The sequence below is a fragment of the Capricornis sumatraensis genome, chromosome 1 (assembly GCF_032405125.1).
Source record: "Capricornis sumatraensis isolate serow.1 chromosome 1, serow.2, whole genome shotgun sequence".
Classification (NCBI taxonomy): Eukaryota; Metazoa; Chordata; class Mammalia; order Artiodactyla; family Bovidae; genus Capricornis; species Capricornis sumatraensis.
In genome coordinates this window covers 33,328,929-33,460,393 of record NC_091069.1, presented here as the reverse complement: position 1 = coordinate 33,460,393, position 131,465 = coordinate 33,328,929, and the positions used below count along the sequence as shown (strand labels likewise).

At 43.9% G+C, this 131,465-nt stretch overlaps 4 protein-coding genes across 6 annotated transcripts; 2 read left to right on the top strand and 2 right to left on the bottom strand.

The window, feature by feature from the left end:
- Positions 1-18,377: 18,377 nt before the first annotated feature.
- On the top strand, positions 18,378-27,701 carry ADGRF3 (adhesion G protein-coupled receptor F3). The gene is made up of 13 exons (XM_068983592.1): positions 18,378-18,461; positions 19,857-19,917; positions 20,308-20,457; positions 20,926-21,112; positions 21,543-21,781; positions 22,319-22,528; positions 23,036-23,179; positions 23,356-23,552; positions 23,940-24,119; positions 24,977-26,359; positions 26,821-26,862; positions 26,936-26,998; positions 27,642-27,701. The coding sequence occupies exons 1-13, from the start codon at positions 18,378-18,380 to the stop codon at positions 27,699-27,701; spliced, it is 3,000 nt and encodes a 999-aa protein (XP_068839693.1).
- Positions 27,702-30,261: 2,560 nt separating this feature from the next.
- Positions 30,262-62,936, bottom strand: HADHB (hydroxyacyl-CoA dehydrogenase trifunctional multienzyme complex subunit beta). 3 transcript variants are annotated; one of them, XM_068964268.1, is made up of 16 exons: positions 62,866-62,936; positions 58,247-58,321; positions 58,094-58,138; positions 55,708-55,807; positions 50,048-50,092; positions 48,135-48,234; positions 45,062-45,149; positions 43,742-43,929; positions 43,227-43,407; positions 42,565-42,686; positions 39,421-39,500; positions 39,296-39,343; positions 38,519-38,606; positions 38,129-38,203; positions 37,393-37,557; positions 30,262-34,804 (listed from the first exon to the last, which is right to left on the bottom strand). In XM_068964268.1, exons 2-16 carry the CDS (start codon positions 58,311-58,313, stop codon positions 34,769-34,771), a joined length of 1,428 nt encoding a protein of 475 aa, XP_068820369.1. In that variant the 5' UTR covers positions 58,314-58,321; positions 62,866-62,936; the 3' UTR covers positions 30,262-34,768. The 3 variants fall into 3 exon arrangements, with proteins under 3 accessions (XP_068820369.1, XP_068820353.1, XP_068820360.1); XM_068964252.1 differs by lacking the exon at positions 30,262-34,804 and having other exon boundaries at positions 34,815-37,557; XM_068964259.1 differs by lacking the exons at positions 30,262-34,804; positions 62,866-62,936 and adding an exon at positions 58,668-58,705 and having other exon boundaries at positions 34,815-37,557.
- A 251-nt stretch (positions 62,937-63,187) lies between these two features.
- On the top strand, positions 63,188-105,507 carry HADHA (hydroxyacyl-CoA dehydrogenase trifunctional multienzyme complex subunit alpha). Its single transcript, XM_068964240.1, has 20 exons — positions 63,188-63,323; positions 68,752-68,793; positions 68,887-68,957; positions 70,221-70,354; positions 75,229-75,367; positions 76,631-76,750; positions 78,094-78,196; positions 81,074-81,196; positions 81,643-81,761; positions 83,726-83,782; positions 87,633-87,742; positions 91,582-91,716; positions 93,800-93,971; positions 98,635-98,721; positions 101,449-101,589; positions 102,237-102,305; positions 103,080-103,275; positions 103,969-104,083; positions 104,760-104,905; positions 104,993-105,507. The coding sequence occupies exons 1-20, from the start codon at positions 63,257-63,259 to the stop codon at positions 105,136-105,138; spliced, it is 2,292 nt and encodes a 763-aa protein (XP_068820341.1). The 5' UTR covers positions 63,188-63,256; the 3' UTR covers positions 105,139-105,507.
- Positions 105,508-108,781: 3,274 nt separating this feature from the next.
- GAREM2 (GRB2 associated regulator of MAPK1 subtype 2) lies at positions 108,782-122,887 on the bottom strand. Its single transcript, XM_068985864.1, has 6 exons — positions 122,776-122,887; positions 119,696-119,836; positions 113,426-113,556; positions 111,440-112,492; positions 110,331-110,494; positions 108,782-109,805 (listed from the first exon to the last, which is right to left on the bottom strand). Exons 1-6 carry the CDS (start codon positions 122,885-122,887, stop codon positions 108,782-108,784), a joined length of 2,625 nt encoding a protein of 874 aa, XP_068841965.1.
- Between the last annotated feature and the right edge of the window lie 8,578 nt (positions 122,888-131,465).

Below are 131,465 nucleotides of genomic sequence, written 5' to 3'. Positions count from 1 at the left end.
GGCGCTGCCGGCCCGTGACGCATATTTGTGAATTTTGAGCACAGACTCCGCTCTATTCCAAATGATGGTTGCTAGTGTCTTCCAAGCAGAGGCGTTGGCCTTTGAGTCTCTTGTTTAGTCGCTAGGTCGCGTCGCACAATTTTTGCAACCCCGTGGACTGTAGCTCGCCAGGCCCCTCTGTGCATGGGATTTCCCAGGCAGGGATACTGCAGCAGGTTACCATTTCCTTCTCCAGGGGATCTTCCAGACCAGGGACTGACCCCATGTCTCCTGCATTGCGGGCATCCCAGGTGGCGCTAGTGGTAAATAACTAGCCTGTCAATGCTGGTAGACGTTAAGAGACGGGGTTTCGATCCCTGGGTCGGAAAGATTCCCTGAAGGAGGGTATGTCAACCCACTCCAGTATTCTTGCCTGGAGAATCCCAGGGACGGAGTAGCCCAGAGTCGGACACGACTGAAGCGACTTGGCAGGCACGCCCGCATTGTAGCCAGATTCTTTACCACTGAGCCACTTGGGGATCCTTAAATGCATTTGCAAGAAGTTAATTTTTATAACTGAAACCAATTGTAGAAAAAATTAGATCAATAGCTAGTGTGTATCAGTCTAGTAAATAATAATAATAGTTGATTGTGCTGTTACTGCTGCTGCTGCTAAGTTGCTTCAGTCGTGTCTGACTCTCTGTGACCCCATAGACGGCAGCCCACCAGGCTCTACCAGTAGCATAATTATTAATTATCCTTCCATGTGGGGAATTTTACATAGCTTATCACCAACCCGTCACAACACTGAGACGGAAGACACTTTCCCCACTTTCCAGGCTACTACTGCTGCTAAGTCGCTTCAGTCATGTCCGATTCTGTGCGACCCCATAGACGGCAGCCTGCCAGGCTCCCCCGTCCCAGGGATTCTTCAGGCAAGAATACTGGAGTGGGTTGCCATTTCCTTCTCCAATGCATGAAAGTGAAAAGTGAAAGTGAAGTCGCTCAGTCTTGTCTGACTCTTAGCGATCCCATGGACTGCAGCCCACCAGGCTCCTCCATCCATGGGATTTTCCAGGCAAGAGTACTGGAGTGGGGTGCCATTGCCTTCTCCGTTTTGCAGGCTAGGAAACCAAAAGTCAGATGACCTAACCGGCACAGGATCACTTAATTACACAGCTTGGAAATGGTCGACTCAACAAGGAATGTGGTCTTTGGTATGGAAAACCGTCACCTAAGGGAATCTCTCAGTCTCTCTGGGACTCTGAAGCAAGGACAATTATTTTGAGATCTCATGTTCTTTACATTCATTCATTCAACAAATACTCATTGAGGACTTATATATATCAAGCATAAGTACTTTATTGTTTCTCCATATGTCTTCTAGACTTTAAGATTCTTATGAAGTAATAGGTATAAAACTATCATCATACTTGGTGCATAGTACATGATCAATAAAATTGGTGGTTCTTCCTCACTTGCCCTAAGGGGAGGAATTTTATCTTAATAAAACCTGGTTTTCCACATGTTCCATAGACTGTTGTCATTGAGTCACTAAGTCGTGTCTGACTCTGCAACCCAGTGGGCTGTAATTCACCAGGCTCCTCTGTCCATGGCATTTTCCAGGCAAAGATACTGGAATGGGTTGCCATTTCCTTCTCTAGGGGATCTTTCCAGACCAGAGATCGAACCCATGTCTCCTGACATCGGCAGGCAGATCCTTTATCACTGAGCTACCAGGGAAGTCCCATAGCCTAGCAGCCTGCAAATAATACATGAGTCATCTCTTCGCATGAGGTGGCCAAAGTACTGGAGTTTCAGCTTTAGCATCATTCCTTCCAAAGAACACCTAGAACCAATCTCCTTTAGAATGGACTGGTTGGATCTCTTTGCAGTCCAAGAGACTCTCAAGAGTCTTCTCCAACACCACAGTTCAAAAGCATCAATTCTTCACCGCTCAGCTTTCTTCACAGTCCAACTCTCACATCCGTACATGAGCACTAGAAAAACCATAGCCTTGACTACATGGACCTTTAAGACTCTGATGCTGGGAGGGATTGGGGGCAGGAGGAGAAGGGGACGACAGAGGATGAAATGGCTGGATGGCATCACTGACTTGATGGACATGAGTTTGGGTGAACTCTGGGAGTTGGTGATGGACAGGGAGGCCTGGCGTGCTGCAGTTCATGGGGTCGAAAAGAGTCGGACACAACTGAGTGACTGAACTGAACTGAATACATTTTGTTGCGTGAATGAGCAAAGATCTCTGCTATGCTGTGAAGTGCCCAGCTTTGAGAAGTACATTGGAAATGTGAGTCTTCCTTTAAGAAGGAAATTGGCATAATTTTCATAATGAAAATTATGAAACCACCTCCTTGGACATAAAAATATTTTCCTTCTGCCAGTAGGGTATTTAAATTCCCTCTGTGTACTGATAAGAAAACTGAATCAGGATTTTAGACAATCAGACTGAAGCTATTCTCCCAAGTAATACACTACAGATTTCCCCTGTTCTATGTTTCTTTCAAAACATATGAAGAGGAAAAAACCTCATTAAATTATTTTTAATAACAGACCTGTGCTTACCCATCTGAGATTTAAACTTCATACTTTAAAAGATATTCAATTGTGAAAAACCATAAAATGTGACGAGTACATGAACCTAATAGTTAATAAACTGTACTTACTGTGAATCACTTCAGATGTAAGCAAACTCAAAGTAACATTTCTAATTTTGTAAAATTTTTCCTAACTCTGATATTTTCTTCAAAAGTACTGTTTTTAAAAGAGCAGATTTTAATTTTGTGAGAGCAGCTTCAATTTGTGGCCTCTCTTCTGCAGAAGGAGGGGCTTCCCTGGTGGTTAAGTGGTAAAGAATCTGCCTGCAGTGCAGGAGACTCGGGTTTGATCCCTTGGTCCAGAAGATCCCCTGGAGAAGGAAACAGCAACTCACTCCAGTGTTCTTGCTGGGAAATCCTATGGACAGAGGAGCCTGGCATAGCCTACAGTCCATGGTGTCTCAAAGAGTCAGACATGACTTAGCAAATAAACAACAACAACAAACAACTTCTACAGAAGACTATAACAAATTAGAATCAGATATGAGTCAGTCTGAGAATTTCTAAACTGAAACACAACACAGAACTTTGTCTATACTTTGACATCTGTTGCATACTGGCTTTGTGATCCTAGACAACTTACTCACCTAACCATGTTCTTTTTTTTTAAAGAGCGAACATTAGATGAAATCTTTAAGATACTGTTCATCTCTGAAATTTAATTAAATTATATCATTTAACTTCTCTAAGATGAAATCAACTGATCTGTAAAATGATCATAATTCTTGTCCTATCTTTTACACTTATTACGTAAGAGCATGTCATAAGCCTGTTAAATTAAGCCCATACAAATTTAGAAAGATGGTAACAATGACCCTGTATGCAAGACAGCGAAAGAGTCATAGATGTAAAGAACAGACTTTTATACTATGTGGGAGAAGGTGAGGGTGAGACAATATGAGAGAATAGCATTGAAGCATGTACGTTACCGTATGTAAAACAGATGACCGGTGCAAGGTCAATGCATGAAGCAGGGTACTCAAAGCTGGTGCTCTGGGACAACCCAGAGGGACTGGGTGGGGAGGGAGGTGGGAGGGGGGTTCAGGATGGGGGGACACCTGTACACCCATGGCTGATTCATGTCGATGTATGATGAAAACCACCACAATATTGTAATTAGCCTACAATTAAAATTAAAAATATATATGTTGAGTTATATCTGAGTGGAAAAAGAAATTAAACCCATACAAATATAAGGTATATATGGTGAGTGTGAAAGTGAAAGTGAAATCGCTCAGTCATGTCCGACTCTACCAGGCTCCTCCGTCCATGGGATTTTCCAAGCAAGAATACTGGAGTGGGTTGCCATTTCCTTCTCCAATGCATGAAAGTGAAAAGTGAAAGGGAAGTCGCTCAGTCGTGTCCGACTCTTGGCGACCCCGTGGACTATAGCCTACCAGGCTCCTCTGTCCATGAGATTTCTAGGCAAGAATACTAGAGTGGGTTGCCATGTCCTTCTCCAGGGCATCTTCCCCACCCAGGGATTGAAACCGGGTCTCCTGCATTGTAGGCAGACGCTTTACTGTCTGAGCCATCAGGGAAATCCATGGTAAGTATAAGCCCATATAAACATAAGGTATTATTTTTCAAAACCCCACAAATCCTAGGCCTGGGTGAGTTTTACCAGGCACTCTCGCCTGAGAAGAAAACATTGTCAGGTAAACAAATTTGCCTTTGCAAGTAAATCACCTTCCTGTCTCCTCTTTCCTGAATTCCAGTCCAGGGTGCATTTATCCCTAGGCCTGCCCAGGGCTGGCAGGGACCACTTCACATTGGCCTGGCTATTTACTCCTTTGTATACCCCCATGCTATCTCTTCCTTCTGCAGCACAGTACGGAGCATAGTTTGGCACTGCCTGCTTCTCTTGTCTGCCTCCTCATCTGTTGAAGTTTATCTGTGTTATATCTCAAACACTCAAGATAAGGCTTTTTGCCTTTCCGTATGATAATCATAAAAGAGACCTGTGCTAGAAACAGTGTCATCACCTTCAGAATATAACCTCGGGATAAAAAGTAGTATACCTCCTACAATTCCTGTTTTACTTAGTCTGAAGTAAGATGGTGTCAAATATGTGGAGATATCTAGAAAATTGGAATAAGTTAAGGACTAATATAGGGCTTCTCTTGTGCCTCAGCTGGTAAAGAGTTCACCTGCAATGCCGGAGACCTGGGTTCAATCTCTGGTTTGGGAAGATCCCCTGGAGAAGAGAAAAGCTACCCATTCCAGTATTCTGGCCTGGAGAATTCCATGGACTGTATAGTCCATGGGGTCGCAAAGAGTCAAGACATGGCTTAGTAACTTTCACTTTCAAGTACTAATATAGTTAATAAATCTGATATAAGTTATTCAAGCCATAAAAATGGGGAAGTTTTCCCAAGGAAGCTTATATAAAGATACTGATTCAGTTTTAATTTTTAAAATAATAAAGCCTTATACTAACTTACTGGTTCTCAAAGCAGTTTGACCTCTCACTCAATCATCCTAACAACCCTGCACCATAGCCGGATAGTTGATCTAATTGTACAAAATGGAACAACAGAAGAATTACATATCTAGTCCAAAAGTTTATGGTAAAGCTGAAATAAGAGCACAGGTCATCAAACTTCTAGTTGAATAACTTTCTACTACACCCTGCCTCTACAAGTTACCATGGTAAGATGTTAAAAAAATCACAAGTTGACTTTTAATCAAGTCTAGAGGGGAAAAAAGCTAGGACAGAACTGAACAGAGTCATTGAATTGCTTGTTGGTTGTTAAAGATGAAATTCCCTACCTAGGGTGAACCTTCTCAGGTTAGGTTTTGGCTGCTGGGTTTTGGCTGTTTTTTATATTTTTAAACCATAATCCTACTAGGTCAGAATATATTGAGAACTCAAATACTTTTATTACAGAAAAGGGCAGTGTAATATACTGAGTTTCAGCAGAAACAAATGCTGCCTTATACCTTCTACTGCCCATGTCACTAGAGGAGGGTGGTTTCTCCATGATTCTGTGACTTGTCCCACTGGTTTTCTGGCCATTTTTCATGCTCTTAACCTTTGAACACCACCCAACTCAGTGGTGTCAATAGTCACTCAAAACCAAAAGAAACAGTGTAAAGATTCAGAGGAACTTAGAGGCCCAAGTTTTGAAGATGAGTGATTACTTCTTATATATTATATCCATTATTCATGAGCATGACTGTTAAATAAAAAGAGAATAATTTTTAAAAAAAACTGACCTCAGCAAAGTTTTACACTGGGCAAAGTCTTATCGTCAGCATTCTTTGAAGTGTTGGTAGTGACCCAAAATCTGTATTTTCTGAGCAGAGAGAGAATTGATACCTGTCCTACACACCCGTCCTCCTCCCCATTGTTATTATACCAAAATGGATGCAGAACTCTAGGCGTATCAAGTACACGTCATTCAGATGGGTAGCCTAGTGGCATCACCCCGTCATGCCTCTCTCCTTATTCCTGTTTGCCTCATCTAACATCAGGTCAGCAAATATAACCAAACATAACCACTATTCTTATTTTTCTTTCTCAAATTTGAAGATACAGCCATGCAAGGGACTTCATTGGCTGTATGTTGGGTAGGGATCACTTTTGTCTTCATGAAACTTTGAAATCATCGGAGTTCAGATGGATAGTTATTTAGTTTGCATGGAAGAGAAAGGCACTAGTGGGGGAAAAAAAGACACTAATTGGAGACAGTGAGTAGGCAAGTTTGCTATAATCCATTTTCCTTAAGAATCCTCAAAAACCTGGGGCAGGGGTTGAGGTAATAGTTGCCAACATAGATACCTAATACAGTAAGGCTTGGCATATAGCCTGCTTGACCAGAAGTCTAGCAGAAGTTAGGAAGCAAGACATACAGACATGAGACAATGTGTAAAAGTAACAACCTCATTATCTCTTCATGTGTCCTAGTTGAACATTCAGTTCAGTTCAGTCACTCAGCTCAGTTGTGTCCGACTCTTTGTGACCCCACGAACCACAGCATGCCAGGCTTCCCTGTCTATTACCAACTCCCGGAGTCCACCCAAACCCGTGTCTATTGAGTCGGTGATGCCATCCAACCATCTCATCCTCTGTCATCCCCTTCTCTTCCTGCCCTCAATCTGTCCCAGCATCAGGGTCTTTTCAAATGAGTCAGCTCTTCCCATTAGGTGGCCAAAGTATTGGAGTTTCAGCTTCAGCATCAGTCCTTCCAATGAATATTCAGGACTGATTTCTTTTAGGATGGACTGGTTGGATGTCCTTGCAGTCCAAGGGACTCTCAAGAGTCTTCTCCAGCACCACAGTTCAAAAGCATCAATTCTTTGGCACTCAGCTTTCTTCACAGTCCAACTCTTATGTCCATACATGACCACTGGAAAAACCATAGCCTTGACTAGATGGATCTTTGTTGGCAAAGTAATGTCTCTGCTTTTCAATATGCTGTCTAGGTTGGTCATAATTTTCCTTCCAAGGAGTAAGTGTCTTTTAATTTCATGGCTGCAATCACCATCTGCAGTGATTTTGAAGCCCAAAAAAGTAAAGTCAGCCACTGTTTCCACTGTTTCCCCATCTATTTGCCATGAAGTGATGGGAACAGATGCCATGATCTTAGTTTTCTGAATGTTGAGCTTTAAGCCAACTTTTTCACTCTCCTATTTCACTTTCATCAAGAGGCTCTTTAGTTCTTCTTCACTTTCTGCCATAAGGGTGACATCATCTGCATATCTGAGGTTATTGATATTTCTCCCGGCAATCTTGATTCCAACTTGTGCTTCCTCCAGCCCAGTGTTTCTCATGATGTACTCTGCATATAAGTTAAATAAGCAGGGTGGCAATGTATGGCCTTGATGTCCTCCTTTTCCTATTTGGAACCAGTCTGTTATTCCATGTCCAGTTCTAACTGTTGCTTCCTGACCTGCATACAGGTTTCTTAGGAGGCAGGTCAGGTGGTCTGGTATTCCCATCTCTTGAAGAATTTTCCAGTTTCATATGATCCATACAGTCAAAGGCTTTGGTGTAATCAATAAAGCATAAGTGGATATTTTTCTGGAACTCTCTTGCTTTTTCGATGATCCAGTGGATGTTGGCAATTTGATCTCTGGTTCCTCTGGCTTTTCTAAAACCAGCTTGAACATCTGGAAGTTCACGGTTCACATATTGCTGAAGCCTGGCTTGGAGAATTTTGAGCATTACTTTACTAGCATGTGAGATGAGTACAATTGTTTGGTAGTTTGAGCATTCTTTGACATTGCCTTTCTTTGGGATTGGAATGAAAACTGACCTTTTCCAGTCCTGTGGCCACTGCTGAGTTTTCCAAATTTGCTGGCATATTGAATGCAGCACTTTCATAGCATCATCTTTCAGGATTTGAAACAGCTCAACTGGAATTCCATCACCTCCACTAGCTTTGTTCATAGTGATGCTTCCTAAGGCCCACTTAACTTCACATTCCAGGATGTCTGGCTCTAAGTGAGTGATCACACCATCGTGATTATCTGGGTCATGAAGATCTTCTTTGTACAGTTCTCCTGTGTATTCTTGCCACCTCTTCTTAATATCTTCTGCTTCTGTTAGGTCCCTACCATTTCTGTCCTTTATCAAGCCCATCTTCCCATGAAGTATTCCCTTGGTATCTCTAATTTTCTTGAAAAGATCTCTAGTCTTTCCCATTCTGTTGTTTTCCTCTATTTCTTTGCATTGATGGCTGAGGAACGCTTTCTTATCTCTCCTTGCTATTCTTTGGAACTCTGCATTCAGATACTTATATTTTTCCTTTTCTCCTTGGCTTTTCGCTTCTCTTCTTTTCACAGCTATTTGTAAGGCCTCCCCAGACAGCCATTTTGCTTTTTTGCATTTCTTTTCCATGGGGATGGTCTTGATCCCTGTCTCCTGTACAATGTCACGAACCTCCATCCATAGTTCATCAGGCACTCTATCAGATCTAGTCCCTTAAATCTATTTCTCACTTCCACTGTACAATCGTAAGGGATTTGATTTAGGTCATACCTGAATGGTCTAGTGGTTTTCCCTACTTTCTTCAATTTAAATCTGAATTTGGCAATAAGGAGTTCATGATCTGAGCCACAGTCAGCTCCCAGTCTTGTTTTTGCTGACTGTATAGAGCTCCTTCATCTTTGGCTGCAAAAAATATAATCAATCTGATTTTGGTGTTGACCATCTGGTGATGTCCATGTGTAGAGTCTTCTCTTGCATTGATATAAGCATCAGCAAAATACTCATATTGGATTTCTCTTCCTCGTTTGGCATGAGACTAGGAACAGGAAAGATTAAAGGGATAATTTGAGAAGCTAGTGCTAGAGGTAACTGCCAGCAAGTTCCCTCTTGAAAGGAGTAGGTAGGTAATCAGGGAAAAGTGAATTAATAGCTTCTCCAGAGAAACTGATGTAAAGAATGGGAGCATTAAGATGGACCCTAGAGCTAAGATTTCTATGACGGAATAAGCCACACAAGTAGGAAAATAGATAAAAACCAAAGAGAGAACTAAGGAGGATAAAACACTTTTCCTAGGTATTTTTTTTTTAAAGCCCATCTTTGTATAGGCATAGCCCTTTAAATTTTATAAAGTGCTGGAAGTAAAGGCTTTTCTTTCAAAAATGAAAACCTAGATGTGTATTAGAAGAAACACTTTTCTCATAAAAAATGCATCTATGGCTAGGGTCCCTGAGGGGGCCATTGCCACTGTCCCCTCTCTGAGGAGGAAGTGCTCTGGAAAGACGTGTGAAAAGATGAGGAGGAGCTGGATGGGGATGAGCCAGGAGCCAGGTAATGCCATGTCAGGGAGACCATGGAGTCTGACAGAGAGCCACTTTTCATCCCTCTCTCTCTCTCTCTCTCTCTCTCTCTCTCTCTCTCTCTCTCTCTGTGGCTCCAATAAAGTACAGGTTCTGCAGAACAGCCTTGTGAGTTGAGGCCACCTCCTTCCTGATCCAGGCTCTTCCTGTTGTTTTCCACACTGAAGAGATGCTTCTAACCTCACCGTAGGGCTGTCAGGAGGAATGCCTGCAGCTCTACCTTCACTTCCTGGAAAGGTCTAGATGGTTCCTGCGATAGCTGAGGTGTCTCCGTGGGAAAATATTTGAAATTCAGTACTGTTTGAATTGCTGATTCCTGAGATAAAATAAAATAGTTTCATTTTAAATGATGACACCTTGATCTCTCTAAACCTGGTGAGGAGAATTCTCTTGGCCTCATCTCACACAGGGACTCCCAAGCTCATCTGTGCCCACCATGTTGTTTTAACTTACACCTCCTGTCCTCACTCCAATGACAGAGTGCGGAGTGCAGCCCCGTCCTCCCGCTCTGGCCATCCACTCCTTTCCCGGCATTGTTCCAAGCCAGAAGATGTAGGGTAGGAGCAGGTACCAGTGGGAGAGATGTCCCCTGCCCCTAATGACTCTTTGGTTTTTATTTTAGAATGGAGATGCTGGGGAGAGACATGCACACATTAAGAAACAGACCAGATACATTACAGTTGTAGCATAAATCAGCCGCTGTGAATAGAGAGGGCGAGGGCCCACAGCAGTCAAACACCAGCTGGGACTGTGGGTGACAGAGCAGGTGCTCATTTCCTGTGTGCAAGTTGGCAGTTAGACCTCTGTGCCTATGTTTAAAAAAATAAAAAGCACTCACTTTTTGTCTTTAAATATTAAAAAGATTCAAACTGGAAGAAAAAAAGAAGATATCTGTATGTTTAACAGTCAAGGTCAAGATCAGGAAAGCTTCCCCATCCCTCTGTCCAGCATCACCAGCATCATTACCCAGCTTAACTATATCACACATAGAAAGGAATATACTTGATATCCAAATAACCACCACCAGGAATTAACAGGGGTTAGTATTTTGCCATGTGTTCTTCAGAGCTTTTTTTTCCTTAATAATTTTATTTATTTGTTCATTTTGGCTCATTGAGCCTCCTTTGCTTCATGCAGACTTTCCGTAGTTGTGACGGGCTTCTCATTGCGGTGGCTTCTCTTGTTGCGGAGCACAGGCTCTAGCCACCCAGGCCTCAGTAGTCGCTGCACAGGCTCAGTCATGGCTCATCGGCTCTAGAGCATGGACTCAGGAGTTGTGGGGCACAGGATTAGTTGCTCTGTGGCACATGGAATCTTCCTGGACCCAGGGATAGAACCCATGTCTCCTGTCTCAAAAGGCGGATTCTTTATCACTGTACCACCAGGGAAGTCTGAACTGTTCTTTTTTTATGTTTCAGCTAAAGCTCCAGCTCTATACCATCTCTTTGCCACTTGGTCCCAGAATTAGCCACTGTCTTGCAGCTGTTGTTTATTATTCCTATTCTTATTCTATACTGTTCTTACATAGGTTTATGTCTAGATTCAGTACAGTATTATTTGGGGCTTGTGTGTGTGTACTTAAATAGGATCCCACTTTTTGGGCTTCCCTGATGGCTCAGACAGTAAAGAATCCACCTGCAATGCAGGAGACCTGGGTTTGATCCCTGGGTTAGGAAAATCCCCTGAATGAGGGCATGGCAACCCACTCCGGTATTCTTGCCTGGAGACTCCCCAGGGACAGAGGAGCCTGGCGGGTCGCAAACAGTCAGACATGACTGAGAGACTTGGCATAGCACAGTATACAGTTCCTAATCTCCTACAGTATTTTTTATACTCAATATTGTTTTGAGGTTGATCTGTGTCTATATATATAAGTCTAGTTCACTCATTTTAATTTCTGTGTGGTTTTAAAGTATAGAAGTAAAGCTGTCTGCAGTTTGTTTATCCATTCTACTGCTGATGGATGTTAGATTGTTTTCACTTCTTGGACCACTCTTTAATAAACTTCCTGTCTAAAATTTTGTTTGAATTCACAGACTCTCAAGAAAAAAAAATACAATCACATTCAAGTAAAAAACGACTTCTTTGCATATTTTTTGTGTATGTATGTGAAACAGCAATATGAAAAGTTGAGGTCTTTTCATTTTTAAAAATTACTGGAATTTTTTTTTTCCAGTAAAACTAACACTTTTCCAGTAAACAACTCAAAAGCAAGATATATAGTGTGGTTTATTTTATGACCAGAAAGAGAGTCATAAGTACTTTCAGTTTCTAAATTACACATTTCTCAATTGTTTTAGGTTTTTTTCAACAAGCCAACATTACTCTGATAATCCAAAGTCAAAACCACTTTAATTTTCTTATGTTGTTCATTTGTTTACTTTCATATATATACATATGTATGTATATAGTGATACAGTGATATAGTAAAGTCGCTCAGTCGTGTCTGACTCTTTGCGACCCCATGGACTGTAGCCTACCAGGCTTCTCTGTCTATGGGATTTTCCAGGCAATAGTACTGGAGTGGATTGCCATTTCCTTCTCCAGGGGATCTTCCCAACCCAGGGCTCGCACCCAGGTCTCCCACATTGTAGACAGACACTTTACCATCTGAGCCACCAGGGAAGTCAAATCTGGGCCCACGGTAGTGAAAGTGCAGAGCCCTAACCATTCTACTGCTGAGGAATTCTCTAACTATCATATTTGTAATGTAGATATTGTGTTGTTCAAACACAGTAGGCTCTTAATTGAATACAATCTCCTATTTGGTAGGATTTATTCTTGAGCTCTGAGATAAAGGCCCAAACTAATTCTACTCAAGATATGAGGAGAGGGAGTGGTACCCAGCCTCACTTTTATTTGACTTGTGTATTGTGTGGTCATTTCACTTCCCGTTGGCGATTTTGACCCATGAAATGCCCTCCACCTATCTCCTTAAACCAATTAGACTTGAGGAAGCTGGATTTTATCCTGTAAACTTTACAGTGTAAACAATATTTTCTTAATAAAAAGGAATAACTTGAGTGTTCTAAGAAAACATGAATGTTCTAAGAAGTTTTTCTTAGAACACTTGAGTGTTTTAAAGAATACTTGAAAATATTCTTAAAGTTTTCTGTAATGCACTTAAAGTGCTTTTTAAAACGAACAATAATGTTTATATGTGCTAAGCTCAGGCTATAAAGAGAACAGTGTTTTGAAGGAATGGATGTGGTTACCATTCTCTAATTCATTTAAAGAAGTATTTAAAAACACATGTAATATAGGTAGATATAAATGTGCTATGGTCATGCTACTTTGACAAGAGTATTATTTCAAGGGAACTGGAGTAACTTGAGAGAAAGGAAATTCAGGAAGATGACTCCTAGAGTTTTATGAAGTCCTGGGAGTTTCTCCCAAGTGTACATCCATATACAGACTTTGAGAATTGCACTAAGACATAGACCTTCACCCAGGTCCCAGACTGGTCACTGGGTGGCACACATATGCAGTAGATCTGAATAGTATCAGAAAGACTTTGTAAAGGGAACCAAGGTTGAAAATACAATTCACAGTAGATGGGTCAGAACTTGTGACCTGAACCAAACTAGGTCAGTGGCTTGCTAAAATAAAAATATCAATATTTTCCGTAGGATTTAAATAAGATCCAGAGTCTTATAATATTCAAATGTCAAGGATACAATCCAAACTTACATGGCATATGAAGAGTCAGGAAATCTCAATTTGCATGGGAAAAGGCAATCAATAGACATCAGTGATGACACAGATGTTGGAATTATTTTTTAAAAGCCACTATTATAAAAATATCTTGAGGGGAACTTTCCTGGTAGTCCAGTGGTTAAGACTCCCACTTCCAATGCAGGTTGGAACCTCAGGCTCTCCCTAAGGTCCCACATCCAGTTACACTGGAAGAGAGAAGTTGGTGGTGTTAGATGTGTAACAAGGACTCTGCTGTTGGCAGGGGGGCAGCATGACCTTGTATAAAATGACCGCTTCTGTAGCAAACCTGTGAATAAGGGTGGAGGACACTTTCTACAAATCAGTTCAGAAAATATGTAGAATAAAGCAGAAGCAATAGGTTTTCACTCAAAGTACCTGCTAATTTTTGTTCTTGGCACACATTTCTCTAGGGCTTTTTAACAAAGTATCCAAAAATATTCTCTAAGTTTGCTGACTTTATAAAATCCTCTTATGTGTATATTTTGACATGAGTTAAATGAAGTTTTCCAGTTTTCTCTGACTAAAATATTGAAATCAATCTTGTTATAATCTGCATGGTATTGGTGCAGAATGCTATTCCTTTCTTCTCCCATTTCCACAGAACGGAGGGAACTTCCATTCCCCATAAGGATATAGTCTCTCTTTCCTCTCCCATTTCCCCAAGCGAACAGTGATCTATCTGATGGCTAAGAAGTGGAGAATAAGCTCTGAGACCTCCCTCTTCTGAAGTGGCAAGTCCTCCAGACCCACTCTCAGCTCCCCCATCTCCACAAGGGAGACCTGGAGATGCCCAGCTATGCCAGTGACTGGGTAAGGAGATTCAGTTCAAGGAGGATGACTGGGAAGCGCTTCTGGCTCACATCCAAACCACCATCTCTCTCTCATTCAGCTTTTCCAGTAATGAAGCTAATTTTGGTCTCCAGCTATCTGACTCCTGTGTCTGCTTTTCCGTTCGTTACCTCTTTGCAAACCTTAGCATGGAGTTGTTCCCTCAGAGAAAATTGTTCTTCTTTCACGGAGTAATATTACCATCTTGTAGCCTTCTGTGATTTGTATAAGCCATCTCATATTTTTCATATTCAAATTGGTCATCCTGTCCTATGTGGTTTTAGGATTTCATTTCATGCTTAGGGAGGTCATCTATATCTCCATGTTATAAAATGATTTTCATAGATGAATCTAAATAGATAGGGTGTGTGCTTAATAGATACTTAAACTTAGTAACATTTTGATAGCCTGAATTGTACATTAAAATCAACAGGCTCCAGTACTTCCCTGGTGGTCCAGTGGTTAAGAATCCACCTGCCAATGCAGGGGCAGGTTCGACCCCTGGTCTGGGAACTAAGATCCCACATGTTGCCAAGCAACTAAGCCTGTGAGCCACAACTACTGAGTCCACATGCTCCAGATAGAGCCATGCTCTGCAACAAGGGAAGCCGCCTCAATAAGAAGCCTGCTCACTGCAACTAGAGAAAGCCCACGTGCAGCGACAAGAGCCCAGGCACCACAACAAAGACCCAGAGAAGCCAAAAATAATAAATAAATAAAATACTTTTTTTTTTTAATCTATAGCTCCTGCCTTAGAGGATTTGAAATTTTTTTGCCTTTAAAAGAAAAAATTCTGTTTCATTCCAATGTCCTAGTCCTCCCCGTATGTTTATCCACACACACACACCCCTTAAATTTTTTTTGATGTCAGAAATATCCTTAGTTTTTATGAAGACATATACAGTATCTGCCTTTGTGTTAAAATACTTTTTATTGTCATATATTTCATAGATCATACATCATATGTCGTCAAGCAATTTTAAACATGTTCTTTCTGTATTGGACTTTTCTGTCTCAGTCAAGAATTAGCTAATTAGCTATTACTGAAACTGTACTGCATCAGGGTTTCCAACTGGGTAAACAGCTGTGCATTTCCCCCTCCTCTCTGCACACCGTCCTCTGATGTACCCTGATACTGGCCAAGCCTTGGTAGCAACCAAAAAAAAAAAACTATATTCCATAATAACTGTCACAGTCTTTGTGCCCAACCTTTATTTTGGTAAATGCACCAAGACACGTTTAGTCCACAATACCACCGAATGTCTAAGACCTAGCATAGCATCGGACACCAGTGCTTAATAAATATTTATTTAATGGATATATGAATGAATGAATTCACAACAGAGTTCTTTTAAATTTTATGCACTCCTATGACATTGAAAATATAGCTTGCTTCACTAAATGGGAGTTATACCATTTGTACGGAACACATCCATAGACCTGTAATTATGGCAGTATTCTCACTTCCTTAGTTCTATTCGTAGTTTTATACACTTTGGACACCTCAACTTTCATGGACCCAGGAATATGTTATTCCCCTTGTAATACTCATTTCTCATCGTGAACTCAAAGGGATTAAGATGAATTGAGTACCAATTAGGAAAAATTCTGTTTTGGGGGTTGAATCCTTAGGGATCTCTCCAGCTCCAGCTCTATTGACTTTCTTTAAAAAAAAATTATTACTAATTGTTATCATTTATTTTGGCAAGTGCAGGGTCTTTTTGCAGCACACAGGCTTCTTTAGTTACAGTTCTTGGGCTTAGCTGTAGCTTGTGGGATCGTAATTTCCTGACCAGCGATGGAACCCAGGCCCCCTGCATTGGGTGCCTGGAGTCTTAGCCACTAGACCACCAGGAAAGTCTCCTCCATTGACTTCCTGATGTTCTCTGAGTCACTTCTTCCTTTGGTGTTTCTGCTTCTAGATAGAGCATCTTCTCTCCAAGTGGTCTGTCCTTGCCTCTCCTAACTGGAAACTTCCGCTGCTCAGTGTCTACCCAGCATGGAAGCAGCTCACCTCCACGCGTCTCAATTCCACCTCTCTCTTCTGTCGTTCCTGTCCTCGAGAGCCCCTGGTGAGCACTGTCCAGGTCCACTTAGTTCTCTGACTGACCCCGTTTGGCAGTAACAGTAGATGCTGTTGGTGTCCATCTGAGACCACCTGCAGCTGCAGTAGACACTTGCCAACATGCTAACAGTGTCCCACCCAAGTACCTGTGTCCTGTCTCTCTGGTTCTCAAATCTGATTCTTCTTCATTATCATGTTTTCTGAAATCAACTATTTACGAAGTCTTTGCTCCCATGAATGTATTTTGCTCTATGTGTTTGCTGGTTTTTCAGCAATGATTCTACCGTGGGGTGGTGGAGAAAGTAGAAATGTATTGAGTCTAGATTTCCACCCCAGGGTGTGTGCGTGTGCGTGTGTGTGTGTGTGTGTGTGTGTGTGTGTGTGTAAATCAGTTCTTTTTTTTCTTTTTTGGGGCCACACTGCACAGCATATGAGATCTTAGTTCCCCCACCAAGTATCAAACCTGCCCCCGCCCCCAGCACTGGAAGCATAGAGTCTTAACCACTGGGAAGTCTCAGCTCTTTCTTTTTCTATAATTAAAAAAGAACATGCCTAAAGTTAGAAAATATGTTTATCAAACAGCACAGAGAACAATTCAGACTCCTAATCTCATTTTCAAGAGGCAACAATTATTTCTAACTTTCTAATGTATTCTTCCAGAAATATTCCAAGTATAAAATGCACAAGTATCTAATATGGATTCCTTTTTTTACCTAAAGGAGAGCATAACATACAGTTTAAATTTCACCATATATATCATGGTTTACTCCAAATAGAGCTACTTTACTTTTTTCCCCATAACGATGTCCTATTTTGAAATGCCATAACTTACCTAACCTATCCTTTTTGGGCATTTGGGTTGTTTAACTCATTTGCTATCACAAACAGCTCTGCCTTGAACATCCTTGTTGTTGTTCAGCTGCTAAGTTGTGTCCAACTCTTTCTGACCCCATGGACTGCAGCATGTCAGGCCTCCCTGTCCATCACTAACTCCTGGAGTTTGTTCAAACTCATGTCCATTGAGTCAATGATGTCATCCAACCATCTCACCCTCTGTCGTCCCCTTCTCCTCCTGTCTTCAATCTTTCCCAGCATCAGGGTCTTTTCTAATGAGTCAGCTCTTTCTATCAGGTGTCCAAAATATTGGAGCTTCAGCTTCAGCATCAGTCCTTCCAATGAATATTCAGGATTAATTTCCTTTAGGATTGACTAGTTTGATCTCCATCCTTATACACATATTTTTGTACAAGTACATTTTTGTTAACACTTAAGATAACCAACGTCTCACCTTTTGATAGTTAGTGGGTGAAAAAGAATATTCTATTTCAATTTGCATGTCTTATATTTTAAGTTGGGTGTTTGTATATGTTTATCAAACTACTGATATTTCTTTGATTTTTTTGCCCATTTTCTTACTGATGTGTAAGATAAAAATTTTTTATGTTAAGATTAGCTCTTGATCTTCTCTAGTGGTCCAGCGGTTAAGAATCCTCCTGCCAACACAGGGGACATGGGTTCGATCCCTGGTCTGAAAAGATTCCGCATGTCATGGGGAGGGGGCAACTAAGCCAGCGCACCACAATGAAGAGTAGTCCCTACTTGCTGCAGCTGCTAGAACCCTGCTCGCAACAGTGAAGACCTAGTGCAGCTGAAAATAAACAAGTAAATAGACAACATTTTTAAAAGATTAGCCTTACAGTCATAGTCTTACAAATATGTTATCTTTTGCCTTTTTATCCCAACAGTCTTTTCATCCCAAATTTAAAACTTTGTATACTTTCTAATTTATTATTTCCTCTCTGGCTTCTGGGTTTTGTGTCACACTTAGAAAAGCCTTCCTCACTATGAAATTATGTTATGAAACTCCTCGATAATTTCTCCAGGTATCTTCCCAGATTCTTTGTTACATTTAAAAGTCCTGTCTATCTAGAAATTATTTCAACATAGCCATCAGCTCTGATGTTTGTCTTTTCTAATCTTGCCTTTTTGATCAATGACCCAGCTTCCTGGGAGCTGCGAAAAATCCAGATTTTCCAGACCCTTGGAGATGTGATGGAACCTGGCTGATGGACACATGGCTGGTATTGTAACCTAGAGCCCCCAGCTCCTCTCCTGCTCACTGAGTCCTGGGCCCAGATTCCAGCCGGGAACCTGGGCAGACCACTCTCACTGGAGCCTGTGAGCTCCAGGGGGCCCCACAGTGACCTGGCTGCCCATTTGACTGTAGCATGGGCTGTAACACTTCCTCTGTAAACTCAGCCTGGCTCCCTTCCTCTCTTCTCTCCCATTCCATCTGTGCACAGCCCTGCCAGCTCTCCTCTGAGGACATTTGCATCATGCGGCAGCAGGTGGGCTCTTGACGACAGCTTCACTGAGCCATGGTCTGCTCAGCTGCCCCTGTGCTGCTCCTGGCCATGACTCTCCCTCTGGTGGAGCCACCAGCTGCCCAAGCATCCCAGCCTGTGAGTAAGCCTGGATGAGAACCATGAGAAGGTCTGCAGAGATGACAGTAGGGGCCTCTGGGTATGAGAGGCAGCACGGTGTAGGATGAATGGATGGGTGGATGGGAGAGGGCTGGAGGGAGAGGAAGTCATGCTTTTTAAAAAAAAAATTTATTTATTTGCCTGAGCTGGCAAATCTTAGTTGCGGCATGTGGGATCCAGTCCCCTGACCAAGGATTGAACCCAGGTTCCCAGAACTGGGAGCACACAGTCTTAACTACTGGACCACCAGGGAAGCCCCTGTAACATATTTTTTTAAAGAGGATGGTTTTTTTTTTATGAGAGTTCAGCCTAATATTTCAGAGTGTGAGGATAGTTTTTGTTTCTTTATTTGAATTCCTGTGAACACCACTGATGCCTGCTGCACTTTAGGTAAAGGCTCTTCCAGTCAAGCTTGCCACTTAAAAATGAAAATAAAAGCTGGCCAAATTTGGGAGCCATTGGCATAGAGGAGGAGAGAATCTGAGGAAAGTCAGCAGTGTCTAGTCTGGCACTTTATGATTGGTGTGCTCTCCCAGGTGGATATCTATCTGTCTCTAGCCACATACTCATCTAGAGCATATCTGTTTCTAGACTGACCTCCTCACACACATGCAGTTTTCAGAGAGGAAGGTGTGGGTGAGGAAATATTTACACACACCAGAGACCTAGGTAATGCTTCTGCTCACCCTCATGGCAATTGCTATGGAGGGAATAATCCCCAAGCTTCCCTGATAGCTCAGTTGGTAAAGAATCCACCTGCAATGCAGGAGACCCCAGTTCGATTCCTGGGTATGGAAGATCCTCTGGAGAAGGAATAGGCTACCCACTCCACTCCAATATTCATGGGCTTCCCTGGTGGCTCAGCTGATAAAGAATCCGCCTGCAATGCGGGAGACCTGGGTTCAATCCCTGGGTTGGGAAGATCCCCTGGAGGAGGGTACAGCAACCCACTCCAGTATTCTTGCCTGGAGAATCCTCATGGACAAAGGAGCCTGAAGGGCTATAGTCCATGGGGTCGCAAAAAGTCGTGGAGGGACTTAGTGCACACACACAGACTCACAGACCCAGGGATAGGTACATTCAGGAAGGAATTAAGCAAAGCTTGTTGACTCTCCAGGGTGTGCCTGGTTCCTGGGTTCAGGCAGGCCTTGCTGGCCTGGGAGGGATCCCTGGGGCTGCAGTCAGGCACCTCCTACCAGAAGCTGGCTTTCCCCTCCTGCTCTGCCCGCTTGACTCCAGTCAACAAGAGGAGCTCTGAGAGACCACATCACAGCAGATTAGCCAGGCTGCTCCCCCAGCGGCTTAGAGAAGAAGGTGTCCCCAGAGAAAGGCAGGGTTCAGCTCTCCCCAGAGTCTTCCTGTGCTCTGTTCCAGGGACAGAGGCAGGCTCGAGGGGGATCAGGGCCACAGCTGGACCCCGAAAGTGGAGCAGGTGGTGAGTGGATGAATGGGAGGGTGGGGAGCAGGGAACGAGGCAGAAAGAAAGGTCTGGGAGAGGCACCACTGAGGGGGAGGGCAGGGAGGGTCAGAGAGAGACGGGGTCTGGCACTGGTCACAGGCGTCAAGGCCGCTCTCTAGCTGTGGGGTCTTGACAAAACCTTTTCCTCCTGGAGAGTCTGTGTAAGGGGGGTTGTTGGGAGGGCGACATGAAGCGTCATGTGTGATGGGTGAGTGGAGACCATCTTCCTGGGTTCTGTCTGCATGGACCTGTCTGCATGGGCTGTGGGAGGAGGAAGATGTGACGTCTTCGGGTTCCTGGAGGGGACAGCTAGTGTCGGGTCTGCAGCAGCTGCTCCTTTCCCTCCAGCTCTCCCCTCTCCTGCAGAACTGGTCCTGATCTCCGTCTACGTACAGCTGGACTTCTCCGATGAGCCCTGGCCGGCGGCACTCTCCCAGCCACTGACTGTCCCGGCTGCCTCGGCTGCCTCGGCTTCCTCATCCCCAGTGACTCTCACTGGCCTCAACCTCACAACAGGTGGGGAAGAACCTCTCCTGACCCCCGGCCTTTCAGTGGCTCTTAGCTGCTCAGGTGGGAGGGGGTGCTCAGGGTGTGAAAGCCCATCCCTCCCACAGTGCCCTGGTCTGAGATACTGCAGGGAGCCCCTCCCTACTTCTTGGAGGGTCTACACGCCCAGCTTCTTCCCCACCTCCCATCGGACAGACCTTCCCTTCCTGCTCCATGTCCCCATCTTCTAAACTTTGGCAGAGGCCCAAGGGGCAGATGATGCTGAGCCGGGGCTTCTCTGCTCCCACCTCGGATGCCTTTGCCCAGCACGCTCTGCTGCTTTGAACCCTGGCTGGGAAAGCAGTGACTTTGGATTATCTGGATTGTCTGATTGTTTCTGGATTGCTCCAGAAACCCAGCCTAGGGCCTCGCAGACAGCAGGCATCGGGCTTTCCCGGACACCCTGCTCACTTCTCATTTCCCTTGCTTCTGTCACAGAGTGCAATGTCACCCATGACGGGTGCAGCTCCTGTGCTTGCCTCTCTGGGTACCAGTGGAACGCCAGCGTCTGCAGCCATCACCAGCCCTGTCAAACCCCCATCAAGCACCAGCCGTGTGGCTGTCTTGTCCTGAACCCTACTGAAGCCGGGTACTGCCAGCTGCTGCCACCTGGTGAGGAGGGCTGGGAACTTGGAAACCAATAGCCCCGAGTGAACAAAACCCTCTGTGTTTTTTCCTCTCTGACGGCTGTATCTCTGCCAGCTGGTCCAAGCCCAGCGGCTCCTCTGGGTGAGAGAAAATGCCAGGTATCACAGCAGATCACAGGCCCCGCGCCTGGGACAGGAATAGTGAGACGAACAACAACAGGGCTCTGGAGACAGGTGGACAAGGAAAGTTTCCTTTCTGGTGGAGGGGGAAGTCCTAGGTCAAAAAGCTTCCCTGTGTGGTTCCTACTGACAGATAGGGTCTTCCAGGCTTGACTGCAGCAGCCACATTCCTACAGGGACAAAACAGCACAATTAGTGTTGGGTGGGGAAGGAATGAGGAGAGATGGGCTTCAGAAAATGGGGGAGGAGGGCGAGGCTCCAGGGCCACGAGCTCCTGTTCCGGGGGTTCTGTCTCCTGCCTCCTGCAGTCCCCGCGACCCTGAGCCTTGACTCCTGGCTGCAAATGCCTGGCAACACGCTGAACCTGACCCTCCTCATGAACCAGGAGACCACCGACCTGAACTGGTTCCTGTGGCCCCCAGGAAGCCCCAGCCCCGTCCTCCTGCAGGCAGGGACCTGTGTGTCCTTGACCTCCAGCCGGGGCCGGACTGTCCTCAGCATCATCAACATCTCCCATAGATGGGCAGGTAGCCCGCCTGTCGCTCCCTCCTCCTCTCCTGCCTTCTCGCTCCTCCCCTTCTTTCTTCCCTCCTCTTCCTCTGCTCCCCTCCGACTCCTCCTCCTCCCTCTCTTCTCCTTCCTTCTTGTCTTTCCTCCTCTTCATTTTCCTTCTGTCCATTTATTCATTCTGGGGAAACGAAGGCTAAGAGGCCCATGGATGTGAAGAATTTTGATGAGAAAACGCCAAAAGTGTGGTCTCAACTTCACCTGAGGACAGATGCGGGCTTTTCTTCGTGATGCCGAGATGGCAGCAGGTGGTGCAGGCAGAGCATCTCCTGGAGACAGGGAGGTTCATCTTAGGATCCATGGCAACGGGCTCGTGACAAAGCGTCAGGATCTCCTCTTCCTCCCAGCAGTCCTTGAGAAAGAGATCTTTCCTGCTGGGGTCTAGCTCAGGCTGGATCAAGAGGGCAGACCTAGGGAGTGGCTGGGGAGGCAGGAAGGACTCTGCAGTACAGGTGGGGGCTGAGCAGCTGGGAGGTGCAGCAGGCGTGTGTCTGCAGGTGAGTACATATGCCGCTTCGAGGCCCAGGGATTCAGGTGGGAGCTGCACCAGGTGGTGAGGGTGCCCCTGCAGGCAACAGATGTGACTGGGCTCCCAGACCAGCTCTCCGTCTCCTGTGCCGCCTCCCCCGGCTTCCAGCTGAGCTGCTGCACCCCCGGCACACATCTGGGCTACACGGCTTCCTGGAGCCCCAGAGAGGGTGGCCAAGGTATGGAAAGGGGCCGACTGTCTCGGGGGTCCAGGGAGAAGGGGCAGCTAGTTGCCTCCAGGCAGCTGGGGCTTCAGCTCCCAGGAAACAGGCTGCAGTTCAACCTGGGAGTTCCAGGTCCAATACTGGAACTCCAAAACAATACTGTTTTGACCCCAGGTCTGTTCAACAATAACCACATGTGTGTAGACAACTTTCACATCATGCTGTCATCCACATGATCTCCTAGAACCCACCCAATGCTACTGTGCAAGCTTCCTCTGATGATGGTCCCACTTTACAAATAAGTCCACTGCGGCTTCAGGGCCTGGAGCTTATAAGATACCCCCGACATACCACCAGGTTCTCCCGGCCCCAAATCTCAGCTCAGCCTGCAGTAGTCTGCTGCCCACATACCACTCAGCTTTTCTCCACTGTTTCATCTGCTTCTGAAATTGCTAGGAAGACCCCAAGGGGTCTAGGCATGTCCCTGGTCCAGAGACCATTCCCTTCTCATGTTCCCCTCAGCCTCCGTATTCAACACGCCAGACTCCCAGTGCTTCATGCTGGCTGTTCAGCACTGCCCTACAGCCAACACCACGTACATTTGTGAGCTGCAGAGCCCGGGTCTGAGCCCTCTCAGGGTCACTGTCTCTGTCACCGTCATCCAGGGTACGTGGGGCCTGGGATCCGGCCGGCCGTCCTCTCACTGCCCACCCTGGAAGTTCCCCCTGGGTGTCTCCCTGAGCTGGGCAACACAACCAGACTCCAAAGCCTGCAGGGGTTTCTGCTCAAGGAAAGGCTTGGGCTTGAATGCACTGCTAAGCCCTCCCTGATGTCATTTTCAGATGGAGACACCACCTGCCCTGAGGACTCCTCAACTGTTGCCTGGAACGTCACCAAGGCTGGCCATGTGGCACAGGCCCCGTGTCCCGGGGACAGGACGGGCACGGTAAAGAGGCCCTGTGGGCCTGATGGGGTCTGGGGACCCATCCACAGCAACTGCACAGACACGGGGCTCTTGGCTCTGCTCCTCAGAGCCCAGGTAAAGCTTCTGACCCTGCTGCCCATGTGTCCCATCCTCCATGATCTATCCCTTCCTCACTCAGGACCCAGCTTTAGAGTCCTTTCCCCCTGAGACCCAGCAGGAAGGTTATTCAGCTTCTCTGAACTGGAGCCCTAGCAGAGCCAGGAAGTAGGTGTTGAGACCCTACTACCCAGTGTTGGTGTAGTCCCAAACCTTCATGCCCTCAGGTATCTGCTCCACAAACCCTGGTGTGAATTCTTCCCACATGGCTTGTTCCCGTCTCTGCTTTCTGCTCCCTGGGATGGGGTGTGGGGAGAAAGAAAGGAGGTGCTGGGCTGGGAAGGAGGTGGCCCCTCCTTCCTGACGGCTCATCCACTCCCCTCCTGCTGTCTTATCTGTCTCAAGCTGCTACAGGCAGGCCAGGACTGGCCTGAGGAAGAGGTGTCACAGATCCTGGCTCAGCTGCAGGAGCAGGTAGAGGCAGTGACCTCCCCCTCTGACTTACTGGCCCTGGTGGGCACCATGACAGTCCTGGCCAAGGTGGTGGCAGACACCGGAACACAGCTCAACTGCAGCACCCTGGAGGTGAGATCTCTGAATCACAGCAGGGGCCAGCTGGGTAGTATGGGCAGGAAGCTTTTCCCCCAGGCATTTCTGTCCCTCTGACATCACCATGGTCTGTCAGATGGCAGACCTTTCTAGAGTCCAAGTGTCTGCTCTCCTGGTCCCTTTCTCCTCCTGCATATGCCAAGGCCATGGAGTGTGGAGAAGGCCTGATGCTGGGAACACATGGGAGGCTGGGAAAAACAGGAAGGGGTGTGGAAACAGTTCAGAGGTGTTCGCGTGTGTGCAGACATGTAGACTTGATCTGAATCCCCCCAGGCCCACATACAAGGTACCTGCATGAAGATACTCAAACGCACTTGGCTTTGCGGGACCCACCTAAACCAGCTCTCAGAATAGGCACCAGGTGGTGACCCGTAAGCTGCAGCCAAAGGAATAATCAGGGACAATGACCCGGCACACCCTTCATGTCTGGAACATGCATCACCTGTGGCTGCAGACATGCAGGCAGTCCTCTACTTCAGAGCGTGTGCCCTCTACCACTGGCACCAATCCTAGCTTTACAGACCTGGAGGGGCCCCCTTAGGACATTAGAGGCCCCAAGGGATGGAAGGGGGAGGGGGGGTGTCATACAGAGGGGTGGGGTGTTCCTCAGGAGCCACATATTGAAGGCACTCCACCAGTTGGCTGAACAACCCCCCACCCTTCCCGATTAGAAAGGCTCTCTTCACAGGCCTGTCTTCCTCTCCCTCTTTCTCCCCATCCTTGGGTCCTGAGCTAGACTTGGAAGGATGGGTTTGGGTCTGTGGTTCCCAGCGCCCCAGCTCAATGCTGTGGGCTCTGGCAGCCAAGCCTCATCTCTCTATTGGGTGCTGCAGGCTGTCCTGAAAACCACAGACAAGGTCCTTGGCATGAATTCCAGCTCTCTGTGGACCCTAGCCCTGAGGCAGATGCCCTCGGTGGCCTCCAGTCTCCTGCTGGCAGTGGAGACCCTGGCACACAGCCTGTGCCCACAGGACCAGCCCTTCTCCTTCGTCTTGCCCAACGTGCGGCTGCAGAGCCAGCTCCTCGAGCCCACATTTCCAGCTAACTACAGAGTCTCCTTCCCTACTCAACCCCCGCTGCAGGCATGGATTCCCAGGCACTCATTGGCACCCCTGCGCCATAATGGAACCAACGTCAGTATTACTAGCCTGGTGCTGCAGGAACTGGACCACCTTCTGCCCTCAAACTACGGGCAAGGGCTGGGGGACTCCCTCTATGCCACTCCTGGTCTGGTCCTCGCCATCTCCATCATGGCAGGTGGCCAGGTCTTCAAGGAGGGAGAGGTCATCATGGACTTTGGGGACATAGATGGCAGTCCCCATTGTGTCTTCTGGGACCATGATCTCTTCCAGGGTAAGGGAGGCTGGTCTGATGCAGGGTGCCAGGTACAGGCAACCAGTGCCAGCCCCACCACTCAGTGTATCTGCCGGCACCTCACTGCCTTCTCCATCCTCATGTCTGGACACACGGTTCCAAACAACCCCACACTGGAGCTGCTGAGTCAAGTGGGCTTGGGAGCCTCCATTCTAGCACTGCTCCTGTGCCTGGGCGTGTACAGGCTGGTGTGGAGGTTTGTGGTGCGGAACAAGGTCGCCTACCTACGCCACTCGGCCCTGCTCAACATGGTCCTCTGCCTGCTGGCCGCAAACGCCTGCTTCCTAGGAGCTCCACTCCTCCCTGCGGGGCCTCACAGTCCGCTCTGCCTGGCTGCTGCCTTCCTCTGTCATTTCCTCTACCTGGCCACCTTCTTCTGGATGCTGGCTCAGGCCCTGATGTTGGCCCACCAGCTTCTCTTTGTCTTCCATCAGCTGTCCAAGCTCCGAGTACTCTCCCTGATGGTGCTCCTTGGCTACCTGTGCCCAATGGGTTTAGCAGGTATCACCCTAGGCCTCTATTTACCCCGAGGGCAATACCTGAGCAAGGGGGCATGCTGGCTGGACAAGAAGGGAGGAGCACTCTATACCTTTGTGGGTCCAGTGCTGGCCATCGTGGGCGTGAATGGGCTGGTACTCACCATGGCTGTGCTGAAGCTGCTGAGACCCTCGCTGTCAGAGGGACCCCAGGTGGAGAAGCGCCAAGCCCTCTTGGGGGTGATCAAAGCTCTGCTCATTCTTACACCTATCTTCGGCCTCACCTGGGGGCTGGGGCTGGCCACTCTGCTAGAGGAAGTCTCCATAGTCCCTCACTACCTCTTCACAGTTCTCAACGCCTCCCAGGTGGGTGACACGGTGGCAGCCATGCTCTTTGCCCTGTTAGACAGCCTAGGTCCCTGCCAGTCCCTTCTCAAGGAGGTATCACGGTGGAGCAGAAAAACACAGGTGCCGGAATTTTAAAAGGGTTAAGTCTGTATCCCAGTTCCTCCACGGACTGCTAGGTAACTTTAGACAGACTTCTTTGAGCTTTGGTTCTCTTATCTGTAAAATATCTGAAATTGCTATTGAAGTCAGGGAATTGCCAGTACCCTATCTTTTGATATTCATCTTCCTCGTAATAGTAAGAAAAGCATCTGAAATGGATCCTATGCATCAAGTGATGTTAATGCTCAGAACCGAGACGGGAAGCCTCAGGATGGGAATTAGGCGAAAGGACAGAGGTTGAAGGAAGAGGAAGGGCAATGAGTTGATTTCAGTTGATTCCTTCCTCCTTGACTAACGGATCCCCATATCCCTCTTTTCAGGGTGTCTTCATCTTACTGTTTGGTTGCCTCATGGACAAGAAGGTGAGTCTGCTCGTCTCCCCATGCCTGACTTGCACTGGAAGGCCGTGCATAACAGCATTCACCCCTCCTGCAGGTCCAAGAGGCTTTACGCAAACGCTTCTGCTGCAGCCACCCCGCCAGATCCACCATCTCCTTGGTGAGTTGCTGCCTTCAAGTTTTACTTTGACCCCTGAAAGCAGATCAGAAGTAGATGGTCCACAGCCTTTGGAGGAGACAGGTGCAGCTAGAATCCAAGAGAAGACTGGGCATTTAGGGCCAGCTCTCCAACAGCGGAGAAAGCAGCCCAGGCAGAGGACAGATTTAGGTTCCTGGGCTCCTGATTGTATCCTGGACTCCTGGTAACTCTGGATTGTCCCTTGTTCCCCCTCTGAAAACCTGCCTCCAGTTGGCATTTGAAAAGTAGGATAGGTATGCATGGGAGTCACTGCAGCTGGGAGCAAAGTTCCTAGGATTTCTGCTGCCCAGGCAGGAAGGCAAGTGAAAATGTAGAAATGGATACAATCCATCAAAGGAGAGATGGCAATAATAATCACTCTGCAATTGGGCCTCTCCACCCCTTCAGGCTCCCCTGGTGGCTCAGATGGTAAAGCATCTGCCTGCAATGTGGGAGACCTGGGTTTGACCCCTGGGTTGGGAAGATCCCCTGGAGAAGGAAATGGCAACCCACTCCAGTACCTTTGCCTGGAAAATCCCATGGACAGAGGAAGCTGGTAGGCTACAGTCCATGGGGCTGCAAAGGGTTGGACATGACTGAGTGACTTTACTTCACCCCTTCCTAGGCCACAAGTGAAACCTACATCTCAGAAAACAGCAAAGGAAGAAGTAAAGATGCCAGGTGAAAATGAAGCATTCTTAGGGGCAGTGCGCATAGCATGTGGTGAGGCTGAGTGCACAAAGGGCTTTCCAGCAAAGCTCTAAAAGGAAAACTCCTCTTTGTATACCTGTCCCAACCCAACTGTGGAAAACAGACTTCTTCAAGTGGACGTTTCTAGATGGGCTGAAGAAGGTGGAGGTCTCAGATGTGGCTAGCATCTCCTATTGCTTTCCCAGAAAGGTGGAGGAGGTGTCACCACCACCAACTCTTGACTTAGTTCACTGTGAAAATTCCTTTTCACAATCAAAATTGTAATCATCCTGAAAAACCATTGTTTTGAAGGAACTGCTGTTGGTGGGCCTGGAGTGCAGAGGGGAGGGGGCCCTGCTGAGGCTTCAGGGAGAGCTCTTTGGTGGGGAAGACAGAAATTCTGAGTGACCCACAGGCAGAGCTGGTGTTCCTTCAAGGAGGCCGAAGGTATATCCTTGAATCCAGGGATGGGTCCTGGCCAATGACCTGAACCCTTTCCCCCTCCCAGAGCTCAGCCCTTGGGAAAGGTAGCCCTCTGTTTCCCATTAGTCACACTCGTTTCTCTTGTAGTCATCTGTCTCCACCCCTAAACTATCCAAGCAAGAAAAGCATGAAAAACTAGCAGAAGCTACCTAACGAATAAGCCTGCCTTTGCTGTAAAAATGATCACCAAAGTAATTACCAGCAAAACTATCTCAACCAGGTTTTTAACTCAGCAACAGTTTATGTTACAGACATATTTGATAAAAATGGTTTTATTTGAACTATTCAGTGATTTCTTCCTTATAATTACAAAGAAAGGATGGCTTAAAAAAAAAAAAGGATGGCTTAATTGAAAGGAACGCCAATCTTCCAAACATTGGAGGCAAAGGACAGAATTTGGTTTCTTTTCAAAATATAGGAAAAAGTGAAGTTAATAGGTCTCTGTTTCTTTAAGCTTTATAAAACACATTACTATATGTAAGTTTCATACATATGTGTGTATATAGAAAGTCATTGATAGAAGACATTCTTAAGCAGGAGGTGGCAGCACTGGAATCAGTGGGGGCTTTGTTTGCCTTGCTGGTTTCCCTGACAACAGAATCATGTCTCAAATTCCACTTTTACGTTATTAACATTTACAGTCTTAATTGTTTTAATTATAATTTTTTAAAATTCAAGTAATTTAGAAGCAGCAGATTCCTTTTCTGAGCATGCTTCTGAACATACATGTATTCTCGTCTTCCTTCTCAGATGATTACACATACTCAAGGCACGCTCTGCTGCTAACAGCACACTTTAGAACGGATAAATGAAATGACATTAAGCCTTTGCTTACTTGGCTTTCATCATTAAAAAAAAAAAAAAGTGGAATAAAAAGAATGCTCTGGAGGTAAATCCAAGAAGGCGAGATTTAGCAGCAATTGTATTTCTAATAAGAAGGCTTAAAGAAATAAGTAAACAAGTGCACAGATAAATGTGCAAAGGATGTGTACTCTGTTTACACCTTTTAAAAAGAGGCACTTGGTGAAACCAATTAGGATATATCCATCCCAAGGAATGCTATGTGGTCACTAAAAATGATGACACACAGCTACACCTACCAAAATGAAACAATATTTAGGGTACATATCTAAGTAATATAAAAGCGTTCCAGAACACTATACTAGGCAATTACATTCCATATAAATATGTATGCATTAAAAAGAGATACCAAAATATAGAGTGGGTATCTCTACTTGATTCTTCATTTTCTTCTTCTACAGTATATTGTTTGAATTATTTTTTTATAATGAGCGTGTACTTTTATATTAGAAAAAAAGATTTTCAATAAGTTTTCCTGACCATTTTGCATATTTAAAAATAGAATCTTGACAAGCAAGGAAACACACAAAAAGTACATCCTGGAATTTAAGTTTGTACAGAAGGACAGACTACATTAGGTGTTCCTGGGAAAGCTCTGAACTTTCTGTCTGGAGTTCTGCTTTGGGAATCAATTGATCACTGATATTCCTTTAAGTGTGAAAGGGAAAAGGGCTTCTAGTTGAGTATGATATTGAGTACAAACACTGCCAACATGTCTGAATGTTTCTTCTCTTTCACAATAATCTATTTTCAGAATAGTACTGTTTACTATTTTTGTCCTCCAGTCCCCCCATTCTCCCATTTCCTCTCAATCAATGATCACTCTTCTTTGAAGAAGCACAATATATAGGTTCAGAGTCCCCAGAAAACCACAGTGATACAGGCAGAGAGCCTCTGCATCACCCATTAAAATCTGAGAAAGCCCAGAAGACCCTGATACCACCTTTTACTCCTCAAGAGAGACCAAAACTTGAGAGGCCTGAAGAAATTTAACAAAACTGAGAAAGGACACAGGGAGGAGCCAGGCAGAGAATTAAAATTCTCCTTCTCTCAGGAAAGATGGAAGCAGAGACTGCTGGAAGCAAACAGCTGAGGGCAGGGGAGAGCCGTGGGGAAAGGGTAGGGGAGCCAAACTTCCAAAGTCTGAATGAAAGAAAATAAGGGCAAATAAAGGCTCCACTCGCCATTGGTTATCAGGTAGAACAGAGAGTGTAATTAAAGTTTTACATGAAAAGACACTTTAAGTTGGGATCTTTACGAAGAATATAACCAGTTTCAGCTATTTAAGAACAAACATCAAGGAGACAACTGTAATCACCACAGCCAAGGATGGGCTTTTGTAGCCATCATGCAAATGAAAGTAACGCAGGTGTCTCTTGTATGTATAAAATATTTTGAAATGGTACATAGCTTTAACCTATGTGCTCCTTTCCAATCCAGTTCCACTGCCCCCTACCTAGAGGTAACCTCCGTTCTGAACGTTTTCCCTTACCTTAAAAAAAAATTTTTTTTAACTGTGATAAAATACACATAAAATTTATCACTTTAACCATTTTAAAATATACAGTTCAGTAACATTAAGTACATTCACATTGCTGTGCAACCAACCTTCAGAATTCTTTTCATTTTTCAAAACAGAAACTCTGTACCCACTAAACAACTCATCACCCATCCAAGCCCTGGCAACCACCATTCTACTGTCCTTAAGAATTTGTTCTGAATATTTAAATACGTGATACAAGTGGAATCATACAGTATTTGTCTTTTGTAACTGGCTTGTTTCACTTAGCATATCCTCAAGGTTTATCCATGTTGTAACATGTGACAGGATTGCCTTCCTTTTATTCATCCATTGGTCCATCAATGAACACATGTTGTTTTCAAGTTTTAGTAATTGTGCATAATGCTGTTATGAACATGGGTGTATAAATATTTCTGAGACCCTGCTTTCAATTATTTTGGATATATACTAGAAACTGCTAGGTCATATGACAATTGTACCTTTAATTTTTTGAGGAACTGCTATACTATTTTCCATTCCATCTGCACAATTTTAAATTCCCATCAGTAGTACACAAAGGTTTCAATTTCTCCATATCCTCATCAACACTTGTTATTTTCAGGGCTGGTTTTTTTTTTTTTAAGTAGCCATTCATCTGGCTGTGAAGTCACAGTTTGATTTGCATTTCTCCAATGACTAGTGATGCAAAATATCTTTTCATGTGCTCATGGTTCACTGTATATCTTCTCTAGAGAAATGCCTATTCAAATCATTGGCCAATTTTTAAACTGGGTTGTTTTTCTAGATGTTGAGTTGTAGTTCTTTATACACTCTGAATTAATAACCCTTATCAGATGTGATTTCTATTTTCCCCCATTTCATAGGTTGTTTTCAACATGTCCTCTGATGTACCAATGTTTTTTTATGAACTCCAATTTTTTTTTCTTTCCTGTGCTTTTGGTGTCATATCCAAGAATCACTGCCAGACCCAGTATCATGTAGGTTTCCCCATTTCTTTCTTAAGAGTTTTATCATTTTAGTTCTTATGTTTGTGTTTTTGATCTGTTTTGAGTTCATTTTGTATAGTGTAAGGCAGGGGTCCAACTTCATTATTTTGCATGTGTATATACAATTTTCCCAACACCATTTGTTGAAAATACTGTCCTTACCCCACTAAATAGTCTTGGCACTCTTCTCAAAAATAATTTCACCATATATGTGTTCCTTTATCTGGGTTCCTTTTTAAACCCCAGATTTCATTCAAATTTCATCAGTTTATTAGTGTTCACCCAGGATACATTACCTTTAGTTGTCAGATCTCTGGTCTGTGACAGTTTTTCACAACCTTGATAGTTTTGTGTATTGGCAAGAATTTTGTAGAATGTCCCTCAGTTTAGTCTGATGTTGTCTAAAGATTCAACTAGGTTATGCGTACTCGGAAAGAATACCACTAAGGAGAAGGGCCCTTTTGATTACATCATACCATCAGGTCTGTGATATCCACATGCCAGCACTATGATGATAACCCTGGGCTCTTAGTTAAGCTAGTGTCTGCCAGGTTTCTCCACTGTAAGGCTGCCTGGTTTTCCATCTTCAGACTTTATTTTTTGGAGTTGAGTCACTAAGTTCAGCCCACACTCACCTGGGGAAGGGCATGCTCCACCTGCTGGAGTATAGGGTCTACACATATTATTTGGAATTCTTCAATAAGACTTCTTTTTTTTCTTGTTTTGCAAAATATTTTCATCTCATATGTAAGCATCCTAGGAGTATACTTAGTTTTGCTTGTTTTTGAAATTTTGCTGTGGATGAACATTTGTTATTTATAATATTTTGCTATTAAAGAGCAATGCTGCTATCATCACTCTTATACATGTCTCCTGATAACTCGTGTGCAAGTTTCTTCAGGAAATATACCTAAGAGCGGACATGCTAGATTATAAGCCATGTGTCATATTCAAATGTACAAGATAATGCAAGACTGTTTTCTACAATGGTTGTAGCAATTTGCATTCTTACCAGCAGGTATAAAAAGTCCCTGTTGTCCACATCCTCACTAACGCTTAGTGTTCTCAGTCCTGTTCATTTTTGCCAGTCTAGTAGGCATAAACTAATACCTCATCATGATCTTAGTTTGGCTTTTCTTGATGACTAAGGAGCATATGAGCATCTTTTTATGTTTATTCTCCATTTGTGTATTATTTTCTAAAAAAAAATACCTGTTAATATCTTTTGCCAGTTTTTACCATGCTATTTCTCTTCTTACTCATTTATAGGAATTCTGTATACATCCCAGATCCTTTGTAAAATATATCTATATCATACATATTTTGTAAGATATCTATCCTATGTATATGACAAAGATATAAAAGAGATATCTCTATCACGGGTATAATATACCTTTGTAAGATGTATATATATATATGCACATTCTTTGTTAAGTTGTATCTGTATCTTCACCACATTTGTGGCTTGTCTTGCTACTCTATCATATAAAGAACAAACATACTTATTTTATCTTAAGCCAACTTATACATCTTCTCTTTTATGGTAACACTTTTACTGTCTTGTTTAAAAAAAAGTACCCATCCCAATAGCGGTATTTTTCCCTAAATTGAAAAAAGTTTTTTACCTTTTATATTTCACTTATCTAGAATAAATACTTGTGATTTGTAAATACACTGATTTACAGTATTAAAAATTCATGTTGCTGCTGCTGCTGCTGCTGCTAAGTCGCTTCAGTCGTGTCCGACTCTGTGCAACCCCATAGACGGCAGCCCACCAGGCTCCTCCGTCCCCGGGATTCTCCAGGCAAGAACACTGGAGTGGGTTGCCATTTCCTTCTCCAATGCATGAAAGTGAAAAGTGAAAGTGAAGTTGCTCAGTTGTGTCCGACTCCTAGCGACCCCATGGACTGCAGCCCACCAGGCCCCTCCTTCCATGGGATTTTCCAGGCAAGAGTACTGGAGTGGGTTGCCATTGCCTTCTCCAAAATTCACATTATGTAGAATGAAATCATGGGGAAATGATGCTGGAATCCTCAAATAACCTTTTAAGAGGTTAGCACTTGCTTCCTTTCCCAAACTGTCCCTGAACTAGAGAATGATTCTGATTGCCAGTAACTTTCAAACATCTAAACGACATTCACATAAATGGTTGCAGCTGAGACTTTGCTTCAAGGTACGAGCATACATGTTATTCAATGCAGTTTGGTTGTCAAAAAACTGAGAGGATTTTTAGTATGTGGCCCAAATTTTTAAAACTTCTTTACACCTGGCAAACAGAAACATCTTCAAACAGTAATAAAATAAATTTACTTCAAATGGGCAATGGGGAAAAAATGGTGTTATTCTAAAGTAGGTGTTCCTAGCAGCCTCATGGTAGACCAAAATGGTTAGAAGTTACAAATGAGCAGTCCAAGGCAAAATCTGTCCCTAAAACAAGAGAACCACCTCTTACCTCTAATAAGACAAATGGTTCTCAAACTTTTCTACTTTATTAAGGTTAACCAACATGGGCTTTCCTGTTGGCTCGGATGGTAAAGAATCTGCATGCAATGTAGATGTGGGTTAGATCCCTGCATTAGGAAGATCCTCTGGAGAAGGGAATGGCAACCTACCCCAGTATTCTTGCCTGGAGAATTTCATGGACAGAGGAGCCTGGCAGGCTACAGTCCATGGGGTCACAGAGCTGGACATGAGTGAACAACTAACACTTTTAACAAGGTATTTATACATCTAAACATTTACTGTAAATTTTCAGTGATGCTTAGATTCTGAATTATTTCCCCATAATTAAGTTAATTTAGGCACACTGGTTTTGTGTTTTATAGAAAACGTTTATCGTTAGGTCACAAATAGGAATGAGTTATAATTTGCAAATGTTACAAAGGTGATCCCAAATCTCACCTAGTCTCTTTCCAAAACTGTAGCCACTAATTCAGTCCTTAATGAAAACAGAGACCAAACACAATTGCTTGAACTTATCACTGTGAGAGATTCTGGTAACTAAGGAATCCCTGAAAGAGTAGTAAGCTGTGATTCTTAGAAAGCTCAGAACACTGGAAAGGCTTAATTGCAAAGTATTGAACAAAAGGCCACAAATTTTGCTTTCCTAAGAGGAGCTGGGAACTAGAGATGTCATTGAATAGTGCATTGAAATGGCATTGCCTAGGCCGAGTGCTGCACAGAAACTCCAGGTCATCTCTTCTGGATCTATTATTTTGGATAAGCTTCCACTATCATAGCATGGCCCTATAAAAGAAAAAAGAAGTCTAGTTAGAGCAATGAAAGGCATGAATCCAGCCAGTATGGAGGCAGCAGAGAACCACGGAAAAGTACAGGCTTTGGAACTCAATCCTGACTGCCATTCAAACACTGTGTGATCTTGGGAAAGTTATTAGCCACTCTGAACCTCAACTTCCTCTATAAAATGGGGCTCATGGTGCCCACATCAAAGTATTTTTGTGAGCATTAAATTAAGTGATAGCATACAATGTGTGTGTGTACATACACCACACACATACATGCATACACATGTATATCAAAGTCTGCCTAGTAGAGTCTGATTTCTAGTAGATGCTCCATAAGTGGCTGCTATTAAAATAAGCCACAGTGGCTTTTTTTAGCTGTATAAAAATAAACATGATACAGTGAATTTGACAACAGCTTTCTTTCTTGTGAGAAAGATGAGAAAAATGGGGGCTTTTTAGTTAAAAAATGTAAAAAGGTTACATTACTCACCCAAATCCAGAAAGCTATCAAATAACAGGGTCAGGACTGGAAACCAGATGATTCCAAAGCCTGGTCTCTTCTTTACTACGCTATGCATGTGGAGATGATGAGCTGCGGTCCCACAATAGTCAAAAGGCAGAAAACCCCTTCCCAAGCACTAGGCACAGTACAGTTACCTCCCTAGTTTAACCCTAGTATAGAAATGTATGATGTCACGAGTCTAAATCCTATCTGATAATCATAATCATTCTTCTGGACTGTTATCAATCCAGTTAACAGTTTTAACTAATCTCCCTACTTCTAGATTCAATTCAATCCCCACAATATTTATTAAGGAACTATTACTTATAAGGCACCGAGTTAAACACTGTGTGGGTACAAGGTTTTGCTACATGGTCTCTATCCTCAATCTAGTATACACTGTAGTAAACAAACTGTTAAATACCCTTGATACAGGCACAAGCAAACAAAAGAACAGGGGTGGGAAGGTCTGACTGACTTGGGGTTGTCCTAGAAGGATACATAAGAAGTTAGAATATTCCTTCTCCTGTTTTATTTAAGCTGTGTTATTTTCATGTTCCAAATCTATTATACTATTCTATGTCAGTGATTCCCAGCTGCAGTGATTTTGCTCCCCACCCTCCCCAGAGGACATTTAGCAATGTCTGGAGATATTTTTGGTTGTCCCAACTGTGTGTATATGGTGAGACAGGGAGAGGGGGTAATGAAGGGGGTTGTTTGCTACTGTTATCTAGTGGACAGAGACCATGCTAAACACTCTACAACACACAGCATAATCCTGCCAGCCAAACAAAGAATTATCTAGCCCAAAGTGTTACTACTGCCAAAGCTGAGAAATCCTGCTCTAGATCCAATGACGAACTCCTCCTCTGATCTAATCATGTCTATACAGCACTCACTTGGCGCTTGATGAAACAATGCCAAGCTGAATCTAGTGTCTAGAATGCATCATCTCCTTCCTCACTACACTTAAACTTCTGGAGGAAAGTAACAACATTGGATATTATTCTTTGTTCATTTACAAAACCATCTAGTATTAGGTTACTAATCCTCTATGTGCTAGATTAAAAAACTAGGGAACAAACACTCAAAACCAAAGGACACTGACTGGTGTGGACTATGCACTATGTACAACATTGTGCACCAGTTATCTCCCCCAGTGAGTCTTGGCATAGAAAGATAAGAAGGAGGGCTCCAGTCCTGACCAACCATGGTTTTCCATAAACGAAGTTACCCAGTTTAGAAAATACTTCCGATCATGAAGTCTAAAAGATTCTAACCTAAATATAACTGACCCCTTGCTTTTTCAAAGTCTTGGAGGAAAAGCCATAAATAAAGGCTTTTAAATGCAAGATGTTTATACTTTTACATATCTTATTCATCTTGGTCAGCAACAAATAGATTCTATTATCTGGTGAAAAATCAAATCTGTTTCCAGCAGGGTTGAAAAAAAAAAAAAACAGATTACAGCCTGCCTTCCTTTGGATTGTAGTCCCACAGTGAAATGCTACAGGTAGGAAGTTTTGTTGGTAACACAAGTAAAACAGATAGAAAAAATCTGTAGAAAACAAAATTTTCCCCAGCTAAATAGCAATAAGTTATCCAGAGGTAAATTAATTCTCCATTGTACAGTTCACTTCTCAAGAAACACAGTTTTCCTCTTGGAGAGATTTTATAGATAAGGTCTCAAGGTGACTAAATAAATGAATAAAATTTTATTATTAAAGAAGAAAATATATCAAAGTATGATTAATGATAGTATCTGATGAGGGGAAGTGATTCTAGTCTTATTTTCTACATACTTTTTGTATTTTCCATAATTTCGATAATAAGCACATAAATAAAACCTGTAAACATTATTTTAGGGGGAAAAAAATTTGGATTTAAATAGCTTCTTTCGTTCAAACTACTCTCAGGATTGAAGCTGTACTCCCCGGCCCTCAAAAATGGGCTTTTTTTTTTCCAGTTGTGTGTCATCAGAAAAATCACTCTAAGACTGTTTCAAATTAAGATAAATCAAACATTCTTGGATGAGTTTGTTTCTAAGAAAATACCTTTCTGGAAGGTATTAAGCTTCTGTGACCTACCTGCCCTCCAGCTGCACAGGCGGCAACTAGACCATACTGGCCTCCTTCCTTCCGTAACCTGTTGGCAGCTGCCATGACCAACCGACAGCCAGTGGCTCCAAACGGGTGCCCCAGGGACAGTGATCCACCCCAGTTGTTAAACTTCTCCAAAGGAGGCAATCCAACCTGGCTCCCACAAAAATAAACACAAATAAAAAGGTGAATTTACTTAAAAATCAGGCCAGGCTCTGAGTAACAGATGTAATAGCAACAGAGGGAAATAACTTTCTTAAAGACCCACCATATACTATTTTACTACAAAAGAAATTCCAAATCAATTCTGAAGGCCAAGGGCCCTGTTTATTTTTCATCTGACATCAGAGTGGATGAACCAAAGACAATTTGAATTTTTGCTTTTATTTTTTCTGAAGAATTTCCAGGAGCTATTCTTCAACTAAGAAATAAATACATGAAATAACACTCAAAAATTTTCCTAAGAAGCAGCAGCCTTCCTCTTCATATTTTTATTAGCAGGTATTAAAGTTCCAAATATTATAGTGCTTTGGAAATTCAAAGGTTTGCTTTGCAGGGGCGGGGGAGGCCACACTGTGTGGCATGCAGGATCTTAATTCCCCGACCAGGGATAGAACCCACACCCCATGCAATGGAAGAATGGAGCCTTAACCACTGGACTGCCAGGAAAATCCCTCAAGCCTATCTTTTTTTTCCTCAAGCATATTTTTAACCAGAAACTTACCTTGGCTTTTCTACCCATGTAGTTTTGTGCAAACCAATCAGAATCCATGGCCTTCAAATTAGCCAAAATCTGACCCTAGAAAGGAAAATAAATCAATAAGAACCTTCTTGTAGTAAAATCCCTCAAGACTTTCTTTCATGCATGAATCTAACTTCAGTGCTAAGCAAATATTTAAATCAGTTTTCCGTGAATATTTTCTAAAGAAACAACCTGATACTTCTGAAGGGCCTCAAAGAGATAGCTTCAAAAGATATGTTTTTCAACACTGTGGGTGTAGCCCTGGATTTCCTCCCAGTAGTGTTAAGTCAGTACTTCAAACATAAAGCTCTACTTGTTTCACACATATTAAATGATTATAGTCCTTTGATATGTGTCTTTAAAGTGACTTACTGAGAAAGCTTCATGAAATTCAAAAGCATCAATATCATTCATTGTTAATCCTGCCTTTTCCAGAACTTTTGGAGTAGCATATGTTGGTCTGAAAAGAAAAAACTCAGTGATACGATATTAAAACTTTCATTTTTAACTAAAGAACTCTTTCATATTTCCCAAACTGAATTTTACACAGTTATTAGAAGGTCCTCTACTCATTCACTGATTCTACTGTACAAACAAAGTGTTGTTGATACAACAGTAATCTGAACAGACACGGCCTCTGCCCTCTGCAGTCGATATTCTAGACTCAGAGAAAGAGATAATAAGCAAGTAGACAATAAAAGAGAAGGGCAAGTTAATCATGTGAAGAGCCAGAAGAACACAGAGCTCAAACGGCAGAGCATAAGGGGCATGGCTAGTTAAGTGACATGATGGAGGCTAGTGAAGGTACAGCCTTGTGAGGAAGGGAGAGGAGTCTATCTAAACATTGGGAGGCTTTCATAAAAAGCTATTCTGATTGTGTTGCAGAGTAAGTAGCAGTATAAAAACATGCTTATGACATCTTAATGTAAAAAAGGATATAAAGTTGTATATATGTGATAACTAGTAGAAAAGCATAGGAAAAAGTAGAAAAGTTATAAAACGGTAATACAACATAAAGGATTATAATTTAAAAACCCAACTTACAAAACAATTATGAACTCAGTGCTTTATATACTTTTAAAATCTATGTAATAAACATGGGTAACCAATATTTTCTAGAATAATCCAAGAATATACATTGCTACCTACCCAAGTAAAAGCTGATCTTTTGGATCCTGGGACACGTACATGAAATCCCTAGGTATAAAACAGAAGGGTGAGCTCTGTACTAAAGTAAAGAAACCAGAGGAAACTTACTTGAATACTTACTTTACCTCAGATATGCCTTCGGCTTATAACCCATGGCCAGAGCTTTTTCCTCTGCCATAATCAGCACTGCAGACGCACCATCAGTCTGAAATATTAATTGGAACAAAAATGTTAAAATAACTGCAGCCTACCTGGTGCTATTTCTTCAGCCGTCTTCTATACTCTGTTCCTCAATTTACCAATGCATCACACTTACAGAGTGACTCTCTGTAACAAAATCTTTCCATTTTATCCATCATTAAGTCACAATTTTACACACACACTGACCCATTTTTGGCAGATGAGGGTAGAAAAGTCTATTCAAAAAGTATCATAATTATCAAAATGAATGACGAGAATTGGTAACTCAATATGTATTCATAATAAACTAGAAGTTTTTTGCTTTTGGCACAGAATATGAGGAATTTTATGAATTAATCCTCCCCAAAATCTCTTCTTTGCTGATTTATTTTTATATTTTCTGGACTGCTTCTCAGCTGTTTCCTGCCTGTGGCTTGTACATGATTTTCTTCAATTTAAAGACTCTATAACAAGCAAACCAAGAAGAAGAAGTGAGGGACAAATTAGTACTACTCACAAAAGCCCTTTACTACTGTTTCAAAAGAAAAAGCTAAAAAAAAAAAAAAAAAAAAAACCCCACAAAAATTCCAAAGGAAAAGAAACTACTCTCTAGAATTGACAAAATTAAAACAATCTCTACCGTAATTTCAGACCATATTTTTGTAACTCAGTAACTCTGAAGAGGCTATGCAGCCACTACCAATAAGGTGGCCATAAAGTCTGGAAACACAGGTGACTATACCTAATAACATCACATTACTATATTCAATGTGCAATTGTGAAAAACTGCAATGAATACGGTGCATTAACAGCATCTCTGAAAACCCATGTATCTGTGATGTATTACCTCTAATGACTTGTGTTTCTGATTTTGATGAATAAACCTGAACCTTCTGCACACCTCACAAGTATTTAAGGGGGTTCAGATCTGCCAAGAGTGTAACCGATGCCATATGAACCTATCATCCAATTTGGTTTTAGAAATAACCACCTAACCAGTCCTTCACTGCTCAGGCTTTACCAGGTGGTACACCATCCTGTTAAAATCACCTCAGGTATTCTTTCCTAAGCTCAAGAGCAGGCATTAAATTGTCATTTATCAAGGTCAAATAAGTCAAACATTTGCCTGTGTTTCTTTCTAGACTGTATGTCTGGGTAGGAGAATGATACTGTAAAAAGAAACACTGACCAGATTAACTATATCCTGAAGACTACACCCAAGGTAGTAGGAGGGAAATCACATCTCACAGCAGAAGCAGAATCCAGAGGGACATTTAATAGAGGAGGAAAGAAAAAAAACCCAAGCAAGGACATGAAGCTACCTGCATATAAGTAAAATAACAACCAAAAATGCGGGTAGATTTACTCCATGATGCTTACAGGAAAGTAATTTGGGGGTCAGCATAAAACATAATTTTCTAACAATCAAAACTAGAAAAAGTATCTTGTCATTCTCTCTGCCTACTTTTCAAGTCTATGTTGCTCAGTTGCTAAGTTGTATCAGACTCTCTGTGACCCCATGGACTGCAGCACGCCAGGTTTCCCTGTCCTCCAAGTTGTAGACGACTCCCTAAATTCATATCCTGTGTTCCGACCAGGCTTTTCTCCAGAGGCCCTTTGCTCTCCTAACTCTCAAAGTTGCATTTGCCATTCCCTTTGCCTAGAAAGCCTTTTATACACTTCTTGAATTGGCTTGTACTCTTCCTTCAAGATTCACTGATGAAGTATTACCTCCTCTAAGAAGACTCTCTTACTCACCCAACTATGTATCTTCTCCAAGAGTCAATGCTTACAGTCATCACAGAACTTTCTCACTACAATTAACTATTCTTTTTATCTCCAGTGCCCAGCACAGGCAGGCAAAATTTTTTGACTGCTGAAGTGACTGAAGAGAACAGCTTTTTTTTTTTTGAGAACAGTGTTTTTGTATTAGAATGCTGACTGGATCAGGTGACTTTCATAGCTTTAAAAACTGATTCTATTTTAATAGTCTTTGTAATAGGTAAGTATATTTTATTTATTTTTGGCTGTGTTGGGTCTTTGTTGCTGCGTAAGGGCTTTCTCTAGTTGTGGCAAGTGGGGGCTACTCCCTAGTTGTGGTGGGCAGGCTTCTCATTGTGGTGGCTCTCTTTGTTGTGGAGCACAGGCTCTAGGCATGTGGGCTGTGGCCAACAGTAGCTGTGGCCAACAGTAGCTGAGGCAGGTGGGCTCATGAAAAGTTGTTGCTGAACCACGAAAATAGGCCAGGATTCTTGGCCTCCAGAGGAGAAGAATTCAATCTGGGGCCACAGACGAGGCTTGAAACCTCAGAGCTTTTGCGTACTAAAGTTTTATTAAAGTATAAAGGAGATAGAGAAAGCTTCTGACATAGGCATCAGAAGGGGGCAGAAAGTGTTAGTGTTAGCAATGGAGTTATACACTCTCCAATTAGTCATTACAATGAATCAAAAGAATGTCTGGAGGTTGTAAAGACCTCAGCAGACCTACTCCCATAATTTACTTTAAGATAACAGGATTAGCCAGAAGGTTTAATCCAGAGACTGTCCTCAGGCAGGATACATTATTGTTATATAATCCTAAGGAATGTAGAGGAAAAAAAAAAAAGTTTGTCCTTTCTTCCTCCTTGAGAATTCCAGACCCCTCTCTCCTTGGGGACCCCTGGACTTACCAACCTGCCTAGGAAATGACTCTCATTCCGTAGTTGCGGCTGGTGGGCTCTAGAGCTCTGGCTCAATAGTTGTGGTGCATAAGTTTAGTTGCTCCACAGCCAGTGGAATCTTCCCAGACCACAGATTGAACCTGTGTCCCCTGCACTGGCAGGTGGATTCTTATCCACATTGCCACCAGGGAAGTCTGAGTAAGTATGTTTTTAAGTCTCTATTCGTAATACACACAAGTACATTTATTTTAGGCTTTCCTATTGAGAATACACAAATATAAAAGATCATTGCTGCTGCTGCTGCTGCTGCTGCGTCGCTTCAGTCGTGTCCGACTCTGTGCAGCCCCATAGACACCAGGCTCCCCCGGCCCTGGGATGCTCCAGGCAAGAACACTGGAGTGGGTTGCCATTAAATAGCACACATAGTTACCAGGAAAGAAGAATTTGCAGCTGTCACTGTGCCATAGGGCTTGATGAATGCAGGTTTTAGTTTGGCCATCTGATCCAGAGAGGAAGGACGAATGCCATTATCTTGTGTAACTGTATCTCTTCCTATAAAAATATGAAATTTTTAACTCTAAGCTCAATAAGCATTATATAGCTTCTACAGAGAAATATGCTTTAAAATTACAAGAACAAATAAAATATAAACCATAACTATTCACTAAAAAGAAGGCTCTTTATAGTTATCAAGATATTACCAAATATGAAAGCAAACTCTTAAGACATTTGGGAAATAATCTAAATGATTTAACATTAAAAAGGATAACTTATTTTCTTAAGATATTTATTTATATTTGGCTCTTCTTTACAGAAGTCTTATAAATACAGAACTTTAAAAACAGGCATGCACATAAGAACTAAAATATATCTTCCAGACCTAAAGGAGATTTATAAAACATCTCTTTAAAATGCTTACATATGTTACAACAAAAATTGAAACCTGAGTCAATGTTTAAGAATAAAAGCTGAGTATTTTGGAAATATTCATTGAAAAGTCACTTAGGGTTTTTGGAGTTTTAGAAGAAATTCAGAACTCTCTAACAATATCAAGAAGCATTTCCCTTTACAAAGCTGAGTGAACTGTTTTACCTGGTACTTTGAAGGGCACAACATCAGAAAGGAGTCCTTCATCCTGTGCCCTTTTGGCCAGGCTGTGAGAGCGCAGTGCGTATTCATCCTGCTCCTCCCGAGAAATAGCAAAGGCAGCAGCCAATCGGTCTGCAGAGTGGCCCATGGTCTCACTGGTGGAGAACTCACTCACTGCAGGAAGCTGGGAAAGGAGATAATCGGGACCAGGTACACTGTTATATAACAGGTGCTATACCACACCTAGGGCTATCTGGGAAAGTTAAAGTGTACGATCAATCAAGATCAGGACAAGGGAAGTTCTTTGTGCACAAGGCATCTCTAAAAAGGGCTTACAAATTCAAATCTTCTGCTATTTTTTTCTCTGTCTTGACCTAATAATTAACCTTTTCTTGTAACTAACAGAATTCACAGCTATTAGAACATAACTGAACCCATGCCATCTTATCTAACACTAAATCTCTGCAGTGGGATGCTTTGGCAACACAAGTCTTTATGTTAGCATTCAGGAGTCTTACCTCTGGCGACAGGAAATTCAATCTGAATTTAGAGATTACAGAGAGTCGCTGAGCCAGAGTCTTGGCCTTATTGAGATCCAGCATCATTTTCCTCATTTTCCTTGAATGGCGAATAGGGATGTCAGACATCAACTCTACACCACCTGCCACGACCACATCACACTGGCCGGAGGCAATCAGGCCGACAGCTATAGGGCACAGGCACAGGTTGTATGCACATGAGTATCTGTTGCATAAACTAACAGACCACTGGCAATTTAGGCTTCTTTTTATTTTTCTTAAATTTAGGCTGGACTTAAAAATTGTACGATAGTTATTAGCATTGTACAACATGTGTAATGCTGGTTTTTATCTTTTCAGAGGGATTAGGATAATTTTTTTGAATGACTCAAAATACATTCAATGCACTAGAGAAAAACAAGTTTCATTCAGGCTACAGGGACATCAACCTTCAGAAGTATCGACTGGACCAATTCTCAAACAAATAATATCTAAAGTAGAACATGTGGCATATTTCATATGTTCCCAGCTTCAGTTTTGGTAACAACTCTTTATCCTATAAAGAGAACTTTGGTTTCTACTACAATCTAGATAAAGTATGGCTTTTAGATGTAAGGCAGCCCCCTGCCCTCTGGCCACGGGCAAGCATTATGTTGCTCTAACTGGAAGCAGTCACATGCTGTGCGGAGTGGAGAATGCCCCCATTTCTGCCTCCAGCTTATTCCCTGCCACCTTTATTGGCCTTGATGTCACTAAGAGAGTACATGATCACTGTATCTTTCAGGTTTCCTGTCTTTTCACAGTAAGGGCTGGTGCTACAAAATGTTCCACAGATTTGGTAAGTTTGTTGTGAGAATTTGTAAATAATTATAAAAAGGCCAAGACGTGGGGGGAAAGTAGAGCAAAGAGCTGTACCATCCAAGTCAGTGATTTATCACTATGATGATGATAGAGGGAGGAGGGCCACCATCTTCATGGGGAAATATCATGCTAGAATCACCTAATCTTAAAACCTAGCAGGTGATAAACTCCTCCTGCCTCAAATCCAGAAGCACCTCCTCTGTTTAATAATCCCTGTGATAGCCAGCCACACTACTGATGAAGAAATTACACAAATGGTTGTGGTCCTCAGGTATGGAGGGTAAGAAAAAGGTGGAGAACTACTGTCAAAAATAAAAAAATGTAAATGGTACCTTATTTTCTGAAACACACAAATTCAGAGATCATTTATTTCTGTTAAGAATAATGTTTAATGATCATAGAAAAGACAAAGGAGAACCAACATGTACCTTCTGCTGTCAAAAAAAAAAAACAACATACCTGTGGTCATGGCTTGGTTGGAAGAGATGCAAGCCATGGTGACAGTGTGAGCAGGAGTCTTGTCAGAGAAGCCGGCTCCGAGGGCAGCCTTCAGGAAATACAGTGAACGCAATGATCACTTATAAAGGAAGTGCAATATGTCAATATGTGAGTGGTGCTGTGAGCAGTACTTCACTGTATGGTAAATCAGGAAAGGAGATAATATCTCACAGAGGAATATTTAAAATACAACTGAGTCCATCATGGAAATGGTTTATGAATTTTTTATCTAGTCGTTAACCAACAAGCACTGCCAAATTCCTTGCAATGATTTTCTAGTGTGGTATACAAGCCTACAGTCCTCTGGCAGTTTACCTCCTCTCTTAGCAATGCTTTTCCCAGCACTTCTAAGAACATTAATATATAATTTGATTTTAACTCATTTAAATTTTCAAATAGACCTAAAGCAAACCTGCTACATATGGTTGGTGGAATGATGAAATATATCATGGGGTGAGATTCTCATGACCTGTGTTCCTGCAGCTGTAAGGCTTAGAAGTAAAGCAAAGTCATCAGACATGAAAATAATTTCTAAAGAATTGACCATTCATCAACAGATTCCCACACAGGTCCCTGACTTGCTCTATGTTTGTCTCTACTTTCACTGACTGCCTGATATTTCAGACAGCGCACTGTCCATCCAAAGCAAAGCCGATTTGGAAAACATGCCAAGTATCCAAGAGTTCAAGTGAATGAAAAAATTTTGGAAACATGCCTTGGTCACAAGTGAGTCTGAAAAATAAGGACTGGACCAGTTAACAACTGGAAACAAGGAAACTGGTCAGGAAGATGACATAAGAGGTGTTTCAAAAGAGAATTAATTTGAAGGACTTTGAGAAAAACTGAGGCCCTCCATTAATCTTGCAAAAATGGAAATAAGGATGTCTATTATTTTATTATACTATTTATTGAGTTAATTACACTGCCCCCCCAAAAAATGAATGCCTGATTCTATTTTTGTTCATGTAAAGAACTGATGCATAGGTACAAAAATAAAATATTCAATACTTATTTTTATAATATTAAAGTTTCACTTTAAAAACAAAGCTCTCAACACCTCATGTCCCCGACCACCACCACTTACTATGAAATTATGGTTCCTATTAAGGGAATTAATTTTTTCTGAAACTATTTAACGATCCTCAGAATACAAGATTTCCTATCATTTGGTAAGATTAACATGCTTCCAAAGCCGAGATTAGAGGGTTCAGTTTCTTAATTGATTTTCAGCTTTATACTTCACTTTGCTGAAAAGTACCTACTGGCAACTGCATGTCAGCCTCTTGATGTAAACCAACCCAAAAGGAAGAGAAAGGCAAGTTTCCACTGGAAGGGGAGAAGAGCTTCCCAGTGAGGCAAGGGTAAAGGGCGCTCAGGTCATAATGGCCTGATCCTCATGCAATCCTTTCTAGCAAGTGTCACACCCTTGGCCCCAAGTGACTCTCAGGACTGAAGGAACTTTAAGTAGAAGTGGTTGCTGGTGAACCTTGTCTCTGTGCTTCTATTTAAAGTTTGAATAGATCTCAAGGCAAGCTTAGGCTCTAGATGGTGCAATGAAGGGAAAGGAGGAAGATGTCTCTTAGATAAATTGGAGAGCAAGGAAATAAGCTGAGGATTTCAATAAAGTCAGGTTCATGGGAACTCAGCATTAGAAGTCTTCCAGGATTTTATTATTACACTGTTACCACAGACAAGAGGTTCTGAAAGTTTTCTTGCTGGAAGTCACAGCAGCCTTCAGGTTGCAAAATGACTTTAAAAAGACATTCTTATATTCCCGGAGTTTAGCCTTTAGTATTATTAGTACAGGGCCAGGAGAAGAATCTACCACATATCAATCAACAGCTGAGATTTGCACATGGGTATAAAATTTCCAGAAAAAAAATTTAGAGAAAAACAAGGCTAGATATATATATCTAGATATATCAAGAATAGACATATAGAGAAAATGGAAACAGATTCAACATTTACTTTTAAGTGCTCTTGTAAGAGTCACTTTGGGTTTTTTTCTAGAATATAAGAATTGAAAATGTATTATGAATAATTTGATATATTCATGAAATTATCATGTTTGATACATTTAGAAGTATGAAGATCAAGGAAACTCCAAAAAATTAGGAGGTGGGGAAAAAACCTCTTCCTGTTCTTAATCCCTTCCTGCCTCCCTTACAATATACAACAGTTGATTATTGTGGACTTGAGTAACACCAGGCTTTCAGCAGTTTGAACATTTACTGATGAGTAAAAAGGTGGGACAAAACACATACTTCCAGTCCTACTCCTTTTCCTTTCTCTTGGCTGACAGTGGTGAAAGTTACGGCCCTTCTAACTATACTGAACGCAAGCACAAACTAGAAATACAGAGAATGCTCAGCACACTGAAATGTGCTTTGGAGCCAACTTTATCCAAACAGCCACTTGCGAATGGAAACAAAGCTCAGAAAATGTTTTTGGAGTCTTCATTACGAAATGACTGTGAGACATGCCGCAGAAGTGCCAAGGCCTCTCACTGTGTCAGTTGCTCAATAAACAGTACATGGAGCATTGCCAACTGGGGTAAAGGTAAACTCCTATGAAATAGTTAAGAAAAAAAAAAAAAAAGCCCTATGTGTCCACTAGTCAAAGGGAACAAATGAATAAGCACAACTCCCTCCAACAAAAACCATGGGTATGAAATAAGTTCTCTGTAAAATGGAAATTTTAAGTTGATTGGCGGTCACTGTATTTCAGATTACAAAAAGTCACATCAGCCATGCTTTGCCCAAATCTCTGTTTTCCTAAAAGAAACACAAACATATCCAAAACCAGCTCAAATAATTGATTTGATTTATAATATAGCATAAACATATACTAGTATAGTGTACATCATTTGATTTATAATTTTTTTAAATATAAAATAATTCAAATAGTAAAATCACATTTTAAATTAAATATAACTTTGGTGAATTTTAATAGCTTTTAAAGAGTAAATTCTATTAACTAAAATTCAAATTTATTCTCCTATCAATCTCTTCAAACAACATAAAGTTTGACTCACCTCTCTAGCCACATTGCTTGTTTTCACTTCCTGTATAACTGTGCCAAAGATGATATAATCAACAACATCCTTTGGGACGCTGGTCCGATGCAACAAACCCCTGCAAGCAGAAGTTAAAAGCAAAGAAACATTTCATACATTCAAGACAGTGCCACAGATCATCACATAAAACATTACAGTTAACTCTGGTTAAAAGGTTAACTTTGAATTTAAGAAAGCAGAGACTGTATCTTTTCCTTAATTTGACAAACATGTGGCACACTATCAAATAAATTAAAGACTGATTTAAAAAGTCAACTTTTGATGCTCAATTGGCAATAAGAAGTTAAATAGGAAGAATCATCAATAATTTGGAATATAATCTATAAAAATTTTGAATCACTCTGTTGTACCTGAAATACTGTAAATCAACAATACTCCAATAAAAAATGAAAGAAAAAAAATAACTTGGAATAGGATAAAACAGATACATAAACCAAAGTTTTCAGTCAAAAAGAAAAGAGAAACAAATAGGAAATTAAAGAGATAAAGTAAAATCCCAAACATGTTAAATTTAAATTTGAAATATCAATATAAACACATCATTTTTTTGAAAAGGAAAGCTACTCTTTACATAAAAATACCAACCAATAAATATAGGAGGAATAAAAGAATAAGTAAAGTCAAAATTTTATAATCTGTAACGTAATAACTAATCCAGGCAAAAATTATCAATGAATGCTAAAGCCACTTGGTCGAAGGTTGCTGGGGAAAATGGTGTTAAGATATCACCTTACAGATGATTTACTAATTGCAAAAAAAAAAAAAAAGCACATTTATCAGCAAAAGATCTGGTGGTTTGACCACTCTGACTAAAGGGTTCGATTTAACATTACACATCATGTGCCTCCTGACATGATGCAAGAGCCATTGCTTTACCTATGAGCATTCTTACGAAAAATGTTTAACCGGAATATAATCAAGCTTAGAGATTAACCTTCAGTTTACAGGAAATTCACCGAGGGAAGTTAAATATTACTACAAAGATACATCCAGAATGTGGGACATTCTACAAAACAGCTGACCTGGACCTTTCAAAAAGTCACTATCATGGGGAATGGTTTGGGGGGATGTCCTAAATTAAAAGAGACTAAAGATATACATTCATTTGCATAATAATATGAATTCTGACCGGATCCTGGTCTGCCAGGAGACCTGGGTTCAATCCCTGGGTCAAGAAGATCCCCTGGAGGAAGGCAAGGCAACCCACTCCAGTATTCTTGCCTGGAGAACCCCCATGGACAGAGGGTCCTGATGGGCTACAGTCCATGGGGTCTCAAAGAGTTGGACATGACTGAGCAACTAAGCACAGCACACATGGCAAAATGGTAACAATTACTAAAGCTAAATGAGGAATCTTCATGTCTCATTCTAGGCTTCTTTCTTGATAAATACACACCTCCACCCCCACCCCACCAGGGATACGAAATTCTGAGGATGCTCACGTCCATTAGGTAAACATGGCATAGAACAGTTGGTCTTCTGCATACACAGGTTCTGCATCTGTATTTGCATAATCTGTTCAGCTATCCTCATATAGTAATGAAGTTTCTGAGGTAACCATCAAATATACGTATTGGCTTTTAGCCTGATCAATCTAGTCCTACACTATTTATAATCTGCAGCTAGCTAGAGTACGTTAAGGAATACTGTCATGCCAAGAGATTGTCAAGCCTGCAAAATAAATATCATTGACATTCATCACCTGCTTGAATTTGTGTAGCACACATGGCTAAAATGAAGACTAGATGAATCTTATAAAATCTACTGTTTTTTCTCACTGTATAAAGTTAACATATCTTAGCTATGGGAATTCTATTAGACATGCTATTTCAAGTGTAAATAAGATCTAAAATGCAACTGCATTTACTTACGAAAGTGCTGCTCTAGCTAAATCATGTGGCATCAGGTCTTTATATCTGGAGGAAGAAAATAAGTAATTTAACCAAAAGCCTCAGTTCAGTTCAGTCACTCAGTCATGTCCGACTCTTTGCGACCCCACGAATCGCAGCACGCCATGCCTCCCTATCCATCACCAACTCCTGGAGTTCACCCAAACTCATGTCCATCGAGTCAGTGATACCATCCAGCCATCTCATCCTCTGTCGTCCCCTTCTCCTCCTGCCCCCAAGCCTTCGCAGCATCAGAGTCTTTTCCAATGAGTCAACTCTTCACATGAGGTGGCCAAAGTACTGGAGTTTCAGCTTTAGCATCAGTCTTTCCAAAGAACACCCAGGACTGATCTCCTTCAGAATGGACTGGTTGGATCTCCTTGCAGTCCAAGGGACTCTCAAGAATCTCTTCTAACACCACAGTTCAAAACCATCAATTCTTCGGCACTCAGCTTTCTTCACAGTCCAACTTTCACATCCATACATGACCACAGGAAAAACTATATCCTTGACTAGACGGACCTTTGTTGGCAAAGTCATGTCTCTACTTTTAAATATGCTATCTAGGTTGGTCATAACTTTCCTTCCAAGGAGTAAGCGTCTTTTTATTTCATGGCTGCAATCACCATCTGCAGTGATTTTGGAGCCCCAAAAAATAAAGTCTGACACTGTTTCCACTGTTTCCCCATCTATTTGCCATGAAGTGATGGGATCAGATGCCATGATCTTTGTTTTCTGAATGTTGAGCTTTAAGCCAACTTTTTCACTCTCCTCTTTCACTTTCATCAAGAGGCTTTTTAGTTCCTCTTCACTTTCTGCCATAAGGGTGGCATCATCTGCATATCTGAGGTTATTGATATTTCTCCCAGCAATCTTGATTCCAGCTTGTGCTTCCAAAAGCTTTAATAAAAAATGTTTTTCATTCTATTTGAAATATCTAAAGAAATGAGCTAACCATAACCTGCTATTAATATAAAAGCACTTAACATCATTCCAAACAAAGAAACAGTGTGACTTTGGTCTTTGTCATCCTTAAAACTCTGACAAGTCTTGACTCCTTTTAAGCTAAAAACTGAACAAAAATCCTTCCCACTGTCTTACTGTTCAGCATGACATAATGGCAAATATTCTTTAAAACTAAACCCCACTGTTTTAAGTTCCCTTTTATTTTTTAAAAAATTCATTAGTTATTGTGTGATGTCTAAAGGGACATGAGGGATATATTAGGGCTTTTAAAGAAAACTTTAAGTTATCTCAGGTTTTACAAAGAATTGGAAAGACAGAACAGAGTTCCTCCATACCCTTCACCCTGCTTCCTCTAATGCTAATCTTATGTAACATAATGCACTTGTCAAAACTAAGAAATTAACACCAGCACAATACTACTCTCTAAGCTTGATCTGACCTCATCAGTTTTTCCACTAATTCCCTATGACTGGTCTGTTCCAGGTTCCAATCTATGCATTTACTTGTCATGCTTCCTTAATCTCCTCCAATGTGTGACAGTTTCTTAGTCTTTCCTTATCGTCCTTGACCTTGACACTTGGAAGACTGGGGTTATGGACATCAGGGAAGAGTATCACAGAAGTAAAATACCCTCTGCTTCTTATCAGAGTGAACGTGATAGCAACACAACTTCTTTCTAGCGATATTAACTCGATTACTTAGTTGAAGCAGTGTCTGCCAGTTTGCTTCATTATTTTTCCCTTTCTGAACTCAATTTATTAGAAGAGAGTCACTTCTGGCCCTTACTCAAGGGAAGAATTAAGTTCCACTTCCTAGTGGGAAAAGTAACAAAGAATTTGTGGACACATGTTAAAATCCTCACAGTAATTAATAAATATTTCGAGGGAGAGAATTGAGACTATGCCAATATCTTGTTCCTTCTTAACCTTTCTCACCCACTAATTTTAGCATTCATTCCTAGATCCTGGTTGCAGCAGCTATTCTTGTGATAATTTATCTGTTTTCCTCATTCCTTCTGTATTTATTAATTGAAACTCTTCAAGAAAGACTTGTCTTTTCTCTTTTCTTTATTCAATCATTTATTTATATCAGATTGGATTCATAGATATCTCATGTTTTGAGTTCTGGTATAACATTATACTATTGTAATTTATTTTATTAATCAAATTTTCCTAATTTTTGTCATTGGAAGTTATTTTAGGTTGGCCCTGTGTTTTTTTGACATGCCCCCTTTTTAAAGCATTTCTTTACTTTCTGGAACTATGAAATGTTCCAGATGCATCTGGATTAAATAAGAATATTTATTCTTTAAATTCCTGAAAATCAAAACCTAAAAATTCAGAAATGTTTTTATTTTTACTGTGCATCACTAGAAGAACCATCAGCGATTTTAAAAATCTTTTATAGGGAAAACCAGTTCCCTATAGAACAGAGTAACTTGGGCAAAAGTGTATCAATTTTAAAATGTCTAAACAACAATTATCTATCATTTTACAATTTTTCTTCTCATGCTCCTATAACTCCCTCTTAGCCAGGATGCTGAAAGATTCCCACATGCCACTGCTGGAGTATATTCCTAAGAGTGCTTCCAAAATACCTCTAAAATACCTATAGGTCTTTCAAGTGACACAAGTTGAAAGCAGAGCTTCTTCAAATTAAACAGAAAAAGATCTTTTTCCATCTAGAAAATTATTTTCTATTTTAGAAGACTCATTTGTTACCTCAATCATAAGATTAATAATATGATTTAACTATTTGTCTTCTTTATAAATTCTCTCTGTATTATTTTTAGTCATTTTTGTTTTGCACATGAATAGTACCTTAAAATTTTTATTCTTTCTTCTCTATTAACTATATTTGCCTACCATTACTCAACCTTCTTCTCTGTGCTACTAAATTACTCATGAACTTTATCTTCTTCCTCAATTAGGATTCTAAATTAAACTAAAACATAATAATAAAAAATAACAAAAGGAATATAGCCTATACTAATGTGCTGAATATCTCAAATTTCACCTTTGATAGTTTGATACCAACTATCAAAGGAAATGTGTAAATGATATCTTTGAGCATGTTCATATTTTTTTAACAGCTAGTAAAACAGTTGGAATCAAACTTCTACACAGTATACAAACAGCCTTTACCAAAAAATGGCCTTTCTAGTCAATAATTTTCTTCTCTTGATGGAAGATTCTTTTTCTACCCTGCTGCTGCTAAGTACAACAAGGATCCACTCTGCTGCTAAAGCTTCTTACTCTTACTACTGCTGCGTCCATACAAGAAAGTTATTATATTGAGAAAAGAGAGTGAAGAATCTTCACCATTTACTTACCTAAGAAGATATTCTCTAGGTCCTAAACCACTATTTAAAAATGAACGTTTCTTGTTCCTGTATGTACATGCATGCATGCGTGCACAGACATATACATACACACATGCACACACAAGTCCGTATCTTCCATAAATGGTGGCATTATACACAATGCTCTAAATTTTGCTTTTTACACCTAACATATCTTCAAGATTTTTTTCATATTAGTATAGAAAGGTCTCATTATTTTTAGCAGATATTCAACTTTTCTTAGCTTGTTTTTAAGTTAGTGACTGCTAGTTCAAAACATGAACATCAAAACAATCTTAACAGAATACAACTAATGTTTCATTTAATTTTCACTTAGTTCCCAAAGTCCATCATCAACTTTTAGAAAGACTGGGCCTCAGCTGGGAACAGAAAAGGAGAAAGGAAGTCTAGGGGAACAGTAGTTAGGTTCTGGGGGACTTGAGGGTTGGTCTAGGACCATTGTTATTCCATACATCTGGGGTTGTGCTGTACCGGGATTTGGACCAGTCCATCAATTCCAATTCTGGAAACTTCCAGAAAGCCAAAGCAGCAGATTAAAGTCCCTTCAAGATGCCCACGGCCTCAGTATTTAAACTTCTGAAGAGGCATAGAAACAATGTACTTCTCTCCATATGAGGAAAGGGCATCTGTTGGAAGCAAGCTACCTAGTCCCACACTAGGTTTTCAAAATACAGCTAGTTCAGTCTAACACTATACTAGACTAGCTCATGAGAAAAGATGAAAAACAGATTCTGCCACTCTATTTCACTACTGACTTGACTTATTCTGTCTTAATTTCATGAAAATATTATTTATATATTAGTTGACTAGCAATATTATTAGGGGCTTCCTTGGTGGTTCAGAGGGTAAAGTATCTCCCTGCAATCCAGGAGACCTGGGTTCAATGCCTGGGTTGGGAAAATCCCAGGAGAAGGGAATGGCAACCCAGTCCAGTATTCTTGCCTGGAGAATTCCATGGACAGAGGAGCCTGGCAGGGGCTACAGTCCACATGGTCGCAAAGAGTTGGACACGACTAAGTAACTAACACTTTCAGCAACAGTATTGCCTACTGGGTTAATTCACAAAGGTTCCTTTTGAAAACACCTTAAAAGAAGGAATAAATAAACTATATGGGGTGATGGATGTGTTAATTAACTTGATTGTGGTAATCATTTCACAATGTATATACACATTAAATGTAGGTCAAAAAGCAACAGAACCAGATGTGGAACAACAGATTGGTTCAAAATTGAGAAAGGAGTACATCAAGGCTGTATACTGTCACTCTCCTTATATAACTTATATGCAGAGTATATAAGTTATATCATGTGAAGTGCTGGGCTGGATGAATCACAGACTGGCATCAAGATTACCTTGAGAAATATTAACAACCTCAGATATGCAGAGGACACCACCCTAATGGCAGAAAGCAAAAACGAACTAAATAGCCTCTTGATGAAGGTGCAAGAGTGAAAAAGCTGGCTTAAACTTCAGCATTCAAAAAGTTAAGATTGTGGCATCCAGTCCCATCACTTCATGCAAACAGATGGGGAAAAAAATGAAAACAGTGACAGACTTTACTTTCTTGAGCTCCAAAACCACTTGGATGGTGACTGCAGCCTTGAAATTAAAAGAAGCTTGCTCTTGGGAAGAAAAGCTATGACAAACCTCGACAGTGTATTAAAAAGCAGAGACATCACACACTATAAGGACCTATGCCCACAAAGGTCCATATAGTCAAAGGTATGGTTTTTCAAGTAGTCATGTACAGGTGTGAGAGTTGAATCATAAAGAAGGCTGAGAGCCAAAGAATTGATGTATTCAAACTGTGGTGCTGGAGGAGACTCTTGACAGTTCCTTGGACAGCAAGGAGATCAAACCAGTTAATCCTAAATGAAATCAACCTTGACGATTCACTGGAATAACTGAATTGAAGCTGAAGCTCCAAAACTTCGGCCACCTGATGCGAAGAGCCAAATCATTGGAAAAGATCCTGATGCTGAGAAAGACTCAGGGCAGGAGAAGGGGGCAACAGAGAATAAGATGATTGGATGGTATCACTCACTCAAAGGACGTGAGCATGAGCAAACTCCAGAAGATAGTAAAGGACAGGGAAGCCCAGCGTGTTGCAGTCCATGGTATTGCAAAGAGTCAGACACAGCTTAGTAACTGAACAACAATATACATTGAATCATCACATTGCATACCTTAAAAAAAAAATCACATTGTATAACCTAAATATATGCAGTTTTTATTTGTTTATCATACTTCAATACAGCTGGAGAAAAAAAAGAAAAAAAGTAATAACAAGTAACAGAATCATTTCATACTCACGAAGTGCCTGATAGCAAAAATGGCGTGCGAACACCATCCACTACCACAATATTCCTTATGTTGGGTTTGGCTAGGGTTTTTTTCGATTTAGTCTGAGAAGCTTTAAGATAAAGTTCAGAGAAAAATTAACTAAAATACAAGAAGTCAGGTAAGTTTTTATATTTTAAAAGACAGACATTCTGAGAGGAATTTTATCACTCCATGCCAAATTGCATTAGTCATTTACCAAACCACTACAACTAAAAAAAAAAAAGGATTAAGAAATTAGCGAGCATTTACAAGTTTCCAAATAAAATTTAAGGCAAATATAGAGATTATACCTAATGATAATATCGCTTATGCCATTAATAAATTGTTTTTATCAAGTGCTTGACAATCCATTTCACTGAAAGCAACCAATTAAGTCTGCCCTTAATACTAGAAGTTAGAATAACTGATAGTGTTTTATTCTTCACACAGCTTAATACTCTTGCTTTTCTATGTAGAAATAAAGGCATCTGGTTGGTGACTACCGCAGTTTGACAAAAACCTAGCACGCTTCCTGATTCTGTCTGACTCAATTTGTGTAGCTGTTTTGCAACATCTAAAGAGCAACCTTTCTCTAATGTTCTAATTAAAAAAATAAAACATGAGTGGTGGTTACAAAAGAAAAAAATAAATAATACTAAAATATGGAAAGTAAAACCCAAGTTCCCTCTTTATGCCCTCTGCTGCCCTACTGCAAACTAAAGTCTGTTCAGCACAAGTACATTCCCTTTTCCTCCCATCAAATCAGCTGATCACATTCCTTTGTCTTACCATGTGCCCTCTTGCACCACTATCAACATCAATGTTAAAACAAACCACTTGTAGGACAGTGTTAAACACCAATAACATGACAAGACTTAAGTCTCACAAAGGATAACAGTACAGTTGGGGAGAGAGAAACACAAAAACTGTTTAAGAGCAATATAAAGAAGAACATTCTAAATGCCAGAAAAATGGTATTTAACGTGGTATTCAACGTGACTTTCTCCCAGCTGGCAAGAAACAGATCTGTGTGACTGCAATAGGAATTTCTGAGTGAACATTAGAATTAGGTGAAAGGTGAAATGAGATGGAAAGGAATTATTATTATTCTTTGTGAGGTTAATACATATCTATATTCTAGTTAGAGTTTAAAAGCCAAAGAAAATATATTTTTTATATGACAACATGAAATTTTTCTAGGTGAGATTAAGTAACAGACCCCTCAGAATATACTATATGTAAAGCAATATAAAAATACCATCTTGTACTTCCACTGAATTTACAGATTTCAAAGTGTTTGAGATATCTTAAAAACTACTTGAGGTTAACATGGCTAAAATTATTATTTGTTAAATAAAAAAACTATAAAGCAGGGAAATGACATGATCAGTTCAAGGTCAAACTGCCCAGAAAGAAGTAGAACTGAATCAAAGCAGAGTTCTTCTGAATCTTGGTATTTTTTCTATTAAGTTATTATCCAAGTAGAAATACCATAATAAGACCAAAATCAGAAGTCATAGATCAATATAGGACCCAGGCAAGTGTATATACAAAACTACAGCAGGTTCTGCAAAAGTATGTATTCAACAGTGAAGAAGTCTAATCTGTTGGGTTTACCAAGGGTCTAAAAGACCATATAGTATCAACAAATTTCCTTCTTTTTTCATTTCATATTGACTAAACAACCTTCTTTTATTAACTAGTCCCACAGTCACACCTATTTCAGGTATGCATCCTCTTGCACATGGACTAAGAAGATACTCAGTAACAGAAGCCTGTCACTGAAAGTGTAAAAAGTTAACTTTTGGCTCCACAACAGTCTCCAGACTATCTGGAGACTAATCATCTTTAGGACTGGGGCTTCCCTGGTGGTTTAGTGGGAAAGAATCTACCTGCAAATGCAGGAGACACTGGTTAGATCCCTGGGTCAGGAAGAGCCCCTGGAGGAGGAAATGGCAACCCACTCCAGTATTCTTGCCTGGGACAATCCCATGAACAGAGGAGCCTGGTGAGCTACAACCTGTGAGGTCACAAAGAGTTGGACGTGAGTGACTCAGCACACATGCATCTTTAGGACTGACAGGCAGTAGCTGAGCAAACTAACCAGGAAGTTCACAGAACCTCAGTGACTCCATAGGCTCCAGATCCCAGAAAGAAGCCTCCAGCCAAGATCCTCAAGCCCACCTTACACCATGTACTATCATTACTGATTGGTCCTGTATTATTTTAATTTGAAGGCAACAGTGATGTTCTTATTGATCATAAAAAGGGGAGAGTTAGCAAATTAGTTTTGGTTTTTATTCAAAATTCACAAATCTAGATCCTATAATCTAACTTTTAAATCAGAAATATTTTTATTTTTTACAAATTACTGTACCTGCGGCAGCTTGTACCTGGGAGGAACTGCTCAGAGGTCTCATACCTGGAAGACAAAATCAAGTGTTTACAAAAAGCAATACAATTCCATGTTTGCACAAGATGCTTACACATTCAAATCTAATCTTAAAAAGAAAGAACAAATGAAACTTACAAAATCTGAAGGCCCATTTTGATGTATTGGGAAGATTTTTAAAAGTGTAAGTCAAGAGGGAAGTCATTCTGAAATCTGAAAAAGAAAACAAAAAGACTTTCTGGCTTATTTGAACAACCTGTACTTTATACTGTAGGCTATGATCTCTGATATCTCACCCATGGTTACTATAAAATACTTAAAAATTTATTCTATTACCAACTACCTTTCCCCTAATATTATAGCTATGTTGACATAGCTTTCACAGTATGCAAACCACTAATCTAATCATTAACCTAATTCTCACAAGGACCTGTGAAGTAAGCATGATTATTGTACTTTTTTAAGAGATGAGAAACTGAAGCATACAGGAATTGAGTAACTAGTAAGAGGCAGAGCTATGATTTGAAGCCAGACAGTCTAGCTCCAGCAGTATTCTCACCTGGAGAATCCCATGACAGAGGAGCCTGGCGGGCTACAGTCCATAGGATCACAAAGAGTTGGACACGACTGAAGCGACTGAGCACGCACGCATGCTAGCTCCAGAGTTTGTTTTTCTCTAGGGTCAAAGGGGTAGAGACTGTTGGACAGGATCAGGAAGCCACCAATGTGACTTTCCTGATTTTGATGGTTGTTTTGCGATGATGTAGAATGCCTTGTGGAATATTTGTATTTGAAGGGGATACACACTTAAGTATTCAAAGATAGTACAGTATCACTTCTTACCTGATATAAGAAAAAAAGTTCATACACTACACTTGCTACTTTTTTATAAGCTTGATATTATTTAAAAATAATAATACAAAACTCCTACATATTAAAACGTATTTAAAATACACTAAAACATTTTCCTAAATTCCCCATAATGAGTTCCTATGAAACAGTAAGAAAAAAATGGGCAAAGGATATGAAAAAAGTGTTCATGGAAATGGAAACACAAATGGCTCTTAGATACATGTTCAATCCAACTCATAAAAGAAATAAAAATTACAGCCGTACAGAGGTATAATATTTGACTTAGAGGTCTGACAGTCACTGTGTGGTAGAGGCTGCACAAACAGGCTCTCTCATATACTGCTGCTGAGTATAAACTGCTGCACCTCCACAGGTACATTCCTATGTAGGGCAATTTGGCAATTAACTTTCAAAAAATTACAGCTACACCTAACTTCTGACCAGTAATTCCACTTCTCTGAATTTTTATTTACATGGTTGGTCTGTGTAAACAAAGAATACATCAGAAGTAATGAGATGTCACTTTTTAGATTCAGCTGTAAGAGATCCTGCAGTTCTCATTTTGGTCTGTCTCTCAGATCACTCGCTCCAGAAGGCAGCTGGCACATCAGGAACAGCCCCACAAAGAGGCTCTCATGATGAGGTAGGAGGATGACGCCTCCTGTCAACAGTCATGTGAGCGAGCTAAGAAGTGGATCCTCTAGCACAGACAAGTTTTCAGATGACTACAGGCCTGGACAACATTCTGACTGCAACCTCATGAGAAACTCTAAGCCAGAACAACCCAGCCAAGTCACTCCAGATTCCTGGCACTCAGAAACTGTATGAGATAACAAATTTTTATTGTTTTAAGCTACTAAATTTTGGAGTAATTTGTTACACAACAATTGTTGTTTGTTGTTCAGTCACTAAGTCATGTCCGACTCTTTGAAATCCCATGGACTGCAGCATGCCCCATCCTTCACTACGTCTCAAGAGTTTGCTCAAATTCATGTCTGTTGAGTTGATGTTATCTAATCTCATCTCATCCTCTGCTACCTCCTTCTTCTTTTGCCTTCAATCTTTCCCAGCATCAGGCTCTTTTTCAATGAATGAGCTCTTCCCATTAGATGGCCAGAGTATTAGAGCTTCAGCATCCAATGAAAATTCCTTCCAATGAATATTCAGGGTTGATTTCCTTTAGGATTGACTGGTTTGATCTCCCCGCAGTCCAAGGAACTCTCGGGAGTCTTCTTTAGCACCGCAATTCAAAAGCATTAATTTTTTGGCACTCAGCCTTCTTTGTGGTCCAACTCTATACAGCAATAGCTAATATAAAAGCCTTGTTTAATTTCTCTTAGGTCTTCATAGACTAAAAAGAGATGTCCTGTGGCTTCCAAAAAGAAAAAAAAAATCACATTTACCAAATATATGGATTGAAAAGAGGAGCCCAACCTCTAGGCTCACCAGCTTATATATATTCAACGACTCTGGCCAGGAAGACACAAACTGGCCCATGAGATGAGGACCACTTTATCCAGAAGCAACATTTGATGCCACCTGAGTCTGGAATTCAAGTCTCCATAAGTAAAGCTTATTTCGAAATAAAATTCATGAAAACAGTCAAGAAAATGTTGATTGAAAAAAAAAGAGAGGCCTTGCTCAAATGGATATCAAAACTTTCTACAAAGCACCAGGAATTAAACAGTGCTGATCCTCAAGGAAATCAGTCCTGAATATTCATTGGAAGGACTGATCCTGAAGCTGAAACTCCAATACTTTGGCCACCCGATGCAAAGAACTGACTCATTGGAAAAGACCCTGATGCTGGGAAAGATTAAAGGCAGGAGGAGAAGGGGACGACAGAAGATGAGATTGTTGGATGGCATCACCAATTCGATGGACATGAGTTTGAGTAAGCTCCAGGAATTGGTGATGGACAGGGAAGCGTGCTACACTCCATGAGGTTGCAAAGAGTCAGACACGACTGAGTGACTGAACTGAACTGAATCAACAGAATAGGATGTAGTAAGTTCAGAAGCATACTCATGTGTATGAGAACTTATTATATAATAAAGAAAACATTTCAAATAAGTGGGAGAAAGATGACTTACTCAATAGATTTGCTGGGGAAATGTCTAACCACTTGGAAAAAAATTAGATCCATAGCTCACACTGTAAGTACAAATTACAGATGTATTAATCTAAATATACACTTCTTAACCTGCTACAAGAAAATATCAGAATATTTTTATAATCTTAGATGGGGAAAGGTTTCCAAAATATGGGATAAAACCCAGAGGCCATAATGGAAAGTAACTAAAAAATCTGATTAAATAAGCATTTAAAATATCTACACAACAAAAGATACTAAAATAAAGTTAAAAGGCTAACAATAGATTCAGAGAAAACATTTGTAACATAGAAAACAAAGGGTTAAAACCCATACTCCATTAAGAGTTATACTTGTGCTTGCTATTAGTATCAGTAGGTGATGGTATAAAGGTTTTTAGTTCCCCTTTATGAAAGCCACAGTGAGAAAAATAACATTTCTGTCCTTGATGAAGCTTACAATTTTGCTCAGAGTACAAGAAACAAAAAAGTCAAAGAGTCAAACAGTGACCTAAATCAGGGGCTGTTAAACTACAACCCATGGGCCTCTAGCTAATAATAGATTGCACATTTTTAAAGAGTTGTAGAGCAAAATAAAACAAGGAATATATGGCAGAGATCAAAGCCTAAACTATTTACTATCTGGCCCTTTACAGAAAAAGTTTGCCATTCCTGATCTAAACAATAAGTACTACACTGAATTAAATGAAGAAAAAGCATTGCATAGGCAGGACAAGCTTTGAACTGTAAAAACCTTATAAGTTGGAGGGCCTTTGGTCATCATCAAGAATCCTTTCTTGCAAATTAAGAGGTCACTGCTCATCCAGATTCTGCTTAACGTGCTCACAGGGATGGAAGACTCACTATTTGACTTGAGCTTTAAACAGAAACCTCTCTTCTTCCCATACTCCTCAATTCAGTCTCAGCTTCCCTGCCATTTCCCCCTGCCTCTTCCTTCTCTCTCTCCTGAGGAACAGACAATCTGGTGAAAAGTGGCACAAATTTATGCCCGAATCTGGCTCTGCCACCTAGCAAATAATTTATATAAATCTCCATGCCCCCCAAATTTTACCTATAAAACGTAAGTAACAATTTGGGAATCGTGAGGATTAAATGAGATGGCGGTGAAACGACCTAGAGGGTCCTCAACATCAGTTTTTGGAATCAATTAATTTATTCCAGGGCTCAAGCGTCTCTCTCCAGCACAAAAACTGCTATTATGCAGTGCAGAGCTCTTGACTAGAAGTTAGTAGACACAGGCTACCACCTGTGGCCATGGGTAAACTGACTCTGATTCTTGGGCTTCACCGATGCAGTGAAGGAGATGAAAGACCAGATGATCTTCGGTTCCCTTCTGGATTAGAAAATGATCTTGAGCCTTGGCTGTCGGAGCCGGACACAGGAAAAAAAAGTGACACAACCGTGATCCACCCTCGGAAGAATAAAAGGGGTAAACTCCTGGCCCTGTTCCGATTCTCAATAGCCGCCGACCTGCCTACAGGCAAAATAGGGGATACAACACCACTGGAGCACAAGACAGCGCTGTAAACCGACACACACAAGTTCGTTAACTTGCGGTGATAAATTAAAAGGCATAGGCGACATCGTTGCTCGGAGCTACAGTCAGAACGCTAGGCCAAATTACTGCCCAAACTGCACTGGTACCGGAGACCCGGATTGAGAAACTTCCTTCCGCTCCCTCGAACTCCAGGGAGTGGAGGCCAGGCGGCCGCGGGCACAGGCGTAGCAGGCGGGAAACTGCGGACCCCGCCGGAGAAAGGGCAGGCGGTAGCCGAGCGCACGCCCCTTCTCACCTTAGGTCTCGTCGGCTGAGTCTCCAGCTGCAGGCAAGGCTCCGGCCCGAATGACAGGACCCGACGGGTACCAAGAGGCGGGGCCTCCCTGGAAAAGACCCCTCGCGGGCCTCGCAGGCCTCCCTGCCTGCCCGCCGGCTGCCTGACTGGAAAATCCGGAAGGCTGTCCTCTCTGCGCTTTCTTCCTTCCCTGCGGAGGAAGTGTCCTTTTTTTTCGGCTAAAGGACAAGGTTAAGGAGCCTGCGGCAACTCGTCATCGGGGTTTCAGTCGCGGGTTTTCAGTCAGGCAGTACGTCGGCCGCCTGGCCAGTGCTAGGCTGCGAGAAGAAAAGTCCTCTACTCGGCTGCCCGCATTTGAAGGGCTTTCCACTTTCGTCCGCTCCCACTCAAGATGGTGGCCTCTCGAGCAATTGGCAGCCTCAGCCGCTTTACTGCCTCCAGGACGCTCCGCTGCTCAGGTGAGGCCTGGTTGAAGGCACCCCACCGCCCCGGGGCAGAGCTCCTGCGTAGACCCGGGAGCCGCGTCTCCCCGTGGCTGCCGCCTCCCTGCCGCGGCCCTAGATGAGGGGGAGTGATGCTGCTGAGACCCGGTCTCATTCGCTGGCGCAGCGACTGACATTTTCTCTCTTGTTTTGAGTCCTGGAGCGATTTCAGGCTTCGTAACCCCTAACGTCTGTGAGTCTTGTCCACCCGGTCTGGCATTTTCCGTAGGTCTCCTCTTACTTTCTTTAATGATGGCCTTGAACCTGTCCCTCCTGGAGGACTAAGAGGACAAGGACAGTCCAATCTGTCACATCTTTGTGCTTCACTGCACCTTGGCTGTAACGGGGAGCATCTTATTTACTTCTTGTATGAAATTAACCAGCCTTGCAGATAGCTGCCATTCCCTACGCCTTTCCCTCACAACCTTTTTACCTATTACCACACTGGATGGAGGAACCTGGTAGGCTGCAGTCCATGGGGTCACTAGGAGTCGGACACGACTGAGCGACTTCACTTTCACTTTTCACTTTCCTGCATTGGAGAAGGAAATGGCAACCCACTCCAGTATTCTTGCCTGGAGAATCCCGGGGATAGGGGAGCCTGGTGCACTGCCGTCTATGAGGTCGCACAGAGTCGGACACGACTGAAGTGACTTAGCAGTAGCACACTTCAACAGGAAGCTCAACTCTTGCAGCTCCAGTAATTCCAGTGTGAATGTATAATATGTAGAATTTCAAGAGGCAGATTCTGCAACTTTCCAGAAGGACTTAAAAAAAAAATGCAGATACCTTGTATCTTAAGGAACAAGATGTTAGATAATTTTACCAACTATTTCTACCCTTGTTTCTGACTATACACAGTTAGCTTGCATTAGCTGTATTGTCTTTTTCTCTTCAAACTGGCAGTGAAACAGTTAAAGTGGGTGCTTGTGGAAAATTAAGCATTTTCCTTCTCTCTCAAATCTGTAAGGTGAAATGTGACTTTTTATCGCATGTTGTACTTAATATCGGTTACTTAACTAGAAATATAATTTATAAAATGCCTTCCTCCTTCTGAATCACTGTATGTTGTTTTTAGAGGCATGCCTTTAATGTAAGGAACTAATTTTGAATGTTTGAACCTTTTCTGCTTTGTTATTTCGACCAATGTTTTTAGTCTCCACGGGACTGCTCTGTATGTGTGTGCATACCTGTCATAACACTACAGAAAATTGAAATGTTGCAAAGACTGGGGGAAAGGATTAAGCAAAAAATAATCACCCTTTCTCTTACTACTTACATACCTACTGTTCTTATTTGGTCATGTTACCTGACAGTTTGATTGTTTTCCACATTTTTGGTTTAACACTTTAAAATTATCAGATGTATATTTTTGAACTTCTCTTTCATTGATTTTAAGGTAATGCAATTAAAAACATTAGTTTTGGAATGTGACTTCTCAGTTTCAATCTGGCTTTGCCTTTTACCCACTGGTGACCTTACCCTTTGGTGACCTTGGGCAAGTCATTTCTATGTCTGTTTTCTCATTTGTGAAATAATACCACCTTGTGAGCTTTAAAGGGCGTATTTTAGGTGTAAAGCAGTTTTTCATGGAGTAAGTGCTATTATTATTAATAAATATTAGCTATTATTAACTCTTCCCTGCCTTGAAGAACTATGATTTTATATATCTGAGACTTTTTTAAAGTAATTTTTACATTTTACATGTGTGATAGTTACAAGCTTAGTTTTTCTGTATTTTTTGTATAGAAATATAGATACACATGTGTATCTATATTTTGCATTCTGTTTTAACCTATAAGAAAATATGGCTGAGGGGAGAGATAAATTGGGGGATTGGTACTGACATACACATGCTACTATATGTAAAACAGATAACTAATAAGAACCTGCTATAAAGCTCAGGGAACTCAGTACTCTGTAGTGACCTGTATGGGAATAGAATCTAAAACAGAGTGGATACATGTATGTGTATAACTGATTTACTTTGTTGTACAGCAAAAACTAAGACAATATTGTGTTGATAAATCAACTATAATAAAAATTAATTTAAATTTTCTTAAAGAAAAATATGACTTATTAGTTATTGCCACTCCAGTACTCTTGCCTGGAAAATCCCATGGACACAGGAGCCTGGTAGGCTGCAGTCCATGGGGTCACACAGAGTCTGACACGACTGAAGCAACTTAGCAGCAGCAGCAGCCCCTTTTAGTAACAGTGTATAAATTTTGAAAAAAAAAAAGGCCTAGAAAGTGAGTTTAAAATTACCTGCACACCTGGATTGCCATTTAGACTGAAAAGACTAACACTAATTAAAAGTCTGTGCCTAGGTAGTGCCAGACTTTTAATGAGACTATGATATTTAATGGTGGATGATTAAAATTCTTCACAGTGATCTGTACTTCTTGAAGTTTTAACCCATTCCTGCATGAGTGCTATAATTCTGAGTATGACTATCAAATGAAGATCACATCTTGATCAAGATATCTTAATTCCCACTTTTATTCTCTGCCCCCACTCCTATTCTAAATCCGAATTCCTAATTACATAAGTAGTAGAATAATTTCTCAGGTAATGAATTGAAGGCAGATATCTTAGCAGATGGTGTATATTTAAATTTGACTCTTACTTACATAATCCTGTCCCTTCACCAGGACTAGATATTGAGAAAAACTGTTGATTGTTACAACCATAATAACATGTTCATGTTTGAAATATGTATCAGCATAATCCAGCTGTCTCCACTGCTATAGTCTTAGGTCTTGTAGGTATCTTCTTGAGTTAAAATGATTAAAAAGTAGAGTAAAGGGTTCTCTCTCTTTTGCTGGCATGGGAAATATGGGTGAAAGTTCACCCAGCTGCTCTGAAGTAAGCTCTCCTAGTTAGGTTAGTGAGTAAGGCTGTATTCTAAAAGCAAAGCTCCCCTGTATTTCAACTTGATTTAGTTTGTTGTGATTTGGAATTGTTTTCCAATTCAGATATGGTTGTATATTTGCAGTTTTTTCTCTTTTTTTGTCTCTTGATTTAGAGGAGGTTTTGTGTATGTCTCTATGGGTTTGGAGGGGATGGCACAAAGGCAGGTCAGTGGGTGAGAGTTTATGATTTATAAGTTAGTGAGCACAAACCTGCTGTCTCCAATATTTAGTCTTCAGAATTACAACCCGTGTCCCTCCACCTGCTCTATTTTCTTTTTTTTTCTTAGGTGCGTATCCTCTAACATATTTATGTTTCTTGTTTTTTATCTATCTTTCCACCTCATCTCTCCCACCCTGCATTCCTAATCAGTTCACACTCACTAATTCAGTTTACCCTGTTCTAGTTGTAATTGCTTATTACCTGGCTCCCCTCCCACAGAATGTTTACTTTATTGGCAAACTCTCTTTTCCTTCCAAACCTATTTTCACCTCCTCCACAGAGACAGGGGTTTTTATCTTGCTGCTCACTCTGGGTGCCTAAAGCAGTTCTGATAGACTGCACTAGACTGTAGTTGTGCAATGAATGACTCCGAGATGATGTTGGAGGAGACTGCAGTTTACTTGGGGGAAACAGCTGCTACAGATTCAGTGATTAGCTAACCAAACAGTGAGTAATAAAGATAAAAATTGGGGCAGGGAAGGGAAAGATTGTTGTAGACAGAATTTCAAAATAAGGCTTTGTGAAACTGTGATACTGTGATGTTGGAGAAGACTCTTGAGAGTCCCTTGGACTGCAAGGAGATCCAACCAGTCCATCCTAAAGGAGAACAGTCTTGGATGTTCATTGGAGGGACTGATGTTGAATCTGAAACTCCAATACTTTGGCCACCTGATGAGAAGAGCTGACTCATTTGAAAAGACCCTGATGCTGGGAAAGATTGAAGGCAGGAGAAGAGGACGACAGAGGATGAGATGGTTGGATGGTATCACCAACTCAATGGACATGGGTTTGGGTGAACTCCGGGAGTTGGTGATGGACAGGGAGGCCTGGCGTGCTGCAGTTCATGAGGTCGCAAAGAGTCGGCCACAACTGAGCGACTGAACCGAACTGATATAAAGGAGGAAGAGTGATAAATACAGATGATACAGATCGCAAATAATGGAAAAACAAAAGGAAGTTTATCCTTAGTGAAATAGAGGCACTGGAGATTGAGGAGATGGCTGGCTTCTCCTATCTTAATTTACTTTAGTGTAGCACTTTGATTTACAGGTACTGTTACAATCATTACATCACTTCTATCTTTGTAAGAACACTGAAATGCTCTAAGAGACTTATACATGGCCATACAGCTAGTGAATGGTAAACTTGATGGTTGAACCCAAGGCTTGGGACTCTCAGGTCCTTTGTCTTTGCTCTGTGAGTACTCATTTGGGTTGCTTAAAGAAAAAAATGCAGACAGGACCGGTGATCACCCCACTGTGGTTCTGGCACCATCTACAATTTTCTTTCTTTAATAGCATGTCATTTGGCCTTTAAGGCAGTACAAAGCTACTTCTTTCTGTGTCTTCGTGTCCCCTCCTTTAAAGAACTGCAGGATGGAGAGAGACACAGAGTCTCTGATGCACCTTGATTTTACTTTTCATGACACTGGGAAGTCCATCTCTCCATAAAAATGCAAGAGAACCTGGCTGGAGAATGTGCTTGAGATACATTTGGAACTGACATTACAGATTGCTTTGTATCAATAGATTACTTATTGCCTTAATACAAATTTATGATCTTACAGTTACAGACATCAGAAATGAGTCTTACTGGGCTGAAATCAGAGGTATTGGCAGGGCTGAGTTCATTCTGGACATTCTAAGGGAGAATCTGTTTCCTTGCTTTTTCTAGCTTCCAGAGGCTGCCTGCATTTTTTGACTTCTTCATACCCAGCAGAGTGCGTTCTCATGCTGCCATCTTCTGGTTCTTTTGCCCTTTTCTGCTCCTTTATAATTACACTGTATAGCTGAATAATCCAGGCTAATCTCCCTGTATTAAGGTCAGCTAATTAGCCACCTTCATTCCATTTGCATCCTTTATCTCCATTTGCCATATAACCTAACATACTCAATTTCTGGGCACATGGACATCCTTGAGAGGCCATTCTTCCAACTACCACATTTAGTATCCAGATAATCATATGACCTGATAATTGAAACAAAAAAGATACAGTAATAGTCACAATAATGATCTGGAACACTTTGTTCTAAGTTTGGTTTTCTTGTTGTTGTAAACTCCAGCTTTGTTATATGTAGCAGGTATTATAGAGATTCATGAATTTCATGAATTTGAACAAACTCCAGGGGATAGTGGAGGACAGAGGAGCCTGGCATGCTACAGTCCATGGGGGTCACAGAGTTGGACACGACTTAGCACCTGAACAACAAACAGCAAATAGAAATTCTGTTTTGAAAATAACTAATTGTGAAATACATTTTTCTTACAGGTTATATTTGCCGCAGTTTTACAAGGGCCTCTGCTTTGCTGAGTAAGTTTGATTTCTCACTGATGTGCTTTCATTGCTTTTTATACTTATTTAGCCATAAATATGTTTACAAATAAGTTTTCCTTCTCTTTTTAGCCAGAACCCATATTAACTATGGAGTCAAAGGGGATGTGGCAGTTATTCGAATTAACTCACCCAATTCAAAGGTACCTAATTTAATTTACTGCAGTTTATTTCTACTCACTGCATTCATTAATGCATTCCTGAATGGCAGAGAAATAAATCCACCAATTTGGCGCTAATCTTGTCTCATGAGTTTACAGTTTTGATAGAGTTTGAGAACTTGCCCACAGGATGCAGTTTTCTGCAGCAGACATCCTTGTTTAAGAAGTCTTTCTAGTTCACTGTGGAGGTGTCAGATTAACATCAAGGATTAATACATGCCTTCTGTTACACTGTAGAATTATAAGATGGTTTATTAGATAGGAAGCCAAGTGCAAGCTTTGTTTATAAGAATTAAAATTGACCTTCTTAACTGTGAGGTTCTTACGTCAACTTTCTTAACCTGCCTGACATGAGTATAGTAAGTTGACTGAGTTAAATTAAGGTTCCTGAGGGCCTTGAGTGACTTCGTGCAGTTCATGTTATCAGAAATCAAATTCACCTCAAAGTGGGGCTTCATTTGTTTTTGGCAACTTCAACAAAATATGCAGCATTAATCCAGTCTTTTGCCAAGAAAAGCTGTGTTTGAGGAGCTCATGCTTTCCCCCCACCTAAAGTTGCTGTAAAGATTTCCTGTTTCAGAAATCTTGTTACCAGAGACCTAAATGAAGTAGGAGGACCTAGACGTAAGCAATTAACAACTAACACAAATTAAGGAAAGTAAGAGCCACTCCCCCTCCCTAGAGTGAAGTTGGCACTTACTGAGCAGTGATTTAGACTTACGGTATTTTTTCAGTATTTTCTAAGTTAAGCATTTTTCCTGAACACAAAAATAACAAATGCCTATGGTTGGACATTTGAAAGCAATTAAGAGGAAAATAACAATCATTCATACTCCAAACCCCAAAATAACCACTTTTAACATTTAGTCTAGTTTCAACAAACAGTATTCTAAAAATTAAGATCATACTATTCGTCTAATTTTGATTCTTTTTTTTCCCTTAACATTATACAAATTTTTTTCCATGCTGATAAATGTAGACTTACTTTATAGCCTGCATATGATTCAAACTCTTAGGAATATGAGTTCCTCCTTTAAGGAGAACTATTTTTAGAGGGAGGCATTGGCCAAAGCACCTGAATAAACAGCTGCTGGCTTGGTAGTTTGTTTATTTCCCTGTTTCTTTTAACAGTGTATTTTCCTGGGTAAATATATTTCCTGTAATCAAAATAGCCTTGGGTGGTGATTTGTATATCTACTACTTCAAATTTAAACCATTAGATTTATGTGTATTTCCCTTCGGCAGGTGAATACTCTGAGTCAAGAACTGCATTCCGAGTTCATGGAAATAATGAATGAAGTCTGGTCTAGCAGTCAGATCAGAAGTGCTGTCCTTATCTCAACAAAGCCAGGCTGCTTCATTGCAGGTGCTGATCTGAAGTAAGTTTCAGAAAATTTGAAATCACCTTTTATCTTGGCTAATAGTATGTTTTTTAGGCCTTATTGTTTCTCATTTGAAAATAAAGTAGAAGTAAATTTTCTCTGAAAGTTACTTTTTGTGTTATTTTCATGAATATAAAGAAAGAGAGGCTTGTTGCTTAAACCTTATAAGACTGAATCCAGCCTTTCTTTAAAGAAATTGAAAGTAGTTCAAGGAGCAGTATTTGAGCAGAATAAAAAAATTATTATAAAACCAAACTAACAATGAGATGCCTTTTTTTTCTGTCTGTCTGACCAGCAAATATTTAAAAGTTTGAAAATATTATGTTAGCAAAGACTTGGGAAAATGAGAAAGTTGAGTGTTACTAGAAGGACTGAAAATTGGTATAGCCACCTTGGAGAACAATTTGATAAAATTTAGTAAAACTGAAAATACACGTATCATATAACTAAGAGATACCACTTCTAGGTATGTATGCTGGAGAAATCCCATCCTTTGTTTTTAAGGACCCATACACGCATAAGGATGTTCAGTCCTGTGTGAAGAATTTGAAACAAACTAAATCTCAGTCATGAGGGAAATAGATATGTAAATGTGGAATATTCTTAAGATAAAATGCTACAAAAACAATTCAAAGGATCTAACTAGATCTACAGCATAATGTTAGAACTCAAAAATATGTTAAAGAAACAAAGCAACTTGCAGAATATTTGGTACAGTATATAGTTTATATAAACATTTTAAAACAACACATAAAATACTTCTCTGTATTATTCATGGATACAAATACATAGTTGGTCTGAAGATTGTACTGCAAGTATATGATAATGGATGTTTCAGGGTAAATGAAGTAGCTGATAGAACTTGAGGAGGTCAGAGAGTACTTTACCAATACAGCTAATATTTTCTTTCTTTTTCTTCATGATATATGTATAATAACTTTTTTGCACTTTAAAGCAAAAATAAGGAGAGATGATGTCTTAGTGTTTAACGCGTTAAAATGTTGACAGTTGTTAATTCTATAAAAAATAGGTATTTGTTTTATGATTCTTTGCAGTTTAGGCAATGATAGCCAGCATTATTGGCTTAGCAATTGTATTTAAGGTACTTGTTTATTTTTAAACTTTGTTCAATATGGCTGTGAGGAGATACCCCACATCCAAGGTAAGGAGCAGCAGCTGTGCTTTGCTAGAGCAGCTGTGAAGATACCCCACCTCCAAGGTAAGAGAAACCCAAGTAAGACAGTAGGTGCTAAGAGAGGGCATCAGAGAGTAGACAGACTGAAACCACAGTCACAGAAAACAAGCCAATCTGATCACATGGACCACAGCCTTGTCTAACTCAATGAAACTAAGCCATGCTGTGTGGGGCCACCTAAGATGGACGGGTTATGGTGCAGAGGTCTGACAGAATGTGGTCTGTTGGAGAAAGGAATGGCAAACCACTCATTAGCCTTTGCCCTGCTTCATTCTGTACTCCATGAATTTTCCTGAGGGCCTTGAATGACTTGGTGCAATTATATCTACTATTGTGGGCAGGAATCCCTTAGAAGAAATGGAGTAGCCATTATAGTCAACAAAAGAATCTGAAATGCAGTACTTGGATGCAATCTCAAAAACAACAAATGATCTCTGTTCGTTTCCAACACAAACCGTTCAGTATCATGGAAATCCAAGTCTGTGCCCTGACCAGTAACGCTGAAGAAGCTAAAGTTGAATGGTTCTGTGAAGACCTACAAGACCTTTTAGAACTAACACCCAAAAAAGATGTCCTTTTCAATATAGGGGACTGGAATGCAAAAGTAGGAAGTCAAGAAACACCTGGAGTAACGCAAATTTGGCCTTGGAGTACAGAATGAAGCAGGGCAAAGGCTAATAAAGTTTTGCCAAGAGAACGCACTGGTAATAGCAAACACTCTCTTTCAACAACACAAGAGAAGACTCTACACATGGACATCACCAGATGGCCAACACTAAAATCAGATTGACTATATTTGCGGCCAAAGATGGAGAAGCTGTATACAGTCAGCAAAAACAAGACCGGGAGCTGACTGTGGCTCAGATCATGAACTCCTTATTGCCAAATTCAGACTTAAATTGAAGAAAGTGGGGAAAACCACTAGACCATTCAGTTATGACCTAAATCAAATCCCTTATGATTATATAGTGGAAGTGAGAAATAGATTTAAGGGAATAGATCTGATAGACAGAGTGCCTGATGAACTATGGACAGAGGTTCGTGACATTGTACAGGAGACAGGGATCAAGACCATCCCCATGGAAAAGAAATGCAAAAAAGCAAAATGGCTGTCTGAGAAGGCCATACAAATAGCTGTGAAAACAAGAGAAGCAAGCGCAAAGGAGAAAAGGAAAGATATACTCATTTGAATGCAGAGTTCCAAAGAATAGCACGAAGAGATAAGAAAGCCCTACTCAGCGATCAGTGCAAAGAAATAGAGGAAAACAACAGAATGGGAAAGACTAGAGATCTCTTCAAGAAAATTAGAGATACCAAGGGAACATTTCATGCAAAGATGGGCTCAATAAAGGACAGAAATGGTGTGGACCTAACAGAAGCAGAAGATATTAAGAAGAGGTGGCAAGAATACACAGAAGAACTGTACAAAAAAAGATCTTCACGACCCAGATAATCACAATAGTGTGATCACTCACCTAGAGCCAGACATCCTGGAATGTGAAGTCAAGTGGGCCTTAGGAAGCATCACTAAACAAAGCTAGTGGAGGTAATGGAATTCCAAAGTTGAGCTATTTCAAATCCTAAAAGATGATGCTGTGAAAGTGCTGCACTCAATATGTCAGCAAATTTGGAAGACTCAGCCGTGGCCACAGGACTGGAAAAGGTCAGTTTTCATTCCAATCCCAAAGAAAAGCAATGCCAAAGAATGCTCAAACTACCACACAATTGCACTCATCTCACACACTAGTAAAGTAATGGTCAAAATTCTCCAAGCCAGGCTTCAGCAATACGTGAACCATGAACTTCCAGATGTTCAAGCTGGTTTTAGAAAAGGCAGAGGAACCAGAGATCAAATTGCCAACATCTGCTAGATCATCGAAAAAGCGAGAAGGTTCCAGAAAAACATCTATTTCTGCTTTATTGACTATGTCAAAAAAGATGTCCTTTTTGGCATCTGTGGATGGAGACTGTGTGGATCACAATAATCTGTGGAAAATTCTGAAAGAGATGGGAATACCAGAGCACCTGACCTGCCTCTTGAGAAACCTGTATGCAGATCAGGAAGCAACAATTAGAACTGGACATGGGACAACAGACTGGTTCCAAATAGGAAAAGGAGTACGTCAAGGCTGTATATTTAACTTATTAACACCCTGCTTATTTAACTTATATGCAGAATGCGTCATGAGAAATGCTGGGCTGGAGGAAGCACAAGCTGGAATCAAGATTGCCGGAAGAAAGATCAATAACCTCAGATATGCAGATGACACCACCCTTATGGCAGAAAGTGAAGAGATCTAAAGAGCCTCTTGATGAAAGTGAAAGAGGAGAGTGAAAAAGTTGCTGTAAAGCTCAACATTCAGAAAATGAAGATCATGGCATCCGGTCCCATCACTTCATGGCAAATAGATGGGGAAGCAGTGGCTGACTTTACTTTTTTGGGCTCCAAAATCACTGCAGATGGGATTGCAGCCATGAAATTGAGACGCTTACTCCTTGGAAGGAAAGTTATGACCAACCTAGAGAGCATATTAAAAAGTAGAGACATTCCTTTGTCAACAAAGGTCCGTCTAGTCAAGGCTATGGTTTTTCCAGTAGTCATGTATAGATGTGAGAGTTGGACTATAAAGAAAGCCGAGCACTGAAGAATTGATGCTTTTGAACTGTGGTGTTGGAGAACTCCTGAGAGTCCATCCTAAAGGAGATTGGTCCTGGGTGTTCATTGGAAGGACTGATGCTGAAGCTTAAACTTCCATACTTTGGCCATCTGATGCGAAGAGCCGACTCATTTGAAAAGACCCTGATGCTGGGAAAGATTGAGGGCAGGAGGAGGAGGCGACGACAGAGGATGAGATGGTTGGATGGCACCACCGACTCAATGGACATGGGTTTGGGTAGACTCCGGCAGTTGGTGATCGACAGGGAGGCCTGGTGTGCTGTGGTTCATGGGGTTGCAGAGAGTCGGACACAACTGAACTGAATATTGTGTACTCTTCTTTGTTTATGTACAGTAATTAGAAATTTATAGATATTCTGTTTATTTTTTGAAAAAAGCAGAGTTATCTACATCAAGGACTTTTTCTTTTGGCTTGGTTATTCCAGCCAAGCAAGACATTGATGTACCTAATAGTAGCCACCTAAATCCTTAGGAAAATACTTTCAGGTTCTGTGAGGCTAGCTGAGCCACTCCCAGCACACAAAATGACAGGAAATCAGTTATTTTGATCAAAAATGAAAAACCCACAGCTTAAATGTGTTCAGAAACAGTTAAGTAGCAAATGAAGGAAACTGAAATTAAAGGATGTTGAGGAAACATTGTTGTAAGAGAAGCTTTTTTCTTTATCATTTCCACTGATGTTCAGTCTAAAAGCTACTGATAATTAAAATGTTAAATCTGATCATGAAAATATTTACCAGAAGATGATTTGTAATCTAATGATTTGCTATCGAAGCAGATATAAATTATTCACCATGTTTTGTTCATGTTCCCTGAATTTTATAGAGAGATGATGTCACTGATATTAGTGCTATCTGAGACAAAATCATTCTTCTTAAACTTCTGAGTATTTGAAGACTCACTACCAGATATTGATATATGGTACAATAAGGTTATGGTGGATGAAGTACTGAACAAAGTGAGTTTTTTTTCTGTTCTCTGTTTTCATGTTTACTGCAGCATGTTAAATGCTTGTACGACCTCTCAAGAAGTAACCCAAATATCACAAGAAGCACAGAAAATGTTTGAGAAACTTGAGAAGTCCACAAAGCCTGTTGTGGCTGCCATCAATGGATCCTGCTTAGGAGGAGGACTTGAGGTACAGATTTCTTCCAGAGTCATCGAACCGCAGGCCAGCTCATTGTTGGGATCCACCAGCTGCAAACCTTTAGGCCACTGTTTTGCCTCAAGAAAAGCTCTTGAGGGCGAGTCAGCTTTTTCTGAGTCACTAAACTTCTGGATAGGTTTTTAGTCTTAGTCTCATGGCACTAAGCAAGCAAATCAGAGTGGCATGTTTTCATTTATAAATTCAGAAGAGTTGAACTAGATCCCTAAGTTCCCTTTCAGTTCTAAAAAACCTTGTTCAAGTTTGCAAGGCAAAAATTCAGAAGTGCAGTTCATGCTCTTGAGCTACTTTAGTTGAGACAGTTAGCAGATAGTGTATGTCATGTGTTCTGTGTGTAGTAAAGATGATAAATAACACAAGGTCTGAGAGAAGAGATACTTACCAGACTGGAACACATAGAAAAGAAGGAGGGGGGAAAAAAAGAACATTTTTTGGACATTTATCACGTGCTGGGTTCTATACTAGCCACTTTCACACATTAATTAAGGAAAGCTGTGCTGCTGCTGCTAAGTCACATCAGTTGTGTCCAACTCTGTGCGACCCCAGAGACAGTAGCCCACCAGGCTCCTCCGTCCCTGAGAGTCTCCAGGCAGGAACACTGGAGTGGGTTGCCATTTCCTTCTCCAGTGCATGAAAGTGAAAAGTGAAAGTGAAGCTGCTCAGTCATGTCTGACTCTTCTCAACCCCATGGATTGCAGCCCGCCAGGCTCCTCCATCCATGGGATTTTCCAGGCAAGAGTACTGGAGTGGGTTGCCATTGCTTTCTCCCAAGGAAAGCTGTATATGGTTCTAAAAGATAAGCAGAATTTGATTAACCAGAAAACAGTGGCAAAACATTCCACATGTGGCATGATGTGAGCAAAGACAAGGATAACAAAGCCTAATTAGGATACCATAAGTAGGCCTGCTTGACTGAAGAGTCTTTATAGGGTATAGGGCTTCTAAACCTGAGATACCTATATAATTGTATGTGCATTTTTCTATTGAAAATTTCCATACTTTTCAGCAGATTTTCAAGGGGATCTGCAGCCCTAAAGAGTTTAATAACTTAGGAAAGAGAAATGAAGGAAAGCCAGAAAGGTAAATTCTAGAAAGCATCAAATGCCAGCCTAAGAAATTTCAGTTTATTCTGTGGGCACATTCCTGCTTAATAAGTAATTTTTAGACCCTCACATATCCTAAGATGCTATAAAACTACATTTTTTAACATTCTAATTTTCCTTCATTTGTTTGAAGCTTGCCATTTCATGCCAATACAGAATAGCAACAAAAGATAAGAAAACAGTATTGGGTTCCCCTGAGGTCTTACTGGGAATCTTACCAGGAGCAGGAGCCACACAAAGGCTGCCCAAGATGGTGAGTTTAAGATCTCAGTGTGAACTTGAGATCCTCAGTCCTGTATATCCATTTGATCTATTTCCTCTTGTACAGAAGGTATTATATGTGTATTCATGGTAAAATTTAGAAACCAAATAAAATATGAATATATGAGATTAATGTCTTTATTTTTTTAATTCCTTAATCAAGATGATTGATCATGGGCCTTTGTTAGTCCCTAAAGAAGGGAAGAGATAAATAGCATACATGTCTTGCTTTCTGAAACTTACAGTTTAATTTGTTCCTTCTCTGCACAGTAAGATCTTATCAGCTTTTCAGATCCTTGGATCTTATCTCATGATAACTGTAAGAGACCTTTTTTTTTTTTTTTGGCTGCACAGCATGTGGAATCTTAGTTCCCTGACCAAGGATCAAACCCTCGACAGTGGAAGTGCAGAGTCTTAACACTGGACCACCAGGGAAGTCCCTGGACAATCTCATTGTATTCTATAAAACCAAAAGGGGCCCATCCGGCTTTTGAATTATTAAGAAGGGGAAGGACAGTGAGACCTGGAGGCTGCAGAGCAATCTTAACATCAAACATGAGGACCACCTGAACCTCATAGCCTCTGGCACTATAGATTCTTGAGGAAAACAGCACTCACTCCACAGAAATGCTCTTTGGAGAGAAGTTGATATGAGTTGGACACAGAAAAATGGGAAAGCTTATGGTATTCATTCTGATATTAAATAGTATATATTTCTTCATAGAAATTGTCAAGAGGATTTATTGAAAGAATGAATATGCCTATATATGTGTAAAAAATATAGCTGAGTTTCTTTTGTTATTGTTGGAAGCAGGGGTCATTTCCATCCCATACCAGGGATCGAACCTGGGCCCCCTGCATAGGTTGAGAGTACAGAGTCTTAACCACTGGACCACCAGGGAAATCCCAAGTCTGAGATCCTTTCTAAAGACATTTTGAAAACGATGAAGTTTCTCAAAGTCTCTACTAATTCCAGTGTAGGAATTTTAAATATTATGCAAATACTAGAGAAGAAACTCAAAATGACATAATTGTACAATTTTAGAAAACATGAATTTTTTTCTCCACTTTATCAATCCATAAGACACAAATCCTACATACTGAATTAAAACAAGATATATAGACATTTTCACTTTCAAGTGGAGGTTTCTAAAACTGAAAGTCACCTGAATGTGTATCAGTGTATAAAATTTCATTATTTGATATATATAGTATGAAAATCTGGTTTGACTTTTCTTATTTTAATAATTATTTTGCTCAGTTGTATGATTTGTAAATTGTAATTGTCACTCTGATATTTTTCCCCTTCTACTCGAATCCTTGCTTGCCTATTAGGTGGGTATACCTGCTGCTTTTGACATGATGCTGACTGGTAGAAGCATTCGTGCAGACAGAGCAAAGAAAATGGGACTGGTTGACCAACTGGTGGAACCACTGGGTAAGTGTTAACATGACTCAGAATTGAGCCTTATGAAGTTATATATTTTCTTAAAAGTGAATATTGGTTAAAGTGAAATTCATATACTTAAGAAATGAGTCATTGCATTTCTCTACTGATGAACAATATTGAGCATCTTTTCCTGTGTGTATTGGCCATCTGCTGTATGTCTTCTTTGGAGAAATGCTTATTTAGATCATCCACCCACTTTTTGACTGGGTTGTTTACTTTTCTGATATTGAGTTGCATGAAGGTGAAAGTGAAAGCCGCTCAGTCATGTCCAACTCTTTACAACCTCATGGAATTCTCCAGGCCAGAATACTGGAGTGGGTAGCTGTTCCTTTCTCCAGAGGATCCTCCCAACCCAGGGATTGAACCCAGATCTCCCACATTGCAGGTGGATTCTTTACCAGTTGAGCCACCAGGGAAGCCCAGGAATACTGGAGTGGGTAGCCTGTCCCTTCTCCAGTGGATCTTCCTGACCTAGGAATCAAACCAGGGTCTACTTTTTTGCAGGCAGATTCTTCACTGAGCTATCAGGGAAGCCCCTACATGTGCTGCTTCTACATTTTAAAGATTAATTCCTTGTCAGTTGCTTTGTATTCAGTTATTTTCTCCCATTCTGAAGGTTGTCATTTCATCTTGTTTATATTAATCATTTCCTTCACTGTGCAAAAGCTTTTAAGTTTTATTAGATCCCATTCATTTGCTTTTGTTTTTTATTTCCATTACTCGAGGAGGTGAGTCAAAGAGGATCTTCCTGCAATTTATGTCAGAGAGTTCTGTTTTTCTCTAAGAGTTTTATAGTTCCTGGCCTTCCATTTAGGTCTTTAATCCATTTTGAGTTTATTTTTGTGTATGGTATTAGAAAATATTCTAATTTCATACTTTTACATGTAACTCTCTAGTTTTTCCAGCACCACTTATTGGAGAGGCTCTCTTTCTCTTTCCTCCATTGTAGATTTGCCTTCTTTATCATAGATTTCTTGACCATAAGTGTGCAGATTTACTTCTGGGCCCTCTGTCCTGTTCCATTGATCTATATTTCTGTTTTTGATGACTGTAGTTTGTAGTATAGTCTGAAGTCAGGGGCCTGATTCCTCTAGCTCTGTTTTTCTTTCTCAAGATTGCTTTGACTATTGGGGTCTTTTATGTCCCCATGCAAATTTTAAGATTGCTTTCTTCTAGTTCTCTGAAAAAAGCCATTGGTAATTTGATAGGGATTGCATTGAATCTGTAGATTGCCTTGGGTAGTATAGTCTTTTTGACAATACTGATTCATCCAATCCAAGAAAATGGTATATCTTCCCATCAGTTTGCGTCATCTTCAGTTTCTTTCATTAGCATCTTATAGTTTTTAGAGTACAGATCTTTTGTCTCCTCACTTCCCTATCGTTTTACTGAGACCTCAACCTCACATATGTCAGAAGCTTTGTTTTTCTTTTTCAGTCTGTTTATATTTCTTTGCCATATATTCAAGTTTCCTGATTTTTTCTTCTTCACTGTATAATTTGCTATTAATCCAATCACCTGTATTTTTTGTTTCAGCATTGTTTTTTCTCATATTTAGAAGTAACATTTGATTCACTGTTAAATCTTCAATTTTCCCTTATTATGTTTGTTTTCCTCTATCTTCTTGAACATACAGCATGAATTTACAGTAACCTTTCTAATCTTTGTATCTGCTTATTCTATCTTTCCATTTCTGCATCTGTTTCTATCAGTCAGTTTGTCTCCTAGCTATAGGTCATTTTTTTCTTACTTTTTTTTCATGCCTTTATGATGGCTCTCTCCCTGACCTCAGATAGTTTCCTCTCATGCATGTGCAGAATGATAACTTGGCCAGAGTTTCAAGGGGCCCCTCTGTAGATCTCTGAAGTGCTTTTTTTCTATAGCAACTGATCTCCTGTATTCTTCCATAATTCCAGCATTATGACTTCCATGGACCCTGTGCACTTTTGTTATTCAGAAGTTAGTGACTTAGTTCATTTTTTGTCTCCTCCACAGAGGCTGAAAATAGGGCAGAGTTTTTAAGTGTGGCTCTTACAAGCTTTTGATTGAGAGCCTGGTGGGTGTGTATTTTCAAAGGCTGTAAAAACAGCCTTTGGGGTTTTTGAGTCTCTCTCTTTATTTTCCTCCATTCAGTAAGTTTGGTATCAGGCAAAGGCCTCAAGTGAAAAATCAGTTGATGTTTTTGGCAAGTTCCTTTCTCTGTAGAAGTACTGCTATGCTAAACATTATGACACTATGAGAGATTACACTCTAGCTTCCAGCCTCTTGCACCACCACAGATGTTCCATGGGGGAAAACTAGCTTTGTGTTTGATTTTTTCTAGTTCTGACCTATTGTATGTGACCACCAAAAGCTCTGATCATTTCACGTTCTCTCAGTAGCATCCTTCTACCTGAGCCACATCCAGTCCTCAGCCCATGCCCAAAAGCATCACGTGCCTGCAGAAAAGAGAATGTTCGCAGTTCACCTCTGATAGGCTCTTCCCTCTTTGGAATTCTATTTATATAACCTTTGTTGCTTCCACAGCTATCCAGTATCTTTACAAATGTGATTTTGCAATTGACTTTTTTCCAGTTTTGCAGCGAGAATACAGGTCTCATGAGACATAATACATCCTACTCAGAAGTGGAAGCCAGATTTATAGGGCTTAAGATTTGTTTTCTCCCTGGAGTAGGTTGTTGCACCTTTGCTCAGTGTGACTTCTCTTTTTGAGTCCATACTGCCACCCACCAGTTTCTAGTTTGACTTAGAAAACTGCGCTGAAAATGGGTGTGAGTCGTTGGCTTTGGTTTTCCTGGGGTTTTGCCCACCTGGGACTAAGCCAAGCCTGACTGACATTCCAGTCTGTTGTGTTCATCTTTACAGGACCAGGAGTAAAACCTCCAGAGGAACGGACAATTGAATACCTAGAAGAAGTTGCAATTACTTTTGCCAAAGGACTAGCTGATAAAAAGATCACTCCAAAGAGAGACAAGGGATTGGTGGAAAGTGAGTGTCATTTTTAAAGAACAAAGTCACAGCTTCTTTCCAGGGAATTTAATTTGACTTGCTATAAATTTGAATAAGGAAAAGATAAGCGCATTGTTTACTCTTAAGTATAAACTCAGCCTTAGAGGGTGCAATAACTCTGCTCAAAGCTCTAGTCCTGGACCTTCCATTGTTTAAAGACATTTTCAGAAAAAACTTTTTATTTTGGAAAATTTAGAGTAATACCAAAATGGAATAATATAATTGTGTAATAAATACCATGTACCCAACACTCAGCTTTAATACTTATCAACTTAAGTTTAAAGAAGTGCTTAGGTTGCAATTTAGATTAAGAGCAGTTCTTTCAGAGAGCTAGAATCACTGCATTTTTGTGGAGTTTACAGAACAAACTAATAAAGGAGGCTAAGCTATTACCAGTAAGAAGCTAATAGCATTTTACCTTACAGAAATGACATCATACGCCTTAAGTATTCCATTTGTCAGGCAACAGATTTACAAAAAGGTGGAAGAAAAAGTACAAAAGCAGACCAAAGGCCTTTATCCTGCACCCCTGAAAATAATTGATGTGAGTCTTTACCCCATCCTCCAACATCTTTCATGTTTCTTCCCTCTGTCTAGAGCAGTACTCTTTATTGCCATTCTGCACCATGCATGCCAGCACTAAAGTTCTTCATGCTGCTGTCAAAATACTTAACTAAAATAACACATGAGCATAACAAGCTATGAGGATTTACAGAAATGGATATTTGGGGGAAATTAGTGCCAGGATACTTTTTAGTTGATGAGCTTAAAACGACCAGTTATAAACCAGGAAAGGAACCTATGTCTTATCAGTATAATAAGGCCAGTAAAATATCAGGCATTAATTAAGAGGTAGTCGAAACAAAATTAATGGCTGTATTTTGTCCTTAGTCAAAACTATGGTCATTACCTAAAATATCTCATCGACTCTCCAATGCCACAATTATGAAAAAGATGTAATGATATAGAGAAGCTCTGGAAAAGATAAGAGAGGATACTTAAAATCATCACAGAGTTGAAGATACTTCTGTCTAAAGGTAGACTTTAAAACTTATAAAATCTTCAATCTGAAAAGTCTAAGCTTTAAAGAGCATATGATCAAAGACTTCAGAATTGGAGACTGAATTGGTCGGCAAATATATTTTGAGCCAAAGATACCAAAATACATTAGTTATGATAAAAACATGGTTCCCTACCCTCATTCACCTGATAGTCTGGGTTGGGGAGATTGAACACATATATGTGGTAAGGCAGATGTCAGGATGAAGGGTGGTATGCAGCTGCAGGGGGTTAATGCCAGATAATCAGGATAGAGGAAAATTGCTAAATTCACTGAGATGGGAACAATCCCTATGAGCCAGAGAATTAGGTAGAGCCTCATGGAATTTGACTTGAGCCCTGAAAAACAGGCAGAGAGTAGATGAAAAGAAAATAGTGCCAGGTAGGGATGGGCATTTTGAATAAAGTTACAGAAGTTGGAAACCATGAGGCTCTTTAAGAAACATTGAATGAGATCAGTTTTTGTGGAAGGATTATGAAATGTCTTCAGGCAGGCAGACTGAAGCTATATTTTAGAAGATAATGATTAAGTAAGAAATTTGACCTTTGTCCTATATAGGTCATAGAGAACCATCTTCCTGGTGGTGAGTAAAAATGAATTAGAAATAGACAAAGAAGAACAATGAACTAGGAAACTATGCTGGTAATTCAGACTTGAAGTCTGAATAAGATCCTGAGATAGAATAGTAAAAGCGAAAATACGGGGGTAGTAAGAGACTTGCCAAAGAGAAGAGTTCAGTTTTAGAAGTGTTGGGGTTAGATATTTCAGGAAGTTAAGACAGAGAAGTCAGTTCAGGATATAGATTTACTTATTTTTTTTTTAATCATCAATAAATTATGGTGATTGAGTACACAGTTATTTCTTTTATACTTGCCTTTGTGCTTAGGATAGTACTTAGCCCCAAATGTTAAGTTGGATTTCACGGAGATCATGATTAACGTGGTAGACTAAATGATGTTACTGAGGACGGATGAATAGAGGGAGAAAGAGCTGAAAGTGGAACTTAGGGGACCTGCTCTTATTTGAAAAACAGGAGAGGAGCTGGACAAATAATTTGAGGAGGAGGGAAGGGAGTGAAGAGGAAACAGTAAACTTATTGTTGAACTCAGAAAGGGGTGACAACAACTCTTTCTCTGACAAAGTAACAGGATTCAAAGGATGAGGTAGGATTTGAGCTGTGGAACCTCCGTATGCTTTTCATGTTCTGACTTTAATTCTCTTTCCTTCTATTTTATTTCCTCCCATTTTATGCTAGGTTTAGCAGTAGCCTCAGAGATGGAGAATTAACTGTCTTAAGTAATAAGGCACTCAATCCTCTTTTTCTCAGTTCAGTTTAGACTTCTGACTTACTTTTTGAAGACTAACAACACTAGCAATCTTTTTTCAGCATTACTGTACATCTCAACAGTCCATTCCAACAAGGAACAAGCGCTCTCTATGTTTTTTAGGTAGTGAAGACTGGAATCGAGCAAGGGAGTAATGCTGGCTATCTCTCTGAATCTCAGGTAAAATTATTTCCTTTCAGTGTTTTATTATTGGAGACAGGAAAACCAAGATCTGAAATGCTGTGTGTAAAACTGAAAAAAGAAAAACTATGCAAAGTCTAGTAAAAAAAAAAAAAATGTTTTCTTCTGGTGGTTGAGCCAGTAGAAAACATTAATCTCACTGAGCCAGTAGATGCTGAGAAAACCATAGTAGTCCCTAGATGTTGGGATGGACAAAAAAGTCATTTCAGTTTTTCTGTTAAGATGTTATGGAAGGACTTCCCTGGTGGTCCAGTGGTTAGGAGTCCACCTGCTGATGCAGAGGACACAAGTTCAGTCCCTAGACAGAAGGATTCCACAAGGCGTGGGGCAGCTGAGCCCACGCACTGTAGAACCCATGAGCCACAACTGCTGAAACCCACGCACCCTAGAGCCTGTGCTCCGCAACAAGAGAAGCCCCACAGTGGGGAGCCCAAGCACTCCAACAAGAGAGTACCCCCACTCACCGCAACTAGAGAGAGCCCATGTGCTGCAGCAAAGACCTAGCACAGCCAAAAATAAATTTTATATATATATATATATATAAAGAAATTAAAGCCAAATAAAAGATGAAGAAACCCCAACAAACTTTTTGGCCAATCCAGTATTTGAACTTGCTCTCAATAACGGCTTCCCTTACTTCCCTTGTGGCTCAGCTCGTAAAGGATCTACCTGCAGTGCGGAGACCTGAGTTCAATCCCTGGGCTAGGAAGAACCCTTGGATAAGGGAAAGGCTACCCACTCCAGTATTCTGGCCTGGAGAATTCCATGGACTATACAGTCCATGGGGTTGCCAAGAGTTGAACATGACTGAGCAACTTTCACTTTTCGCTTTTGCTCAGTAACGAGGGTATAACTAGGAAAAGCAGAGATAGAGTTATAATCCTTTCAGAAGGAATTGTTTGGACTTTTTGTTCTGTAGATGGGCTGGTTTCATTGTGACATAATGAATACACTGATAGGGAAATATGATTCTTACTTGTTAGGCCTACAGATAAAACTGAATCCCAGCCTCCCTTTGGTAAACTAGAAGGGAAATTTTTTGCACCCACTAAAATAAGAAAACAGAGTGACTCAGGAACCAACCTCACCCATTCCACTTCCTAACAAGTTGGTGGATTATAGATTTTAGTGGATTCGATTGTTTTGAAGTTTTAAGTAATCACTGAAGGATAATTCAGTTCAGTTCAGTCGCTCAGTCATATCTGACTCTTTGCGACCCCATGAACCACAGCACACCAGGCCTTCCTGTCGATCACCAACTGCCGGAGTCTACCCAAACCCATGTCCATTGAGTCAGTGATGCCATCCAACCATCTCATCCTCTGTCATCCCCTTCTCCTCCTGCCCTCAATCTTTCCCAGCATCAGGGTCTTTTCAAATGAGTCAGCTCTTCGCATTAGGTGGTCAAAGTATTGGAGTTTCAGCTTCAACATCAGTCCTTCCAATGAACATCCTTTAGGATGGACTGGCTGGATCTCCTTGCAGTCCAACGGACTGTCAAGAGTCTTCTCAAAAAAAAAAAATGTCTTCTCCAACACCACAGTTCAAAAGCATCAAATCTCATATCCATACATGACTACTGGAAAAACCATAGCCTTGACTATTTGGACCTTTCTTGACAAAGGAATGTCTCTGCTTTTTAATATGCTGTCTAGGTTGGTCATAACTTTCCTTCCAAGGAGTAAGCATCTTTTAATTTCATGGCTGCAGTCAACATCTGCAGTGATTTTGAAGCCCAAAAAAGTAAAGTCAGCCACTGTTTCCACTGTTTCCCCATCTATTTGCCATGAAGTGATGGGACCAGATGCCATGATCTTAGTTTTCTGAATGTTGAGCTTTAAGCCAACTTTTTCACTCTCCTCTTTCACTTTCATCAAGAGGCTCTTTAGTTCTTCTTCACTTTCTGCTATAAGGGTGGTTCATCTGCATATCTGAGGTTATTAATACTTCTTCTGGCAGTCTTGATTCCAGCTAGTGCTTCCTCCAGCCCAGCGTTTCTCATGATGTACTCTGCATATAAGTTAAATAAGCAGGGTGACAACATACAGCCTTGATGTCCTCCTTTTCCTATTTGGAACCAGTCTGTTACAGTTCCATGTCCAGTTCTAACTGTTCCTTCCTGACCTGCATACAGGTTTCTCAAGAGGAAGGTCAGGTGGTCTGGTACTCCCATCTCCTTCAGAATTTTCCAGATGGTAAAGCATCTGCCCGCAGTGTGGGAGACCCAGGTTTGATCCTTGGGTCAGGAAGATCCTGTGGAGAAGGAAATGGCAACCCACTCCAGTACTCTTGCCTGGAAAATTCCATGGACTGAGGAGCCTGATAGGTTACAGTCCATGGGGTCACAAAGAGTCAGACATGACTGAGCAACTTCACTTTCACTTTCCTAAGGCCCACCTGACTTCACATTCCAGGATGTCTGGCTCTAGGTGAGTGTGTGATCACACCATGGTGATTATCTGGGTCGTGAAGATCTTTTTTGTACAGTTCTTCTGTGTATTCTTGCCACCTCTTCTTAATATCTTCTGCTTCTGTTAGGTCCATACCATTTCTGTCCTTTCTTGAGCCCATCTTTGCATGAAATGTTCCCTTGGTATCTCTAATTTTCTTGACGAAATCTCTAGTCTTTCCCATTCTGTTGTTTTCCTCTATTTCTTTGCATTGATTGCTGAGTAGGGCTTTCTTATCACTCCTTGCTATTCTTTGGATGACTGCTCTTCAGTAACACAAAAGGTATCTGAAGAACTCAGGACAAATTCCAGAGAAAACATTCTTTATCCTGGGTTGCTTACCACAGTGCACTCTGATGAATTCCTTTACATTATCACCAAGTACAACAACACATACACATATGTACACAAAGATTGAAGCATATTTCACAAAATAATTAGCCTGTACACTGTACTCAGTATTTTCTGTCTGTTCTACTTATTACAATGCACTAAATTCATGTCCACTGATGGATTTCTGCCTGTAGTTTGAAAAATCACTGACTTACTGAATAGAACCTACTTTACAAGACTAGCAGAACATTGTTTCATGTTCTATTCAGACATGAAGGCAGCATTATTAGCAGTGATTCCTTCTTTGAAATGCTATTTCTAACCATGTAATTGAACCAGTAAATTCTAGTAATGTTGATGATGGTAATAGCTAAAACCCAGTCATTTTACGAGTGCTCTCATTGACTCCCCACAACAATACTGTAAAATAGGTATTGTTTTTCCCATTTTAATGATGAAGAAAGCTTCACAACTGGGAAATGGCAGGGCCAGGCTTTAAACCCAGTTCTTTCAAATACAGATTCTAAATCTCATGCTCTTATCCACTAACTTGAAACTTGTTCTCTGTAAATGTTAAGATATGTTTAAAGTGGTAAATATCACATGGGGCAGCCTACTACCTTGGAAAGAGAACTGAAGTTGGAAGTCATAATGCCTGGATTCAAGTTCGCTTTCTGCCACTTTGAGGCAGGGTAGCTTTGAGCAAGGTCACTTAATTTCTCTGAGCCTCATCTTCCCAGTCTTTAAAATGAGAGTGGTGGTTGAGATAATTGGTCCACTCTAGTTCTGTGAAAAAAATTGCCCCAACCTCTGATGTAGAGAATCTTGAGAGCTCAGTTATATCCAGAACCTTGCAAAGCAATCGTCAGAAGTACAGATGAGGAGAGTGAGAGAAAGACCCTCAGCAGGAGGTGACCAACTTCTGCAGCTCAGGACCTGAGGCTTTGCACATGTTGCCCCTGCTCTGTAGAGGAACTGACCCAAAGGAATCCATGTCTCCCAATACTGGGAAGCTCTACCTTTTCTTCTTCCTCTTTACTTTCCAGAGATTTGGAGAGCTCGCAATGACCAAAGAATCAAAAGCCTTGATGGGACTTTACCGTGGTCAAACCCAATGCAAGAAGAATAAATTTGGAGCTCCGCAGAAGGAGGTTAAGTAAGTTCAACTCTGCCTAAAGAAGTCCCTGTGGATTTCAGCACATGCTAAGCTCATTGATGCCTCAGTCTTGCCCTAAACCGCTTTTGCCCTGATTGGTATAGACCCGTATCCTACCATGGACTTCGTGGCTTTCAGAGTTGTGCTTGTGCTGAGTCTTCTCCAGACCTCTCTGTTGTTTAGTCCCTCAGTCATGTCTGACCCTTTTGTGACGCCATGAACTGTAGCCCGCCAGGCTCTTCTGTCCATGGAATTTCCTAGGCAAGAATACTGGAGTGGGTTGCCATTGCTTTCTCCAGGGGATCTTCCCAACCCAGGGGTCGAACCCATGTCTTCTGCATTAGCAGGTGGATTCTTTACCACTGAGCCACCTGGAAAGCTCTCCAGACTCCTCTAATGGCTCCTATAGAGGCATTCTTGTGTCACCACTGATGTCCCCTAGAAATCTGGTTTAGGTTTCCCCTTCCTAAACCAAATACATACACTATGTCCTGATTGATGACCTTGTCTATCCCTGTGACTTGAGATACCATCTCTGGGAATTCATACTTTTCCCTCATTAAAAAACATAAAGCCTTAGAAATTCCCTGGTGGTCCAGTGGTTAGGACTCCAAGCTTCCACTGCCAGGTGCCTGGGTTCAGTCCTTGGTTGGGGAACTAAGATTCCACAGGCCTCAGCACAGCAAAAAAAAAAACAAAAAAAAAACCATAAAGCCTTATTCTAGCCGCTAAAGGCTTGTCCTTTGTTTCGCTTGTAGCCTAAATATGAGTCCCCTTACCTGTTTGCTATCTATTCTCTTTAGCGAGGCTTTCAATGTTATGCTGCCTCAATAGCTCTTCAGCATCTGAAGTTTAATAATGTCCCTAAACTCACCCTCTTGCTCAGTGGTTCTTAACCTGGGCACTGTTGCCACCAGGGGACATTTGACAGTGTCAGGAGACATTTTTAGGTGTCACAACTGGGGAGGGAGGGATGGAACTAGCATCTGGTGGCCAGTGGCCAGGAATGTTGCTCAACATCCTGCAGTACATAGGAGAGCCACAAAACAAAGTAACCAGTCCAAAATGCTGGTAGTGCCAAGACTGAGAAACACTGTCTAGCTGAATTACACAAAGGGGCTTGTGAAAGCAGCTAATGTTACTTCCTTCTCCTTTACAACCATTTCTCACCTTTAATGAGATTCAAATCTAAAGCAGAAGAGGAAATCAGTAAGAAGTCCAGGTGAGACAGATTCTTGCCAAGAGGACTGATTTCCAAATTAGAAAATGAAATACAATCTTCACTGCTTGTCCAGCACAGATGGTGATCGGTATCAGTCTGTTATCAATCTGTATCAATCTGCCTGTGAACCACCAAGGTTGCCAAGTATCTCACATTCAGTGGCTGAGAGCAGTTACTTCTATGCTGCAGTGGAATGATGATAGCCACTTTAATCTGTACTTCTTCACACATCCTATAAAAATTTACCATTAAATTTTAAATTTTAAATATTTACTTTTAAGAAACCTAGTTAGCCACTCCAAACTCCTATTCTGGTCTGCATGTAACTCTTACTGTTATAATATATATGATATCACCCAGAGAAGCTGTTGCTCTGTACCAATACACAGAAAAGACAGGCAGCATGCATATGAAACCCATGGAAAAAGAAACAAATGAGAATCAAAATACTTAAGCTTTTGAAAACTCTGCCCCACAACCTCCACAGTGCAAAATAAAACTGTAGCAGAATGCTGTCAGACTTCAATTCTGTGACCTTAAGTAAATATTTGCAGATAAGAAAAAGAATTACTTTGAATCAAAAATTTAAAAACTCAGAACTAAACAGACAGAAGAACAGGATGATGTAAGAGTTGACCTAACTTGGGGAAATAAATTGAAGGAAACGATAACATCATGTTAGAAGTGAAGAATAAATTATAAGGTATGCAAGGCAGACTAGGTTGAACCAAAAATTTAATAAATTGAAGACAGGGCATCCCTCTTCCTGCTTCCCTAGTTGTCAGTCGTAGTTCCACTTCTGTTTCTCTAGGCCTCTTCCCCTTTGCCTTGGGGAGTAATTTGAATTCCTTACCTATTGTCTCTTTTCAAAAAATAATTTTTTATATGAAGAATGCATTCTTACTATCCTTTTTTAAAAAACTTTTTAAAATACTAGATGAATCTGTTTTGTGTTTATGATTTGAATGTTTTATTAACAATATAAAAGGGATCTATCAGTATGGATCCTGTAACTTGCTCTTTTTAGTCGGTGGTACAACTTGGGAGAGAGACTGTGTATGATCGTTACGTGCCAGTTAACTTGTTCCTTTTCATCACCTACTGATGGACTGGTGGTGGTTCCCAATTTTTTCATTATTGTAGACATTACATGACTCTTCATGCTAGCATGTCATCTTATGCATAAGTCCATTTCCCTGGAGTAGATAGTAGAATTACTGGGTCATAGAGGATACAGTTTTTGGTTTTAATACATTTGACCTCCTCTGTAGGGCAAAGTATACTTAGCGACTAAACCACTACCACCATACTTCTATCACCTACACATGAAAGAACCAGTTTTTTTACATCCTCACCTTCATAGTTACTTTTTAAACTTTTGCCAACCTAGTGGGGAGAGTGTCTGGTTTTAATTTGCATTTCCCAGATTATTAGGGAGATTGGGCATTTTATTGGCAATCTGTCTTCTTTTATGAATTGCTTTGTATAAACCCCAGCCCATTTTATTGGGTTATTGTTATCAATACGTGTGTTCTTTATAGTTTCCTAGTAGCAATCTTTTGTCTGCTATGCATGTTGCAAATTTCTTCCTCTTCTGTGGTTGTCTTAATTTTTGTGGGGTCATTTCTCAAGAAAATTTTTTAATTTCAATGCAGTAAATATATGAACAAGTTTTTCAGCTCCTATTCTTTATATTTTTCTACCCTATTTTTCTCATGTTCTCCAGTTACTTAACACTCACCATGTAAAATATGTGTATTATCACAAAACTGCATTTGAAAGATGCTCCCTGGAGTTGAAATTAGGTTTTTTTTTCAGGTCTTGAATAAGATTTTTTAATATCAGAATTGTTAGGAATGAGGCAGCTCTAATTTAGATCTGCAGTGCTGTAAACTTGGGCTTCTTTTATGAAGGAAGTGGTTCTGAAAATTTTTTTAGTTACTAATGGGAAAATGGCATATTGTTTCAGAACTATGGAAAACTAAAGAGTCATCAGACATGAACTCTGTTCCTCAGAAAGTTTAGAATTTAATTGAGGAGACAAAAATAATGTACATGAAAGCCATTCCAGAATACTGTGGTAAAAGCCAAATGGTTCTGATAAGTTCAAGAGGAATTCAGGGCTGGAAAAGGCAGACACATGTATGGAGGTGTTTGAGGGAAGGCTTTTGAACCAATCCAAGTAAAGCATGATAAAGGCACAGAGTTCAGGAGAAATGAAAGATGATTGGAAAATGACAAAATCACTAACAAGGAAGTAGTTGAAAAGAGAATTAGTCTTTGTGCCCATCACTGCAAGTTGGCCTTTGTTTGAAGAAAAGTGCTCGTGAATTTAAGCATAATCTGGGTTGTTTTGTTTTGTTTTCAGTCATCTCAGGAATGATTGAAAATCAGTATAATTCTTTTTAGGTAAACCAGTTCTTTTAGACCTACTGGATTTTTGCATTTAACTCTAAAAATCTGTCATTTATGAAAGGTGTCTTTGTAGATACAAATGGTTTTAAATACTTTATTGTTGTCCCTGCTTTAGTTGGTTTATTGGATGATAACCTGGGCAATCCCACTTTTTACTGAATTAAGAGCGTTTATCAAAAGTCATTTCATCCTTTCCTTTCAGGCAGCTTGCCGTTCTTGGTGCAGGGCTGATGGGAGCCGGCATTGCTCAAGTCTCCGTGGATAAGGGCCTACAGACCATACTTAAGGACACTACACTGCCCGCGCTGGGTCGAGGACAGCAGCAGGTGTTCAAAGGGTGAGCCTGCTCTCTCTGCCTTTGCTGGGAGAGTAGAATGTGTTTTGATTTTCACCATCACAGTTTCCTTTTTCCTGAACATGATCTGTACTGGATACTCCATGTTTAAGTCTTATTTCTTTGATTTTGAGAAACACTAATTCCTTCTTTCACTTTTTTTTTATTTTTGCTGTTGTTGCAGACAATGTTATTATAAATCATTAATATCATTGGGGTCTATAGTCTTTGAGTGCAGAAGAGAAAACCTTATGTATTAGATGTTTTTAAATATCATGTACGTTATGCTTTGGTATCAGACTAGAAATTGCCCTATATGTGAATTTTAATTGCTGTATTGTTTTAGAATACTGAAACAGCATGACTGTATGTGTCTGTGGAAAGAACTGAGATTTGGGATATGAGGAAACGTGTAATTGCATCCTGAAGATAGGGCTGGGATCTGCACTCGTGAGCCTCGTCTTTCTTGCCTGGCGTGACCATGGAGAAGCAGTTAACGGATTTGGCTCCATAGTGTCTGGATCTTATGGACTGTGTCTCAGTCCTCCCTCTGAATTAATAAAAGGGGAATATTATTCTCCCTCTTGCCCCTCCCCCTTCTCATACCCCACCCCCAGCCCCATAATGCAGAGGGGAAAGTGGAACAGCAGACTTGGCAAAACTGGGAATCGGTTTCAGCTCATTTCTCTGCTGCAGTGTAATGGACTGTCTGAGGCTGGCTGCACTTGGACTGTCTGAGGCTGGCTGCACTTTGACTGTCTTACATGTGACTTTTAGCTGAGTGAGCTTTTTGTTTCTTAAATGAATTACGTAGCTTACACATGTTTTTACCCCTTTTCTGCAGAGAGGCTCATATATTGCTGCCATAATACCATGCACCACCTCGCAGGTTTAATCATGTTGGCAGATAGCCACTATCTTAATGTCAAGATAGCAAGGTGCTGTAGTAAAAGAGATTCAGAGCCCCAAAATGGCACATGTTTGGTAACCATTGCCCTGAGGCCAGCATGCAAGTGTTCCCAAACATCATTTCATTCTGTCACCCAAATGAGAAATTGCTGCACTAGAGTAACCTTTTCTCCTCGATCTCTTTTGGATCCAGCTGTCCTGGGTTTCCCTTTTGGCCTTAGAAACATCAGGCTCTGGTGAGTGCCCCTCACCGCACTATTGACTCGGGACATACACATCTCCAGTCCTCCCTTAGGAATACTTCCATTAGGCATCAGAATTAGAGCAATTAATAATGCTTTGAACATTCAGAGGCATCTTATTTGTTGACTGCCAACATAGCTGCCAGAAACCAGGATATTTGAATCCATACTTTAAGACTTTGACTACTACTTTGAACTTACCACATGGCTTTTTCTTTCGGTTAAGGAGACTAATGAATGGATTGCAGCTTCATTCTTAATTCAGAGGAAAACTCTAGGTCATTTATTCTGAAAGTGTGGTCAGAGTGAAACCTAAGAGAGCCTGTTTTCCTTGGCAATAAAAACAATCAGTTCAGTGTCTGAGTAGCAGGAATCTTGTTTAGCTCTCTGGGGAAGAAGAAATGTTGAGTTAATGTTTTATGTAATCAATATACTGTGCTACTAGGTACTGACCAGGAAATGGATTAAGAATATAAGACATAATGCAGGGTCTCTGTCCTCCAGTAGATCACAGTTACAGAATAACAAAATGATACGGAAGCAAGTATAAACTCATGTGGTCTCGGACCCGTGTTGGCTGTCTCCCCTGTCATAGGTAGAGAATGACTCAAGCTGCTTTTTTGTTTGCCATTCTGGTGTTCATGTTTACTCCTCTTGGCAGATTTAGCTGATTTATGCAGGCTGGGCATTAGAGGCATCTTGTAGTAGAGAAGACTGGATGTGAGGGTCAGCCTGTCTGAATCTTAGTACCCTCCCTTAACAAGTCCGTCTGAGCTTCTTTGAGCAGCTCAGCCCCCTCAAAATGGGAGGGGCATAGCTAACCTCACTGAATTGGTAGAAAATACACGGTACACTTTCTGGCCCATGGACACTCAGTAAATATTAGTTTCCTGTTCTCCCACTCCGACTAGAGATGTGTTTTGTTTTGTTTCCAGACTGAATGATAAAGTAAAGAAGAAAACACTCACATCATTTGAAAGGGATGCCATGTTCAGCAACTTGATCGGGCAGCTCGATTACCGGGGTTTTGAAAAGGCCGACATGGTGATTGAAGCCGTTTTTGAGGACCTCAGCCTTAAGCACAGAGTGCTGAAGGAGGCAGAAGCGGTGAGTACGGGGCCTGCGGTGCTGACTCCTTGTGCAATGAGTGGAGAACACGGACACGGGGTCCTTTAAAAGAACGACAGGAAACTCATGGTTCTGTTCTTAGGTCCCAGACATAAGGGGTTTTGTTTGTTTCTTTGCGGGGGGTGGATGGGAGAAGGTAAAATAGCTTTATTTTCTTTGCCAGGCGAAAGGGAATACAGCAGGCTCCACAGCAGTTTTGAGGTGCCCCTCAAAGCTGTGTCCCCCCAGACGTAAGTTTCTACATGAACCTGTGCACACTGTGTGTAAAGATCAAATCAAAGTCCTCAGAGAAGACACACAAGTATCTTATTAACTGAAGCACAGAGTTCGTTAGGCTGACGTGGGAGTTCAGTCACCCAGACATACACAGATAACCTCATGGACTGTAGCCCGACGTCTTCGCATTTCAGGTTGGCGGCAAGCTACAGCTCAACTAATTCAGGTCTAGGCAGCAGAGGAAATAGGGAAGAAACACTCTCCAGGCAGGATTCAGATGCTCATTTAGTGGTCTCGAGTCTACATGCTGTGCACAGTCAGCTCTTGAGATGGGATGACATGAACAAAACAAGTACTTAAACCGGGTGGTATGAAGGAGGAGAAGAGAAGATGTGGCAGTACTCCAGGCGAGAGGTGGAACCAGGGCCTGGACTAGCCTACAGTGAAGTAAACAGAGTGGAGGTCCGTAAACGGTGTACATAAAGCGGCACTGACTTGGCAACATGCCAGGTGTCTCAAGTAGTGGGCTGCGCTCCTAGGACTCCTGCCACTGGAGGACACTGTCCGCTCTACTCAAGACCGCGGGTTTAGAAACCAAAGAGCAGCAGCTCCTGCTGGGACCAATTCCGCTTGTGAAACACACATTCCAAAGTCTTCTCTTTAGACAGAGAGCAATGGAGATTCAGCTGCAGGAGAATATTCAGAAGAGCAGGGTCGGTGTGAGTTCCCTCTGTCCTGAGGTGGCCCTGCCCCAGAGATGTATACCCAGTGTTTCTGGGGCTTCAGGGGGCATTCCAGCAGGCACTGGAGGGAAGGCTGAGGGGCGGCAAAAGTAGACACAGCCATTCACCACTGAAAGAGCATTTGCCACCTGATGGGATGATGGTGTTTGCTTCCAGAAAATCAGGGCTTGGGAGGATCTGTGTGTAGAGAAGTTTGTTAGGTTTAGCAGTTGGGAAGCCAGTGATCATGGAAAAGAAGAAAGAGGGATAAGATCAGGAGACATACAGGCTGTAAACAAATCAATACAGTACTTCAAGCCAAAGTGTAAAGCTTAAGGGAGAAGAGAAAGGAAAGAGAGAGAAAAGCGAAGGGGTTTCCTGTGTCCATGCAGGCCACAGAGGGAAGGCACCGGGGAAAAGGCAGCAGACAGAGATAAGAAAGGGAGGTGCCGGGGTCCAGCCCCAGTGGATCCAGGGAATTTGAAGTGGAGATGGCATTGGCGTCTGAGGAATTAATTGCTTAATTAAAGATATGGAGGGAGATTAGAAAGAAATAGTGTAGTAGGAAAATAAGTAGAGAAAAGAGGCTGAATAACTTGGTTTACGTGGAAAACCAATAAAGTTCCAAGACAAGGAACTTGCACCATCTACATAGGCCACCGGCGCCTGCTTGAATAGCAGAGGGTGCCCCGCCTTGGGCTCCCTCTCTCGTGGGTCTTAGAAGCCAGGGCAAACAAGTAGACACGGTGAGCCTCCACGCTCCAGATGGAATTTAGCCAGAAAAGGGAGAAAAGAACGACATGGGGGAGCCAGGCATCGGTGCCAGACCCACAACTTTATTTTCAAAAGCAGCTTATATACCCCAAGTTGTACATAAAGAAATAATGGAATATGCAGAGTTATGCAGGGGCAGCAGTCCTAACCCTTATTGCGACCAGGCTTTCTTTTTGCATACCTTCCCGTATACAAAAGGTCCCAGGTGGTTTTACATCATCTTCTGGCCAAATGAAAGTGAAGTCGCCCAGTCGTGTCCAACTCTTTGTGACCCCGTGGACTAGTAGCCTACCAGGCTCCTCCCTCCATGGGATTCTCCAGGCAAGAGTACTAGAGTGGGTTGCCATTTCCTTCTCCAGGGGATCTTCCCAACCCAGGGATCAAACCCCGGTCTCCCGCATTCCAGGCAGACGCTTTAACCTCTGAGCCACAGGTGAAGCCCCAAGGAGGCCTGTTAACATTTTTTATGGCTCTTTTCCTAGATAAATGTCTATCAACCAGAAAACTCTTTTTCCCTAGAAGTGTTTTTTCTTTAATCTGCATCACCCTCAAAGTACTAAATAAAGTTACATTCCTGTAGAACAAAGGTGCAGTGGGTTATAACAAAGACAGTACTTAACTCAAAGATCTAATGTTGCTAATACCAGGTCTACTACCTGTTTTTTCTACATGCCAACTATATCTACAAATAAAAGATATGAAAATTTGGCAGCAAGTATTGGCTCAACAAATGAAACCCTTAATCAGTCCTATTCTAATGATTTTGACTCCTCGGAAGCCCCTTCATTCCTAGGATGTTTTAAGCTTCCTGTGCCTCTCACGGTTGGGAGGCCGCAAACAATCATTAGCACAGCTGTAAGAGTCCGGCAGGCAGGCTAGAAAGCCATCAGAGGGGGTTTTGGATTGAAACACTCTTATTATGCCCAGGAGACTTATCTAAAAGTTCTAAATTAACTTTTTCCAGAAAAAGGTGGTGGGGGGACAGCCCCCTGTTAATGTCAGAAGAGTAGGTGGAAAGCATAACACAGTAAAGCAGGCAGACTCTGGTTTTGGGGGTAGATGCTCGAAAATTTCCAGGGGGACCCCTGAGGCTCGATCCTGCCTTTGCGTATGCTGAGCCTCCTTCCTCATGACCTTTGCCACGGGCGGGGTTCCTCACGCTGGCTCCCGTCAGGGAGGGTGTTCAGGGAGTCATGAACTTTTAGCCGATAGTAAGAGAAGAGTAGGAAGATGATTGCCAAACGTAAAGTCCAAGATGTCATGTATGTTGTGGATATTTATGTAATAAATCAGTGGCCTTTACCTCTTTAGTGAAGCTAGTGAAATCATCTAAGGTAGGAGATATTCAAAGAAGTTCTTCAGAAAGAGTAGAAAAGAGCAAGGTCCAGAACAGAGCTATCTTTAGAACATCAAAGAATTTCAGGTGCAAGACCTTTAGGAGAGCCTCAGATCCTGGGCTCTGCTTTCTTTATAGGCAAACGGTAAAGCTGAGTCCACCGAGTGTTCTTCAGGGATTCAAAATTTCATTTCTTTCCTCTCGACAGAGCTAAAGAAACTCCCTCCTTTGATGTCTTCATAATCCGTATCTCCAGACCCCTCACTGTCTCAGTCATTTCTTCTGTTGTCTTCATCATGTCTCAGCGTTCTCTTGGCATGTGAGAAACCACCACAGACCCCCACAAATCACCGTGACCTTTTCACAGTTCTGCAGTTAGGGCAGGGCTCCAAGAGGCAGCTGGCCCTTAACTCCAGGTGGCTTCCCAGTGGGGACACTCGTGAGACTGCATTCAGCAGAAAGCTTATTGGGGCCCCTCCCTCTCCCCATGGCCTGTCCTCACTTAATGGCTGAACCAGAACTTCTCTGCAGCATGGCTGCCGGCATCCAAGAGAGCAGAGCAAAAGCCATTGGGCTTCACTAGGCGAGCCCTGCAACTGGCAGAGTCACTTCTGCTGCTTTCCATTGGTAAAAGCGCATCACAGGCCAGGCCAGGTTTCAGGGGAGGGGAAGGAGACTCCCCTTCTGGATGCACAGAGACACACATGTACCAGGAGGAACATATTGTTGCCAGCCATCTTTGGAGATATTGGTTTGCTCTTCATAGAGAATTTTACCATCAACATTAGACACTATACCACTAATGACACAGCTTGAGCCTATGTTAGCTTTCTGCCCATCGGGCTCTACTTTTGATTTACATTATTATTTTGATTAAATTAGATCATGGGGAACTTCCCCAGTGGTCCAGTGGCTAAGACTCCACACTCCTAATGCAGGCGGCCCAGGTTCAGTCCCTGGTCAGGGAACTAGATCCCACATTCCGCAACTAAGACCCAGTGCAACCAAATAAAAATAATAAAAAATAAATAAGATCATGGGCTCTATACACAAGTTTACTGCCAAGCCAGGTTTTGCCCATTAGATGCCTACTTTTTTTCCTCTTTCTTCTTTTTCATAAGATCCTAATACAGTCCTTTATCTTTATCCTCATTATAATTGGTCTTTTTTATACCCATTGTTTCAGTGTATCAAATGTATCTTGAACCTTGAGTCTCAGCTCTGATGTTAGGATTCTGCCTGCCCAGATTTCCACAAGTTTGACAGGTGTGCCTTCCATGTTTTTCATCCAACCATCTGAATAAAAGTGTGAATAAGTCAAGATTGTGGGCAGAATGCTGAGACAGTCTACATTAGAGACTATTCTCCAGTTCAGTAAAGCTAAGTTAATAGTATTCTTGTACTGTAGATATAATTATAGTGGTGTGCCATTTCTGAGTATCACATGTGTAACATGAAGTAGGCATGCACGTTATGGTTTATTTTTACGATGATGAGGATGGCAGAAACCCAGGTGTCGCTCATTGACTTTGCTTTCGGCTGTCGTCACCTCCTGGGCCTACCTGACACATTCTTAAATGCTCTTCTCCTGCAGGTGATTCCAGATCACTGTGTCTTTGCCAGCAACACATCTGCTCTTCCAATCGGTGAGATTGCTACTGTCAGTAAAAGACCTGAGAAGGTAAATTCTGAGCAGAGGAAAATTCTGAAATGTTTTGCTGCTTCAGGCTCACTGATGAAGGCTTAGAACATGAGAAGGGAGAGGTATGGATTATAAAGTGGGTGAGGGTGATGATGTAGTCCCAGAAAAGCTAGTAACATGACCAGTGTGAGATGAAGAAACAAGTAAAGTACAACTAAAATATACCTTATGGATGATTTGCATTCTTAATGGGAATTATTATTCAGGCTTAGACTATAAAAGCTACCTTTTTTTACAGTTGGGTATTGAAAGCCAGGCTCTAAAACAAGAGATGCTCCAAAAATAACACTTGAGTTACAGAGCATTTTCTGGTGACTGTCTGGAATGGGTTTGGTTCCCACTGGGGACCCAGAAATGGAAGATCTCGGGGTACAGTGGGGTGTGTCCACACATAGGTTTGCTTAGAGCTTCTCCCCAGGACAGGAGAGGGGTTGGTGTAGAAGCACTTCACTGTGAATGTTTGAAACAGTACCTGAAAATTTATCTTTGAGCTTCTGCTCTCTACCAGAGAAATCAAGTGCAGTCATTCAAGGAGAAAAAAACAGTTCACCTCTCCGGAGGATAGCTGTTAGCCTCAGCTAACCAGAACCAGCCAGAAGCCAGCAGGAAATATAAAAGGCCTTTAAACAGCCATAACTGTTAATACAAAGTCCATGTGCTCAAAATCTAAAAGTCTATTGATTGCTGTTCTAATAGCTTGCTGACACAGGGTCATCTTATTTCCCAGCATGCAGCAGATTAGAGGCCATGTGGGCCTGATAGAGACAGGCTCAGTAATAGCAGGAGGAGGTTGCAGGAAGAAGTAGCAGCTGTGAGTGTGGCCCTGCGGGAAGACACCAGACACAGGGTCAAGGCAGATCTGGCCACGTCATAACCACTCGCAGCAGCTGCTCAGCACTGAGGCAGCAGAGGAGACCCTGATGTTGTGTCTGTGATGCTAACCTGTCCTTCTCCCCCATGGAGCGGAACAAGCAGCACACTTTGCATTCCTCACCCCCCGGAGACCTTGAGCTTTTGTCGTCTGCTTGCCTGTGTCATCCCTGTAAGAGTAAGGCCATGGTGGCCCAAGCAGGGGCGACCAGCCATCTCGACATGCCCAGGACACAGGCCCTCCAGTACTCCACCTGGGAAGTAGTCTACCTGGGCAGGTCCCAGAAATCTAGGACAGAGGTGGTCACCTTTTGGCACAACTTTTTTGAGCGATGTAAATAGGTTTTGCCTGGGGTAGTGGTTGCATGGGTAGATACACTGTTATCAGACCTTATCAAACTGAGCACTTTTAAGGTCTCTGCATTTCACTGTATATAAATTACACATAGTAAAGGCGAACTCCTTTTGCTCAGGAGTATAGTCTGAATCAGGTCCTATTTTTTAAAGTATTTTAGACATAAGTAGAAGAATAATTTAGAGGTTAAAAGTAACTTTGGGATTGATAAGTTGGTGTGACATTTCAGTGACCTGTGCATCACACGATGGGATGTGGGCAGGCTGTGGAGACAGGCCCACCTTGATGGAGTCCCACCCTGCTGTTTACTAACTGACCCTGAGCTACTAATATTAACCTCCTGATTAAGCTTTCTTCCTCATCTAGATAATTAGACTAGTTCACAGTGTTGTAATGGATTACATGTAAAGAATAAATGGTAAATGTACTAATGAACAGTAGATAGTAAGCAGTCAGTCAATGGTAGATATTAGTTATAGGTAAAGTAGGGGACAAGGGCAAATCTATGAATTAATGGATAGACTTCTGTCACAGTTTAGTTGTGAAGACTGCCTAATTGTTATTATTGAGGCTGTTGTCAAGTTTTAGCATGTACCAGAATCACCTGGAGGGATTCTTAAACACAGATCTGGGCCCTGCCCCTAGAGTACCTCATTCAGTAGGTCTGGGGAGGGCCTGAGAATTTGGAGTTCTAACATTGCCAGGTGATGCTAGTGCTGCTGGTCCAGGTACTTGACCTTGAGAATCACTGGTTTAGTGACACTTGAGGGAATTTGAGTGTTGAGAAATGTTATTTTAACCCAGGGCAGTCATCCCTCTGTGTCCTTGGGGGATTCGTTCTGGAACCCCAAGTCCCTTATGGAAATAGTGTAGCACAGGGAATTCAGTTGGCCCTCTGTATCCTCAGGTTTCACATCCAAGGATTCAGACCAATTGGTTGAATCAGATTCAACCAGTTGGATTGTATTTTGGCTGAATCTGTATGTGCAAAATCTGTGAATGGGAAGGGCAGACAGTATCCTGGTGGTGAGACCCATCTGTGCAAAATCTAGATGCATCTCTGACAGTCCAGCATATTAAGTAATTCTTCTGCCTGTCTCCCCCCACCCGTTAAAAAGTGGACCCCCTCACCCAAACCATCATCATCATTAATATAATTGGAACCCTCACTCATTCTTTCCCAATAAATCTAATTTGGCCTTTAGCTGTGGGTTTGGCATTAATTGTGGATATGATCCATTGCCCTCAGTGAAAAGCCCTAGAAGCAAATGGAAGAGAATTTTGGGTAGCCCGCCCATGAACATACTGGACTCTTAATCAAAGAACCATGAAACCAAACCATTTGACCATATCAAGCCAGCATTCCCTTACTACAACAGCCTTTCTCTGCAGTGCTTTCCTAGCAAAAAAAAAAAAGAACCCTAATAAGTTTCCCCTCTCAAGAGTTCTTAAGTCTGGCAGTGTTTTGTCCCCCTTGCCAGGTGATCGGCATGCACTACTTCTCTCCCGTGGACAAGATGCAGCTGCTGGAGATTATCACAACTGAGAAGACTTCGAAGGACACAACTGCCTCTGCTGTAGATGTCGGCCTCAGACAAGGGAAGGTCATCATTGTGGTTAAGGTGAGGAGCTGTGGATCAGAGCAGCAGATTCAGAAAAGTGCCATGAAAACTCCTTATATGTATGTCCAGGCTTCTTAGTGACTCTTCAGGGCCAATAGATCAGCCTTTGATATGACTGGGCTTCCCTGGTGGCCCAGATGGTAAAGCATTTGCCTGCAATGCGGAAGACCCAGGTTCTGATCCCTGGGTCAGGAAGATCCCCTGGAAAAGGAAATGGCAACCCACTCCAGTACTCTTGCCTGGAAAATTCCATGGACAGAGGAGCCTGATAGGCTACAGTCCATGGTGTCACAAAGAGTCAGAAATGACTGAGCGACTTCACTTTCTTTCTTTCTTTGATATGATTTCCCCTTGGTCATCTACAGTACGGACAGTGGTGCGACTACTGCTGAGTTGGGGTCTGGGACACGGCGGGTTCTCCCAACTATTCCAGACCTTGGAGGTGATGTGAGACTATCTCCTGTCCTCTTGGAATCAAACTAGGCTGCCCCCGGCTCTGGCTTGTGCAGTTCAATATTAAGGATTCTGACTGAGATTATAAATCACCTTGAATTTTGAAATGGTTCCTGGGGAAGGGAGGCCGCTTTCAGACTCAGGCAGTGCCCTCAACCGAGGGGCCCATGAGCTTGTGTTCTCTCGCTTTGCAGGATGGACCTGGCTTCTATACCACCAGGTGTCTCGCACCCATGATGTCTGAAGTCATCAGAATTCTCCAGGTTGGTATCACTCTCAGAATGTTGGAGGCATCTTCCACTCCTGAAACTAGTTTTCCAGACTGGTAATATCAAGATGAAGGGCAGACTTCCTTCTAATACACTAACTCCTGGCTCTTCTCCAGGAAGGCCTTTTGCTGCCCTTCCATTCCACCCACTGTTGGGACATCATGGGCGAACATGGGCAGAATTTTAGCTCTGCTCCCCTAGTGTCCTCCCTGCTTCAGTCACCCCGAGCCCTCCCGACATGCTCTATGTGCTGTTTCTGCATCCTCATCCAGAACAGGACCCGTTTTGGTCTGATTGGTGCTGTACCTGCTTCTGCCACACACAGACCCTTCTGGTAGCCGTCCAGGTTGGTCAGTGGCAGAAAGGGCGTGGCCACACTCTCCAGGCTCCCATTAGACTCAGGGATCACAGGCCACTGCAGCCCTGCTCCTTGGTGATGTCTCTTCCCTCAGGGTAGGGAACCTTACCACATCTGGCATGGAATCTTGGTATTTTTGAGATTCAGGATTGCAAACAAGAAATGAATAACTTGTTCATGTCTAGACTTCCTTTGAATGCCATAGGTTAGGAAAGGCTCACACTCTCTGCTGGGGCTCTCCAGCCTCTTTGTGCTTCCCTGTGTGTATCAGTCCCAGTCCTGGGTCTGACCTGGCAGCGCCCAAAAGAGAAATGGGCGCAACACCAGGCTGATTCTGGGAGCAGCACGGGGTGCCCTTAGGGGAGTCTGGGACAGCCTTCCCTGAGGCCCTGGGTTTGCTGCCCATCCAGGAAGGAGTTGGCCCTAAGAAGCTGGACTCCCTGACCACGAGCTTCGGCTTCCCTGTGGGTGCCGCTACACTGGTGGATGAAGTTGGTGTGGATGTCGCAAAACACGTGGCAGAAAATCTCGGCAAAGAGTTTGGGGAGCGGTTTGCAGGTGGAAGCCTGGAAATGCTGCAGCAGATGATATCCAAGGGCTTCCTGGGTGAGTAGCCTCAGAGAAATGGAACTAGCACCATGAGTAATGGTCCCTGCAACCCGAGAGCTACAGAGGGCCAGGTGGAAGAGTATGTTTTCTCAACAGAGCCCACTGTCATAGGGAATTTAAAAATGATTTCATGACAGCCTCTTCTTAGGCTGGGCCTGTAGATTATGGACAAAAGGTGGAACTCTGGCCTCCTGAGGCTCTGCCATTGCCCACACAATGCAAGATTGACAGGCATTTCATCCCACCCACAGCCTCTACTACACCCATGGTACTGCAGGAGCCCTGCCCCCAGGCTTTCCATGTTCTCTGACCACCTGTGTGGAGAAAGTAGACCTCTGAGTATGTAATTTAGGCCCACCGGAGAGGTGGCTTTCTCTCTTGGTAAAGTAGCAACAAAATCAACACTAGGACCTGGATGTCCGAGGGCCTGGTACTGCAGGTGTGGACATTAACACTCGCCTACACAGCTTTTCCCACCCAGGTACCCAGATTTCCAAGCTCCGAGAAACATAAGCTCTTTTTTCTTCTCTGTCAGCTCTTCTGACAAATACTAATTTCTGGAGTAGGCTAGATCTGCAAATTCAGGAGTGTGGAAGAGAGGCTAGAGCTTTCTAGTAGACTAGCAGAGAAGAGAATTCTCAGTGCTGAGCTCTGAGAAATCATAACTGTCCCTTTTCTTGCTGCTTTTAGGTCGCAAGTCTGGGAAGGGCTTTTACATCTACCAGGAGGGTGTGAAGAATAAGAATTTGAATTCTGACATGGACAGTATTTTGGCAAGTCTGAAGATGCCTTCTCAGCCTGACGTGTAAGTTCAGTTGAGGGGCTGTCAGTGTGAAAGTGTGTTTCTCACCAGCCCAAAGCTTCTTGGACCCTCTGCAGTCCTTTTTTTTTTTATGATCACCATAGGTGATCAGAGAAAACATTCCTGATTCTTAACACTTTCTGCCTTTCCACATTCCACCTCATTTTCTACCAGACATCAGGGTAAGGACTGCAGCCAAGCCTTGGGAAGATATCTGGATAAGCCGTCCTCTGAGGGTGCCAGAAAGCAACTAGAAAGTTCTCCTGGGCTTGCTCAACCTGCACACCGTTCACCGTCACCTATAGTCAGTACCTGCTGATACCAGGACACACTGTCTCCCCTGCAGGGCCTGTTCTCGGTGCTCGTTTCCAGTTAATCAGGGGAGGCAGCTCTCCACTGTCCTTTTCCAAGGGCGGCTCCTTCTCTAGAGGTGGAAGTTCATTAGGGCTGGCCCCAAGTGCCAGCAGAGAAGGAAATGGCAACCTGCTCCAGTATTCTTGCCTGGCGAATCCCACGGACAGAGGAGCTCAGCAGTCCATGGGGTCACAAAGAGTTAGACATGACTGAGCAACTAGCACCCGAGCTCCAGTAGCACCAGCCCTCACTCTCATTCCATGCCAGGGCCCCTACATCCTCCCCTTGACTCTTCGTCTCCCTGAATGTCTCTCCTTGTTGGCAGCTCCTCAGATGAAGACATCCAGTACCGCCTAGTGACCAGGTTTGTGAACGAAGCCATCCTGTGCCTGCAGGAAGGGGTCTTGGCCACGCCCACAGAGGGAGACATTGGTGCGGTCTTTGGGCTTGGATTCCCCCCGTGTCTTGGAGGTCAGTCTTGCAAGTCAAAAAGGTAGCTTACTTCACCCCAGAGCTTGTTTCGCTTCTCCTTCAACGAAACCTTCTTTGTGCATTCAGGGCCCTTCCACTTTGTGGATCTGTACGGGGCACAGAAAATAGTGGACCGGCTCCGGAAGTACGAGGCTGCCTATGGAAAACAGTTCACCCCGTGTCAGCTGCTTGTGGACCATGCCAACAACCCTAACAAGAAGTTCTACCAATGAGCAGGCCCTGTCCCCTGCCCACTCGCCCACTAACACCAACCATGGCAGCACTGTTTCTCAACAGAGTGGCATCTAGATTTATCAGAGTGACCAGAAGGAAGACAAACTCTGGCACTGGGTATGTGCCTTGATCAAAGTGCCTTTAGCTAGGACATCTCTCCCTCCCAGCTAGGTCTGGCTGTGATGTAGTTTGTACTTCCTGTTGGAAGGTGGAACCCTCTGTATGCACCAACTTATAAGCCCTGAGGCCTAGGGTGGCAGTGTTTCTGGAGCCATCCTTGTTGCCTGCTCCTCCCGAGAGGCCAGTGGTGGTCACTGGTGGCCAGTGGTGGTGAGGACAAGTTTGCACTCAGCCAGATACTTAACAATAAAAATCAAACTTTTCGTCAGTCTGACTGCTCATTGCCTTCTTTTCTGCCGTTGCCCTTCTGGTGTAACCCCCTTTCCTTCAAAGAGTAAGCTGGAATAAAGCGCTATGCTCTGGGGTAGGAATGTGTTGGGAGCTTGAAGCAGCACCTTAAGAGAGAAATTGCAGTGATGGAGAATGGCCTTCGATCCCTGGGTCTGGAAGATCTCCTGGAGGGAGGGCACAGCAACTCACTCCAGTATTCTTGCCTGGAGAATCCTCAGGAACAGAGGAGCCTAGCGGGCTACAATCCATAGGGTCGCAAAGAGTTGGACACAACTGAAGTGACTTAGCATGCATGCACGCACATGTTAAGGCTTTAGCTGGCCTTCTGCTTACAGTGGGGAAGAGTCCTCGCTAAACCAAGCAGTAGGAGAGGTATGGAGGGCCAGCGTGTGAGAGAGACTCCTTTTCCCAAACTGTGTATCTTCAGTGGACAGTTTTACCCAATTCCTTTCTTGGTATAACTCATTCATGTGCGTGCTCAGAATGTTTATGGAACGTTGGTATTAGGCAGTTGTTCAGTTGCTAAGTCGTGTTCAACTCTTTGTGACCGCACAGACTGTAGCATGCCAGGCCTCCCTGTCCCTGTCTCCCGGAGTTTGCCCAAGTTCATGTCCTTTGAATCGGTGATGCTATCCAACCCTCTCATCCTCTGCGCTAGGCAGAGGAGGTAACGCTTTCCTGGTCAGTGCATCCTGCACGTCTCAGCTGCCCCAGAGCACAGAAGGTAGGCAATGACCAAATGCTTACCACCGCCTGCACTCAACTGACACCTCCACTCTTGCCCGCCCCCTGCCCTCTGGTGGAGTAAGTTCCTGCACTTGTATTCTGGCAGAAGCAGTGCCCAGTTCAGGTAAACAGCTCTGGGGCTCCTCTCTCGGTCTGGCAGGAGGACCCACTGAATGTACAGAATTGTAATTCAGGTCCCATCATGCTGCACCATCCTGACTTGGAGATGTCACCGATCCCTCCTGCCTCTGCTCCAGCTGTGAGCACTTCAGTATCCCCCCTGGTCCCAGTTCTGCTGTGGGGACCAGCAAGTGGGGAGTTCAGCCCCAGTTCTACTGAACACTCAACAGTTGGCTGCTAGGAAGCCAGACTCTTAACACCAAGGCATCTCTGAGTTGGAGTTTTCAGGTGACCCACAGAAGGTAGAGAACTGACCCTCTACACCAAGGCCAGTAACAGACTTCCGGGGGTGGGGGCGGCAGTGTCAGGGCAAGGGTCTGGGCAGCCTCAAGGCAGGCGTTTGGACAAGACAGGAAATTAAACCTGGGTAGGAGCATGGGGATCTGAAGTATGATCTTTCCACCCAGCAGCCCTAACTGTGCTGTGCTTAGTCACTCAGTCGTGTCCGACTGACCCCATGGACTGTATGTAGCCCGCCAGGCTCCTCTGTCGATGGGATTTCCTAGGCAAGAATACTGGAGTGGATCCATTTCCTTCTCCAGGGGATCTTTCGAACCCAGGTCTCCCGCATTATAGGTGGACTCTTTACCATCTGAGCCACCAGGGAAGCCCAATACCAGAGTATGGGTAGCCTATCCCTTCTCCAGGGGATCTTCCAGACCCAGGAACTGAACCAAGGTCTCCTGCGTTGTGGGCAGATTTTTTACCAGTTGAGCTACCAGGGAAGCCCCAGCAGCCCTCGGGAGGTGTGTTGAATTATGCTGAAACATTAATGGGAATTCAAGGTTCTTATAGTTTTGGGACAGGTGAGGGGTTTTCAGAAAGGAATGAGGGCCTCTGAGGAACAAGTGGGCCATGTGCATAACCATTTCCAAGGTCCTCCCCTCCCCAAGGGCACAGACAGCATGCCAGTCGGTCCCCACGGCCCTCTGAAAGAACACAGTTCCACTCACACTGCTCTTCAGTGGTCTAGCATTTATTTCACTAGCCCTCGAGGACTCACTAAGTGGTCCCAACGTCTCAGCATCCCAGTCTCTGTGCTCTACTTTGACTCCCCTCCGTGCTGAGACAGCCTGCTCAGGGCATGAGCACTGGCACGGCTTCTCTACTCTTAAGATAGAAAAACAGAGGAAATAAATATCTAGATAAGGCAGATGAGAAGGCTGACACCCCTGGGCCTGATACTAGGAGAATTAGTGTGTTCTGGTAAGTGAGACAGAGGAGCTCAGGGGGGTGGGTGGTTGGACATGACAGCCAACCTGCTCTGAGTGCCGGCAGATGGCCATGCTCAGGCTTCAGGGCACAAAGCCTTGCTCGGATGCACGTGAACAAGCGCAGGAGGGCTCAGCTCCAGGAGGATAAAAGTAGGTTTTCCCAAGCCACCTGCACCAGCGACAGAAAGCCAGGGAAGGACACCAGGTGTTGCAGGAGTCACGGGATGGGGCAGGAGACCAGTGGGAGTGACTGAAGGCCACCCACCTCGGAATCAGGGTGCAGCTGCCCTTAGAATCACCTGCCCTTCCATAGAAACAGAGTCGTCACGGGCTGGACCCAACAGGCAGGACGGAGGGCTAGATGCAGTGAGATCGGGGCAGAGGCCAGAACGCTGGAAACATGGGGAGCAACTGCCTCCCTCACCAGGTAAGTGGGTCAAGGGCAGGGCTGTGGCCTTCCAAAGGGATCACCCAAGAACCGGAGCCCACAGGTGGAGCTCTGCGGCGCGGTGGCTCAGGCTTGTACGCGATACACCTGTGTTCGGGGCCAGGGACCCAGCACATGGTAGAGCAGAGGGGATAGCAGGTAAAGAGGGCATCCCAGAGATACAGAAATTGGCCCTCCGACTCTGAGGCAGCTTGGGGCAGAGTCCACAGAGGACAGCGGGCACTTGGGGAATCTGCTTCAGTGGTGGGCCGTCTTCCCTCGTCTCCGGCCTGCACCTACCAGCTGTGGACTGAGTGCAAGCTGTCAGGGGAGCTCCACGGCAGGACGGAAGGAGCTGTTAGGTCACCACAAAAGCCAGCTTCTGGCTGCCCTGTGGGAATCACAGCTCTGGGCACCCTGTTCGCTGGTGCCTTCAGCCCCTCCCCCATGTACTCTGCACACTCAGAGGCAAGAGGCATGCAGGCATCTGGCCGAGAGGATGCCGTTTCCCAGCACGCCTCCCCTGGATTCACTCTCTGTGACTGCTGAGCAGCTGCAGTCCTGGCAGAGATTCTCCCAGCGGCAGGCCCCACCCCGAGGTGGGCTGTCCCCCTGCAGAGCCAGGGCTGGCCCCTGGGGGGCTTCCCGGCCAAAATTCCAGTCAAGTGGCCCCAAGCCGGAAGGTCAGATCTTGGGCCGCCAGCCTTTGATGAACTGCATGATCTTCTTGACCTGCAGCTTGGTCAGGCGGAAGTCATCTGCCAGGATGTCCTCACTCAGCTGCACGAAGATGCTGCCGTCTATGCGCTCTCGGGCAAAGAAGCTGACCACATCTTCTGAGAGCCCAATGAAACGCAGACTTCGGGAGACCTCCTCCAGGGAGAGTGCAGAGAGGTCAGCAGGGGGCTGCCAGGAGGTGGCTTCTCGGCCTCCCCAGGCCGTGGCCCCATCCCGGGGACTGGCAGGAGGCCCTTCGAGGCGCCCCTGGGTGAGAAGGAGTCGTGCTCCACCAGCCTCGGGGCCCTGCGGGGCCACCGGTGACAGTGGGGCGGGGCCCTGCCGCAACACCAAGCCTTCAGGCTCAAAGGCCTTGGGGGGTCCAAGTGGTGAGAGGCCGGGCCCAGGTGCCCCCACGGCTCTGGGCTCCTGACAGCGCAGCAGCTCAGGCTCTGGAGAACTGCCCCGGCCCAGCTCAAAGGGGTCGAAGGGCTCCAGGGAGGGTTCCTGCCACTCAGAGGAGGAGGAGGAGGAGGTGGGACAGGAGGAGGCAGAAGCTGCTGAGTAGGCCTGGCCTGGAGAGCCCAGGCCTGGGGAGTAAGCGGGGCTGGAGGTAGCCAGGGGACCTGAGGGAGCTGCAGGCCCGGAAGAGGAGGCCGCTGAAGAGCCCGTGGGGTAGGCAGGCCCGGAAAAGGGGTTAAGAGCTCCAAACGGAGCAAAGCGTTTCTGGGAGTGGGAGGGCTTGAATGGAGGTGGGCAGCCGTGGTAGGTCTTGGCAGGGGTGTCAGCGCCCAGGAGGGGGGCAGCTCGACTACTCAGGGGCTCCACAAGGGCCCGGGAGGCCTGGCTGGGCTGCGTGGTCGACGGCAGGGGGCCTGGGGGTGGACGGCTGGAGGACTCGCCCACCTTGCAGTCTCCCCAGGTGCAGGGGTAGCAATAGAGGGAGTAGGCGTCAGGTGACGGCGAGCCACTGCCACTTCGGGACCCCGCCCTGCAGACAGAAACACAGACACAGACAGACAGGTAAGCAGAGCAAGAGGGAAACGTGATAGGCACACACCTGTGCCACCACAAACCACCATTCCGCCAGGTCACAGAGATCTCAGCCATGCTGGCCCGTCCAGCCCCCAGCCCCAAGGCCTGAGACCCTCTGGGATTGCTCTGTTCTTCCCTCCGGCAACCTGCACTCCAGGAAAAACTGAACTGAACTACACAGAAAATTTTCAATGGCAAGGAGTACTCCATCCTGCAGCAGACCTCAGTCTGGAAACAAAGAGAGCCACACTCCCACGCAGTCATCACCATTTAGGTAAGCAGCCAACTGAGGCAGGAAGCCCCAGACCCCAAGGGCCCCTCCCTCAGGTTCGGCTCAGCAATATGCACCCTCCAAACCCGGGGGTCTGCAGTCTTCCTCTTCCTCACACTGGCTCCCCTCCCCACCCTCTCCCTGTCCCCCTCCCCTGCTTCCATCCACCTGAGGAGGCCCAGGACCCAGAGAAGGAAGGGAGGGGCTCACCCATCCTGGAGGCCAGAGGAGTAGTAGGAGAGGCTGGAGCTGGGGGAGTGGACGGGCTGCAGCTTAGGGAAGCGTGGGGGTACTGGGGGGCTACCCGAGAGCCGGCTACTGCCACCCCGCGGGGGCACAGGAGGGGCGTTGAGCAGGCGACACTCCTCCTTCACCTGCAAGCACAGGGCCATGATGCCACCCCCTGTCCCCAGGCAGCTGGGCAAGGGGGTTGCCTGCGACTGACCCACTTTGCCAAAAGTCGGCCTTGCTACTCAGCCACCCACCCCAGCCCTTCTCGTTATCTCCAGTCTGTCAGACTCATTGAGAGTCCACAATACACACAACTGTCCCCTGTGGCCTTTGAAATCCATCGTGAATGTAAGAAGAAACGGAGTAGAGAAAACAACAAGTTAAGTAGACATATTCCTTCCTCAAGGAAAAGGAGAGAAAGAAGATGACAAAGGTGTAATGAGAAGGGAAGGAAAAGCATCTGCCATCTGGATCCCTTTCTTATGGGTTAAACACTCAAAGCGGACTCCATGGGATATTAATAGGTGCTGTATATAGTCTGTGGACAAGTCCTGTTGGAAACTTCTGTGTTAAACCCAGATGAATGGGTTTCTGACCTGCAGGACTTCTCAGAGCCTAATAATAAACAATGGATACTCTGTGGCTCCAAAGTGAGGATGGGGAGAGCTGGGACTCAGACTATATTTTCCAAACTTTCTTCACCCTAGACCCTTCTTTTCACCAGACAACTTAAAGGAGCCTTTGTTCTATGGAACCTTCTGGGTAACGCTGTTCTAGGCTCATCCCATACTCTATGAGGCTAGGGACCTGCTGGTATCTTTGTCCCCCAACTCCCAAGACCACCGTCCATGGTACTCCTTCCTACAAAAGCGCCTGCGTCTCTTTCCTCTTTTTTTTCTTCCCCGTCCCCACATCTGGCCACCCTCTGTCGCACATGTTGGGAGCTGGAGATGCCAAGGCAGGGGCCCAGGAGAACAAGCTTTCCAAACCCAAACCCTGCCCCGTGGCTGGCCACCTCCCTGGAAGGCCAGGCCCACAGAGCTCAGCGCCCGGCCTCCCACCCTTCTCGCCTCCACTTGTCCACTCACCGCCTCGGATTTGGGAGGCACCGGAGGCGGCGCCGCCTCGGGCTCCAGGCGGGGCGGCCCGGCGGCTCCGAAGGAGATGAGGTCGGGCCCCGGGAGCGGCCGGGTCCTGCCCTCGACTAGGCCCTCGGCTGCCTGGTGCGTCCACAGCTCCTCGTAGGGGATCTCCGCGGGCGGCGCGGCGGGCTCCGGCCCGCCGGCCCAATCGGGGATCACGTACTCCTGGTCGCCGTCGCCTGGTGGGCCGGGGCCGGGGGCGCGGGCGGGCACGAGGGCGCGCGGGGGCGCGGGCAAGCAGAGGCGCGCGCGGCGCGGGCTGGCGCAGTCGTCGGCCAGCTCGGCGGGCGCCTCGCGCACGGCGGTCGAGTACTCGTCGGGGTCGAAGCGCTCGCGGCAGTAGGAGGCGCTGTCGCGCACCAGGCGCTCGACGCGCGGGTCCCCAGCCAGGAGGCCCTGCGGCAACGCGAAGCGCGGCGTGTTGGTGAGCAGCAGGAAGTGCAGCGGCGCCGGTCCCTCGCGGCGCAGCGCCAGCCCCAGCACCACTGTCTTGGAGATGATGCTGACCAGCTTGTAGCAGTGGCCCTCCCGCACCGGGTGCAGGTCGTAGGGGTTGCGGGGTGGCCGGCTGGGCACCAGCACGTTCACCGGGAGCCGCACGCGCTCGATAATGGCGCGCACCGTGTGCTCGCCCTCCTGCATCTGCAGCTCCAGCGGGCTGCGCGTGCTGAAGCGGCCCTGGCACTGGAAGGGCAGGCTCAGGCTCTCGTTGGTGCGGTGGTTCATGCAGATGAGGCAGGGCATCTTGCCTTTGATGGGCCTGGCGCCCCCGCCGCCACCCGCGGCCCCCGCGCCCCCCGGGCTGCCGCTACCGCCGCCGCCCACCCCAGCCAGCGCTCCGGCCCGGCCCAACTTGCGCAGCAGGGTCGTGAAGCGCGAGCGCTCCTTGGTGGTCTTGGCGCACAGGATCTCCGCCTGCCCCATGAGAGTGAGCTCGTCACCCGCGTGCAGCGTGAAGTTGTACACCTCGCTATCCTCGCTGAACTCTCCTGACACCACCTGGGGATCCCAGAAACAGAGGGAGGCCTTAGCCCCAGCCGGGGAAAGCCAGTCCGGGGACCCAGGAAGGCAACCCTCCTTTTGGGGCTTTCCCAAGATCAAGAGCACTGGACTGAGGACATGCATTCTGTAGAGGCCACGTGGTCACGGTGGTGCAGCCTCAGAGTTACCTCTTGGAAACGTAATTATTTTATTTGCTGTAAGAATTGCTGGAAGGATTAAATAGACTATAAAGTAAGTGTTAATCGCTCAACCATGTCTGACTCTGTGACTCCATGAACTGTAGCCTGCCAGGCTTCTCTGTCCATGGGATTTCCCAGGCAAGAATACTGCAATGGGTTGTCATTTCCTTCTCCAGGGATAGGACTGGGTCTCCCACACTGCAGGCAGATTCATTACTATCTGAGCCACCAGGAAAGCCCTAAATAAACTTTATGCATACTGAAATACTTTGAAAATATTCAATATACAGCAATGCTTGTATTTTTTACAATTGGGCAATAATAATCCTCCACCAATCAACAAGACTACTCTGAAGAGGAATGAATTGATGGATAAGAAAAGGGTTTGTAAACAGTAAAGAGCTATCTGTACATTAAGTGGGGGACTGTTTGCACTCTATGTCTCCACAGCCACCACCCCCACCAGTAGATGCTAGGATGGCTGCCCTGAAAGATCTCCCAAGTCAAGCCATGAACCTCCACACACATACCTCCACACACACTTCCTGCTTCCCCACCTTTTGCAGGAAGTTCTTGGGCCCAGTTCCAGGAAGTTCATACACCTAGCCAGAGACTTTCAGGGGGCTGCCAGAAGCCACACTGTGACACTTCTACCTCTCAGAACCTAATGGGAACCCTCCAACCAGGGTCAGGCTTCCCCCTGGGGATAATGGAACCTGGGGGCACCATGTCCAATGCAGAAAGGACTGACCTTGACACTGAAGGTGATGGCTTCCATCACAAAGATGCGATCAGGAAAGACACTGGCCACCTCCTCCACGCTGCTGAAGTATCTCACTGGCTCCCGAACATCCCGGGCCTGCTCCAGGAGCTTGAACTTCCCTGCACAGGAGAGAATGCAGGCTGCTAGGGTGGGCCTGCTTGCTGGGAAGCCTAGCCTGCATCCTGAGAGGCCTCATGGTCCCCACATCTTTTGCCCCTCATCTCAGCCAGTCCCTCTGGCTCAGGTGGGCAGAAGGGCAGGTTTGCACTAGTGGAGGCTGGTCAGCTGGTTCAAGACTCAGGAGATAGGTGAGCACAGATTCCTAGCAAATAGAGCACAGCCCGTACCCAGTGGAGAGTTTGTGGCTGTGTGACGAGGCCAGCAGCTGTCTGCCTAGAGAAACTCAAGGGCAAACTGGTACCCAAGCACTTGAACACCAACATTAGTGTGGCAATGGGGATGCTGATGCCTAGCTTGGTCCCAGCCCAACTCTGATTTGCTATGACCCAGACAAATCCCTTCCCCTCTCAGAGATTTTGAATCCTCATCTGAAGAAGCTGGAGCAGATGTTTGCAGGCCCTGTCTGAATCTGGCCGCCTGTGTTAGCTTTAGATTGCTAACCCACACTGATGCAATGGGCAAACCAGGGCCCAGCCCCAGGCTTTGGAGACCCAAGGAGAGCCACTCTGACTCCTGATCTGTTCCCAAACCCCACTGTGGTCCAACATCCAGCACCACTGTCCCAGAGGCCTCAGATCTGAGCCCAGCAAGCTGCCTCCCTCAGATGAGGTCTTTCCGATCTGCAGTCCGAGGCTGTGTTTCCACTGGCTCAGCAGATGCCCCCAGAAGACACAGGCTTTAAAGAATGATGCTAATCTGTAACGCTGACAACCCTCTGTGTTAACTTTCTGGCCTCACTGGCCACATACCTTTTATGTGCCCACCTTGTTGTTTAGTTGCTAAGTCATCCCCACCTCTTTTGCAACCCCAGGGACTGTAGCCCACCAGGTGCCTCTGTCCATGGGATTTCCCAGGCAAGAATACTGGAGTGGGTGGCCACATCCTCCTCCAGGGGATCTGCCTGACCCAGGGATGGAATCCGTGTCTCCTGCATTAGCAAGCAGATTTTTTTACTACCGAGTCACCTGGGAAGCCCCATGTGCCCACTTACATGAGCACAAAGACAGGCTGTGAACCAGGCTGGGATCTGGCCTCTTTTTAGGCCTTACACAGGAGGAAGAGAGTCTTGTATAGGTAGAGAGAAGACAAGGTGACTCTAACTTCTGCAGTGTTTCTGGTGGTTGCTGCCTATTACATTCATTTATTCATTCCACACGCATTTATAGAGCACCTACTGTGTGCCAGACACTAGCTTAGGCCCAATGAGGGGGGAAGATCTGGGTAAGATATGATCTGCCCTCAAGATACCAAATCCAGATACAGTATGTGATAGCAGGGTGTGATGGGATGGCAGGATGGCTCCAACAGACTGGGCTATGAAAAGCTCTGAATGCCATATGGTAGGACTTTATTCCATAAGAATGAAACCCACTGGAGTGTTCTGAGCAAAGAAAGACCAGTATCAAAGATGAACTCTATAAAGATAAAAGGGACACTTAGGTAAATAACCCAATAACGAGTTCTGGAAAAGAGCAGGGGCATCAGCTGAGGGGAGAGCAAAAAACAAACAGAACAAGGGGTACAGGTTCCAGCAGGGAGCCTCATCAGACTGCGGTGACTGCTGAGTGGTCAGGGAGGAAGGGGTTGCAGCTACCAGCCTGGTCAGAAATGGAGACAGCAGAGCTGTTAACCAAAACTGGGACCCTGGAAGGAACCAGTGGGGAGTGAGAGAGTCAATTCCTACGCAGGTTGATAAGAAATCTGGGGGTGCCCAAGGAGAGAGGAGTCTGGGGATCTCAAAGAGAAGAAAAGAACAAACTTTTTTTTTCCCTCTACATTCCTTAGTCACATCAAACGTTTTTTCCTTTAAGAACTGATGATTACACAACAAACAACTCAGTTTAAACTCTGTACTAAGGATTATATGACAACAATGTATCCTGCTTGAGGACAGTTTCTCCTTCCTGAAAATCTTCTGGCTGATCCTGTTATCTTAAAATGTAAATTATGGGAGTGGGTCTAGTAAGATCTTTACAACCTTGAGACATGCTTTTGATTTATTATAATAACTAATTTACATAACTCCTGATGTCTATGTCAGAAGCTTTCTCTGTCCCTTGTCATACTTTAATAAAACTCTGCTACACAAATGCTCTTAGTGATCAAGCCTGGTCCTTAGTCCCAAAGCTAAATCTTCAGAGATCACGAATCCGACACTGTGCACCGTAAGCTATCGGGAGCATGGGCCAAACTGGGGAGGCCAAATGAGGCCCTGCAGGTGGTGCTCCTAAGGCAGGCAGGTGAGCGTGTGGGTGCAGGGCTTGGGAAAGTGTCGTCAGAAGTAACAGAAGATCACCAGCCCACGGGAGGCAGTGTCAGCTGTGGGGCAGGCCAGATAGCTCAGGGAAGAGGAAGAAAAGAGGATCCCGACCCATCGGGGACCCCCTTCCCAGAGAAATCCCACAGTGTACTCCTAGCAGGAACACACACAGCACTGTATATACAGCATGGGGGTTGCGGTGGGTTCAAAGCCCAACCAGAACCCAAATAGAGACACCTGTCCTAAGGCAGAGTGTGCAGAGCAGGTAGCCCGGGGCAGCGCCTGCAGCGTCAACATCTAAGAGCAGGAAAAGGGAGAATCAAGAGAGGGGGAAATGCCCAGAGAAAGCCAGAGGGAATGCACCCCATCCCTACCCCATACCCTGCTCCAACCACTCTGAGACCCTGGTGGGAAGAGGCCTCAGAGGAGCCACAGCCCTAGAGGGCGGCAGGGATATCCTGGGGAAGGGACCGAGCAGGTCAGGAATCACAGGTCTGCCACCATCCAAGAGTGGCCCCCGTCCCTCATCCAGTCGCCGCCCCCATAACCACACACAACCACCCCCACCCCCACCCCCACCACCAATTCCAAGCAGCCAGGCAGGGAGAAATGCCCACTGCCCCCTGTGGGGAGAGCTGGAGCCAAGTCAGGGCTAGAGCCGGGGGAGGATGTGGCAGGGAAGATCAATGTAACCATGGTAGCCAGCACCACCCCCTCCGCCGCAGCCTGAGCCCAGCACCGGTCGTCACTGCCGGGAGGAAGGAAAGAAGACCTCTGGGGAGTGATGCTTTGGCCCCTGGAAGCCTTCTCCTCCCTCTGCGGCCCCACTGGGGGCAGCTTCCTCTCCTGCCTTCCCCCTACAAGAGACAAGAGGTCTTCACCCGCCCCCTCCGACCCCCGCGGCTCTAGGGACCTGCCCCACCCTGGCCTGCCCCTCCTCCCTGCCCGAGACTCCCAAAGCACATTATCGCGGTCCTGACCGTCCCTTCCAGCCTGAAGCTAGGTCTTGTTTGTCAACGCTCCCTGCCAGCAGCTGACCCAGAGCAGATACTCCTTAAAGAACGGTGGATAAATGCACAGACTTGACAGTCGGACAGACCTGGTGCCACCTGCCACCTGTATGGTCTTGAGCAAAGTATTTAATCGCTATAGGCTTCGGTTTTCTCATCGGTAAAATGGAAGCATACAACTTGGCTCACGCGGTGCTCCGCAGGATCCCGAAGGCCGGTCTCCCTGCCTCCCCCGGCGGTGAACCTTGGCCTGGAGACCCGGGTCTCCAGCAGCGCCCCACTACCCGACTCGGGGCCAGGCACCGCCCTGAGCGCTCCTTCCGACTCCTTCCCCCACCCCACCCCGCCCACCGCGGCGGCTTTCTCCAAGGTCCGCAGCCTCCGCCCCCGCCCGCCCTCCAGCCCGCGCTATTACTAATTCATTAGGAGGAACCAGCGTCGGGCTGTGCACTCAGAGTTTCCTCGTTAACCTGCCGACGGCCTCTTCCCCTCCTAGGGGGGCTTCGACCTCCCCAGCCCCCGCAACCAGGCGGGGCAAGAGCAGCCCACCGGAAAGATGGGTCAGGGATGCGAAACCTCTGCTAGCCAGCTGTCACCCCATGATCACCGCCATACACAGTCAAGGGGCCACCAAAACCCATGGGGGGAAAGAGCCAGGAGCCCCGTGGACCCACAGTTCCCTAGGAGACTCTGGATCTCGGGTTCCCTGATTTGTTTTGGTTTTTATTGGCAGCGGGATCTTATTCCCCGACCAGGGATACAACCCCCGCCCACTGCAGTGGAAGAGAAGAGTCCAGTGGTTACTGGAGCAGCAGGGAAGTCCCCCAGTCTTTGCTTTTTTGTCCCAATGAGATGACCTGGGACTTTTCCCTGGACCAATGCCAAATAACCAGGCTGGGAAGTTTCTAGCTTGGGCAGGCCTTCCCAGGGGCCCCAGGACAGAACCCCAGGTCAGAAAGATACTTGAGTTTCCTCATCTTCAAAATGGGGTGTGGGGATTACAGGAATACAAGTTCACAGGGTGTTGTAAAAAGCAGAAGCCCTGTAAAGGGTTTGGTCCTGTCCCACTGACTCAGGGGAGAACCAGGCAGGGCCAGAGGGGGAACAGCAGACCTGTGAAGAAGGGGCTGGGAGCCTTCCCAGCTCCATGGATTCCAACCTTTGTTGCAGGGTGAAAGTAAAAATCCCTCTGTCACGTTTGACTCTTTGAGACCCCATGGACTGTAGCCACCAGGCTCTTCTGTCCATGGAATTCTCCAAGCAACAATACCAGAGTAGGTTGCCATTCCCTTCTCCAGGGGATCTTCCCAACCCAGGGATGAAACCAAGTCTCCCACATTGCAGGCAGATTCTTCACTATCTGAGCCACCAGGAAAGCCCTCTTTGGGGGTGGATGGCAGTTAAACACAGAACTGATCTAACTCCTAACTCCTGGAGCTCTGTAAGACTTCCTCAGAGGGTTGCTGTGAGGCTGTGATGGTGACAAAGCTCTGCCCAGTGTCTGGAAAGCAGCACATGTTGATACACAGGAGCTGTGGGTTCCTGGGCTTGCATAGGGGCATCTCTGGGCTGATGGCCACCAGTCTTGCACCCTTCTCATTCAGGGAACAGCAACCCTGCATCCCTGATGTGGCAGCCAGCACCAGCCCAAGAATCGAGATGCCTGGGTGCTAGCCCTTGCTCTTCTGCTTAATAGCTGTGTGACCCTGGGCAAGTCATTTCCCTTCCTAGGCCTTCTGTTCCATCCTGTGTAAAATGAAAGGGCTTCTTCTTTTAGAAGCAGAATCCTTTCTTCAAACAAAATCTTTAGGACATCAGCATCACATATAAAACAGATAAAAGTAAATATTCATTGTTGTTGTTTAATTGTTAAGCTGTGCCCAGCTCTTTGCACCCCCTTGGACTGTAGCCCACCAAGCTCCTCTGTCCATGGGATTTCCCAGGCAAGAGTACTGGAGTGAGTTGCCATTTCCTTCTTCAGGGGATCTTCTCGACCCAGAGAACGAACTCATCTCCTAGGTCTCCTGCACTGGCAGTCAGGTCCTTTACCACTGAGCCACCAGGGAAGCCCTGGTCTCTAGCATAATTTTATTAAGAGTTTTTAAATTTTAGCGTTCACTTAGGAGTCAATCAATGGGGACTTCCCTGGTGACACAGTGGTTAAGACTTCGCCTTCCAATGCAGGGGGATCCCTGATGGGGAACTTAGATCTCACATGCCTTGGTGCCAAAAAATCAAAACATGAAATATAAGCAATATTGTAACAAATTCAATGAAGACTTTTTTTAAAAAGTCAATCAATGAAAACAATAAATTTAACACAAACATCAAAAAACAGGATTAACGCTAGCAGATGCAGCCATATAATCAGCCTGGGCATCCCTTTGTTTCTATGTCTTTGGGTTGTGCAATACTGAGAGAATCCTGGCAGGAGATATTTTCTTTGAGGGTCTGTACAAAAAGGGTTAATGAGGCAGATTGTGGTACACACCAAATGTCTCTAGTCAGAGTTTAAGGTTTGACTTGTAGTGGTATGAGGGTGTGGATTTTTTTAATCATTAGTTTCAAATCTACTTTAAAATGGGAATCAAAGGTTTGCAACCAGAAACCCGGGGCTTCACAGAACAGTACGAAAACCACTGGACCCTAACTCTAACCCTAACCTTAGTCACCACCACCCCCGCCCCGCCCCCGCTCCCTGCAGCTCTAAGGAAAAGCCAGTCACCAACATCCAGTGCCCAAGACTTCCTGCACCCATCCCCCGCCTACATCCCCCACTGGCTCTGTGCCATCTGTCCCTGGGCACACCTGGGTACTGCAGGGGGATGTCAATCTTGGGCCCAATGACGTAGTGGCCCTCCTCCAGGGTGTGGGCTGTCACCGTGGTCCACTGGCGGCAGGAATGAATGAGCAGGATGTCTCGCTCACTGACACCCTCGGCATACTCCCCTGGGAGGGGGCAGGAGGACAGAGAAGGGAGGAGAGAAAAGAGAACATTAGGAGGGGCAGAGAGAGAGGGTGACCTCCTCACCGAGACACCGCCCGAGGACAGCTCCCCATGATCCCTGTCCAGGCCAGCAATGCTCCAGGGATGGGCGCTGCCAGCTGTGAGCTCGGGGCTGAATCAGGCCCCGTTTCTCAGGGCTCAGGCTTCCAATGGGGCCCCAGCAACCAACCCAGCCTCCATCCTGCATTTATCATTCGACTGGACTGCCTGCTGTCCCAGGGCGTGTGCTGGAGCCAGGGGCTCCTCCCTCCAGGAGCCCTCAGGCCCAGGGGGCGGGAAGTGGGGAGAGTGTGAACAGAGGATACGGGCCCAGTTTGAGGCACTGAACAGAGGCAGTCTGAGCTCTCACAGAAGGGGCAGCAAACCAGTTGCGGGGCAGAGGGGCAGCAGGGAGGATGGGAGACAGTGCTGAGCAGCAGACACTTGGGCTGGACCTCAGAACCACAACTCACACCAGCAGAATTCTCAGCTCCTGGGCCAGGAAAGGAGGGTCTTGTTGGGGGCCCAGAGAGTGCTGAGAAGGGGTCGTCCATTGTGGAGCCCAGAGCTGTGGGTCACTCAGGTCAGGAGAATGGCGGAGCTTAGAGGAGCTGATTCACGGCTCCCTTGGGCAGCCCTTTCCTTCTCACCCACTGCCACAGACAGGCTCCTTCATCCAAGGGACCCCAAAGGAGAGGGAACGTTTGGGGTCTCAGATACCCCCTGGCCCCACCTCAGAGAAGCTGCTTCTTGGCATTCCCTCTCAGAGCCCTTCACCTCCCAGTTTGTGGGATACAGTGATGAAGGCCAGAGTTGGGGGGGGGAGGGCAAGGGGGTGGATTTAGAAGCGGAGGAGGATAGTCCTGGGGGAAGCTGCACTGGGGCAAAGGTGTTAGGAGGGGCCCGGGCCCCAGAGGCTCCAACCCCAGCAACAGTTTCCAGGAGAGCAGGAGGCTGGCCCAGCTTCCAGGAGGCCTTGGAGCCGTTTCCTGGATGCAGCTGGTGGGTAGGGTGGGGGTGGGGGACGCTCCCTCCAACACAACTTAATAAATTTCTGCCACCCAATCAAATGGGAAATGGTTTACTCTGATGGCTGGGGACTCCCTGAAGTATGTGCATTTGATGCGGGAAGGGGAGTGGAGGGGAATGTGTTCAGGACCTTCAGGGAGGGCCTGGCTCTCACCACGTGTATGTGTATACCTGGTTGGGGGTGTGGGGCTTTCTCCTCAACTCCTCACCTGGGGCAGAGAAAGTTCTCCTACTCTGTAACCTCCTCTTAGAGCTCTCTTAAGCCCCAGCCTGCCCTTCCAAGGGATGCAGGCCACAGCCACATAGGACACACTCCAACCATAGATCAAGGTCACCAACAGTGGAGACAGCACAGCCACCTGGATCACAGCGACAGGGGCTTGTCACCCCTATGACACAACTCAGTCTCACGGTCACACTAATGCACAGGCCAAGACATACCTTTGATCACATATTCACAACTCACAATTTTGATAACAAAAGGTGACCACAGCCATAGCCACCACTGTCACAGACAGACGGCTGGGCCATTACACCAGTTGCTCATGCTTTCATTCATTCATTCAGTCCTTCCATAATCTTTGTTAGGCAGGATGCCCTACCTCCAGGAGCCAGCGGCCCAGTAGGAGGACAATAAACTGACCATTACAATGGGTGCACAGCAGGAGACAAGACAAGGGGCCAGGGGTCAAGGGAGCCCAAAGGAGGCCTGTCTGTCCTCAAAAAAGCCCCCAGAAGGGGAAGATGCCAAAGAGGGTGCATGGGAAAGTGGCCAGGCACGACGTAGGACCAGCATATTCCATTCACACGCAGACACACGCACAGCTTTGCTGTTGACATCGGCATCACACGCTGATGATGGGCAAGAACAAGACACTAGACAGCCAGGCACCCCTGCCCGACGGCCCAGGCACAGATGCTTCACGGAGCCCGCTCCTGGACACGCTGACCCTCGCTGTACCCACTCCGGGCCGCCGCGGGTCGGCGGAGAGGCTGCTGGCCCCAGCGAAGAGGAGACGAGCCTGAAGCCGCGGGCCGCATTAGCATTCAGGGAAGCGAGTGTGCCAACGCGGGCCAAACCCCTATTCTTCTCACACACAAAACCCCCGGCCTGGCTGCCAGCCCCGGCTCCCGCCCCTCCCCCAGCCAAGCGGCCCCCTTTTCCTGAAACGGTCCCCTTGCTCTGGGCAGCCTCCGGGCACCCCTCTCGGGCCCCCAAGCATCAGCAGAGCAACCTGGGCCCCCGGGGCCCCAAGGAGAAGTGGAACAAGATGCGGGAAGGGCCGGGGGTGGGGGGTGGGGGGCTTGGGGGCGCGCCCGGAGGGAGGACTCGCTCCTTCAGGCCCAGAGGTGGCCTGCCGGTCCGCGGGGGCGGAGGCTGCCCACCACCCCCGGGCCGCGAAAGGAGGGTGCGAGAAGAGTCCCAGGAGGGCTGGGGTAAGGGTGGGGGGCGGCGGCAGTGTGAAGACAAGAGTCCGAGGCCCAGGGATGCGGGAGGATCGAGGTGAGAGGCCAGAGACAAAGAGACGGAGGGGGGCGCGGCTCGGACGGGGGTCCGAGGGCGGCGAGAGAAGGGGGTGCACCGACGGGACGGGCTGGGTGACTCCGCTAGGCTCCGGGGTCCAGCGGGCCCGGAGAGCTCTCTCCGGGGCCCGGCTCCAGTCCCTGTCCCAGGTTTCTGTCCCTGTGCCCGTCCGCGGGGCCCGGGAGGAGGCATCCCCTCGGTTTCTGGACCCCAGGTCTCCGGGGAGGCGCACCGGGAAGAGAGCGAGGTCCGCGCGGACGAGCGGGAGCGCAGGGGCCGCATCCTCACGGCCCCGCTGGCACCTGCCGGGAGAGCCCCCGCGACCCCTCTCCCCAGCACCCCCGGTACCTGGCCCGAGGCAGGCGAGCGTGGGCAAGCGGCAGCGGCTGACGATGAGGTCCAGCGGGAAGGCGCCCATGCTCCAGCGCAGGCCGGCCAGCCCGGCCGCCAGCTTCTCCATGGCATGGGAGCCCCGGGGTCGCCGTCCCGGGGCCCCGACGACCGGTCCCGTGCGGCCCGGGCTCCCGCGCCCGCCGCCACCTCCTGGGGCCGCCGCGGCGCTCCCCGCCTGGCCGCCCGGCCCGGGGCTGCGGGCGTCACGTGGTCGGCCTCCCCGCGGGGCGCGGGCCCCCGCCACCCGCCCCTCGCCCCACCCCCCGGCCTCCAAGTCCCGCCTCCCCGCCCGCCCGGTTCCCTCGCCCCCTCCCCGAGCGTCCAGGTGACAGCCGGGGACCGGCGACCCCAGGCGGGCGCCCGGAGGGTAATCGAGGACGCGAAGCGGCATCTGCGGGGTTGGCCTCCCCTTCCCCGGCCAGCGTGTTGGGATCCCCGCTTCCCCGCCACGAGCAGAGCCAGTCCCAGCCCGCTGGTTCCTCCCGGCCTCCGGGAATCGCCTCCCATCCCACTCCGGGTCTGGCTTCGCTTCCTAAACCTTCTGCCCATAGTTCAGCCGCTGCGATCCCAGACTTGTATCACCTCCAAGGTGATTGCTGCCTCCAACACTCGTATCACCTCCAGATTCACACATCCTGGCAAGGCCGCCTTATTATCCCCATTTTACTGATTAGCAAACTGAGACTCAGAGAGGTCAAGTGGCAGCTCGATTTGAAGCCAGGTTTGACTACAAGTGGCTTTCCTGATAACTCAGTAAAGAATCCACCTGCAATGCAGGAGACCCTGGTTCGATTCTTGGGTGGGGAAGATCCACTGGAGAAGGGATAGGATACCCACTCCAGTCTTCTTGGGCTTCCCTTATGACTCAGCTGGTAAAGAATCCACCTGCAATGTGGGAGACCTGGGTTCGATCCCTGGGTTGGAAAGATCTTCTGGAGAAGGGAAAAGCTACCCACTCCAGTATTCTGGCCTGGAGAACTCCATGGACTGTATAGTCTAGGGGGGTCGCAAAGAGTCGGACGTGACTGAGCGACTTTCACTTGCACTTGACTGCAAGTCCCGCTGCCTTCCCAGGCAGTCACCTAAGCCTAATGCCACCCCTCTGCCCTCACCAATGGAAGAGGCACTGGCATCCCACTCCAGTACTCCTGCCTGGAAAATCCCATGGACGGAGGAGCCTGGTAGGCTGCAGTCCATGGGGTCGCTAGGAGTCAGACTCGACTGAGCGACTTCACTTTCACTTTTCACTTTCATGCATTGGAGAAGGAAATGGCAACCCACTCCAGTGTTCTTGCCTGGAGAATCCCAGGGACGGGGGAGCCTGGTGGGCTGCTGTCTGTGGGGTCTCACAGAGTCAGACATGACTGAAGTGACTTAAATGCCCTCACCAAAGATCACTTTCCAAGTTCCCAGCCCTTTCTCACCGATTGTCACCAGTCCTGTGAGCCAGATAACTCCAGCGTAGACACAGGCTGGTGCTGAAAGGGCTCCATGGACGCTAGTCCTCAGCCTGGGTACCCACCCCGCAACACATACACACAAACCTTCTCTTCGGAAATGACTGACATGCCACATATGGTGACCTGAACCCTAAGAGAGATGGCACCAGATAAAATGGACACAACTCAGCCGGAAAGGACGTTTCGCATCACTGTTCAATCTCCATCTTTTGCAGAGGAAAGAAAGGGGAGACGCCAAGAGCAGAAATGCTTTGTTCCAAAGCTCACAGAGCAGGAAAAAAACAGAGCTCTGACTGGAAGACAGTTTGTCATCCAAACTGAGACACTTTTGAGAGTGAAGGAAGTGCTAACAGAGACAATAGGCATAAACCAGGATTGCAAGTGTAAAGCAGGGTCGGACCATAGGGCCACCCTATCCCTGAGAGAGGCCTCTGAGCTCTGATGTAGATGCCACATCACAGCATTGCTGGTTCACTTCAGCTCTAGACCTCAGTCTCTTTCAACCATCACACTTGAATTTGGTCCTCTTTTATTTTCTATCCTAACAAAGGCCATCACCGTTCACCTGGTTCCCCTCACCTGGAACTCTTCTTAGTCCTAATATCCAACTGGTCACCAAGTCCTGGCAGTTCTGCTTCTGGCCCTTCCTCCTCTCTGACTCTGCTGTTGCAGCCTGTCTTCAGTTCCTCCTCTGATCTTCTTTCCTCCCTTTGTATTTCATACCGAAGTCACTCTGGATTGGGGCTGAATCAGAGACCACACAAGTGTGAGACATCAAACAGAGCTACCTAACTGGTTGCTACCTGGTTGCCCACTCTCTAATTGTTGTAGAATGTGCCAGAACCTTTCTAGTGCTTTTTAATCATTGGCAGATCTCCAGGGACCTCAAAGTGCCCAAACATATACATCTCTTCATTTGTTTAGGGGTCAAGAGTCATGTAGGAAGGAACTCAGCTTCTTGCAGATCTGTCCCTGGGATGAGACTGCTGGAAGGCAGCTGGCAGCACGGAGCGCAGGGAAGCACCTGGAGGGAGGAGGATACTCACAGAGAGGCCAGAGGGGGCAGTGGGTCTGGCAGTGAGAGCCAGGAACCTGGATGATGTGTGGGGCTGTGCCTGAGTTTCACCCTCTGGGAGAGTCTGTGTAGGGGACAGAGAGGTCTGAGGGGAGGAGAAGAGCTGGTTCACTGGGGTCCCAGCTGCTCTGCTATGGGTTCCCCCTCTGACAGGGTGGGTGGTGACAAGTAGGAAGGAGGGCATACTAGAGGTCAGGGATTTGGAGGAGGAGGCCGGGAAGGGGGGCTGGCCCTGGCAGAGGCTCACTGTTGGCCCAGAGGCCAGGCCGTGGCAGAGGCTGGCCAAGCTGCCTGTGAGTGGGCAGAGTGGTCAGTGGAGTAGAAAAATGGTGCAAGTGGGCAGCAGCAGCTTGGGTTATGTGTAAAACAACTCTACTCCACCCCATCTAAAAGGACTGATGAACTTCTCTGAGCCCATGAACTCCGAAAGGGCAGAGAACATCTGGCTAAGCACCTCTGAGAAGTCTAGGAAATGGTGTATCCCATTTTTCTTTCAGAAAATTTTATTTTTTAAGATTTTTTTGATGGGCACCATTTTTAAATCCTTTATTGAATTTGTTACAATAGTGCCTCTGTTTTAGGTTTTGGTTTTTTGGTTGTACAGCATGTAGAATCTTACTTCCCGCCGCCAGGGATCAAAATTGCACCCTCTGCATTGGAAGGCGACGTCTTAACCCCCCAGGAAAATCCCCAGAAAATTTTAACTGTAAACTAGAGATAATAGTATTATGAATCCCCCTGTACTCCTCTCCCAGCTTCAACATTTACCAGTCCATGGCTGATCTTATTTATTTTTCCTCCCTACAGAATTTTTTTAAAAATAGCTTTATTGAGACATAATTCACATACTATACAATTCATCTATTTAAAGTGAACAATCTCAGTGTTTTCAGTAGAGTCACCATACTGTGCCACCATCACCATGATCTAATTTTCAAACAAATCATCCTTCCCTAAAAGACATTGCTGACCATTAGCAGTCTGTCCCTTTCCCCAGCCCTCCCCCATCTGTAAACAATTGCCAGTCGACTTCCTGGCTCTATAAATTTGTTGTTTCTCTACATTTTCATACAAATGGAATAATAAAATGTGTGGTCTAATATGACTGGCTTCTTTCACTTAGCATTAAGTTTCAAGTTTCCCCCATGTTGCAGCATGTTTCAGTACTTCATTACTTTTATTGCTGAATAATATTCCAGTGTATGGAAAACCACATTTTATTTATTCATTGATAAGTTGATGGATATTTGGGTTGTTTCCACTTTTTTGGCATCATGAATAACACCACTATGAACATTTGTGTACACGTTTCTGTGTGGACATATGTGTTCACTTCTCTACCTTGTGGTGGAATTGCTGAGTCGTATGACATCTTGGGTGTTCATTGGAAGGACTGATGCTGAAGCTGAAACTCCAGTACTTTGGCCACCTCATGCGAAGAGTTCTCATTGGAAAAGACCCTGATCCTGGGAGGGATTGGGGGCAGGAGGAGAAGGGGACAACAGAGGATGAGATGGCTCGATGGCATCACCGACTCAATGGACATGGGTTTGAGTGAACTCCGGGAACTGGTGATGGACAGGGAGGCCTGGGGTGCTGCAGTTCATGGGGTTGCAAAGAGTTGGACACAACTGAGGGACTGAACTGAACTGAACTGATGGCAAGTCTATGTTTATTTTTATTTTTTTGGCCATGTTGAGTGAGACGTGGGATCTTAGTTCCCTGACCAGGAATCAAACTTGTACCTCCTGCATGGGAGCACAGAGTCTTGACCACTGGATTGCCAGGGAAGTCCACTCTGTGTTTAACATTTTGAGGAACTGCCAAGCTGTTTTCCAGAGTGACTGTACTGTTTAACATTCCCACCAGCAATATATGACAATTTCAATTTCTCTGCATTCTTGCCAATGTGTGTTGTTTTTTTTAATAGCCATTCTAGAAGAGTTGACTCATTGGAAAGGACTCTGACGCTGGGAGGGATTGGGGGCAGGAGGAGAAGGGGATGACAGAGGATGAGATGGCTGGATGGCATCACTGACTCAATGGACATGAGTCTGAGTGAACTCTGGGAGTTGGTGATGGACAGGGAGGCCTGGCGTGCTGCGATTCTTAGGGTCACAAAGAGTCGGACACAACTGAGCAACTGAACTGAACTGAACTGAACTAGTGGATTTGAAGTGGTATTTCATTGTGGTTTTGATTTATTAATATATTTTCCTTAATGACTAATAGTGCTGGGTATTTTTCCATGTGCTTATTGGATATTTGTATATTTTCTTTGGAGAAATGAAGATTCAAATTCTTTGCCTATATTTAAATGTCTTTTTATTGAGTTGCAAACATTCTTTATACATTCTAGATATAAGTCCTTTATCAGAGCTATGATTTGCAAATCTTTTCTCCCATTTGATGGGTGGTCTTTTCACCTGATAGTTTTTGACAGCACAGAAGTTTCTGCTTTTGACGGAGTCCAGTTTATCCATTTTGTTCTTTTGTTGCTTGTGCTTTTGGCATCGTATCTAAGAAAACATTGTCTAACTTAAGGCTACAGAGATTTACTCCATGTTTTCTTCTACAAATTTTATAGTTTTAGCTCTTACATTTAGGTCTTAGGTTCGTGATCTATTTTGGATAAATTCTTGTGTGTGGTATGAGGTAGGAGTCCAGCTTCATTTTTTTTTTTTTTCAGCTTCATTCTTTTGCATATGGATATCCAGTTGTCCCCACCTGGGTTCTATCCCTGGGTCGGGAAGATCCCCTGGAGAAGGAAATGGTAACCCACTCCAGTATTCTTGCCTGGAGAATCCCATGGACTTCATTTCACTTCTCCTATTTAATTGCCTTGGCACCCTTATCAAAGATCAGCTGAACATAAATATCCTCATAGAAGTTTGAAAAGATCTTAGATATCTTATCACTTCATCTATGTAAATATTTCAATATGTATCTCTAAAGATAGGAACTTTTTTCATAAAATTTCACTGCAACTAATAAACTAACAATGTTTACTAATAAACTAACAAAATTTAACTGCAAGTGGTAAAAATATTTTCCTAGTATCATAAAATATTTAGTTGGTGTTCATATTTTCACAACTGTCTGGTTGGAGAATTTATTTACAATTTATTTAAATCAAGTTCCCAATAAGATCTATGCATATTTTTCTTGCAATTTATTTATGAGAGAAATAGGACTATTTGTCCTGTGGTTTTCTTATAGTCTAGATTTTGTTGATTCAGTCCCATAGGATAGTTTTATATGTTGCTTTATCTTCTAATTTTCTCTAAATTGGTAGTAGATTGTCGGTAGCAAATCAAATACAGATTATTTGAGTTTTGCTTTTTTGGCATAACTATGAGATAGTGGTCCTTCCATCAGGAAACACACAATGTCAAGTTGTCTATATTTCATATCAGCAGCCATTGCTGATCCTTTGTTAAGTGTTACCTTCCCTTTAAAACACCTAATTTCCCAAGATAGAACTGACTCATCTTTTCTCAGTGTGCACACCACACCACTGCCATAGAATGTATTGTGTTGTGTTATTAAACACACTGCCCCCATTTAATCTATTCCTATGTGATTCTCCACATGGACTAATAATTATGTGACTTAAATGGCAATCCACTCCAGTACTATTGCCTGGAAAATCCCATGGAAAAAGGATAGGCTACAGTCCATGGGGTCGCAAAGAGTCGGACACGACTGAGTGACTTTCCTTCCTTCCTTCCTTCCTTCCTTCCTTCCTTCCTTACAATGGGCATCAACAGATAAGGCAAAATGGTCCTTAAACAGAGGATGACATTTGAAGTCCAGTGGCTATGCAAGTAACTTAATCTCCATCCAGTGGTGAGAGCCAATTGTCAAAATTACAGAAATTTCACAAGTGGGTTATTAAACATAGCTATTACCAAAAATTAAATTATAAAAAGTTACAAATAAACAACTTAATTAGACAACCATAGTAAAAAGTCAAAGTGTTAGTCGAGTCTGACTCGTTGCAACCACATGAACTGTAGCCCACCAGGTTCCTCTGTCCATTGAATTCTCTAGGCAAGAATACTAGAGTGGGTAGCCATTCACTTCTCCAGGGGATATTCCCAACCCAGAGATAGAACCCTGGTCTCCTGCATTGCAGGCAGATTGCTTTACCATCTGAGCCACCAGGGAAAGTGAAAGTGAAGTCGCTCAGTCGTGTCCAACTCTTTGTGACCCTGTGGACTGTAGCCCAACAGGCTCCCCCATCCATGGGATTCTCCAGGGAAGAATACTGGAGTGGGTTGCCATTTCCTTCTTCAGGGGATCTTCCTGACCCAGGGATCGAACCCAGGTGCCCCGCATTGCAGGCAGATGCTTTAACCTCTGAGCCACCAGGGAAGCCCTAGACAACCATAACAAATACTTAAACTCATTACTTCATTATTTTATTACATTTTACTATTTTCTATCCTGCTACAGTTATTTTTGTCTATTGTTTCTGTACAGTGGAAAAACTATATAAGGGTGTGCTCTTCCCAACTCTGTGCTCAGTGATGCCTTGCTGATAGCTTGAAATCGGCCATAGTGGGAATATTTATACCACGGAAGTTGGAAAACGCTACGAATCAGGACTTTTTTCTTAGAGAGTGGTTATAAAACATTTACCAGTACACCATTGTCTCTCATTGTTAAATGGGGATAAAAATAGTACCACTTCATGTAGGATGTACATAAAGCACTTGGCATGGTTTCAGATACACACTTTAATAAGTGGTAGTCATAAATTTTGTTACTTGTATCTCATCTCATCTCTGAACTGTGGCTGAGGGCAGCTGTGCTTTCATTAGGCATTTCTAAGGCAAATGTACCATGGAGAACTACACATCCATTAGAAATCATGCTGTGAAAGTTAATAGACAGAATCCTCATTTAAAATGGAGCTGGGAGGCCAGAGGGGTAAACTCTCACGTCCTACCACTCCACTGTCAACTGCAGATCCAAGAGAAAGACACTGTACCTTTGCATCTCCAATATAGGAAGAAGGTTACTACCTCACTACCTGGCAAAAGGAAGGAGGAATTTCTCCCTGCCAGGCAATAGCCTAGTCAATGAGAGATTGTCACAACTCAGCCAATGAAAAGTCATTATACTCTGAATTCCCAGTTTCCTCCAATGGATTCTGTTTAAAATAGCTCCTCCCAACTCCCCCTTCTCCTCTATAGAAGAGTTTTCTCTCCTTTTTTCTCCAGACTTGCGTGTGGTTCTACAGACTGCCTAGCCCAAATTGTCAATTCTTCTTTTTTAGAAAACTAATTAATCTATGTGTTGTGTTGGCCACACTGGGTCTTCATTGCTGCACACGGGCTTTCTCTGGCTCTGCATGGGCTTCTCGCTGCAGTGGCTTCGCTTGTTGTAGACCACGGGCCTTAGGGCACAGGCTCAGCAGTTGTGGTGTATGGGCTTAGTTGCCCCGTGGCACGTGGAATCTTTGCAGACCAGGGATCAAACCCATGTCCCCTGCACTGGCAAGCAGATTCTTAACCACTGGACCACCAGGGAAGTCCCACAAATTGTAATTCTTGCCAATTCCTGAATAAACCCATCTTGAAATGAAATAGATGAATTTAAGAAGGTTGAAGGTCAATATATGAGAATCAACTGCATACTCTATTCTGTTTTTAAATTCATCTGTTAGCAGGCGTATAGACCAAAGAACAGACTAGAAGTCTACTGATACTTGAAACATCATATGGATATGTCATCATGTGTTCTTATAAAGGGCTGGAACATTCCCAAGGCCATTTTTTTTAATAAGCTCAATTTGTTGACTTTCAGCACTTAGTCAAGGTACAACATTGTGTTTATTTTCTTAAGTTCTCTATAATTAAGAATTCATTGAAGATTTTCTTTTTTATTTCTGTGATGTGAATTATAAAATGTCTTAGAAACCTGTGAAGTAGGAAAGAACCACAATTTGGTTGGCTTTTGTAATTTACCTACTGTAGTTCATTAAGCAAGGAAACCTAGAAAGGAACTTATTCAAGGGGATTTTTACTGCATATTTATATTTTATCATAAAAGAAGAGAACATTGTAGGGATAAAGAGAAATTGAAACCCAATCCTTATCTAT

Excerpts from the sequence above, each read along its gene's own strand:
- HADHB (XM_068964252.1), bottom strand. The coding sequence starts at position 58,313 with ATGACTTCCCTCTTGACTTACACTTTTAAAAATCTTCCCAATACATCA. Across the intron at positions 50,093-55,707 it reads TTTTTGCTATCAGGCACTTC|ATATAAAGACCTGATGCCAC; the intron begins GTGAGTATGAAA and ends TTCTTCCTCCAG. Across the intron at positions 38,204-38,518 it reads AATTTCATGAAGCTTTCTCA|GGTCAGATTTTGGCTAATTT; the intron begins GTAAGTCACTTT and ends TTTCCTTTCTAG.
- ADGRF3 (XM_068983592.1), top strand. The coding sequence starts at position 18,378 with ATGGTCTGCTCAGCTGCCCCTGTGCTGCTCCTGGCCATGACTCTCCCT. Across the intron at positions 21,782-22,318 it reads CATCTCCCATAGATGGGCAG|GTGAGTACATATGCCGCTTC; the intron begins GTAGCCCGCCTG and ends GTGTGTCTGCAG. Across the intron at positions 24,120-24,976 it reads TCAACTGCAGCACCCTGGAG|GCTGTCCTGAAAACCACAGA; the intron begins GTGAGATCTCTG and ends TGGGTGCTGCAG.
- GAREM2 (XM_068985864.1), bottom strand. The coding sequence starts at position 122,887 with ATGGAGAAGCTGGCGGCCGGGCTGGCCGGCCTGCGCTGGAGCATGGGC. Across the intron at positions 113,557-119,695 it reads CATCCCCCTGCAGTACCCAG|GGAAGTTCAAGCTCCTGGAG; the intron begins GTGTGCCCAGGG and ends TCTCCTGTGCAG. Across the intron at positions 112,493-113,425 it reads CCATCACCTTCAGTGTCAAG|GTGGTGTCAGGAGAGTTCAG; the intron begins GTCAGTCCTTTC and ends TGGGATCCCCAG.
- HADHA (XM_068964240.1), top strand. The coding sequence starts at position 63,257 with ATGGTGGCCTCTCGAGCAATTGGCAGCCTCAGCCGCTTTACTGCCTCC. Across the intron at positions 63,324-68,751 it reads CAGGACGCTCCGCTGCTCAG|GTTATATTTGCCGCAGTTTT; the intron begins GTGAGGCCTGGT and ends TTTTTCTTACAG. Across the intron at positions 68,794-68,886 it reads AAGGGCCTCTGCTTTGCTGA|CCAGAACCCATATTAACTAT; the intron begins GTAAGTTTGATT and ends TTCTCTTTTTAG.